Here is a 144179-nt window from a genome sequence, read left to right on the forward strand (position 1 = left end):
TATGTGTACTACTCATGTGTATCTCACTGTATACATAACAGAGATTTTTTCTGAAAAAAGAAATGAATTATATATCATCCAAGTAATTGACAAATTTCAATGGAAGATTTTTAGTAACAAGTCTTTTTCCACCTTATTGGTTTCATGAATAAACAAAATTGTCAAATTTGAGGTAGTGAAAAACCAAAAGTAGTTCACATGCATTCATATACCCACAAAATGATATAAGCAAATTTGGGTTGGGGATAGTTATTGGGATCTTTTCTTTGAGAACAACACTAGTATTACTATTACGGTGAATACTGTGCAATGCTTGAGAATTTTTTTTGTCAGAATTTGACGTGGAAGATATATATAACAGGACAATGCAACCTGCTACACAACACGTGAAACCACCAAATATTGCAGACCAAATTTATAATTTCTTAGTTTGGAGATTAGAACTGGCCAGCAAGGTCATGTGATCTAACACCTTACAATTACTTTTGATGAGGTTGTTTGAAGAGTAACTATATGCCAATAACCCACAAACACTCCCTGGAATTGAAGAATTAAATTCACCACTGTATTGAAGAAACTGACTTACCAACATATAAATATACGGTTGAAAATTTTGTAAAAAGACTGCCAACAGAACCATGGTGCACTTGGCGGACATATTTTTTCATATTCATACTTCCTACATTGTACCTTAGATTACAATAAAAATATTATTAAATATTGTTGACAAAAAAAGAGTATTTCTTAATTAACATACTGGTTCTTATTGAAATACCTGTTACACAAATAATGGGTTACCCATATTAAAATTATGGGTACCATTATGTCCCTTGTCCAATAGGGTTGAAAAATAAGGCCAAAACTGGGATATATATAGCAAAATATTTGTGCCAAGTTTAAACATTTCAGTCAATGGTTTTTTGAGACATGAGGTAAAAACTATTTAGAAATAAAAGACTTAAAATTTTAAATAATTTAATAAGTATTTTCATTGTACTCAGCTCAATTTTTTATGACCAGCACTACACAAAAATTCAAAATGGTTAAATCCAATCCTCCCACCTTTTTCATTTTTCCAAAAATTTAATGCCACCAATGCTTGATAAAGATATTTTAGGACCATTTTCAAAGAATTTACATTAGTATAGAGATATTAATTAAAATACTGGCCAACACTTTGCACGTATACACATGTTCCAGGGATTAATATGCTGTTTTGGACTCATGGGGTCGTGAATCAACGATATTTATTTTTTAAAAATTTTGAAATGATCTGAAATTTTGGATGGATCTATAAACATTCCCTTTGTAGCTACAGCTGCTATATAGTAGCAAAAGAACTATAACTACAAAAGTAAAAATTAGTATTTAATTTTTAAAAAAAAACTGCTGAAAAGTTCATTCTATTTGAAAACATTTAGAATTTCAATAAATGAGATTAGGCAAAAATTTAACAGATGATTTGGGCCTACCGAAATTTACACCCAAGCTGTTCTTTGCTGAGCAAAAAGAATTCGCATTGATTTTGTATAAGATTGCAGTGAACAGCAATTCTGATTTTCTTAAAGTATATAATAGATAAAATGTTATAGCCTTATTGTGTATACCTTCTAAATCTACCGTGGTAAAGAAGTCAAGGAAGAAATATATCTTAATGATTATGTCTATCCCTTAAAAATAAGACCAGTGAAACTACATCCAGACATTATCACTCACTGAATGATTTCCACCTTATACAAAAACACTGCTTTTCAGATACGGCTTCTTAATAATTCTGGTTATTTATCTGATAACAATTTGAGAGCGAGCGAAGGAATCATCAGATAAAATACAATGAAATAGTTGTAATGTAATTGCAAGGCTTTTAAAATTTTCAAACAATGTCACACAGATAAATATTTTCTCTTAAAGTTCATATCTTTACTTCTTAATGATAATATGAATTTTATAGTGTATGAAATGTGCCAACTTGACTGGATTCAATCTCAGAATCTTCCGAATAAAAGGAAAATGTTACTATTCTGCCATAGAGATCGGCATTTAAGTAGAAGTCATAATTTTCAAGCAAGTCACTGCTTGAATTAAATACTTGAAATATCTTTAGTATCCTAGTATTCACAATGAATAGAGCATTACAATATATATATATTTTAATGTCATACTATTTAGTAATTTCTAATTTAGATATTTATTTTATAATACATATTTGAGGAAAAGGTTTAATCGTAGTTTCCCAATAGATGGGTTATGATTACATAACTCTGGTAATATTAATCAAATTTGTCAACACTTACAAGCATATGAAAGGTTATAGATCAGACTATCTTTAGAAAGGTTATGTTTATATTAGTTTACTTATGTAAAAGTTATTCATTTTGAAAATAAAGACGATAGATTTTGAAATTTTACTACAAAAATGAGAAGAACGTGACTCAGATGACTTAGAAATATGTATGAAGTATATCAATATGAAGTGAGGCACAAACCAGTTGAAGTGTTTTCAATCAAAATTTTGATGTTGATAATGCACTCTTGTCAACTACTAATGACTGAAAAAGAATGAAATCATAGAAAAAACTGAGAAAGAAAATTTGTAGTTGTGATATCAGTAACAAATTCAACATCGGCTACAAAATAGTTTGTACAAAACAACTATTTAAGCGCCAGACCATTTAACAATGAAAAATTTAATGGATCAAATTTAAATCTGAAAATTGTTGCTAAAATAGGATAAAATCGAATCATTTATTTAATGACTCAGTTTGGGCGATGAAAAATGGATCATGTATGACAATAATGTGAGAAAAAATCAGGTCGAAGAGAGGTAAAAATCTGCAAATGGTGGAAAAGAGAGGATTGATGCAAAGAAAAGTAATACTGTGTGCACTGTGGGGTTGGAAAGGAATTACAGCTATAACTTGCTATTGCCCAATCAAACGATTTATTCTAACCTTCTATCGCTAACAATTGGAAAGATTACGCTAAGTGTTTGAGATAAAGCAGTCAGTAGAAAACGTATCGTCTTCCATCATGCCAAGACCAAATCTAGACATCTTTAATGAGCTGTTGAAAATTGAAAGAAAGTTTTGATGAATCCGCTGTACATTCCTGATCTTACATCATACTACCACTTGTTTCAGTCTCTACAGAACCTCTCAACTGTATAAGCGTTGACTTCAAAAGAGGTCTGTGAAAATCACTTATCACAGTTTTTCATCCAGAAAATACATGTATAGCGATGGGTTAATGTTTTATCTAAAAAATTAGCAAAGGTGGTCGATCAGAACGACATGTATTTCGTTTATTAAGCTTCATTTGAAATAAAAAAATCCTTTTACTTTCGTATTAAAAAACAAAGAAACTTTTTTCGTGACCTAATATTTATTTTATTACAATATATGTGACTTAATTTATTCTATTTTTTATTGTAGAAACTTCAGTAATATATTTGTTTAACTATTTTACTTCAAATAATATGTAACGTCATTATTTCAATTTTTCTGTACAAATAATAATGTTATTTCGGTAGTTTGTGATACAAAGTAACTAAGAAACACTTATTTTTAGGTACTAAAAAAAATATAAAAATAATTTAAGTTTCTTTCTAGCTTTTCTGAATGTAAATAAACATTTTATACCGTCTAATTATCCAAATCGTATGTTGAAAATCACCATCAGTTATTGAGAATTCTTTACTATTGTATTCTACATATAATAATCACCATTCCCAAGTTTTCTGTTACAAATCTACATCAACTACCTTAGAAAATGTGACAATAAGAAAATAATTATTTTACTCACATTTAATAATAGAGTAGTCTCAAAAAATGTTAAAAGTGTTCGTTTTTGCCTTTTGGCAATCAGAGTATTATGATGTGACAAAACTTGATCAATCAGTATAAAATATTTGTAATAAAAGCAGATACAACTAAAAGCTATTTTTTTATGTCAGTTGTGAAACTCTAATGAAGAATTACCTTCATGATTTTACAAAAAAAAAAAAATGAAGGTAAAAACATCATTGCATACAATTCTTTCTTTATTACATTGTAATTGGGCTTTAGAAGTTATGGCATTTTTTATTATACATTAGTTTTATCATGTACTCATATTAAACAAGTCTATTATTCACTACAGCCTTTCAATTAGAATTAAAAGTACTTTTCTTCATTAGACCTACATATGAATTAACAGAGTCAGAACAATTTTTTTATTTTAACTGAAAAAAGTATTATTAACAAATTAAAAAAAAATGTTTATTAAATTCTTTTTGTTAACAAATATATATTTAATTATTTAAAGGTACTTTCTTTTATAATTATAATTATTAAAATGTAAACTAAACATATTCATCACAGCTTCATTTATCATTAAATCACACCTCAGTAGATCACATCTAGAATTGCAACTCGGGACCTAGTCTCACCACAGGTGACACCTTGACAATCAACCATGAAAAGTCTTTTAAGGCATACTCCACCGGCTGAACCAAGCACCACCACAGTTCAGAGAAGGGGTAGCATTTGGATGCAGTCCAGAGATCAGAGAAGGCAGCATTTCCATGCAGTGGGTGCCACTTAGAAGATAACATGCGATTGGAAGCATTGGAATGCCCCAACACTAAACACATGAACAAAGGTATACCTGGGAAGTGAGTGGTGAAAAATGTCCCACAGTTTGGGACAGCCTTTTTAGTCAGCCTCAAGATAATAAACTCCATACAAAAATTCAAGTTACAATCCCCAAGAATCTCAACACTCATCCTAAAAGAATAAAACTACACTATAATAAATGTTCATACGCCCACTAGTAATAATGTCGTGTGTAGACAGCTTGTCTACCTTAGTCTTTCTTTTTCCACCTTCAGCCTTTCTCACCTCTTCTAACACCGCACTCCGAGCTCTCGGCCTGTCTTCTCAGTCAAGGTCCTCATAGTTGACCTTATATCCACCACTCATCCTCAGATACTGCACGCAAACTACAGACTCCACCGCATACTTGGTAGAGAGCCCAGCAGCTCCAACAGCACTGTGCCAGTTGAGCTCATCCACGCAAATTCTCTAATCGCCTCTCTTTCTGCCTTCCGCACATCCTTCTTATATCCCGCGTTCTCATACACGAGATCGTGCTTCATCATAATTTCATCATCTCTATCCACAGGTTTCCCATTATCTACTAGGTTGCTCCGGTCCAAGGTAATTATGCCCAGGGAACATAAAACTGGGCATTTTTTTCAATGAATAATGCTCAGAGGAAGCAATATATGCGATATAATGTTTACAAAAAAGAAATTAGTTGGCTGTGGAGAAAATTTAAAAAGAAAGAAAGGAAGATTCTAGAACCGATTACAGTATATGAAGAATAAAAATATAAACAATAAAATTGAAAGGATAACTGCACTCAAGAAAAGAAGTTCACATTAAAAGAAGTATGAATAAAGATAGAATAGTGAAAAAAATAAAACAAAAACAAAGTTGAGAGACACGAAAAAGAAAAATACCAAAATTGAAGACATAGAAAATAAGATTATAGAGACATGATAAACACTTACCCTTAGAATGAATAAATACTCTATTAAATCATTAATATTTCAATTAAAAGTGAAATTATTGGACACTGATAGTTTTCAAGCAAACTGATAATATGTGATTATCATATATTGTAAAATCAACAAAGTAGCAACCAAATGTAATTCTGTGTACTACTAATGTTATCTACTTGTATGGAGAAAAATTTATGACAACAGCAAATATGTATTACAACACATCAACAATTTTGCAAAAGAAATATAAAATTTAACCCCTGTTTTTTTTGTTTATTATTTTGATGTAATATATCACACAGATTATAAAATCCAAATATCTAATTGGTATTTTAATACAATACGCGAGCTGAAAGTTTTCTCCTCACCAACTGCTGTGTCTAGCATACTAGTCATTGTATTTGCATTTTATATACAAATATGTCATATTATTATTAATATTGTTGTCATCTGGTTAGTTAGTACAACAAATCCTGCTCGCCCATACTGCATAAGCCAGCCAACAGTTCAGTTGACAAAAGAGAGGGGGGACAAACAGTTTGCTCACTTAGTGTAAATTGTGGATCTGCTAAACATTAATAATTTTGCATTAACTAATCATTTACTATACTATTATATAATGAAGAGGGAGGTTTTTTGTTTGTTGAGAATAAACAAAAAAATTCTCAAAATTATCAAGTTCAATTAAATTTTTACCTATGTTTCTTGGCATAACTGCAAAGGTTTTTAGATATATTTCAGCTTGAAAAATATCTTACATATATATATATATATATATATATATATATATATATATATATATATATATATGTAAAATTGGAGATTAGTAAGTTGAAGCACAAAGTTTAATGAATTGTGAACTGCGTGTCTCTCACTTTGTGACCTGGCATTGAACTGTACAATTAAAAAAAATAATATTACAAAACAGAATTACATTTTCATTAAAATAATATTAAATAAATTAAAAAAAATCTATGTTTAATAGTAATGAGCTTCCCATGAGGTGTAACTGTGTGGCAAAATGGTGACTTATATAAGCACATCATGGGAGGCTAGACCAATTATCATCATCAACTGGTAACAAATGGGGTGCTGTTTTGGCAGGTGAAATGCGGTGCTATTAATCTATGAAAACAATTGTCTGGTAGGTTGAAGGCTAATTTTTGCATGCATCAGATACACTGTTAATCTAACAGATTAGCATAGTTATTCGGAAATGTGTGTGCACACAGAGAGAGACAGACAGAGAGACAGAAAGAATTTCTGGATGAGTTCTACCAGTGAAAATTTTTTATATAAACATGGGTCTGGAAATGCTTCGTCAGCGAGTTATGGCTGGCAAAAGATTTCACCACGATTCCTGGGCATAGAGTAAAATAAAACCATAATGAAATTCAAGGAATGCAAATTAAGGAGTAAGCTTGATTGTTTCTTATGTTTTTTGATCTGACAAATTGAATAAAACAGGTTTCAGAACTCTATCTGTAGTGGTTTATGAGAAAACTGGGCTAGAACGCAAAACATTATGGTGAAAATCCCATTTTGCTAAATTTTATGTAGTTATTGTACATTTTATGTGCAATAACTTTGTTACATGGGTAATAAATAAGTAAAAAATGTTACACAAAACTTGTAGAGAATTTAATTCTGAACAAAATGATGTAAATAAACTATTAACAAACAAAACAAAGCTACAAAAAATTAATTTTATTAACATCAAAATATCCTAAATGTGGCTGAAAAAATACATTAATTTTCAAACTGAAAGAATAATACTTTTAACATCTGAGAATATCTAAAAATAAAATTATTTAACAAAAATAAGATCAACAGAAAAAAGTAAGAAAAAACACCATTTTAATAACTTTATCCACAATTGTTCAAAAAAAAAGTTTAATGGTACAATAAATTTTTTATTTTTATTTCATCAGCTGGTAGAGTTTTAACAGCTGATAAACAATCACAATTTGTCTACAGAATGTGAGTAGTTTTGTACATTTTTAAAAGTTGTATTCAATTGTGCAGTGTGTGTGAAGGGGTGAGTGTTTTGTGTTCCGCGTTCTCAAAATTTCATTTCAGTTTTCAAATGAGGAATATGCTAACAATTTTTATTTATGGTTTTGCCCGGAACTTAATAATAGACAAATTTCAAATTGCATTGGTTTGCCACATAGTACAGCATGGCGAATACTTAAAGAAAATCTCTTACCTGTACTACTATCAGAAGGTTCAAAATTTACTGCTCGGCGACTTTGCATTGCATCTAAAGTATTGTCATTGGCTTCAAGAAAACTGTCTTAAAGTATGTTCTATTTTATTCGCTGATGAGGTAACATTTATAAGAGATGGAGTTAATAACTTTCAAAATAAACATCGGAGTTAATAACTTTCAAAATAAACATCAATGGAATTTTGAAAATCCACATGCTAGTAGAAAGCAGTTTTCTTTCTGCTAATGTTTAGTGTGGCATTATTGATAAGCATATGTTGCACCATTTATTTTTGATGGTCGCCTTACAGGAAACTAGTATTTTTTTTAGAAAATAACCTGCCCTAGTTTTTAGAAGACATTCCACTAATAACAAGGCAAGAAATTATTTTTCAACACTATGGGTTTGCTATACATTTTTGTGAAGTAGTTAGAAATTAATGTAACATTTAGGAACAACTGGATCAGGCGAGAAGGGCCTATTAATTGGTCCTAGATTACCTGATCTGACTCCAATGGCCTATTATACGTGTGGACATATGAAATCGATAGTATATGCTGAAAAGATAACTACAAAAAGAACTGATGGCAAGAAATTTCAATGCATTTGAAATTCTACGAAATAATCCAGATTCGGTGAAAGAGCCACCAAAGGAATTTTAAAATGAGCAGAGTACTGTTAACAATGAAGGAGGACATTTTGAACAGTTGTTGAAATAGTAATTTCTTAATGTGTTTTTACAATTTTACTTTTGATGAATGATTTTATTTCTAGGTATTCTTCGATGTATACATCATTCTCGGATTACGTTGACTCTGATCACTTTTAATTGTTTTCTAGATAGTCATAAAAGAATGGAGGAAAACACTGAAATTCAATGTGGTAGAAACAATAAGTTTAAGTTACAAAAAGGATAATCCAGCAAAAATTCAAACAGAAGTGTTAAAAGTAATTGAGAAAAAACAGGATTATATATTTCTTACGAAAAACAATTATAAATATTAAAAATAATCTATCATAAAAGAATTAAATGAATTATTCATCAGTCAAAAAAAATTTCTTTAATATAAATCTCTTAACATACAACAAAAAAATTTCTTTAAGAAATGTAACAATTTTATTTTAATTCTTAATTTTATTAGGGAAATTGTAACTTGTAGAGTAAAAAAAAAAACATTTTTAAAAATATATTTAGACAGTATATACACTTACAAAAATTTCTCTATAAATTTTCAAGTATCAATTCAGAGAACGGCGAGTGACCTGGCATCAAAGTCTCTGCACTCTATTGTTTAGGTTTGCAGCTCCTATTCTATTGTGAACAGAGCATATATTTGGGAATGTAATAGGACTAACATGATTTCAGACGCCTATTTCAAAATGTTAATTTTTGTTTATTTTCAAGTGTCTTTAAACTGTTTTTACAATATGTCTTTTGATAAAAGTTACAAATATAACTTTTCTTCTTAGTATGAATATTTAAATTATTTTTAAAGAAGAACTTTGATTAAAAGTCTTCTGACAAAAGTTGGAAACATAATTTTTCTCTTTTGCATGAATATTAATATGTATCTTTGAACTCTTTTTATAATTAAATGATTTTTACAAAAGTTACAAATTAATTTTTTTTTCCTTGGTATGAATATTTAAATGTAATTTTAAAGAATAACTTTGATTAAAAGTCTTCTGACAAAAGTTACAAACATAATTCTTCTCTTTTGTATGAGTATTAATATGTGTCTTTAAACTGTTTTTAAAATAATATGTCTTTTGACAAAAGTTACAAATATAACTTTTCTTCGTAGTATGAATATTTAAATGTATTTTTAAAGAAGCACTTCGATTAAAAACCTCTGACAAAAGTTACAAACATAATTTTTCTCTTTTGTATGAATATTTAAATGCGATTTTAGATTAGATTTATCATTAAAAGTCTTCTGACAAAAGTTACAAATATAATTTTTCTCTTTTGTATGAATATTTAAATGTGATTTTAAATAAGATTCTTGAATTAAAGTTCTTCTGACAAATGGCACAAATATAGGTTTTCTCTTTTGTATGATTATTAAGATGTCTCTTTAAATAGCTTTTACAATTAAATGACATTTGACAAAAGTTGCAAACATAATTTCTCTCATTTTTATGAATATTAAGATGTGTCTTTACATTTTTTTTATGATTAAATGACTTTTTACAGAAGTTACAAATATAATTTGTTTCCTTGGTATGAATATTTAAATGTAATTTTAAATGAGAACCTTGATTAAAAGTCTTCTGACCAAAGGTATAAACATAATTTTTCTCTTTTGTATGAATATATAAATGTGATTTTAGATTAGATTTATCATTAAAAGTCTTCTGACAAAAGTTACAAACATAATTTTTCTTTTCATTATGCGCAATAAGGTGGGTTTTTAAATCATTATCATGAATAAGCTCTTATTCATGAAAACGCCTTTTGACAAAAGTCACTATTATTTTTTTTAGTTTTTACCGTGAAAGTTAATGTTTTTCTTTAAATAACATTTGCATCTGATTCTTTCATTGCAATATTCACAAACCAAATTCTTTCCTTTCTGGATAGGCAACGTGTTTTCACTACTTATATTCTCGACTAAATTTTCTTCTGTCGTTACTTCACAATATGCACACTTACATTCACTGGATTTTTTATTTATAATTCCATCATTTACAGAATTATTTACACATCTCTTGCAAGTAATACAATGCTTGGTACTTCCACTGATGGTTGCTTTATCGATAGTAACCTGTAAAATTAAAATAACATTTTTTAATTTGTAATATTTTTAAGTTTATCTGATATTGTGTGTTTATTTTTAAACAAGTTTGCCTTTTTTACAACTTTAAAACATTCCATGAGTCTGGTTTTAAAGAATCTACTGGTCTTACCAATATAAATATGATCAGAATCATTACATACAATTTTATGAATACTACTCAAATTGTATATATCAGAAGTACTGTTACTATTTATATTAATACGTACATTACTCATTACATTTTTTTATATTTTATGTTTTTGTCTCTTGTTGAGATTATAATTTTAAATATTTAATTTAAATTAAAGGTTTTAAAGTATAAGTTAAATTTAATTAGTTTAAAAATATTTTTAACATAAAATTATAAGTGGGCAGTATGCTGTCATGGATTGTAAGTGTTTGATGGTTTTGTAATATATATATATATATAATGTATGCAGTTGATGATGTGAATCAAATTCACGAAAGCACTTCTGTTATGTAATGAAATAAGGTAAGTCATCCTATTTTAATTGTTCTATACTTATGGTTGATCTATTAAATATAAATTAATTTGTACTGGGTACAGAGGAGTATGGTTATTAAAAGAATTGTTTTTATAAATCACAAACAAATAATTCACTATTCAGAGGGCGATGATGAAAATTATTTTGAGCACATATTTATGTACATTTTTATCAGAAGGTAGATAATTTTTTTTTTGTATATTTAAATATCCATGAATAGAGGAATGTTGTTTCTGTAAAAGAAAATAATTTTCTTACAAGAAAGGGCCTTATTATGAAGTATTGTATTGAATTATACGAAAACACAGTACTGTTGTCTGGTTCAATTTAGATGGATATTGTTATTTTTTAAGAATAACTGACTTTTTTTAGCAAAGATTGCATATTCAGAAACATAAACACAAGGATAGAATAAGATATTTAATTTTCAGAATATATGAATACGATCCTGAAACAAAGCGGCCAAGCGAAGAGTGGCACACTCCATCATCTCCTGACCAAAAAAATGTCGAATGAGCAAATCAAGGATCAAATCCATGCTGATTTGCTTTTTTGACAGTACGGGTATCGTGCATAAACAATTTGTTTCTCCATGACAAACTGTCAACCAAGTGATTAACAAAGGTGTCCTTGAAAAGCTCAGGAAAAGCATGATTCGTGTGAGACCAGACATTGCAGACAAGTGGATGCTTCATTATGACAATACCCCGTGTCACACGACCATTTCCATCACGGAATTTTTAACCTCAAAATGAATTCCTACGGTTCCTCAACCCCGCTAGCTATTCACCTGATTTGAGTCCTTGTGACTTTTTCCTTTTCCTGAAATTAAAACATATCTTAAAAGATCATTTTGGAACTCTGGAACGTTCAAAAGACTGTGACCGACCAGTTAAAAGCCTTACCAGTTGAAGCCTTCCAGTGGTGCTATCAAGAGTGGGAACAACTCCACCGGTGTATAGCTGCCCAAGGGAACTACTTTGAAGGGGGATAATATTGTTGTTTGAAAAAAATAAAAACTTTGGTAAGCAAAAAGTCAGTCTCATTACTTTTCTCACACATCTAAATTATCCAGATTTTGCCTTTCAAGGACCATCTGGATAATTGGTGTTCTACTGTAAACAAAATATAACACTCTTACCACTTCATTTTCAACTTTTAAATTTTCTGTTTTAACTAAGTTCGTCTCTTCAATTGCTAAGGGATCTTTTTCAATATCTCCATTCATAATGTCAAGCGGTTCCTCTTTCAGTTGTACTAAATTTATCTGCTGTAATAAAAAAAGTAATAAATTAATGCTATAAATATGTTTACGATTTATTATACAATTTATAAAATAAAAACAATTGAATATCTAATTTACTTACCACAAACAAACAGCACAGCTACAGTTAAATTATTATTATTATTATTATTAGGTGACTTTAATGTGCCAGCTTTTGTACTAGAAAATGTTTCTTTTGCTGAATGTTACCATACAAATTTAAATGTTAAAAATGCTGCTATTCTCCTTACAAACTGAAAGGTGGTATTATTTTCTACAAATTGTTATCTTTTACAATCAAATAATTTGTTAAAATGTTGCGGTAATACTCATGATTTAGTTTTTTTCTAATCTTACTGACAAAATGTTGCTTTTGGTGATATTTTATTGTGATAAATATCATTTATTGAAAATATCATCAGAGATAACATTACCTAGGATTTTGAATTCTAATTTTATTTCTCACAAATACTTACCAGATTATAAAAATATTAATTTTGCAATATTCAACATTTAGTATACTAGAGTTAGATTGTTATTGAGTAATCTTGATGTGATTGCCTAAATTCCTAAATATGTATAAACTACTTTCATAAATAATAATTAGCAGTTTTTAGGAAAAACCATTTATTTGTATCATACATGAATGAATGAGTAAATATTTATTTCACTCGTACAAAATATGAAATGCATAAAAGAATTGCAATACATAATTAGGAACATAATACCTGCAAAGGATAACCTGTGCGCAGACAAGAGCCATTTATAAAAAAGGGAATATAAAAATTAAAAAATAAACAGAAGTAACTAAAAGTTCATACATAAATAAATGAATGTTTTTATAAACAAAAAAAAACAATTTAATTGTTAAGGACTGAGATCACTTAAAATTTTAACTTACTATCTTATAAAAATGACGAAAGAATAAAAATAATTAAACATAATAATAGGATAACAAATGACCATCCCCATACTCTTGCATTAAAATTCAAAATTGTAGATTCAGTAATGTGAAGAAGATTCATAAATATGAAGATGATGTAATAATTTTTATATTATACACACTTTTATGCTTAGTATATTGCACAAATTAGTAAACGTACAAATTTATTGTAATTGTAAATTGTATAAATTAGTAAATTTTACACATTTTTTAACAACTTAAATAATGTAATAAAATTCTAAATAATTTCAGTATTAATATTATGACTATAATTATAATTATAAATTTAATCTTAATAAGTTTGCCTTCCTTAGTTTTGATTAGCTCCATTGCAGGATTTTATATAAAAAAACAAAACATTATTAAGATTGGAATAGAAAATTAATTAATTACTTATCATTTACACAGGATGACAAAAACACGTTTAGAATAGTAATTCATATACATTATTTGTCATTATCCACTCATATTTTTTTTAAGAAGTTTTTTTTCCAGTTTGCTATATATAAATTTTGCAGTAATAAGATTTATTAATTTAGCAGAAACATGAAATGTCATCTGAAGAAATTTTTTTATATTGTTTGATATGTTTTTCTATTATGAGAAAAATATACACAGATGTATATTTACATCCTTTAGTCATCACCATATCAGTTCACGATGGCTCAATTAGATGACAATGATATGTAAACAAAGGTTAGTCTGTCTTGTACAGATTCAGGCCGACCATTCCTGAGACGTGTGGCTGACTGAACCCCAACAACCAAAGCACACAGTATCTACTCTTTAATTTTTAAATCCATACAAAAGCAACTAACGTTTACTAGGATTTGAACCAAAGACCTTCAATGTGGAAAATATATATATATACATATATATCACAAATAATAAAAAAATAACCACCAAACACAGTAGCAGAAATCTAAAAAAAACTAATAACAAAAGTCAACTTTTGTCAGATCCCGCATCATCAGTCAGTAGAAAATTCCAAAATTACATCAAACAAAAAGAAAAAAAGAAAATTAAATAAATAGAAACTGAAATTTGGAAAACATAAACCCTAATAATGAAAAATCTTGAACAATATAACTCAATGCCAACTGGAATGATAATCATTCCATTTGTTGTTAGTTTTGTCGTTATTAGGGTTTGTTTTCTAAATTTTAGATTGTATTATTAATTTTATACATATATATGAGTTAATCCAAAATTTACAAATTAGGCAATAACAATGAAAAATTAAATAATGAAAATAATAATAGTAATGAAAATTATGAGAGTAAATCAAATATAAACAGGATATAGTTTTTTAAAAAAATTATTTACAGAAAAATAAAAGGCAAATGTAATTTATTTTTCTACTTTGTTTCCTGCTTTAGTAATACATTTTTCCCAGCAAGAAGGTAGATTTTGTATCACAGCATTGTAGAGTGATGGGTGACAGGTCTGGGCTGTAGGGAGAGTGATCAAGTTGAGTTCAGTGAATTTCTTCTAGAGCTGCAGTATGGGGCCTGGCATTGTCGTGGAGGAGGATGGCCTCTCGAATCAGCCTTTTGCAGCCCTCATCTCGTTCAACAGCTTGCAGTAGTAAACAGCATTGACTGTGCATTGCTTATGTAAAAAATCAATCAGCAAAATACTTCGCCGATCGAAAAAAATGGTTCAAAGAACCTTGTCAGCTAACAGTCGAGTCTTGGCTTTCACTGGGACTACCTCCCCTTTCCAACACCACACCGCACTGGCTTGTTACAACTGGAAAGTGTAGTGGTGGACCCACGTTTTGTTTTACAGCAGAATTACAGAAAGATTCATGAAAACAACAAAGAAAAACTTAGTGGAAGAGATACGAATAACGGAAAAAAAATCCCACAAGATTGGAAAAATGCATTTATACATCCACTACACAAATAAGATGATACAGAAGTAAATAACAAAGGGATTTCCCTCTTATCTTTGACAAATAAAATCCTTTGAAAAGCACTACATAATAGAATTGAATTAATATAGACTTAACAACTGGGAGAATAAGAAGGAATCAGAAAAGTAAGATCTTGTACTAATCCCGAACCTTAAAACAATAATAAGGAAAAATGATAAAAACTAAGTAACTGTCTTTGTAGATTTCAAAAAGGCATACAACTCAATATATAGAACTTCCTTATTTAATATCCTAGAATAATTTGGTGTGGATCCCAACACAATTAACATTACTGAACAGGCTCTTCCAATCACAAAGTCAGAACTAAAATTCATAACAGAAGTGTATTCATAAGGGAAGAATTAGAAATTAAAACAAAAATAAGACAAGGGAATGATTTAGCATCAATTCTCTTCATCTGTGCCCTAGAGAAAGTAGTAAAAGAATGGGAAAGGGTTAAAAAAAGTTGGAACACACCATTAAATAAAACAGAGTCTGAAACTGAAAGGAACTGTAATTAACTGCTTAGCCTTTGCTGACAATATTAACATTTTCTTAGAGAACCTTGCAAAGGTAGCAGAACAAGTAAACCACCTAAAATAATTTGAAGGGGAAATAAGGCTAAAAATTTCTTAGAAAACTGCAGAATTCATGACCAACCAAGATTCTCCCGAGTCCCTAAAAACGAAATATGGAAAATCAATAAAGTTAACAAATTTAAATATATGGGAGAAATAATGCAAATTAATGATTTAGATAAAAACGCCAATCAAACAACAATGAGAAAAATAAAATTAGCCTACCAACAAAAGATATTTTCAACAAGAACATCTCAGTAGGTGCCAAAATCAGGCACTAAAATACCAGTAATCAAACCAGAGGACCTGTTTGTATTAGATACATCTTCAGTTTGAAATCACATAAAATAAATCCAATAGAAAAATAGAGTAAAAACTTGAGAAAAAATCTAGAATCAATAAGAATACAAGCAAATGGATGCAAATTTCATGCAAAATCTTTTTTCAGTCTCACAAAACAGATTTTCAACCACATTTACAGAAAAAAAGAATGGAAATCAACACAGTTCAGTGGTTGTAAATGAAAATGGAAATATTTTTTCAAGCAGAGTGTACAATACAGAATAATGTTCAGAAAACCAGCAAAGAAGATTTCACAGAAAAAAGACACAACAACATTTGCTCAGAAGAGAGAAGGGAAAAATAAAGAAAAGAATGAAGAACTGTTGGAAAAACAGGAAAGAAAATATGCAGATGAAAGAGAAATGGATGAAAAAAAAGAAGAAATTAAACTTACACGTTCATGTGATGTATTAGTTTCAGTCATGTGATGTGGTAACAAAAAATACATTATTTCTGCTAGATTATCAGGTTCAGTCTCTAATTTAATGTTTTTATTAAGAGGTTGAGCTTCATTACTAAAAGTATTATTTGCAGGCCCATTCATTATCTATAAAAAAAAACCAAAGAACCAAAACAAAAATAAATATCCATAAAAAAAAATGTATATATAAAAATGCTGTTGAGTCTTTTACACTTTTCATAAATAGCTTTCTTATAATTCCTTAATGATTGTTGTTTGTTTATGTTTTATGGTGTCTCGAATGATGTTATATTTGATACTGATGCAAGCTTTTTCAATGAAAAAGATATGAACACAAGAACAAGCGAATAATATTAACACAGGACGCCATATATGTGGCTCACGGTAAATCTAAAAAGCCATGTGACATGGCCCTTGGCTCACTGATTCATTGATTTGTACTAACATATATGCAATTTTTTTTAAAATATATATTTTATGAAATTTTTCTGCTATTGCTAAGTTTTGTATTTGTCTTAATTTAGTTCCAGATTCAGTTTGTGCGTTTTGGTTTTTTATTAAAATAAATTGTTTAATTTTAATAAATGTTATTTACATTCATTTCCCCTGAAGTAAATTCTCTACAATCTAGAAATTTTTAATTGTTTATTGGTAAATTAACAAAGTTGTTACTAAACATAAAAAAGTTATTTTAAACCTAATTCTAGTATTTTCCAGCACAACGTTTTCATGTTTTGATTTATTTTTAAATGGTTTCTAGTAATAATGCTGATTTTGGCACAGATTCTCATGAAAACCCTCAATACAGATCAAAATTTGACAAACCAGTTGTAAATGACAAGACAAAAAATTAGAGGTTTGTACAGCGATTCAGAGGAAAGTTATGATAGAATTATGAATCTGTCCAATTCTGTCAGTAATTCAGCTGACATAAGTAGCGGCAGCAATATTCAGATTTCTTTTATTACTGGTAAACTGAGATTATCTTGGAGTGTGCACCGTTAGAGCCTACAATGCTCCAATGTTTTCAACAGTGCACTACACACTGATAACAATGAAGGAAATAATGAAACTAATCTAACTTAATCTAATAGCTTAGATATAGCGGGATACATTTCATCCCAATGTTTTTTCTACTATTAGTTAATGACGAAAAATAAAGCAAAGGCACAGAAGCCAACCCCCAAGAAGTGTATTATGCAATTTTCATCAATCATACCATTTTAAATTTCTTATGCAAAACAAAAGATTGAATATGTCAAGAGAAAGAGAGCAATCGATAATTATAAAAAAGCTCTAGATTGTAGAAATGGAATAAAACTGATATAAATGAAATGGAAAGATTCTGTTGAAAAATTTTGTGCATGGGTGTTGGTAAAATGCCAAGTATATAGCAAGTCTGTTGTATTCTAACCAGGTTAGTAAGCTAACTTATTGTACAATATTTGAGATTCTTCTGAGAATGTTCCACGCTTCAAATAATGAAAATGCACCATATAATGAGACTGTACAAAGTTCAACAACTCATCGACTAGCTTCTCTCAAAGTTTCAAGATGCAATGAATCCTGAAGGAAGAGATGTGAATCGATGAAAAATAATTCTTTTTATGGGACAGTTTGTCTTTCATCAATACTCTCCCAAAAGAAAGACACCAGCATGGGGTGAAACTTCATATTATGCCTTGTCTGCGGCTACACATGGAATCTCGTGACATATGCTGGAAAAGAAGCAATTTCAGGCAAAGGGGTTCCAGGAAAATACGTGTTGGAGCTTGCTGGACCATTACTTGAAGCTGAATCAACACTATCATGAAAATTGGTATAGTGTATCATTGGCTTCTCAGTTACTTGATTGTTATACAAATCTTGTTGGTACATTAATGGCTAATCAAAAAGGAAATACAAAAAAAATTAACAGAAACCAAACTGAAAAAAGGTGAAGTAGTTACAGCCCAATGTACAGGTAAAAAAAAATATTGAAATAGAAAATTAACAGGATGTGTTGATGTTTTCAACAAGACAAAAACAGACAAAATGGTAGCAAAACAGAAGAGAGGGAAGGACCTTGTTATCAAACAACAACTTCCAATGAAAATCCTAATATTTAGGAAGAATTGGTTTTATATTTTTTACAAACGTTTGACAATGATGTGCAAACTGAAGTCAGTCAAGATGGATCTACAGAAGAGACTTTTCTGGATTACAGAAAAAATTGATTAAAAATGTAATACGATGTATTACAAAATTAATCTCTTATAAAATATTTTCAAAATAACTCAGAAAATCATGTATGTTATATAGAAATAAAAATCTTATATTAATCTATGAATGGTTGAACGGAAAAACTGAGGATAATTAAATGAACAATTTTTTATAGTATTATCTACAAGTGATTTCTCGATATGCAAGTGAAAGGCTTGCTTGGCTAATTTTATTGTAAAACAATTGTCAACAATAAGAACTGTTCTGATCAAGGCCAGGAGAACAATACTTAAATGACTTATTTCATTAGTTCTACCCGCTAAAATCACGGACAATATTCAACTGTTATTATATACAATGTAATATTTATGCAATGTCAGTTTATATTATAATTATTATGTTTCGGTTAACATGAATAAATTAATAATTTATAATTAAAAAGTCAACAGAATAAAATATGTAGTACATGTTAATAATAGCTAAACAACCAGACTTATGACTTGTAGTAATAATAATAATATACATCTAATATTTATAACAAAATTACTCATGTTTTCAAAAGGAAATAAAGTTAAGCTTTCAAAACCACAAACAAAAGTATACAAGGTCATACAACATAAAAAAGTACAAACAGAAAAACATAGCAATCAGATAGAAAAAAAAAAAAAAAATTAGTGACTGTTTAAACATTATATCAGGCAAAAAGGATGTATATTCTCATCAACAAATTCTGAGAACAAAAACAAAACCTACACCACTTTAAAAGGAACATGATTGCGACAATAACTGTGAATGTGTCATTTTTTTAGTGACGTTCTATTGCCCAGTGTGACAATAGCAGTTGAATAAAAACCTATCAAACCATCAGACTAGTCATAAACATATATCTTATTAAACAATATACATACGGTAAATAACATGAATGGTATTTATCATCGGTGAAAAGTTTCCAGACTGTTGCCATGGATGTAACCTACAAACAATTAATCTAAAAACCAAGCATACTAACCGCATGCAGCAGTTCAGCTGCTTTTGATTAATTGCTTACGTAGGTTTTTTAAACATAAAAACATTTTATTTTTTTTTACTATTTGACCTGTTTTTTCTTTCTGGTATTCTCTGCTTTGGCTATGAAAGGCCAACAACATGCGATTATACTACAGCCGGTGTTATTTAAATTTTGAATGTTAATATTTCATTTATAATCTTTTCTACAGCTTCATAAGTTTTTTATCGTAAATATTTTAAAAGCGGATAGGATTTATTAATTTTTTTAAATAAAATATTTCATTCTCACATTTTATAAGCGGAATATGTAATAAAGAAAATAACAAAACCGTTTTTCTATAGTTAAATATAGAAAAATTAAATTTATAAAATGCTCCTACCTCAAAACAATCTATTTTGGGGTGCAAGACCACTACTTGTGTACTGAACACTACTTTTGAAACTAGTTGTGAAAAGAAATAAATAAAATACAGTGATGTTAGTTAGGCTATAGTCAAAAGTTTTTAAATCAAATTTTTGTCTTCCTTTTAAATTGATCACCCACCCATATCCTTTCTACTAAAAATGTTTTAGTTGTCCTTCAGGTGCTTCAGGATATAATAGTCTCATAACTCAAAATAAATCATTTTAAATGGTTAAGACTGTTGTAACTTTAAGTTTTGTATGTCAAAACATTTTCTGTTTAGTGTCCTTTTGAAGTCTCACACCAAAAAAATAATCATTTTGAGGTCGAAAAATAAGCTAATTTCTTATTGAATACTAAATTATTGAAAACTTATTATAGTTTTGAGCAATATTACTAGAAAACATGTTTTTGTTTGGTTTTGATTAACAGAATTGTACAGGAGAGATTTACTTTCATCTAGACAAGACAAACTTCAGTAAACACTAAATAGATATAGTGTACTGCTCAATTAAAATCTAGCAAAAAAACATTTTCAAGTAACATTAGTCAAATCTAAATAAAACATAAAAGGTATTATTATACCTTTAGGATTTAGGTAAGACAGAAATCTACTTCCATATAATTTGATATTCTACTACACTTTGATCATCTCAAGTGCAACATCACGTAAACTGAAGAGTAATAAATAAGGATGCAATGAAAACGGTCAATTACATTCAATTATCGGCATAATATACATTTAATCTATTTCACCTAAAGACCATAAAAGTAAAATTTCTTTCTCCACATAAAATTTTTGAAGCGCTACATAAATATTTTAATTTTTAAATTACTTACATCAATAAAAATGTTCTATATATTACTTTTTTCTATTATTTCTGGAAGTAAATAATAACAGGAAAAATTTAATCGTTAATTAAAATAAAAGGTCTTTATAAAAGACCTGAATTCATTATAGAGACAGACCCTTTCACAATAAATCTAAGCAAATTTTGAAACTTTTTATTTTATTTTATAATCATTCATGTCAACTAAGAGATGCTGTTACTATGTAAAAAGTTATAAAGCTGTAAAATAAAACAAGTTCAAAATTGATTTAAGACCTTATCAATTTCTCACTCAATACTGGAACTTTTTTTTTGTAACATTTTTAACCGCTTAGGGGCTATGTGGTGCCTTGCAGACATTGCCTCGGTCGACCCTAAGTGATATGGCTGTAGGCTAGTCCTCCCTTTGTATGCAACTTAGAGCTGCGGTCCTATCAGGGTCCCTCCTGGTTCATCGAGATATCATGTCCTCCTCTCTGGATAAATCTACGCCTGGGATCTTTCTCAATGTTCAGTTAATACAATACGCTACAGATATATTCAATTTCAAAATCTCCTTCTAACTGTCTGAAATATAATACAAAATATAAAAATATTTTATTATTTTATAAAAAATATTTATAAATATGAAAAAAAAATGTTTATACATACATCAAATATCAAAGGAAAGTAACAGTGATATATTTTAGAAAGCCCTTCAACAAACAACAGGTGCTTTAACCATTAGGCTTGCATAACTACTGTATAAAATATACAATTCTTAAATTGACAAGCGATATTTGCCTACAAGATTAATTTTAAAAACATCAGCGAGACTATAATTCCAAAAGGTTAAAGAAAAGAGGTCAGTAAGAAACCATTGATGGAGAAACCGCATTATGAAGTAAACACTCTAATGATAAATGTAAATAATAAATGATTTTACATTGACCGGTCATAAAATTGCCCAAATGCTGCAACTAAAAAATTAAAAATTCCAGCAGTTTAACCTGTAGTGACAGGACTGCAATCAAAAGACAAAGCATCATTCTTCTCTACTGCAGTCAAAAATCAAGAATTTTATTTTATTTCTACAAACACTTTAAAGGTTGTCTCTTGTTTTACTATTATACAGATTTGTATACTAAATCATGGATACTGGTGCTCTTTGGTAGTTGGGTTTTCAATTAATTTGGTAGTTGGCATCTCAGGAATGTATTCACCTCAGAATACACTTCATTTGTACAAGACAACAATTCATTTCATTCATACATATCCTCTTAATTAATACCATACGGTGGTTCAAGAGGCTAAACAGAAAAATAAGGAAAATATATCTTAGATATTTTCAGATGGTGTTGGTCTGATTGGAACTCTGATAAAGATATAGAAGAAACCTTTTTTCTTTCTTGTCATTTATGGACTCAAATTCATATTCTTGAAATAATTGGATGATTCTTTTACTTTATGTCACTTTGTTATGTATTTACCCGATTTCATTCAAGGGTGAGGGACAATAAGACAAATTTTTTACTTTTTTTACCAGTAATTGTTTTGGTTGATATCTCCTGACTGGATAAACTGACTGCTAAAAAATGTTCTATGATGATTTCTGAATATTGGCCATTTAATTCTGGCTATAAAGGATCAATGGAGCAGGGAGATATGGTCATCATGAGTTGTAACTTCTCTGGGAAAGTTATGACACTTTTATGGCTTTTTTTTTAAATTTCAAGTTTTTTAATACAAAAAAAGTTTTGTTTAGACTCATATAAATAAAATATTTATTATTTTATTCTTTCTTTAAGGACACCATGGATCCCTATCCAACACAATGTTAACATTGGTATTCTAACCTCTTGAACCAAATAAGGTATATAACCTTTTCTTTTTTTTTCATTTTAAACGTTATGTTTTACAAATTCTGAACGTACAACTTTTAATTTGGTGTAAAAATAGAATTTTAATAATTAAAAAAAAAGTAAGTCTTTTTTATGTTTCATTTTTACCCTCAAAAATATTTAAAATTTTTAAACACTATACATTCAGTTGAAAGAGCAAAGTGAGTTGTACATTCACAAAAAATTTGAAGTTTCTTTTATAGTAGCTGAGAAAAGTGTACCTAAATTGTAAAAACTGCATCTAAAAAATTGTATAAACAGAAAACATACCTGCTGTTCACAACTAATCTCTCATTTTCTTCTGCTCAGATTCCTCTTCTGTCTACTCTTTTTTGTCTGGTTGGATGTCTCATTCATTACATTTCACTCGCTCCTGATCTAGTTTTTTCATTGCATCAACTGTGTATCTGCCTGGATCTAACTTCATTTCTTCTAAAGCCAAAAATTTTACTATATTTCAGTCAATAAACTTGCAAATAGCATGGTATATTCCAAAATGAAGAGTTTTAATACTAACAAAAATTAATTTGTGTATCGTAAAAATTAATCAAATCGTATTATTCAAACTTTCACTGACATTTTGGGTTTTGTAAGATAAAACATTTTTCCAGCTACATACTATCAGATAAATCCTTGAAAAAAACTTAATTTCTTTTTAAAAATATGCCTTCTTTCAGCATCCCATACTTACCCCTTGACGTCAAAATTTTAGTCTTTGCTAAAGACACAACAGGAGAAATATTTTGGGTTGTTGGAGTCTTGTAATTACATCCACCTTTTCGTTTTTTTAAACCAAGTTTCAATCTACGCATATCGGGCTAAAAATACAACTATTTACACTATAAACAACGATAACAAATAATATCCACAACTGAACACTTAACAACAGATAAACAAAATTACACCAACGGAATGTTACACTCAAGTCAATAAGGTTATGTTACAAAATAATGAGAAACATTGTTGATAATTTAAAAAAATATACAGTAGCAAATCATAAAAATAATCAAGATGAAAAATAATACAGTAAACGGAAACATACAGTGAAAGTCAACATTTTGATATAAAATGAAAAACTTGTGTCGACAAAAAAAATCATACATATTTTTATATACAACAGAGATAAGCGATTCAAACGGCATTGGAAAGAGGAAATTTTAAACTACATTTCAGAACAAAAATCTGTTGTGGATACCACATGGCTTCCTTGTTCGCCTATTAAATTATATATAAACATTTTTTTTTTAAATGAAAAGTATATAAAATTTTATTTTATTAATAACTTGTGATATTTTTTCATAATTTTTTTTTATTGTTATTATTGAATTATTTATTTTAATTTTTTTTACAATCAAAGGTTAATAATTATTAATAAATCAATATATATAAACTAAAAAAAAAGTTAAAAAAAGGAGAAAAAAATTAGATTAGAACAGATGTGCCTTCCCCTTGTAATGTTTCATTAATTAAAATTTTATTTGGCTATTACACTGGAACCGATGAAAGTAAGTACCACTTATACAGTTGAAAAGCTCTCAACGAGGGCTTACTACTGCAGTTAAGAAAAAGCCCAAAACCCAAATGTTTTTGGATTTTGGGCTTTTTTTGGACACTTTTGGTTCAGTCAATGCAATAAAAAGTGTAGGGCAAAACTAGGTGGTCCAATAATATTAAATCCAAAATTTCAACATCCTGTTTTGAGTTACGTGAGATACATACATACATATAGACACCACACCAAAACTAGTCAAAATGGATTCAGGGACGATCATAATGGATATTTCCGTTGAAATCTGGAAATCAAAATTTTTTGTGATCACAATACTTTGTTTATTTTGTACAAGGAAGTAAAAAATAACTCTTTAAAACCGCGTAAAAAATACAAAAATACAGCCTTAATTATAAATTAAGTTTTAATTTTCTAGGAAGGGGTGAACATTTTTTGTCAAGAAAAACTTAAGAGAAAGGCTCTCAAAAAATTAAGATTTTTATATTTTGAATACGATGGATAACTTGCAAGATGGATTTAATTTATTTTCAACTTAAATCCAGCTAACCTGTTTGCAAGATTCAACCAAGCTTCTCTTACTTGTCTTAAGACCACTTATTATCTATCCTCTTTAATACCCCATTTGAAACACTTCCATTTTTTCCTTTAGATTTTCATATTGTCTTATTATGTTTCCGTAAAGCGGTATACTCTGATAAATATATTCAACAAGTTTTATTCTAATTAACTCTTAGATCGCTATCTAATACTGATAAATTTTTTTCTGATAAAGTTCTTCTTGCTTATGTAAAAATTCTTTTTTATTTAAACCTTATTCAGATGCACGATTCAGACGGTTGTTTTTCATTTCGTGGAAAAATTTCCTCTTCTTGGTTCAATTAGAGTGAGATGATAGAAGTTTTAAATTAATTAAACAATTTGGTTTCACACAGGTGAGTCTCAAGGTCTCCAGGAGTCACGAGGCTGAACCCAGGACCACAGAGCTCATTTTACTTACCATTCCTGTCTAGCCAGAGGACTCCATTTCCTGGACCCCAGCATTGTTTTGTACCGTCAGGGTTGTGAAAATACTACTGATAAATAATAATTATAGTATTCCAGCTTTATAGAAACTCGAAAAAGAAACTAAATTACAAAAGACATCTAGTAGTAACTGCGGTAACTAAAGTACACAGACTTTTGATGATGAAACCTCCATAACCTACTTCAGTTACCACGGTGACATTAATACGAGGGTTATTTTTTTTCAAGGTCCGATCCGTCGCGAAATAAAAACCCGCGCAAAAATCGGATGAACCTTTGGGCATATATGTTACGCAGCGTTTCTAGTACGGCCTTCAATCACGCCGCGTCACTTCGTTTAGTTCTGAACACGCAGCTAGCACGTAAAGATGTTTACAACAATAGCATCTGCCGCAAAGTGTGAAGTGCGTGCGGTAATTCGATTTCTTCAGGCTGAGGAGTGTAATGTGGCTGAAATTCATCGACGAATAAGTAATATGTTCGGTGAAACTTCAACGAGTGACAGCAAAGTGCGACAATGGTGGAGGAATTTTAAGGCAAGACGTACAGATGTTCATGATGCAGGCGGTCAGGGAAGGAAGCGAGTGACAAGCGATGATCTCATTGAGCGAGTTGATGAAGCGATTCGAGAAAATCGTCGGTTCACAATTTTTGTATTGAGCGATTCGTTTCCTGAAATTTCAAGGTCAGCTCTCTACACCGTTGTGAGTAAGAGACTTCAGTACCACAAACTGTGTGCGAGATGGGTTCCCAAGATGCTGTCCGACCGTCACAAAACAATGAGAACGGACGCCTCCCTAAAGTTTCTCCAGCGCTACCACAATGAAGAAGATTTTTTGAACAAAATTGTCACAGAGAACGAGACACGGGTCCATTTCGAAAGTGAAGAAACAAAAGAACAATACAAACAGCGGATGCATTCTCATTCTCCCAGTAAACCGAAGAATTTCAAGCGAACCTTGTCCAACACAAAGCGTACGGCTATTGTGTTCTGGGACCGGAATGGAATTCTCTTGGTGGAATTCATGGAACGTGGCACGACCATCACTGCAGCCTCATACTGTGTGACTTCAACCTCTACGAAGTTCATGTGTGTATCTGTTATAATTTAAAGCAGGTTTGCCCTCGTTACGTTCTGCAAATTATTTGTCGTGCAATTAAATACGGTAACTTAACTCTGCATTTAAGTTTATGAATCTGCAATCTTTGCTGAAGAGAACGATCGGTTATTCTTAAAGAAAAATAACGATATCCACCTCTATCAAAACAGAAAATAAAACTGTTTTTTAACGCTCGACACAAAACTTTGATTTACAAGAAAGGGCCTTACGTTTACTTTGCCTTTTTTAATAAATTACCAAACGATTTAAAAAATCTTAGCGCCGATTTATTTAAAATACAGACGGTTCAAAGAGCGACACAATCTCACGGAAGAATGTTTTCTTCTTTAGTTGCAAGTTTAATCGAGGTAAAACGGGTTACAAAATGCAGCAGAATATATTCGTCGCCTCCCGATACATTAGACGTGCCAGTTACGCCCAGACCCAGAACGCCTTCACAGAAAAGTAGTTCTCCATCAAGCGGCAGAATCAAGAGACAGGGAATGCGATAGACGCAGCCAAAAGCGCTCGACCGAAAACGGTAGCATCAGAAAAGTCGATCGACGTGCAAGCTTTATATTCTGTTAGTCCCAAGAAATCTGTGCGACGTCTATCTAACCTTTCTGATCTTTTTTGGTAACGCCCGCACGGCATCGAGCAAGCGTTTAAAGATGCGTTCACACAGAATTGCTGTCGTTCACGAACGCTGAACGAAGACACTGACTTCAGAAGACTTTACCTGAAGACACTGGAAAAGGTGTAGCTTTCTGTCAGCGGTTCATGTCATAACTCGGACGGGGATGAATTCGACGATCGGTTTCGATCCGACGAGGCACGGTTCCAGCAATACGGAACTACCATGAACGCACAGAATTCACGCATCTCGCGTACGGAAATCCACATCGATGCACTAGTCTCCTCTCCGCGGACAAAAAAATGGGAGTTTCGCGTGCAATTTCAGCAGTCGAAACTTCATACATTTTTTCCGGCACTGAACTATGATCGCTACATACAGACGGTGCAACAATTTGTAAACACTATACCTGCAGACCGGATAGATTACACGTGGTTTCAACAGGACAATGCTACGGCTCATATAGCCGACTTTCCTGTATCGGTGTTTTCGTGGACAATCGATTTCGAAGGGATTGTGGCCCCCTCGGTCTCCTGATTTATCCTTTCCTGACTTTTTCTTGTGGGGGGATACCTTAAGGATGACGCTTACAAAACTCATCCTCACACCGTTCTGTTGAATAGCAGAGCGAAATTAAACGATGTGTCGCGAAACACATCGTTTAAAACTATGTTTAAAACGAAAAATATATATTTTTCGAAGCGAATGAATTATCAACCCCTCGAATTACAAAACGGTTTATTTCAGTATATTTTTCTGCAATCTAATGTTTTAAATAGATTTCAAAAGATAGCTAAGTATTGTAATGAATACAATGATTGGATTTCAGGAAAATTTCGACATATCTTGGCGTTTCACAGCCTCAGACCCCAAAACCACCGAAATATATATTTCAATTTCTTGTAAACACGATAACTGCCGTAATTTTTCAAATTGTTCCTTAAAAATAACTCTTCAGAAAATCTGTCTACTTCGTTAACGGCCAAAATCGGATCATGGGACTGGAAATGGGGGAGGGCCTTTCGAAAAAACAAAATATCGCTATAACTCTCTTATTAAGTAAAATATCGAAAAGTTTTTACTCTTTTTTGGATAAGGATTTAAAAGTTATCTAAGTAAAGCTTTATGATATTATTTAATTTTATATTATTTTAATTTTTTTCTGATGCCTTTCCCTCAAAAATTATTGCAGACCAGCACGAAGCCGACTAAATTATAGCTGATATTCAGCCCTGAAATTAGTCTTTTTACTCTGTTCATCGGATCGAACGGTTATATCGTGTCATAATAAACGTAAAGAAATCAACTTTATACGGTATCACTTATATATCTTGCACGGCTTGTATAACACAGAAGTCGCAGATCAGGAATTTATAATGTAATCACTTGTTCAAACGCTTCTTCATTCTCGATGGTAAAGGAGCAGTTGATGAAATACACGATGGTATCGTCGTTTCCAACTTGTAATTCTGTGTTTTGTAATTCATTTTTTATGAGCAAGCGTACAGTGAAACTAAAATCGGTAGATGATAAATTTCATGTTCATACTAATATTATGAGCGACATGACGCCATAAAATCAAAGAGAAGTGAGCCGTACAGATTCAGATGATATTATTGAACTGAAAAACGATTGTCGCAACATTTTGGGAACAAAAGAATCTAAAAACAGAATTGATGGGACATTCTTATTATGAATTGAAGGATGTTAAACAAATCAAACGGTGCAGGCTGCTCTCGATGGCTGTTATTCGTCTGAATGAAAATGCATAATCTTACCCTGTAGGCCACTTAAAGACTTTAGTTGTCGGTTCAAGTTGGAGATTTTTATTGTCCGGACACCGCTTGAATGAGGATACCTTCTCTTTATTAAGATAAAGATTAGTTTGTTAATCGGTATAATGAACTAACAAGGGGCTCAGTAATGGACGGGTGGTGGATTTCAAAAATCATTTCTACAAGCGACTAGACGAAAGTCTAGTGCAGATATGTTTGTAAGATATAGCGATCCAAATTAAAAAAACATATTTAGACACCATTTTTTTTTTATTACCAGAATTCATGTCTATACATTGAGGAGAAAGGACTTTTCACGATAGCTTTAGATTTTTACTAAAGTAAAACTTGCCGATTTTTATCCGTTTGTCCTAACATCGCATAAGAAGAGCCGAACAATTTTTGGTAATTAAGAATTACATTAAACCCGATTGAAGTTTAAATAGAGGAACCGGAGCCGATACGATAATTTTTTTTTATCTCTACTTGCTTAGGAAGAAATTGTAGTTTGAAAAAAGTCAATAAAATAATTATAGACATCATTTGCTCATTTGTCGTAAGCAAAGGATCGAATGCAACAAGATACGAGAGTCCCACAAAACTAAGTCCCACAAAACGGCATTGCCAATCTCAAGAAAAAAGCATTTCACGCCGGACGTAATAAGGAAAGCGAAGGCTGAAGCGATTACCCGTTGTCTTCTACCCAGAGTAGGCCAAGCCCACTAAAACACAGGAAATCTTTCACCTTTACAAGCGACACCTTCACTCTGTTCAACACTGGGGCCGGTCGCGTATGTAAATCGATATTCTTTATTCGAATACATTAAAGAACGGCTACTTTCAATGACGAATGTATGTTCTTCACATGTCGAAACAGTCGATCCGCTGAAAAATTCATAATAAAACATGTTTTAACCGCAAACACCACGATTAATTTTAAATTTATGATGACGATGCAGGTCATCATTACTTTCAGCGATATGTGTGTACATCGTTGATCGTTATTTAATATACGCAACGATCACTATTTACGATTCGATCTTAAAAATTATTGTTGGTTTTCATAATCTAATAGCTATTCGGTTAACGCTGTAAATTTATAACGACGATATACATCGATCAGTCATCATTACTTTCAGAGAAAGCGGATGATTTTTATTTTTTTATAGTTGTAATAGCTAATTATCGACAGCCGATGTTATTTTATTCATATTATACATAAGAAACGGGATCGCTCGGATATATCTTTTGTTAAATAAAAAAAGGGCGTGCCTCAAAAACGGCGCGCCCTGGTGCATTTTTAACGCCATTTTAAAATTCTTAACCCGAAAGGAACTTTGCCATCGCCCGGATCGATCGGTCCTAAACCCACGCGTCTAGAGGCTACCGTTCTCGAGATACTAACACGAGCGAAATTCGCCCCAGCAGAATTGCAGGATCAAAATATTTCATATAAAGTAATTTTTTAACGGTAAACAGCAATCTTCACCGACAATGTTTTCAAGGTTAATGATTTTTTAACGCGTATAAATAAGGAATTTAAAATCATCACTTACAGTGAATTTAAACGATTATTTTTTTATTATTACGAGCGATAGAGGGAGAATTATTTTGAATAACCGGCGGTTTTATTTCCCACCTCGCAACCTTTACTACTACATATTATAAATTAACCGAAAAATTACCTTATGTTCTGCTTATCGTATGTTCAATATGACCACCGTCCCGTCTAGCAACTTCTTCAACTCAAACTCTTATGTCTTTAATAACTCGACATATCTCGTTGCAAGCCTCTATAATCAGTTCCATCCCTGTACGAGGATGTTTAGGAAAAATCTTTTCCTTTAAAAATATCCAAAAAAAAATAATCACACGGATTCACATACTAACGGTGGGACTATAATAATAATAAAGAAAAAAATTTAATTCACGCACACAGTGTTAAGATGGTTGAAATATACTAATATATTTAATTTTTTCCCGCGCAACTTATATACAACATTTTTCACACAATATGACATGCAGTTGTTGTAGCCCATCGGTCTAAGGGGTCTGTCGGCTGCGTCCCGTCGTAACGCAGTTCGAATCTTAGTGGACATTATTTTTTTTTTCACTTTAAAATTATTTATTTATTTAATTTAAACCAACAGCTGCTCCCCAGCGGTACCAAGCTTTGAATTAATATTATTATAAATAATATTTAAAAGGAAAATATTAACCAAGTTGACGCCCTGCGGAATTTCAAACTCCCGCTAAGGGAATAGGGAATTTTCCAGTGGGATGCCCTATTAAATTACATATTTACATTTTTAAAAGTACATAAAATTTTGTTTCATTATTAACTTCTATATTTTTACATTGTTTTTTTTTTATATTTATATTATTGTTATTATTTATTGTTATTTTTTTTTTTTACAATCAGAGGTTAATGATTATTAATAAATCAATATATTTAAATTGAAAAAAAAGGAGATGAAGTCTGATTCGAACCGATATCCCTTCCTCTTGTAAGATCCAAATATTTCATTAATTAAAATTTATTGAGGTATAACTCTGGAACCGATGAAACTAAGTACCGCTTATGATATAGCGTTGAAAAGCTCTCGAAGAGGGCTGCGATTAAGAAAGAGTCAAAAATATCAATTTTTGATCGGTTCCAGAGTTATAGCCAAATAAAATATTTGGATCTTACAAGGGGAAGGCACCTAGGTTTGAATCAGACTCCAAAAAAAAAAATTATTAATAAAATAAAATTTGATGTACTTTTCATTTAAAAAAAAATGTGTATATGTAATTTAATAGGCGTACAAGGAAGTCATGTAGTGTCCACATCAAATTTCTTAATTAAGTATTACCAGCTGATTTATTTATTATAATAAATAAATAAAAATATACATATAATCCTCATTCATCCTCTGAAGTATTATCTGAACAGTAATTACCGGAGGCTAAAACACGAAAAAGAAAGTATACATAATAACATATTTTTTTGCATCAAAACATATGTTTTCATGCAAATTCTATAATTAATAAAAATTAATTTCCGGATAACCGAGATCCGGTCGACCAAGAGTGTACCCGATGAGTTAAACGGTTAGCGCTCGACCTGCTGATACTTACGCCGTTTGAATCGTAAAAATCGGACCAGCGGTTGCCGAGATATTACGGTGGCACCCCATCGCTCCCCCCTCCTCAATTTCCGAACGGCGCCCCGGGGGCGCTTGAAAATATTATCGTCTGACGGGAACCGCTAGGAGATGGGGTTGCGAAACCGGAGGTTGAGAAAATTTTTCAGAGCGCTAGGACCAACCGTTTTCGAGATATTTGCGATTTCCTTCTGAAAATTCGGATCCTATTAAAGTACTAAATTATATATGTATATATATATATATATATATATATATATATATATATATATATATATATATATACATGAGGTTTATATTTTTACATATATATAAAAACAATTGTAAAAATTAAAATATCTTTTTGAATGAATTCAACTAAAAAAAAAAAGAAATAAAAAAAAAGAAAAGAGCGTATTTAAATAAAGAGAAAACATAGTTAAAATATTAAATCAATTTCCAGAGATATTTAATTTTTAAATGAAATAAAGTAAGAAATAAAATTAAAAAAGAAAAGAAGATATTTAAATAAAGAAGGAAACATAGTTGCGAGGTATTTAAATATTAAATCAACTTTGAGAGAGATTTAATTTTTAAATGGATTATGACGTAGAAATAGCAGGTATTTAAAAATTAAATGTCCTCACCTGTCTTATATCGATAAGAAAACATTTAAACGCGGTTATTTAAAATTTAAAGAGCTCTTTAATACGATTAAACAAAAAATCTACTTTCAAATAATTTTAATTTTTATATGTATTTTTAATAGGGACGATTACGTATGTGTATACAGAGTGTTTCTAAAGTACTGGGCTGGCAATACTTTTTCGGATTCTATCGGATAGACACACACACATATATATATATATATATACTTTCTGGAAGTTTTTATGCTAAAATTGTAAATTGGTTGTTTTTAATGGGAGAGGTCACGGGACGTAAAGATATGTAAAAACCCCGAGGTGTAAAATTTCAGGCGATACTATACTTTACTTATCAAGGTTTTATGTCATTTCCATTGAACTACCCAGGCAAATTCTGAAGCAGTTTCTTTTAATTTTATTACTTTATGATTCTATACAATATATTATTATTACTACCGATCAAAAAATAAATTTATTAATTTTTTTTTTCAGAGAACTACCGGAGAATACTTCGCATATTATTTTTGAGCATTATTGTACCGGATTAACCTCAGACGTAGATGAAACAAAAAAAAGAACTATTTGGAAAGATTAATCGATTTGTTTAGCGATCCGTATTGTTTGTGGAATTTGAACGACATGCTAAATTTTTTGGTCGATTCAGTTCAAGGTACGATTCCACAGGCAGCGTTTAGAGATGATTTAATAAAAACTGCGATAAAAGTAAATTTTAATAAAGAAATGTTGGAAAGTTTTATAAATAAAATAAAGTCAACACACGATCTAGTAAATGTAGCAGAGGCGCTTAATTTATTTGTACCGTATATAAACGGTGAGTGTACTGAAAGCGATTTAACTAATTTATCGGATGTTATTATTAAACTTTTCAAAAATTATTCGACAAATCGAGAAAATGCAGTCGATCAAATAAAAATGAAATTAAAAGATAAAAGATTTATTCCAAACAAATTAATTGTTGAATTGGAAATCGCTTGAAACCGGTTAGCAAACAAAATAAATTTGTTTAATAAATTCTTAATCGATCGTAATGTAATTACACTTTACTGGAAATTTTAACGCGTTATTTATTTTATCCCTATCGCAAACAAATATAACAAATTAAAAAAAAAATTAAGAAACAAATTTCAGAGAATATTCTAATTTGGAGACACGTACATATCTTTGTACATCTTTGTGGAATTTTTTGATGCTAAAATCGTATAATTTTTTTTAGCGGCGGTTATCATGAGACGTGAGGATCTGTTAAAACCCCGTTGTATTAAATTCGACCCGATTAATTACTATGCTTATCGAGTATTTGAAAACGCCTCATTTTTGAGTTTAGGCTTGCGAAAAATTTCGCTTTAATTTCTGTTCAAAGAATTAAATAAAATCTTTAAAACGACAGTTACGGTAAAATTTGATAGGTTTATATACATTTTTGAAAATTTTAACAAAATTTGATATAAAAACTTTATCGTTTACTTTTCCGTCGAATATATCTAGAATAATTATATTGAAGGAGAAAGTACGGTCATCCGTATCAAAAATCAGGTATCGTGTTTTTCTTTTTTAATGTTTACGTTTAAGCGTTCAATTAGTTCATCAAGAATATATTTGTAAGCGCGTACGTATTTGTGTCGCACGGCTTTTGGCCTTATATCTCAGGATTGACGGAACAGATTTTTTTCAAATTTGGCTTAAATATTTCTATATATGTTGTATTAATTTTGTTTTCGATTCGTTCAGAGAGTAGAGTGATATCGCGAAAAATCCAATTTCGATTTTCTTCGGAGGCATTTTAGAGAAAACTTTATTAAAGCAAATCTGTTATCTGCAATACACATAAAAATAATATAAAACGTTTTTCTAAAACGGACAACCCCCGACTCGTAAAATTGAAAATACCTCTTTCGGTTTAAATATTTTTGGAAAATCTTTCTCTCTGAACTCTTTCGAGTTCAGAGAGTAAGGAAACATTAAAAAGATTTACGAAAGATATTACATCAAAACTTGTCGAAGGTTAATTTTTCTTTGTTTTCTGTCAGTATACTCTGAAAATATACAGGAAGGGATGTAAATCGATTTCATAATATACGTAAAGATTTACCGACGGTTAAAAATTTCAGTAAAATTCTCAGGAAATGAACCGACCAGCGTACCGGATTAGTTTCGACTAGTTTTCTATCGAATAATACCAGTTAAATCTATCGAATTTTGATTTTAATTAGAGAAAACTTGAAAAATTAGAAAATTTCCTATCGTTGAGAATGTCGTAACGATTAAATAAATATAATATCTGATCGCGATCAAAAAATTTAAAGTCGATTACAGGCAGATTATATAATTTACATTTTCTTAAATCGTTTGGTAAAGACAGTAAATACATAAAATATTCCGTACGGGTAATTTAAATCGAATAAATAAATTCCAAGCAGATAAACACTGGTTTTTACTTACCGCTAATTTCACTGAAACCGGTGTCAACGTCATAATTGTGAGCCCATATTAGAACGCATTTTGTTCCATCCATCCGTGGATTTGTGATGGTCCATTATTTAAAGGAAGTAACATATCGTTTTATTAGGGATTTCATTCCGGACGATAAAAACCCGTTCCGGTATTTTTGAAAAACTCGCAGTTTTTTATTTTTCGGAAAAAATGATAAAATAAGCGCGCGCACATGAACTGAGCTTAACGATAAAGTGGGATTACCTTTGCAAAAATTGAGAAAATCGACCCCAAAATTTTATCAACAGATCGCCCCGTATACACGACCGCACAAAATTTCATCAAAATCGGTTCGTCCTTTCAAAAGTTAGTAAGCATCAAATATCCCGACATAGGTACATAAAATATGCACAAATATTACCCTCCGCTTTTTTTTTGTTTTGCGTTTTGGGGTTCCGGTTCATGAAACATCAAGAAACGGAAAATAAAACCCGCACCCCATTTTTTCACTTATCGTTATACCCCGTAACTTTCACCTTACAGCAGAGCTATGAAATTAAAACTAAGTGTTCTGAACCGATGTTTACGCGACCTTTTCTTTGACTTCTTTGTACATATGTTCTACAAAAATATTTCATAATTTAATAGACGACGGTAAAAATATTACGTTTGCAGTATCGATGTATTAAATTAGCCTATAATAACAGATATCGTACGAGTGTAGGGGAAATTTTAGTATTACATTTCCGCATAAAAGAAACGATTAATTTTTTATAATCACAATTAATAGAATCCGTGAATTTTACAATACATTATACGAGATATATAAATAAGTATGAGCCGAAAAAATATTTTTTTTCTTGCACCTGCTTTTATATACGCATTTATAATTTTGTTTCTCCTTTTTAATAATTAATTTGAAGTATTGAAACAAAACGACTGATATTTCATACAAAATATTTTATAAGCGAATCTGTTTTTAAACTTTTAAACACGAGTTTTAAATATATAATGCTGAAAAATATAATATAACGTACGAATCTTTATATATATACTAATTTTAACATGCACTTATTCGTTTATACATCGCAGCTGTAGTAAACACTGTTCTTCGCTTATCTACATTAATTTAGTTATGTAAATTTATTTACAATATAATAAAAAAAATGTATCTTCAATCGTTTTAAAAAATTATAAATTAACCATTTTTATTCCGTAAGTATTTATACAGAGCCGGTCAAAATTCTGGAAACGCATCGATAATTTTAAAACCGTTCCGGATAGAATAATGTAACTTTCAGAATAAGGTATGCGTCAACTATACTTTTTTGATGAGAAACAAAATTTCAACCCCTTGACCGAAGGGTCACTTATTTTAAACGGCAACACCCTTTGTGCGATAATTATTTTAAAGGTCTCTTTAAGAAAAGAAAAACGGTATAAAATAAAAAGTCGGTTCGATAACTGTAGCCAAAATGCCGGCGGGGTAAAGTTTGGGCTTTAAAAATTACTAAATTTAACGAGTTCAAATAATAAAATAAAATTAACCGATTTAAATAAAAATTTATTTTAAAAGTTAAATTTTAATTTAAAAAAATGAAAGTTTTTTTTTTTTAAATTGTCTTCGTTCCGATTTAACGAGTACATAAAAAAAAAATCTCACCTAATCGTGCCGATCAGCCGATCGTGGATGGTCTCTTACCAAAAATTAAGCTTACTTCAGTGTACTGTAATATTCCACGTTGAGTGTTTCATTAATAAACTGTTAGCCGACAGATCGTAATAAATTCTCATAACAAAACTAATCGATTTTGTCTTAATTTACCGCATTTGTAAGTCGATTTTGTTATTTACATCTTTTTTATAATTGTTTTTTTACCGAACCGGTCTTTTCTTTGGCTATCGACATGTCACTTAGCGAATAAGAGAGGTCGTACTTTTAACGATGACGGGTTTTGGTGATAGTCAGGCCGTATAATGAAGTTTACGAATCGTTCAATCCAACGGTTAGTAGTCGTAACCCTATTTCAAAAGGTCCGGTGTTAAAAATCATCAAAAGATCCGAAGAAACAGGGAGAATAATAATAGGGGAAAACCAGGGAGGCCTAAATCTGCAACAAATAATAACAAATCGTTAGAAATTATGCAAGAATTTATTGAGAATCCTCATTCGTCCACTCGAATAGAAGCACGAGAACATAACATTAGCTAAAATTCAGCGATTCGAACATCAAAAAGTGAAAATTTTAAACGCTTTAAAATTCGTCTGGTGCAAGAACTTAATGAAGATGACTGTCATCGTAGATTTGAGTCGTACAAAATTACGGTGAACAATATTTCTGCAGATCCTAATTTATTAAACAACATAATTTTTAGCGGTGAGGTTATATATTTTTTTTTAACTGCTATTTAAATCTCTATAATCGTTGACACTGTACGATAAAAGTACACGTAAAAATAAGTAATCAAATCTTTTATTTTAATCGGTACATACCGATCGCGTCATTATAACGTGAATTATAAAAATCAAAATTTAAATTACAAAATAAATAATAGCTGTCATTAACGCCCGTATTTATTATTTAAAATATAAACACGACATGAAGATACCGAATAAAAAATAAATATTTATAAAACGATTTACAATTCAGAAGGCATTAATAAAAATTATTAAACAAATATTAATGTACGCGTTCAACGGAAAACAGTTAATTCCGGTTTTTTAAAAAAACTTTTAATTATTATTATCGTTCGGGTTTCGGTGAAGGTTTTATTCGATCTATCGGTGGACCCTTTATTTTAGCAGATGTAAACTGAATTCGAATCTTTTCTTACCGTTACACGGTTTTTGTTTTATTATTACGCACGCTCGGTTTTCCATTTTTGTGTAATCTTCTCGGTTTTGTAATTTGATCTATAATTATTTTTTATTTTAATTCGTGATTTTTATTGTTTTGTCTTATTTATGTTTATTTATTCGTTATATTTCCGTAGGGGAGGAAAAAGCTCTGCCAGCCGCCGTCAGGCCGGCTAACGGCAGTGCGGGGCTGTCACCCGCTAACAAACCTCCCCTCTTATCAAGCAGGGGCCGGATCTAAGCCGTACCGTATATACAGACCGTGCATGAACACCCAGGCGCTCTACTATCGGAATACGGATGACCGGAAGGCGTCCACCTTCCTTCGCCCAAATCCCGCCACCTGTCACGCCAAGCCGTGCAGAGACCGTCAGCTGCTTCGTTTCTGTCCTGTCCGGTCGCTATTGAAGCTCTCATTTGCGATTGTAAGCGGCTATAAACGTCTAATTCGTCACAGCGGTCGTCTACGTCACAGTGTATTTCCAGTTAGTATGTCTCTTATTTTTTTAATAATCTTCCAGAGGGTTCTATTCTCATTCATTATTGATTTTGTTTGTCCATAAGATTTTTAACATTTGCCTATCGAGTTATGTCTCAAATACTTCTAAATTCTTTCTCTTAAATTTTTTGTTGAGTTTATATGTGTCTGTGCATAGCACTCTCTCACTCTCTCTCTCTCTCTCTCTCTCTGTGTGTGTGTGTGTGTGCATTTTTATGTAACTGATTAATAAATAAATAAAAAAGTTGTATTAGACTTATTTCTTCGCAAAAATTGGATGATTTTTGAACGAGTTCAGAAATTGGATCGGATTTAGTTCAATGTTTTTCCTTTTATTAAAAACGGTTGTCGTAGATATTTTTCATATTTTATATACAGATACGGTTGGGGTACCCGTACGTAGAAATACAATAAGAGAGGTTTTCTCTAAAGGCCGTTTCATCGCAAAAAAATTTATTCTGAAAACATTATAAATATCTATTATTTATCTTAAACTAAATACCTTATACTACTTCTCTATACGATCGCCGCATGCATTAAGACATTTATCGTAGCGATACACCAGCTTCATTATACCGTCGTCGTATTCTTCCGCCGCCGGTCCATTTAGCCACTGATTAACTGCATTTTTAAGTTCATCGTCACCCGCGCAAATCGCTTACCGCTCAAACATCCTTACAATTTCCCAAACGAATGGTAATCAGAAGGAGGTAAGTCCGGACTCTATGGTGGGATCGTAAATTTCCCGTCCAAATGTTCTCAGTAAATTACGTGTCAGACCCGCAAGATGTGGACATGCATTATCGTGCAGCAGGAAGACGCCGTCGGTCAGCCGCCCACGTCGCCGATTTTGAACGGCGTGCCATAACTTATGTAGAGTTTCGCAGTAGGCTTCTGCATTTATAGTCGTTCCACGCGGCATGAAATCGATCACTTTTATGCCAAACCGATCCCAAAAGACTGTGGCCATCATTTTAGTACAAATGTCTGTGGAGACCTTTGTCGGTCTCTCTCTCTTTTGCTGTTTAGCCTCCGGTAACTACCGTTAAGATAATTCTTCAGAGGATGAACGAGGATGATATGTAATGAGTGTTAATGAAGTGTAGTCTTGTACATTCTCAGTTCGACCGTTCCTGAGATCTGTGGTTAATTGAAACCCAACCGCCAAAGAACACCGGTATCCACGATCTAGTATTCAAATCCGTGTAAAAATATCTGGCTTTACTAGGACTTAAAGCTGGAACTCTCGACTTCCAAATCATCTGATTTGGAACCAGACCTTTGTCGGTCTGGTTGGTGATTAAGGATGACGCCATTCGCTTGACTGTCGTTTTCTCCTTGGCACGTAATACGAAATCCACGTTTCAATGCCGGTAGCAATCGAATTAAGAGACTCGTCGCCTTTTTCTGCGTAGCGCATCTTAAATTCCAAAGCAGAGATTCCATTCGGATTTTTTTGTGATGTTTAACGTCCAGCAATAATCGGCTAGCATGTTAGCATTCCGTTTCCATTTATAGCAGCTTTTCATCACCAAATTGTCTCGGTGGAAACGTTCATTGTGTTCGTCACTTACGTCTCCGAGGTTGACCGGGGAAAAATCCAGATGCGAGTGGAAGAAATGTATTTTCAAATACATATTACATCCCACAGCTCTGTACGAAACAACAAGTTGATTAACAATATTGTGGTTATTGTCGAATTTTTATTTGCCGAGAAGAGTTTTGTAAACGTCTTTAAATGAAGCCCAAGCTGCACATTCTACATTATTTAACATCGAGTTAAATACATCATCTTTGACCGATTCTTTTATTTGAGAAATTTTAAATTTATAAAATTCATTATTTAAAAAAATCATTTAAACAAAAAAAATCAAGTAAAAAACACTACTTTTTACGTAACATTACTTTCTAAAATCTAAACATACTGTAAAATATCGTTCATTGCAATCTGCAATTAGGCCTGTGCCTCGCTGTGAAATTATTCAATTTCCTGAGCCACCTGTGAATGTATATTTTGAAAGCGGCGATGAAGAATCAGGCAGTACTGAAGAAGACAACAATGATTTTGATTTTGAATTACCTTCCGATACCGCATCTCATATCACAAGGTAAATTAAACGACTCGGTTAGGGACTTAAACTTATCAAAAAATCAAGCTGAATTGTTAGGATCAAAACCGCAAGGTTGGAATCTACTTCAAAAAAATACTAATATTTAGAGTTTTCGAAACTGACAAAAAGAATTTTTTCAATAGTTTATCGATGAAAATAATTCGGTTTACTGGATAAACATTGATGAGCTTATGTCACATTTAGGACAAGTGCGATTTCATTCCGTTCCATTCAATCATTAAGGCTATAAGATAGAAATTGATACGAGTCTATAAATCGATACGATATTTTATTCTAGAGTCAAAGATCAACAATATAAAGAACGATTGACAGCTGACGTCATGTTATAAGAAACGGGATTCCCCATGACGTCATCAGCGGTATATATAATAAAATACAATAGGTAAAACCGCATGGAGCATCTCAAGCATATGTTTTACGACGAATGTTTGTCGCTAAATCAACTGTTTCAACATGTAAATTTAACGTGAACACACATTCATTATTGAAAGCAACCGTTCTTTAATATATTCGAATAAACCCGTGAAAAAACACGACCAGATTCAATCGTCAATTTCTTAGTTGGTTCTTTGCTGTAATTTTGGACGCATCTCAAAGCCGTGTTTTGCTATATATTTTGGAGTAAAACCACTCTTTCAGCGTGTAAATTTAACTACAAACAGGGGATAATCTTGGAAAACATACGTTGAGGTTCTGCCTCAACTTAGACTAAAGGGGCAAAGGTCAACATGACGATTGAATCTGGACATATTATACTACTAATTATCCAATTAATTAAGTTTTTAACTGTTTTGGACTAAGCACTCTTTTCTAGTTTAACTCTCAATTAAAAGTAACGATCGATTACTTTTCCTGGGCACTCTTAATTTTTTTTTTTTTAATATTAGTCATTTAATTTAATTGTTTATGCTATTTGGATATTTACTTGAATGAAATTCTCAGTACGTTAAATAATTTAAACAATATATTTAAAAAAAAAAACAATTTCTGAATCTTGGTTACCGCTGATATAATTAATAAATTATTATAAAAGTAAAAATCCACCTTACCAGCAAATTAAATGTGTCTTTCTAGATTTTCCAGTTCTAAGAGCATCGTCAGGAAAATAAAATAATGTTATAAAATAAAGTAAAAAAATTAAATGATTAAGCAATCATTTTAATTTTTTGACTTTATTTTATAACATTATTTTATTTTCCTGACGATGGTCTAAGCACTGAAAGATCAAGAGAGACACAATTAATTTGCTGGTAAGGTGGATTTTCATATTTTTAATAATTTAGAAAACATACAAAAATATAATTATCACTTTTGTGCATAATACATAATACGTAGGAGGAAATTGAAGTAGAACATTGAAATATGTGAAGATGAATGTAAAGAATATTTATGTATAAAAATCATTCTACTCTTTGAGTAAAATTTAGAGAAACGGAACTTAGGGTGATCGTATCTCTCCACGACCCTGAGTTACTGTGCTAAAATGAATTGGCATCAATGCTCCATATACAAAACCATTCTCACAAATTTCATCCAAATCCCTCCCTCCGATTTAAAGATATCAACAAAAAAAAAGTAAAACAAATAAAATAAAAGAAAACATTTATACATGTGTATGTAAATCTTTCTGAGAATTTTGAATGCTAAAATTATAGATATTTTTTTTTTGTTTTTGAAATGTCGTGATCTGTCAAAACTCCGAGAATTAACATTTAACCAGATTATCAAACATTCACATGCATTGTATAATGCAACACCAAATGCTGTTATTATTAGTTGTAATAATGTTATGACTCGTATGCTATTATAGGTAAACAGTTCAAGTATATAGCCAGGAAATGAAAAATATTAAAAAATGTAGATATACTATCTGTCAAAGCCAAGCCTGCTCTTAACTGGAGCGAGCAGAATACCTTACACTTTAACAATCGTTACCACAAATATATTGCTATTTCAGCAATCAAACGGGTTAAAAACGTGTCTGACAGTGATATCATTTTTTTTTTCCCACCGGGTTGGTCTAGTGGTTAACGCATCTTCCCAAATCAGCTGATTTGGAAGCCGAGAGTTCCAGCATTCCTAGCAGTCCTAGTAAAGCCAGTTATTTTTAATACTAGATCGTGGATACCGGTGTTCTTTGGCGGTCGGGTTTCAATTAACCACACATCTCAGGAATTGTCGAACTGAGAATGTACAAGACTACACTTAATTTACACTCACGCATATCATCCTTTGAAGAATTATCTAAACGGTAGTTACCGGAGGCTAAACAGGAAAAGAAAAGCGATATCATTTTATTAAAAACAAACTCCACATCATTTCAGTATAATCACGCATTTTATATAACTATATTAATGTGATGTTAACTGTTTGAATAGAAAATAACACTTTCTTGAATATATCAGTAATGCTCGGCGACTGTTCAATTTGTTTACCGTGATTTTATTATGACAGTGGGTCACTCGGGAACAACATATGAAATATATTTTTTTTTTTATCTACGATACGTAGTTTGGTAAGGAATACAGTTTTGGAATGAAATTCGTTAATTTACTTGACTTGACACGGAAAAGTCAGTATTCTGACCGATCTTATTTTGTTACTAATGATTTCCTCGGTGAAGGTGTACTTTAGTACAACCAATAGAAAGGAAAAAATGTGCCAAATGCCGAACTGAAGGAGGTAGTATTAGTTGCAGTAGTTAAAGAAACCCGATTGTTCTACCCATCCGTACAATGGACCCTACTTATCTCACTTGCACAACGTTTACTATCGAATGATCCTTCAGCACCTTATGCAGGACAAAAACTTGGTTACAGTCAGCAATGACAGAAAATCGGCTTGTCGGTCTTTGCATGATAAGTGTGCATAAAAAGAGTGTTCTGGAAGCTAAAAATAAATTTGAGAAAGAAATTTTGTCAGGATTAACACAGAACTCTCATAGGGCAGTGCTGAGTTATGATTTAGATAGTTTCGAATAGCATTCCAATTATTACTTTTGGCGTTTTAAGATGTTCAAATAAAACCATTTTTTAACAAAAAACATTTTCATATTTTCCCCCTGGAGAAAATCCTGGCTACTGCTTATGTTATTCAACTGCACTTGCCATCCTGTTCCCGGAGGTTTATTTTTTATAAATAAAGTAATAGTATCAGATGTTTTGTAAACAGTGAATGAGGATGTCTTGAAAAGATTCGTGTATTAAATGAGATAGAAAATAATATAACAAGTTACTACATAAATCTAATTTTATGGTAGTATTAAAGTAATATTTTAAACCCTTATTTATTAAGAACAAATTTTATTCTGTTTTAATTTCAAATATCAAAGTACCGACTAATGTTTAATAGTACTAATTCTAGTTGGATTTCATTTTCTCTCTCTACTTTCTTTGATAACTTTATCTCGCAACCGTATTTAATAAACATACTGCTACATTTAGCGTTTGGTTAAGTAGTTTATATTCAGTTTATGTAGTTCTAAAATTCTTCATGAAGCCGAAACCAGTCCTCAGCCGATTCCTTAGTATCTAGAAAAAAAGCATATATTTGAGGTGGTCAAAACATTAAATAAATAATGCATAAGATTTTTGAATGAGCTTGTATTGTGGTCAACGTGAGAACTTCTCAATCTAGTGTTCAGCCAGCCTGTTAGATCCAAACCAAGGACACTATGAGGATCAGCTTGAGTTGATGTATCCTGGTTTTTGGGATTTGATCAGTACATCTTTGACTATGGATCTATCCGTGACTCTTTAACATACTTTGTAGTTGTAGTATCTCAAACTAGGACTGTAGGGTCCTTAATTAAACACACATTACTTACATATATATATATATATATATATATATATATATATATATATATATATATATAGTGTGTGTGTGTATTTTATAAACACAACTTTGTTGTATGCAGTCATAAATTATTACATCAAATGCACCGATTGTTTAAAGAATGTATTTATTTATTTTATTAATTCCCATGACCGTTATTTTTTTTAGGTGCCTTATTTAATAACTTAATTTATGTTTATGTAAATATCCTTTAATTATTTATTTCTAATATATAAAACTATTCAGTTGTAGGTATTTTTAAACAAAAATATTTTACAATACAAAATATTAAACTTCACCGTCAATGGTTATCAGTTTAAAGAATCTACATCTTCAAACCCTGAATGTATTGGTCTTAGGTACTGTTTGCAACATCAAAATATTCACGCATATGTAAGTTCTGAAATATCTAATTAGTGGTTCTTTATGGTTAATAGCATTACAAAAAAAGTTTTGCTTGTAATGATTTACTACTTGTAATGTATATTTTGTGTAAAAGTATTTAAATATATTGTGTGTAAAAAGTTTACCGTTTATTAAACTATTTTATTTATATAGTCACCTATATATGAAAATGGTCAAAATTAAAAAAAAAAAACACAAAACCTTTTTATTTTCCCCATAACTTTAACATTTGTCTATCCTGATGTATATTTGTTCAGTCCAAAAATTTATTTGTCGAATAAAGTTAAAAAGCTGCTGTAATATTTTAGCTAAAGCCTGCAGCTGTTTTAATTTTTTATTTTATTTTATAAAAATTATTTACTTTGGAAAAAACCATTATTAATTTTTAAGATTATTAAATTTGAAGCTATATTCAAATAAATAATATTTCAAATTGACCCGACCGTTTAACCACTTATTAATTACTGAACGGTTATACTCGTGGCAGTAGCAGGGTCCAAATTGCTGGAATATAAGTTGTAAATGTTGTAGATGAGGAAAAGAAAAACTTTCCGATATATCGAGGTAAATGTTCATAAAAGAAAAAATGAAGTAATCTCACCAATGTCACTTGTCACACATTAATTTTCAAACTGTCCTGATGTGCTCAGCATTGTAATGGGGGTTTTCTGAACCCCAGAATCTGATGTTTTATTTACCTTTAAAAGTAAATGAAAAGTAGCCTCGTAAGATCGAGTTATTTCGATTAAGATAATTGTCATCATCAAACAATCAAACAGAATTCTTACAATTAATCCTATCTTGTTGTGCGATTGGTGGCACTATTTGACAAGAACAAATTTTAAAAGGTTCCTTAACACATTATGAGTAATTGAACGAGGAATGTTTAATTCAGGTGCTGCTTGTTGCGTTGACTTGTGTCGACTGTATAAGTCCTTAAATAATAATGAAATAATAAGTACTTCTTATGCTAATTCAACTTTTTTCCCTTCAAACCTTTCATATGTTCAACAGTTTCCAATGCTATTCACAGGCCGTAATTGTGGTGATCTTTAAATCACGTTTTGTAGTTACATTGAACCACAGTGTCCTATTGTTTCAAAAAACCAGTCGATACATTTTCAAATTTTCTTTAATCCATTGTCACTCGATAAACATTGATGTAGATATAGTAGCGTATTAATTAGAATTTGGTCGGTAAAGTTTAGTACTTTTTCATTCCTCCATTTATGTGGTATTACAATAAAATTATTGATTTTATTTGTGACTATTAAGAATTGTAATAAAATATATGTTGCGAGTAAATTGCAATTTACTCACAACATAGGTACCGATTTATCTATGCGGTATGAATTATAAATAAATTCTGGGAAAAGAAACAACTCCCGCAGTCCTTCAGAACTGTTATGGGAAACAAAAAATAACAAAACCAGTTGTATTAGTAAATATGCTGGAACAGGATAATAACAGAATAGCGTAGTGCATTAATGAATTCAATTCAAAGAAGATCGCATTAATGAATTCGAAAATAAAAGTACACGTAAGCAACTTAATATTTAAAAGGTTTACTATAACATGAATGATGCTACTTATACATCTATTGTGCACAATTCCTGTCAAAAAATTTAAGAGGCTCTTGATATCCATGTGCATGGTTTGGGAGCTGCTAAAGTAACAGATTTAGTATATCTCTCATATGCAATTCAGATGGTGGTTTGAATTATTCAAATAACAATTAAATAACCCATAATGACTTTTATCCAGATACATGGCAAGAAGGTCTTTCTTGTAGAACATGTAGGAAGAGATTAAGAAATTATAGCTCCAAAAGAAAGTATTGATAACGGATCGTTTAGTATGTTTTTTGTCAGTGATTGTTTATCAGTGAATAGAACAGTGTTTGCCTGATCGATAAATTAAAACTGCAGTTAAGTGGCAAGGACAGTGCTGATAAGTCATAACGGATGCTAGGGTATATAATAAGGGAGGTTTTAAAGAGGATACTGAAGAGAACTGAAAGTGGTCGTGGAAAAAGGAATTAACTATTTAATGAAGGTCAACTGGTGGATGAAGAGGAAGGAAGTATAAATAATCAATGATAGCATTTAATATTACGATGTACTTTTTGTATTACTTGCCTGAAAGTTAAAGATTATATTCCCTTTTTAAATTATTGAAGATTTTTATACTCACTAATACATGTGAAACATGTGAATTTAGAGTGGTTTATGCAGTGTTTTCAAGAAAATAACACTTTGTGAGAGCCAGAATATTAGAAATCACATATACTATAGAGCGCAAAAAGGAATTTTTAACAAATTATAAATAAGGATATGTTTTTCCTGATGTTTTTTTGTGTAACTTTTAAATGCGATAATGAATTTTAATGAATTAAAATTAATAACTATAAATATTATGTTTTATCAACCTGGTTTACGTAATCAGCAATTGGAAGTCAGAAAAAGATGGAAAGGAAATACGTACAGGTACATTAAATGTAGAAACATTTTTGCAAACAAAGAAGTTAGAAAATTTTAAAAGAGCGATGAACGTAAACATAGAAGTAATGGAACTGGAGTAAATAAAGTGAAATGAGAAAGGATGAAGTTATTAGAAGATGATGTTACAATTCAGGAAGTAAAAAAGTAGAAGTGATGTAGGAATAATTCTAAAAAAAAGAAATTTAGTTTACTAGGATAGTTTTTACTAATGATAGGAAAAGTGCAGTCAGAATGAGAATAAACCCAGGAACCTGCTTTCAATAAAAGTTTATATACCAACTAATCAATATGAAGATGGTACAATTGAAGTACTGTATTAAGAGAAAGAGAAAATTATGGAAGAGTAATATAAATATTGTTATAGAATAATAATATGGAAACTGGTGCTGTAAGGCACCCAAACGTACTTTGGAGGGATGAACAAGCGAAAGGAAACAACTGAGAACATGTAATGAAAGTGGAGGAAGGATAATAAATACTACAAAATATACTAATAATAATGGTAATAATATAAGGCTAGTAAAAAACCTACAAAAGAAGGCTGGAGATTTCAAAATCTCCAACTTCTTTGGTAGTTTTTTAGAAATCTGCTGGAGATGAAAACAGATAAAAAACTGACTATTTATTTTCAGAAGAGAAATTGAGAAATGCAATGAATCAGATATGTAGACTGCCAGGTGCTTTTATTGATAGTGATCATAACAGTGCATTCAAAAAGTCACTCTATATTTTAGAATCATGTGGTGCATTCTGGTCTTTTTATGTTAGGTTGGTTGCCCGTGGTTCATTGGGTATTGCTCAGTGATAAACTAAGACATTAGATGTGATTTATTGAATATTCCTTTTTTCATTTTGTGTTGTTTCGTTTATCAGAATCAACAGTTGTGAGAAAAGAAATGATTATTTTAATATAGGAATACGCTTTTCACGAAAGACACTGAACATGCCTTTCAAGTAGGTGACAAGTATACTGAATTAGTGAAGCGCAATTTTTCTGAAAAGTTTTCAGATACTTGCTGTTCCTAAATGCAATGGATTTCAAACTCTTATCGAAAAATTTCGAACAACAGGCTCTGCTGAAGATGCTGATCAAAGTGGAAGACCACCTAAATTAACAAACAGATATTTCAGATGCTATGGCAGAAAGTCCATCAAAGCTAATGCATAAGTTAGCGAAGCAGCAAGATATCAGACATGCTAACACACATAAAGGTGTAAGAAAAGATGTGAAACTCTTTTCCTACAAAGTAATGTGTATTCAAGAACTGAAACCAACAGATCATGCCAAAAGACTAAATTATTGTAAATAGTTTAAACGTTTTATTGACCAAAATTGCATAGGTATACTGAAGGTTAGGTTTTTTACAGAAAGAGTGGTTTCAACTGGGAGGATATATTAAATTACAAAATATACAACTGTGGTTGACTACTAACCTCTTATGAATTGCATGAACAATCTTTATATGACGCAAAAATTGCAGACTGGTGTGATGTGAACAGAATGCGCATTGCGAGTTCAATTGTTTTTGAAGATACAGTTGATAGTGGTTATTATTGAACTGTTTTAATAACTTTCATTAATCAGTTAACAGAAGTGGAAATTAATCATGGCTATCCCAACAAGATAGTGCCACAGCTAAGAGGTCAATGATTTTTTATGAAATATCATTGGTAAACAAACCATTTTGAGGGGTTTTTGGCCTGCACAATTGCCTAGTCAGACTACCCCATATTACTTTCTATGGAGGCAGTAAAAATAACAGTGTATCGCAACAGAACACACACAATTGACAAACTAAAAACTACAATAACAGCATACGAGACATTCCAGTACATCAGTTAGTTAATGTGTAGGAAAACAAACTGAAACATGTGCAACGTTGTATTAATGTTTGAAGAGGTCATTTTCAACACCTTTTATAAACTATTTCAGTTATTGTAATATCCATTACTTTAAAATAATGAAATAAACATGCAAAGTAATAATTAAGAAAGTTTGTTTATTACACTCCCATAATTCCAGTGCACAGTAACTTGACAAATGTACTGTAATTATGGAAGTAGTAATAAAAGTAATATTAAAGGGAGTTAGTTAAAAGAGCTGAGAAATTAACTAAATGGAGGGTGGAACAAATTGCATCAATTGGATAAGAGAGAATTTGGTTTGCTTGGCATTTCCCCCACCACCACCACCACCACCACATTTGGTCGCCTTAAAGCTTAAGACTGAATGTCTGTGCCACAAACAGCTACTGAGCCTCAAAACATTTAGCAGCCAGTGTCCCAACTAGCTTCTAGAGCTAAAAATGTAAGAAAAAAGGCAATTAAAAAAAAAAACAGCAAGGTTGAAGAAGTTGAGATGTTCTACAGGAAATTGAATAATGAATCAATAAAATTCAAAAAGCAAATGAGAAATGTCTTGCAGATGAATTATCACATAGAGAACATTTAGAAAGAAATGGATAATATGAACTACGTGTAAAAAAAAGGAAAAGGAAACGGATATACTTAAATGGTGGAAGACGTATACAGTAGAATTGTACTGATCTTATAGAAAACCACATAATCTTCCTGTAAAAGATGAAGTACATATGTAACAGGATGAAGTAGGAGCATCAATCAGAAAATAAAAAAGTAATGAGGAGAGTGAACAAATTTAGAATCTTGAATAGATTATGGACAGGCTTAATTCAGAATAGGAAACCTAATTGTCCAAGAGATATCGTGGGGAGAAGGATTGACTAAAACATTGCTAGAAGGATCAGCAGAAGGTGAAAAGAAGAGAGGCCTAAAAGATCAAGAATGATAAAAATTAAAAGAAGTTGGATCTACAAAGAACTAAAATTTTTTGCTGAAAATATAAAGCAATAAGAATCATGCATGGTGCAAGGGCCATATATCAGACAAGTATGAAAATCATGATGAGTTGTGAAAATAATAATCTGTTTAGCTTTCAAACTTAGCATCCTGTTGAAGAACAGGTTAAAACAACCACTAAATTAATCCCTTTTATGTTTAAGAATTCACTTTATTCTGCTATATTTTGTTCATTTGTCATAATTGACAAACTTCCAACATCCTTGACATAATCATTTAACTTGGTGAAAAGTTCAAGTCATTTTTCAAATCAAAGAATCATTTGTGTTTTTTACATACTAGATTTTTACCTTACAGGTAGATGATTACAACTTATATCACAGATTCAATTAACTCTCTCTTTCTCTTCTGTTTAGCCTCTGGAACCATTGCAAGGTGGTTCCACCTTATTACAGTGGAACCACCTATATATATCCTGAGTCAGGATATATCATCCTGATTCATTTATATCAGGATGATATATATGAATGTAAATGAAGTGTAGTTTGCAGTCTTAGGTCGACCCTTCCTGAGATGTGGTTAATTAAAACCCAACCACCAAAGAACACTTGTATCCACAATCTAGTATTCAAATCCATACAAAAGTAACCGAGTTTACTAGGATTTAAATTTAACACTCTTAACTTTGAAATCAGCTGATTTGTGACAAGTTAACCACTAGACCAGCCTCTCTCTTTTTTCCCGTTTAGCCTCCGGTAACTACCGTTTAGATAATACTTCAGAGGATGAATGAGGATGATATGTATGAGTGTAAATGAAGTGTAGTCTTGTACATTCTCAGTTCGACCATTCCTGAGATGTGCGGTTAATTGAAACCCAACCACCAAAGAACACCGGTATCCACGATCTAGTATTCAAATCCGTGTAAAAATAACTGGCTTTACTAGGACTTGAATGCTGGAACTCTCGGCTTCCAAATCAGCTGATTTGGGAAGACGCGTTCACCACTAGACCAGGTGGGTTACTAGACCAGCCTGGTGGGCTACATTCAATTAACTACTCTTCATCATATTAACTCACATGTATATCTGATCTGTTTAAGGAACATTACAATACTTTCTTCATTGATTCATTGAATTAATTAAAATAAAAGAAAATAATGTATGTCTTTTATTATTATAATATAACTTTACATATAATTATTCAGCAATAGAATAATGAACGCTATGCTCTTTTATGTTGTAACGTTCCTTTCATTTGAAAAGCTGAAAAAGAAATAGTGCCAATGCAATGTTTATCAAATTCACTGTGCACTTCTATGCATACAAACGTAAATATAACAGTTGTGTTTACAAAGATGAATCAGTACAAATAAATCGTATTTCTAACGGAATTTATTAAAAAATAAACAATTGGGCACTTTTAGATTAAGCAGCAGTTTTAACAACAGACAAATAATTTAATGGCTTTTATTTGCACAAAGTATTTTTAGATATATTACAATAACGGTTTTAAAATGCTACATTAAAATGAATGAAAGTAAATAAGTTCTATAACATCCACTTTGGGCAAGGAATTTGTCCTGTAGTAGCCCCTTTAAATAACACCTGTATAACAGTTCTTTAGCTAACCTTTTTCCTTTTGTATACTGACATTGTACTTGCAGATTTAAATTTCTGACTTCTAATATCAGACAAAATTTTCAGTTACTTAAATGATGAAATTTTCAAAATTTACAACATTTAAAAATTTTTATTTCATCTGTAGTTTTGTGAAAAATATAATTTAACTTTTGTGAGGGAGCTGTTTATAATTGTAGCCCAAGTAAATGTTATTCTTAAAAGACCAAAAAAAGAAAATTAGGAAAAAAATTATAATTAAATGGATATAAAAATAAAGACAGGAAAATATTTATTTCAAACTGAATAGTTTTGGATTTCACAAACTTTAGTCCAGGAGAGTAATATTCCACACCTTATAAATAGTAAACTTTGTTGCTATTTTAACAGCTATGGATGATATAAGAAAAAGATTGAAGCAAAAAGATAAGGAAGAAATACCATCTTGAACATTACTTGCTACTGGCTTCATAATATGGACACTGTGAAAATCAAGGGGTACTGGACACCTGGAATATAGAAATTAGTACAAATATATTCAAGCTAATAGTGTATACAAATTGGTGCAATGTAAAAGGAATGCATATATTTGGATACAGTCATTACAGAAAGTAGAAGGTTTAAGGGGCAAGAATACAAAAGATGAGCCATTTCAAACATTCTTTATAAGAGTTGTTGAAGCACAGATACGTGCCTTTAGATTTCTAACTGCCTGTAAATCATACTAGTCACTGATCTTGACATAAAAATTAGGAACATAGGTTCAAATAAGTAGTAAAGATAGAAGTAAGCTACAAATGTCAAAATAAAGTTTTTGATGCGTGTAACAGGGAAAACTTGCAACCAAATGACTGCTACTTTGTTTTGTTTCAAATCATGATCCCCATTGGTGACATAAACACAGTAAGAATAATTTAATAAATATTTCATGGAAACTGATTCAGCATTCATAGAGAGTGGCAGCGATAAACAGAAATACAATACGATTACATTTAACTCCTCAAGGTGTAATCGAGTTATTAATTACATTATTATTTTTTTTTTTTTAAGGTTTTTAGGGGCATCGACTACTTTGGTCATTAGTGACACTGAATCACTCCTTGACTCGACATTTCCTGTACTATTTCTTCTTCTGTACAGTTTAGAAGATCGCGGCAAACAACAACTCCTCTGCATGTGTTAAGGGTGCTATGCGGTTACATAGATACAGCAAATTCACCGATCTTCTTCAATGCCTGGACTTTCTGGCATTGACTGTCGTTAATAGTTTCGACGTGCAATCCATTAAAAGTCTTCCGGATTTCTTTAACGGGACCATCAGCACAATTAGCAATCTCTCTAGCGATTAAGAATGGACTGACCTTTTGGAAGTTTCCATTCTCCTTTAATTAAAAATCTTAGTTTGGGAACATTGTTTCCAAACAACAAGTTTCTCAATTCTCTACTGATTCTGTCAGCATCTTTCTTGATTTTATCTGACTCCTTACTCTTTTTCCTCTTTGCTTGAGGCGAATCGAAGGTTTCTAAACGAGGGTATTTACGTGCACCCTCTGCCACGATTGGTGTTCAAGTGTATTCATTTGAAATTATCCTTTCTGTAGCAAGGCTAGCCGCTGGGGTACACACCCACTCCAGGGCTACTAACCTTGGAGATCAGATCCGGTAACATAAGAAACAAAAAGAAACATAAGAAAGTAACATAAGAAACAAAAATAAATTTGAAATTATCTTTAATTAAAATAAAAGATAATAGGTCTCATGCGTTAAGTAGAAATATAATCTAACCTAACTTAACCTACACTCGCTTCACTTGCTAGTCAATTTTAGCGAGCATAACAAGTGTAGGCTAAGTTTGGTGGGTCTTATAATAATAAATATATATGTATATTTATTTGGTTATTTCATAACCGAACATGGACAGATATTTATAGTGTTGGTCATATAACTCATGATACCCAAGATAATTGCTTATCATTATAAAATCTTGAGAAATAAATGAATATATCTGCAATAATGACAAATATTAGTACAAAAGATAATTGGCATTTATTTCTAGAATTTTCTAGAGAATCATAGAAGAAAGAAATTGAATGTTGTAGATCTGAAAATGTGTGAATGTCTAGTAATATTTGGTTCAACAATTTTGTTTAAAAAAAGATTCTGATTTTTCTAGCGGGGAAAGACAATTTTTATAATCTGAAAAGAAAGATAAAATAACAAATTATACAAAATTAAAACTTCAACTATGATTAATTTTATGTAGCAATAATTCCAAATAATTCATTAACCTAATGAACAAGACACCCACATTCTCAAGGGCTACATTAGGCAACATTCCACTGGATCTGGTGTTCATGATCAGTTACTAGCATTTCTAAACTTATTTACCTTTTTTACTGTGTAAAATAAAATGTAAATAAAGTATACTAACTAAAAAAGAATGAGTGTATTTTAAATATGATATAGAACTGCACATTACTGTTGTTTTCCTAATTAAAAAGGAATTAAAATACATTTTTCTCTTTTAATACAGTTTTTAAAAAAATATTTCCTATTTCAGGAATAATAATTATAATATTCAATCCATAAAACAGTAAAATTAAGATAGTTCCTGTGAGATAGTCATTATATAAAGATATTTGTACTTATTTTCAGTAGGCCATTAATGGTAGCCAAAAGAAAAACAGACCTATTCAATACACATAAATTATATTTACTATTTATACAAATAATGTATCTTAGATGTAATATAAAAATTAGGCAATTCCTATAAAATTATAGAAAACATGAAAGACATTTTATACTCCTATCCTTTATAAAATTCATTTTAGTTCATACATAAAATTGATAAATTATTTTTATACAAAAATTTCTCCATATTGATGTATCACATCAAATAAAAAATAAAAAAATCAAATCACCCTTCTTTTTTTGATTAGAACAAATTTTGTAAACTGGAAGTTTATTATTTAACTAGAATAGATTTTAAATTTAAAAACGTCATTAAAAACGAGATTACATTTAAAAAAAGTTGATCATATAAATTCTAGCAACGTGCTATTAAAAACCATGTTGAAATTTTAATTTAGTTTTCATCAAACAATAAATGAAAAAATAAATATTTAATTTTAAACCGATATATTAAAAAAAAAAACTATGTTGCATACAATAAAATAAATGTTCCTCACTTTAAAATAATGTCCTAGACTGTGTGGTTTTTCCTTTCTAGACAATTGTTCAGTTATCAAACAAACGACACGCATAAAGGTAAGCTATTTTGACGAGACTGAGAGATGTCTCTTAACTGGCACGACGTTATAAGATTTACAAACAAGTTTATTACTTTTCTGTGTTTCTGATTGGTCGGTGATATTAGAGGAGTTTACTTGCTCGAGACTCGAGCGACTCGTTTGAGGGATTTGGTGCGAGTTTAAAATAATTCAAAAATAATTTAATTACTTTTCGGTGTTTCTGAGTGGTTATTAGTATTACAATGAGTGGTTATTAGTTATTAATATTACAATTGTTTACTCGCTCTAACAACTCCCTCGTGACTAAACCCCTTGTTTAAAATATAAATTTGAATTTGAAATATATACTTTAAAATAAAAATTAGAATCTAATTTCAATATGATTTTATTTACTTTTTACCTACATTAAAATATTATTTAATAAAAACATTACGTCATCAGAATTGCTAATCTAGTTAAAAATTAACAAATTTGTTTTTTGAATAGTAATTTACAGAACTGAACTTTCGTTTTATACACCGATATTTATATTTTCAATTAGAAAAAGTAAGAAAGAAAATTTAATAAAGAGAATAATTTATGTTCTCTAAGACGGAAAACGGTATTATTTGATCAATTAATATCAATTAAAATTGGTAAATATAAAATGAATTTGGTTATAAATTATTTTCCAGACATAATATTTTTTTTTTTTTTTTTTTTTATTTTAATTGAATACCTTAGAATATATTATTCATAAAATACACTTTATTAAAACATTTGAAGAAATTCGAAAAATTCAAATTCGCTTAGTATGGTTTTAGCAGTCAGCTGTTGATCGCTGTTGAAAGATAAAGTTAAAACCGTGCGTAAATATTTATTTGATTTACTGATAATCTTTTTTTTATTGTAATGGGACAGTTTTTAATTTATTTAATAATACGTGTGCATGTGAGTAATAATACGTGCACTCGTGTACGCCAACTTTTAAAATAATATAAAACGAGGATTGATTTATTTCTTCCTTACAAAGCTGAACAATACAGTAAAACAGTTAAAAAGATTAAACGAGTGTCTATTGAGTCACGTCTGTCTGTCTATCTCCCACTTATTCGTTTGTCATTTTACCCCCTCCCCTCCAACATTATGTTTTTTATTGTAAGCTGTGGTGTGTGTATCTTATTTGTTATAGCACGTACTCATTTTTGTCCTTGAACATTAACTAAACGGCATTTTTTGTTTTAAATATTACCATCAAAACAACACAGATTTTATTTTATACTCTTGACCATAGGATAAGACATGTTTTTTTTCTGTAATTATAAAAGTAAAATTAACAACTATACTGCAGCTGCCTTTCTTTTTTTGTTTTTATCCCTCTCACATACAAACATACACACACAGAGAGAGAGAGAGAGAGAGAGAGCAACAGATCAAAAGACTTTGCTTTAAAGGAAACACAGAAGCGACTGTAGTTGTAAAAATTTATAATCTATTCGATAATTTACAATAGAAAATAAATGTAATTCACATAAAAAAATTATGCTACCATATTTTTATAAAAAAAACTATTCTTCTGGAAACAAATTGTAGCCTGTATACGTATCCTTGAATATATTGTTACATTTGATACGTGCATATATTAATCTGCACATATCAAAAAATCAATCAATTTTTTTTTTTAATTACAATTTAGATAATGTTTTCGGATATGTGTTTTTATACTTATTAGTACATTTATTAATTTTTGCTTTATCACTGACGATCGTATAATAATGGAAAAACGCATCCCGCATCTACTTTTACAAACCCTACTACGGAGAACTTGAAAATAGCGGATTTACCAAGAATTTATAGAAATCGCTATTGCTACTGTTATTGCAGTACTGCTACTGCTCAGATTTTCTAAGAGAATGTCGGTGGGTGAAAGGAAACAAACTTTTCTGTACGATTTGGAGTCTCCTGAAAACAATTCTGCAACGTTTATATACAGTTATAAGATTTTTTCATCCGCTCTACCATACGAAAATTTAAACCAATTTTTATGATACTTGATGGGGGTGATGTAAACCTGTTGGAAATAGATCCCTAATGATTTTCAGGCGAATCGGTTATCATAAACCGGAGTTAGAGGAACCAAAATTGGTTTTTGGGTACGTTTTTAAATATTTTCAAGGTTTTCACGTTGTAATTTGAAGGGTAATTTGTTATATAGAAAGGCAGAATTAGATTTCTGTAAGCACTACGTAGTGCGAAATAATATTGTACGATTCATATTCAAAATATATGATTGAAGCAAAAACGGTTTGTTTAAAGAAAAACAAACCAACATACTTGACATTTATAGACCTAGAAAAGGCTTTCGATAACGTAGACTGGAATTTGGTTAAATTATGAGTATATTTGTATAATAAATAAATGGAAATGGTAATATCGGGTGATATAAATAATAACAAAAACGTTTACCGCTTATAATTATAGATACAAATTAACCAACTTACGATACGCACTAAGCACGACTAATTAATGATTAGTCGTGTAGGAACCCCATTTACGGGCGCCTAAGCAGTGTCGGGCTCGCTAACAGGTTCCCCCAGTTACAAACAAGGGCGCATGATGAAAGTAACAAAGTGTCGCACACCTAGCGTTGCGCAGTGGCTCGTCCCAAAATCCTTTTCCCGCCATGATGTTTAAATTCGTTTATGCGGTTGGCGCAGAAACAGAAGCAATACATCAATGTAATTAAAGGCAGAATTATCAAAAATAAACAAACTTTTGAAACAAAAAAATATAAAATTTATTGACGTATATGAAAATTGGCGTCGAAATGTGGATTTTTACTCTAATATTTATAAATAGGAAGTGCCAAACTCACGTGTGCGTGTACACGCACTTCCAAATAAATATGGAGTGTAGGTTTTTTTGTTTATTTTGTAAAAAAATTTAATTGACTGTATGTGGAGTCGAGAATTATGATCTGAATGATTAATTTCGTTTATTTCTTAACAATATAATAATTTTTCTTAATAAACAATTTACCTTGAATTAATTATTAATGTACTATTAGATACAGAGCGGTTCACAAGATAATTAACTTTAATTATTTTAATTCAGTGTTATAGTCATGAGTCATAGTCAAAAAGTGCTATAGTCATGATACCAAAGAAAGCAGAGGCAGATAAATGTGAAGAATACAGAACAATTAGTTTAACTAGTCGTGCATCAAAAATCTCAACTAGAATTCTATACAGAAGAATTGAGAGGAGAGTGGAAGAAGTGTTAGGAGAAGACCAATTTGGTTTCAGGAAAAGTATAGGGACAAGGGAAGCAATTTTAGGCCTCAGATCAATAGTAAAAGGAAGATTAAAGAAAAACAAACCGACATACTTGGCGTTTATAGACCTAGAAAAAGCATTCGATAACGTAGACTGGAATAAAATCTTCAGCATTTAAAAAAAAATTAGGGTTCAAATACAGAGATAGAAGAACAATTGCTAACATGTACAGGAACCAAACAGCAACAGTAACAATTGAAGAACATAAGAAAGAAGCCGTAATAAGAAAGGGAGTCCGACAAGGACGTTCCCTATCTACGTTACTTTTTAATTTTTACATGGAACTAGCAGTTAATGATGTTAAAGAACAATTTAGATTCGGAGTAACAGTACAAGGTGAAAAGATAAAGATGCTACGATTTGCTGATGATATAGTAATTCTAGCCGAGAGTAAAAAGGACTTAGAAGAAACAATGAACGGCATAGATGAAGTCCTACGCAAGAACTACCGCATGAAAATAAACAAGAACATAACAAAAGTAATGAAATGTAGTAAAAATAACAAAGATGGGCCGCTGAATGTGAAAATAGGAGGAGAAAAGATTATGGAGGTAGAAGAATTTTGTTATTTGGGAAGTAGAATTACTAAAGATGGACGAAGCAGGAGCGATATAAAATGCCGAATAGCACAAGCTAAACGAGCCTTCAGTAAGAAATATAATTTGTTTACATCAAAAATTAATTTAAATGTCAGGAAAAGATTTTTGAAATGCGGTGCTATAGGAGAATGTTATAAAATCAGATGGGTGGATAAAGTGACAAATGAAGATGTGTTGCGGCAAATAGATGAAGAAAGAAGCATTTGGAAAAATATAGTTAAAAGAAGAGACAGACTTATAGGCCACATACTAAGGCATCCTGGAATAGTCGCTTTAATATTGGAAGGACAGGAGAAGGAAAAAATTGTGTAGGCAGGCCACGTTTGGAATATGTAAAACAAATTGTTAGGGATGTAGGATTTAGAGGGTATACTGAAATGAAACGACTAGCATTAGATAGGGAATATTGGAGAGCTGCATCAAACCAGTCAAATGACTGAAGACAAAAAAAAAATTTAATTCAAAATGAAAATATAATGGAAACATTTTATATGAAATAGAAAATAAAATAGTTTTTATTAACATAAAAACCAAAACCGACCCTTTTGCAATTGTTCTTTTTATTGCACGCGTTTAAAATGGTTTACCTAGAAAATCCCTTGCATTTCATTTGACTCATTAGAAAAATATGTTTATCGAATATAAAATTATTTTTCACTAAACAACTTTTTATTTTATTTTTATTTCAGTATTATAAAGTAATATTCATTTTGGTATCCGTAAAAAAATAAGTAATATCTCATTTTCCCGTGTAAATTAGATTATTAAAAGCAATTTCTTTCAAAAATTGTTTTGCGATAATAATTTTAATTAAACTAAAAAATCATCAAATTCCGAAGATCGACCAAAATATATAATATCGGATCTTTAGTTATAACATTTTGAAATAAGTTATCTCCCATTTAGTTGATTTTCCATTTTAACAGCATTAAATAGTTTCACATAATAAATGGAAAATAATATTAGTAAAAAAAATATTTTATGAGCATAAAAAAAAATTATCGGTGATTCGATACCGAACCCCATGAATAGCAAAAGGAGTCGTTACCATAGAGCCACACACGCTACAAGAAGAGTAAGTGTCAGTTGCACTTCATAAGATGTCCCCTGTTTGTTTGTTTAGGTTTTCATTCACTATTTTGAATTTTATCTTAATTAACAATCAATTTCAATACTCTTAAGAATCAATAGACTTGTATAAAATATTTATTTTTATTAAGGATTATTAAAAAAAAATTTGTTATTATTTTTAATAAATATTACAACTTTATCAGTACCAAATAATACTAATTCATATTGAAAGTGAATAATCATAAATAAATATTCGATTGTTAGCTCGTTTAATCATTATCATGTATTTAAAATTTTGTAAAATTTGTGTACAACTAAAAACTTTTGTCCCAAAATCCCTTACTTATATGTTCAAATAACCCGGTAGAATATACGCATGCGCGCCGAATACTGTGCGCAATGCTACACCTTGTTACATTCATCATGCAAGGGCGTATGTATTCCTGCGCACTACCGACTAACCTCCACCTAGGGCGGAACATGTACTCACGTCTCAGGTTGCCGAGCATCTCTCTACGCTCTATGGAGAATCGCGCGGAAAAACAATACATGTTGGGTGGTCTCTTCCACCTAGCACTCCGGACAATTTTCAGACAGATCAAGCAAAACAGAATAAAACTTTGTAAACCTCATCGTGAAAATTGAATTCTTACATAAAGTTACCGACCCGCCATGCAAATCCTAACTTTAGCTTTAAATATGGTTAAAGTTTGTGCGATCCACTTCTCAGTAAGAAATAACATTGCTAATTACATAAATATTATTCCCTTTAATAGTAACATTTTCTGTTGTACATTATGTAAAATGTTTGAACCGTCTAAATACGTACCAAATTTTCATGAGATGACTAAACCGATTTCATTTACAAGCGAGTCTGTTTTAATAAAATGCTAATCTTGTATCATCGTTATCATTTATTACCTTTATGTATATCTTGTCTAAAATATAATACTATGTTTTGTGATTACTTGAAAAGGTAAAAAAATATACTAAAATGGGCTACCAGAACTTTGTTTTGTACCGGTAAATGTGATTCGTGTAAATTGTTTAGTAAATTAAATATTCTGATGTTTCCATGCATATATTTATGAATATATAACATTTGCTAAGAAATAAACGTTATTTTAATAAAAATTAAAAAGTAAAAATTGTAATTATCTGGTAACAGATTTCTCCCTTTGCGCGCTGCATGTACGTGTACGTGTGAATTCTTGCATTACTGATGAAGACATGTACACGTATAGTTCTATCAAGATGAAACATTACATTTGATTAAATAATAGAAAGCTTCATCACTCTCTTGTGTTTTGAAGGTAGAATTTTATTTAATTTATTGAAAATACATCATTTGCGCTAATTTAAAAAAAAATAATAAGATTGTGATTAAAACAAATTGTTTAATGATAAATAAAAATTTAAATAAAATAAATAATTTAAATAAATAAAATATTTTTTTTATAGTAATAAATATTTTAATAAATACAAAAAAATACTTCAATAGCCGATGACAAATATGATAATTTATAAAATTGTATGGATCATACGCTGATGGAGGAGTATTTTGTAAAGAAAAATTTTAGAGGTAATTATTTTTTATTTTTTGTGGTAGCTGCATGACGTGTCAAGTTAAAAGATTTGTCAGTCGATGACTAATGCGAAGATGGTGTGAGTCAAGAGAGGGGGGTGGTGAACAGAACGGCCAGCTGTCTTCCTTCGCGTCTATTGTCGGACAATTCAAATATAACCCTTAACATAACGGTCATTATTGGTATGAGAGTTAATAATTATGTAGTCCTTTTTTCTTATATATACATCTGACATAATTAAATTAAATAAAGATTAGTCCATTATTTTATAGGAATTACATTTTATTAAAATAATAATTAATTTCCTTTAATTTTAATAGGTATAATAAAAATATTACGATAACGTTTATCCGTTTTGTAAAGTAATATATAAACAAACATTATAATATTAAATAAACAGATCAAATTTTTCCAATTTTATTTACAATACGACCTCGTAATATCCTACACGTGCATTTTAACGAGCGAGAAATATGAAGTGGATGAAATTAAAATAACGAAATTTAATATTTCACAAGAGAATAAAATTAAATTCAAAATACTGTAAGAATTTAGTATGAAAACTTATTTAGAGAACACAATTATAAAAATAGGAGTCGCTCTTGAAAAATAAATGTAACATCGCAAAGCATCATCCCCTCTTTTAAACCTCAGTCTACCTCAAACAGCGTGAGAATTCTCCCTCTCTCCTTCTCTCTTGGGTGCATATGGGCGCGCGAAAATTTTGAGGGGTAGAAACATCATGAAATTCCTTACCGAAGATGCACTGTAGTAATAATTTCGTTATCGGACCTAACTTCTCAAGGGTGCTTTCAATTTCCAACCTCCAGCATATTTATAACTACCTAATCATAGTTCTTTTAAATATTATAAGGAATAAATATAGACAAATCAAACTAAATTTTAATCTCTGATATATTTTTTATGTACGATTCTATGAAATTATTTCATAAAATAACAAAAATTATATTTTTCACTGTGAGAGGAGAGTAATCCCATCTCAATTTTTTAAACGTTCAAATTCATCGTCGCATCGTGTAATTTTTTTTTATATTTTAATTTATGCAATTAAATATATATATTTATACACAAGATGATTTAGGAGGAAACAGAAATAGTTTGGGAACCGATACGAGAGCTTGAAATTAAGAAGAAAGGTTCGTACAAACATATATCCGAAAAAACAGTTTGTTATCGAGTTACGGCTAGTGAATTCGCTAAGGAGAATTAGGAAGAAGCCGTTTTCCGTTAGATTCTTTACTTAGCTAATATATGTTGTCGCGTAACAATGTACTAACCTACGGAAACGGAAATGATGTTCAGTCGTACAAATGACACCTTCACTTCTTTCACCGCAGCGAAGGCTGTAGTTCTATTCGTAATGAATATCCGAGTATCACTATTAAAAAAATCTTAAGTGGAAGATCCTGGGTTCGGCTTTCATATCATAATCAAATTTCAAAAAAACAATCGCATTTGTAATATTTATAAAACACGTCGTTTGGAATCAATTTGGTCTCCAAACAGTTAAATTTATTTAAACCTACTTAAAAAAAAAAAAAAAACATATTGAAGAACCAAGGTTCGATATTATCGGCTTCGACACATCTTACATCCACGCTGCTTATACGTGTATTTAAAATATAAAATAAATAAATAAAAATTTTTAAAAATAAATAAATAAAAATTTTAAAAATAAATAAATAAAAATTTATAAAAAAAATAAATAAATAAATAAAAAGCCGGTGTATGAGAAAGAAATGAATCGAACGGTTTATTTTATTCAGCGTTATAACTCGTAAATAATTATTATAGTTAAAATGTGTTTTACGCAGTGGTGTACGGGACGGCATTGTAGTTTAACCTTGAACTCCGTTCAAGGTTAAACGTGTCATGTCAAGGCGGGAATTGTAGACAGCGCGTCGGCGAGCAGTTATGTCGAAGATTGCAGTATGATTTAAAAAGTTATCTCTCACTAAATTAAACGAATATTTATAACTAGTATTTTTTTTTTTTTTTATTAATTTATTTTACTCGTATTGACAACATACAAAGTATAGATTTTTTTTTTCATTTACTCAGGGCATCCGTTATGTATTGCTTCACAGGATGAGATCAAATGGCAATTTTGTAGCGTGTGAAAATGACATACCTAACCGGGATTCGAACCCGGGACCTCCGGATAAAAGGCCGAGACACGATCACTCGCGCTACGGAGGCCGACAAACGTCAGTTACTATCACGCATTTTTTTACATTGTTTTTTTTTATTTTTATTTTTTCATGTTATGAATTGTGATAATAAATGCCAAGCGTAACCGGAAATCGAACCTAGAATTATTTAATGTATAAAAAGAACGGAATTCAGACGAACTTCAGATGCAACGCCACCCTCACTGTTTTAACAATAAATACGAGTAAGAGTTACATTAAAAATATTGTGTGTGCGCGCGCCCTCCAAAAACTTAACAAAATACTTTTTGTACATCACAGATCCATTCTTTGATTTCACCGACCCAAAAAATGTACGGGAAGAATACTTTTTTTAGAGAAAATTTACTGCATTAGAAATTGTCAGGTCAATTGACATGCTTAACTAACAATCAACGAATAATACATATTGAAATGGCAGCAGGACTCAATTTTCTGGTTATTTTTTATTACTACCGTTCTGGTTGACAAAACAATGTACATTTCATTTTACTTAATCAGATTAAATGTATCACGAAATTGACTTATATCCAAAAGGTTCTGGATCCGAATTCAGTTAATTTTTACGTACGAAAATATTAAACTACCTCAGTGTCATATTTAAAAAAGAAATCTGATGTGGACACAACGTGACTTCCTTTCACGTCTATTAAATTACATATACACATTTTTTGCTGCATTTTATTTAAACTTATTTCGTTTGAAAGTGAGATACGATCCTCTAATTCTTTAATAAAGAATTTTTTGATTTTTTTTCATATATATATATTTTTTGTTATTATTGAATTATTTATTGTAATTTTTTTTTTATTTATAATCACTGTGTTAATAATCACAATCATAGTGGTTAATAATTATTAATAAATCAATATATTTAAATAAAAAGAAATTAAAAAAAGGGAGATGAAGTCTGATTCGAACCGATGTGCCTTCCCCTTGTAAGATCCAAATATGTCACTAATTAAACCTTTATTTAACTATAACTCTGGAACCAATAAAAATAAGTACCACTTATGATATGTCATTGAAAAGCTCTCAATGAGGGCTTATTATTACAGTTAAGAAAATGTCCAAAATCCAAATTTCTTTGGATTTTGGGCTTTTTTGGACACTTTCGGTTCAGTTGTTTGCAATCAAAAGGGTAAGTGCACATCTAGATGTTACAACAGTCCTAAATCCAAAATCTCAACATCCTACGGCTAATCGTTTTTGAGTTATGCGAGATATATATGTACGTTCAGACGTCACGACGAAACTAGTCAAAATGGATTCAGGGACGGTCAAAATGGATATTTCCGTTGAAATCTGAAAACTGAAATTTTTCGTGATTACAATACTTCCTTTACTTTGTACAAGGAAGTAAACAGGTCTGAAATACTCCTTACCTGCGCATGCGTTCCCGCGCTCGTATGAGGTAAAAAAGGCAGTAACATTATTTTTTGTTTAAGATGCAGTCTAAGACAATTAGTTACCGTCCTAACTTCGCACGGGGTTGCTCTATGTTCAACCCTGCGGCACATTTATGCCTAATCATACCTTGGATAGATATAGAGATAAAAAATAATACGATTAAGTACAATTTATTTTTTTTTTTATTTCAAATGAAAATAATAAAAAATGTATAAAATATAATTTTTGAAGATGCTAATAAAATGATATGCATCAGTCTCCATAAAATGCTATTGACAGAGGCATCATTAATTTTGAAAGTTTAATTCATTTTTAGTAAAATGCCTATAAAACCTTTATGACTTCCAAATTTTTTTTTTTTTTTTTTTGTCTTCAGTCATTTGACTGGTTTGATGCAGCTCTCCAAGATTCCCTATCTAGTGCTAGTCGTTTCATTTCAGTATACCCTCTACATCCTACATCCCTAACAATTTGTTTTACATATTCCAAACGTGGCCTGCCTACACTTCCAAATTACTTTCCTATAATTTTTATTTTTATTAAGGAGCAGCCTACGGGGATAAATACAGAAAAAACATTTGTGAACGGAACAGTAGAGGAATCGATAAGTATTTTAATTAACCGGTTTGCTGATTAGCTTTATTTTTCGATCGAGACGGGTAGAGAGCGGTATACGTAGATATAGCTAAAAATTGTAAATTATACATGTACATTAATATAAATCATTTTTAATGAATACGATTAGGATTCGAATCTGATATCCTTGGATTAATAACCCAAGCTGTGCAACTACACACAAAAACATTTATCTGGACAAAAATAATTTTTTTTAAATGGCAAACTCCAGACATCGTATTTAATCACTTTTAATGCACGAGATTCAATTAATTATAATATTTAATTAGGTGCCCCAATTAACCGCACTCCTAATTCTCATTTGTCCGAATACTAGAGTTGTTTTCTATTCCTAAGTAATTGTAATTATCTAAAAAGAAAGCTATTTTTATTAACCAAAATTTCGTTTAAATGTTTGGATGGAAGTAATTATTTTGGAAATAAATATATATTTTATAATCGATTATTCATACCTTCCCGATTCGTTTAATTTTAAAGCAATGACCTGAACATTATAATATTAATTCACTTATTTCTAGAAAATAGTTCATTATCTGATTCAGAAATGCAGTACCTTAAAATTTATTTATTATAGTATACCCTTTTTTAGTGATCCTACGCTTTCTACAGACTTTATTATAATAACACAATGACTTTGAGTAGTTAATGAACACAAGCTGAATTCGAACCCAGGATCCGGTCTCTAATTTTCTTTTTGCGAAAAACATACCTTCTTTTTTAATCGAAAATTATTCTTTAATTTATTTTTTTTTAAATAAAAATAATTTATTTCTAATATCGGAATTTCAGTATTCTGCAAATCTCCCTTCAGCGATCTAGTCTTTTTTATACCCATTTATTATTAAAAAAAAACATTAAGTTAAATTTTATTTCTGCGTAGTTAATGAGATCCAATGTGATAAATAGCCGCAAAAAAAGAACACAAGCTGGGAATCGAACTGAAAACAAGGTCTCCAATCCTCTGTTGAAATTACGTACTTTTTAAATTTATAACTCCTGTGAAAGTATTTACTTACGCGTAATTATTTATATAGATCTTGATTTGTTGAGGAAAGGCAAACCTATGCTTGGAATCAAACCGAGAACCTTCAGTATTTTAGTCGGTTTTCTAGCAATTGAACTACCACTGTAATCGTCCTTTTCGCTTAAATTTGTTTTTAAGGGGAAAAATCGTTTTTAGTAATAAAAAATTAAACATATAGAATTTTATTTAGAAAATAAGAGTACATCGATAAATTTTGCTACTTAAATTTTTTTTAATTTCAGTGCTCCTTTGATCAGCTAAAGAAACATCGTTTTTTGTAATTTCTTTATTTCGCGTCGTTTATTATTGTAAGTAATGAATGAGATGAAATGGTAATCATATAAAAATGCCTAACCCAAGTTCAGAATCGAACTTCAGTACAGGACCTTCAGTACATCAGTCGATCGTTATAGAACCCAACTACTAATGTGATTTTTTTCTGTTAGATTCATTTAAAAAATCATAACGAACAATGTATAATAAAAAAAATTTCAGTCTACATAGATTTAAATTTAATTTACACCATTATAATTTACACAATTAGTTTATACTGGATAATCTCAAGATCTAACAGGCCGATCACACAGAATCCTTCATAATTTTAGATTTTCTATAAAACCTAATAGTGCGGTCAGAATGCCTCAAAATGAAAAACAGTTTTTTCATATATATTTGCGATGTATAATTCCTTCTTAAACACATAATTAACTAGATGAATCATGGCTGATAAGAAGAATTATTGAACCCGTGTCTGGAATCAAACCAGAACCTTCGACATGTTAGCAGGTTGTTTGATCCAGTCACCTACTGAAGCGATTTTTTTGTGCCTTATAATACACTTTAAAAGGAAAATTCAATTAAAAAAATTTGAGGTAAATATTTTTTAAATGTTACGAATAAAATTTTAAATATTTTAACGCTCGTTCCGAATATTTTAAAGGAAAAATTAATCTTCGTATAATTTACGAGTAATTTCTGTTTACATTATTACTTATGAGTAGTTATGAGATATTTTGTGACTGATAAGGAATGCCGAATGATGCTGGGATTCCAACCCAGAATTAGCGGTATATCAGTCGATTAATTTACCAACCGAACGATCTAAGGAAGGTCATTAAATTTTTCTTAAAAATCATTTTCCTCTAAAAAAATACCGATATACATTTTCAACAATTTTATGATTTTCTTTTTAATTCTTAAAAACAGATAAATTAAATATGGAAAATGATACAATATAAAAACTCATAATGAATTATTTGTTGTATATATCTCATTGTACAAATGAGTGTAAACTGGGTTCTAACATTTTTAATCTAATAAATATTTTAAAAACAGAATATTTGAGTAGACATTAATTCAGTAAGTACAATGACATGCAGTTTATTTATTGTGTGTAAAAGAACGGAATAAATACGGTTTTCGGATGTAATATTGCACTTAATAAAATCTTGGGAGTCTGAAATTTTATTTAAGGTAGCTTGAATTACATTTACGTTATATTGAAGTATGTTTCTTTTCAGTAATTCTAATCTTTTTACTAAAGAATTTCTGTTAAAAAGATTATTTAATTTACTCGTATATTATTTGAATAATACAAACAAAGGATAAAACAAATGCAAATTATAGTATAAAAAATTGTAATAATATTAAAAATATAAAATAAAACTCACCTTAATCAGTAATAACAAATATCTCAATAGAAATATGCAAATTCGACGACATACAAGTGGGATTAGTTTAGGTTAAACAACTGTTACATCGAAGCACTAATTGTACTGCGTATAAGTAATCTACCATGACTTCCCGCCGACAAGTGCAACAGTGTTGCCGGATTTCATTAATTTTTTCTCTCATGATGCTTCGCCTCACTACGGCAACGATCGTCAGCGACAGACTTCTTCCACCGCTACTTTTATACAACAAAATTATCATGAAAAATTATTCCATTTAAAATTTGGTTCGCAAACTGTTTCAATCACCATCAGTTTTTTTTTTTTTTTTACATTAGACCATCCATTATACGTTGTCTAATATTAAATTATTTTTACTTTATTTTACGAAGTAAAAGAAGTATTGTAATTGCGATACGTTTCGGTTTTCAGATTTCAACGTACATATCCATTTTAACCATCCCTGAATCCATTTTGACTAGTTTCGTCGTGGCGTATGTATGTGCGATTGTATATCACATAACTCAAAAACGATTAGCCATAGGATGTTGAAATTTTGGATTTAGCACTGTTGTAACATCTAGTTGTGCACCTCCCTTTTTGATTGCAATCGAAATTAAAAATAAAATTTTAATTAATAAAATATTTTGATCTTAAAGGGAAGGCACATCGGTTTCAATCAGACTTCATCTCCATTTGTTTATTTTACCTTTTTTTTTTTTAATTTAAATATATTGATTTAATATATAATTAACCCGTGATTGTAAAAAAAAATTACAATACATAATAATTCAGTGATAATAAATAAAAAGTGACAAAAATAATTAGTGAAATAAAATGTTACTTTAAAAAAGTATAAATATAATTTAATAAGAATTACATACGATATATATACATGTATACGTATACGTATATATACACATTACTTGTATTTGTATATGTAATAGATGTTGATGAAACATCTGATTATTTAATATTAATTGAAAATTATAATTTAAAATCGTATTATTTTTTGGATTTTCTAGTTTAATTTCTGTTTAATTATTCTGGAATTTTCTGTTTAATTTTATCCACATTAAAGTTAACTACAGAGTGACTGAAAAATAGTCCCACACAAGAACAACATATACACTGAGGCATACGTGTCCGATCTTTAATAAATTGCAAATAATTCTAATTTTTTAGTTCATTACTCTTATATTATCGGACAATATTCTCCTTAAGTCGGAGTTGATCATCATTTCGTTTAATTGTTTTTTGTTGCCAATCATTTAATCTTGCTTTCGTTTTATATAATTTTTCCGCTCTTAATTAGCGTACACGTTCTCTATTTTTCAAATTTTCTCTCTATATTCATCATCCCTCTTAATATTTTTATTCTTTCCTTGTCTTAACATTTTCTTCCTCTTCATATTTACCATCTCTCAATCTTTTTTTTTTTTTTTATTGTTTCTTTAGTTTTAACATTTTCTTCCTCTTTATATCTTTCATCTTCTCCTAATTTTTGTTATTCTTCCCGTATTCTAAACATTTTCTTCCCCTTCATATTCATTTTCTTCCTCTTTTTTTGAGATATATTTCTTCATGTTATCTTTCTTTTTCCTGTATGATTATTTCTTTTTCATTTTTTATTATTCAGCAAATAATTCAATAATAAAATGTGAATATTTTACACAGCTAGGTCGAAATTAACATTTGTAACCGGTATACAGGAGTTCACTAAACGGAATAGTTTAATTATTATTAACTTTTGTTTATACGACACAACAGAAATCTAAAACTTTTGTTAATCAGCAACTCACGAAGATACGAATAACACTGATGTAGTAATACGAATAATAAAAGGAATTTTACTCTGTCCTACTATTTCATGTAAGATTGTTGAATTAATAATTGTATGAATATTTGATGTGAATAAAAACGAATATTTCAGCAATTGTGTAACACTTCATTAATAAATTAGAGGATCGTACTCACTTTCAAATGAAATAACTTTATATGAAGTGCAGCAAAAAATGTGTATATGCAATTTAATAGGCGTACAAGGAAGTCATGCGGTGTCCACGTCAGATTTTTTAAATTTATTATTAATTCTGCACAAATTATAATTATATAAAATATTAAAGAGAATAAATTTTCACTTAAACTATAAATGGATGTATTATTATTATTATTATTACAGCCAACCATACACAAAGAACTTAAAACGAAATTTTCAATTTTTTTAAAATTACATCTTTACTTTCTTTTTCCTGTTTAGCCTCCGGTAACTACCGTTTAGATAATTCTTCAGAGGATGATATGTATGAGTGTAAATGAAGTGTAGTCTTGTACAGTCTCAGTTCGACCATTCCTGAAATGTGTAGTTAATTGAAACCAACCACCAAAGAACACCGGTATCCACGATCTAGTATTCAAATCCGTGTAAAAATAGCTGGCTTTACTAGGACTTGAACGCTGTAACTCTCGACTTCCAAATCAGCTTAAATTAAATCAGTTTAAATTACATCTAATAATCAGTTTATATACGTAATCAAGGTCAAAATATAGTACATGTAAATACAGACCCGCAATTGTATATATGCGCGCGCATATACAATTGTGTAATTATTACTCTATTTGTTTAAATATCAAATCAGGGATTAAAAAAAATATATATTAATTTTTTTAGATGTAACATGACCTCCACGCTGTTACAGAGGTAGCTTCTTACTTGCCAGACTAAAAGTTTCGAATTCGTTACCCGGTTAGGATCTGGAAAATTTTGTAACAACGCAGTCCTTTATGACTTTAATAGTCATCAGTAGAAAAAGGTAAATAACAGAGCCACCCCACCCACATTTTTTATGACATAGATTATAGAAACCAGGAATGGTATGTAAGGAGGTAATAATTAGTATTATATCTAAATTTCAGTTATATCTAGTCGACCTCCATATTTTACGGTTAAGCCCGTCTATAATATTCAAATCAAATGTATGTTGTACGCGCGTACATACACTCACAGATCTATTTATTAATGCACTTTATTATACATGTAAAGCCTAATTTAACTTTATTTAGATCTTTTAAAATATATTTCGTTGTTTTTAAATAATACTTGGCTCTCAATGAATGAAACAATTTAATCCAAAAATTATATTGAAAGTCATTAAGTGACATGGAATTAAATTTTGTCGGATCTCGGATTTTGTTGGGGTTTTTTTAATCTATTTTGTCACCTCCGTAATAGAACAACCGAATCATATACTGAGAGTTTTGGGTTCGATTCTTGGCATGGACGCTAGCTCATATGTTAAATGCTTATTTGGGTATTGTCAATTAAAAAACGTTAATCATAGTCTGAAGAGTTTTACTCAGCTTGGAGAAAGGTCGCAGCTTCGTAGCATAATATGGTTACGCGAGTATCATTTTAGAAAAAAAAAACATTGTTCATAACGGTTGACTGCGTCAACTAATAAATTGACGCACAGAATTACTTGCGTAATGCTTCTGTTTCAGATCGCTTATATTCATATAAATACTAGAAACGGACTCGATTTATTCCTCACACAGTTAAATTTTACTTACGTAAGAATCATCTGTAAATAATTTGATAATAAAAAAATTGTAAAAAGAACCACGCTGGAAGTCTGGGGCTCGTTTTTCAATTTAGACGTAATCTTATAAATCTACAGGTTAACCAGTCTGCCGGCCTCCGAGGCGCGAGTGGTAGCGTCTCGGCCTTTCACCCGGAGGTCCCGGGTTCGAATCCCGGTCAGGCATGGCATTTTTCACACACGCTACAAAAAAAAAAGGTTAACTAGCCTCATTGTCGGCCTCCGTGGCGCGAGTGGTAGCGTCTCCGCCTTTCATCTGGAGGTCCCGGGTTCGAATCCCGGTCAGGCATGCCGTTTTAACACACGCTACAAATAATTCGTTTCATCCTCTAAAGCAATACCTGACGGTAGTCCCGGAGGTTAAACAAAAAAAAAATAAAAAGGTTAATCAGATTAAAAAAACTGAAGATACTGGGTTCCGCTTTGAATTAGATGGTTTTTTTAATATTTCATTCTTAGTTTGCACATAAAAATAATTCTTAAGGCGACAACAAATTCAAAAATAAATAAAAACCATCAGACGGTTAAAAGTGAAAGTACAGTGTAAAGTTGCATGTTTTATTTTATATTTTTGTCTTTATTTAATTTGTTTTATAAGATAACAGTCAATCCTGCTACTGCGTAAGGGATCTACAAAAGTGATAGACTCTGTTAACCTTGAACGTCGTAGTCCGTTGGAGTGAGGAATGTTTAGAAAATAACTGTGTCAGCAACGACACGCTGGCTAAACAACACGGCAACAACTTTTATTTTCATCACGTATTATTAAAACAAATATTCTTTATGTATTTTATCTTAAATAATTTAATAATTTGAACTAGCAGACTCGCATGCTTCACTATGCTAGATTTGAGTAAATATAGATTAAATTGAACACAATTGAAAGTTAGATTAAAGCATTAATAAAATGACCATTATGGAACTTCACAAAATTTAACCTTTCCATTTTATCCTTTTCCCCTTCCCTTCCCCATTTTCATTTTATCACGTTGTTTTTCCATTTACCCCGTTTATCTTTCCCTTATTTCCCTCCCCTTCCTCTTTCTACTTTTCTTTTACTCCTTTCAATTTTCTTTTCCCGTTGTCCCCTTTTTTTGATTTTTTCCTTTTCCGATTTTTCCCTGTTTCCCTTTTCCTATTCTTCTCTTTCTTCCTTTTTCCCCGCGCTTAAATCGGTCCAGTAGCTTTTTTAGTCTATAGCGGACATACATATCGGAAACACTGAAATGGAATCGTAAAATATTTAGTACAGCGTAAACGATGGTAGATTGTCATTATTTAAGTAATCTTTTTACTACAGAATAAATTAAATATGGATAGGTTTTGTTTACTGAGAAATTTAACATTTTGTTTTCCAACAAATTTTGAAGAAGTTTCAGAACCAATTAATTTTTTTTTTTTTTTTAGTTCCCGATTCATCGAGGATATTTACTTATTATGTGAAATTATATATTTTCAAATAAGGTTATAAAGAGTTCCTAGACTACAAAATCATTAAACGCTACTTAATTCCAGTCAAGGTGGCAGTTAACAGCTTGTAAACTTGTAAAGCAACAAAGTTAAGTATACCTGATTATTTTTTTAATAGTCATAATTTCTTTTCCTCAGAAAACCATTAAAATTTATTTAAGATAATCCAATTCTAATTGAAGATTAAAAGCGAACCAAATCGAACTGTTAGTTTTAAATCCTATTATTTTTTTTGTTTTTGTGTGATAAAATTATTAATTACATTTAAAAAATACATTATATTAAAAATAGTTTTAATATAAAAACTATTACCTTGAAAATTAAAACTAATTAATTCAGATTAATAAGGAAATATTAGTAAAAAAAAACCTAACAGTATAAAATAAAAAAATAGCTGAATGTGATAGTGATTGTGTACAGTGAATGGAACAGATAGGCGTAGTTGCTGTATGTATTCGATTAACTCGTCCATCCACCTGGTTCGCGCCGAATTCGTCAAAACAACTACGTGTATCAAAATGTGTATTATATTGATGAAAAATTATACTTTTTATAATATTATTAGCTTATTCCATTATATAAAGCGATGTAATGAAAATAAACAAAACTTACATAGTAATATTTTTTTCTGGTAACTTAATCTAAGTATTATTAATCATTAACGTTGTCGAATCAGTAGTAATATTACTTCATTATTTATAATTAGCGTTTTCAGAAGTATTTTATATGAATCTAAACAACCCTTTAGAAAAGAATTCTACATGTGAACTAGGTAAGTTCTTTCAATAATAATATTTTATATTAAGACAAGTAGTACGCAAGTAAATAATGTGATTTGCATGTATGTATTATTATTTTTAGCTTCAACTAATATATTTTAATTCTTGTTATTTTAATTTAAATAAAATAAAATTTATATAATTACTTTATAAAAATACACAATAAAAATAATTTGCTTTCAAGTAAGTACCAACCACTGGAAGAGTGGTTGAGAGCTGATTCATTTGTAGATTTGAATTGCTGAATATTTGATTGTAATATTTTTTATAGTATTAAGTTAATATTTTATAGCAGTAGAGCTTAAAAAGACTTTCTAAGGTGAAAATATGTTTTCTATTCATAGCCTGAGTATAAATTCCCCCTTTTGGATATATTATTATGTATAATAATGTTTCATGTGTTTTTTCATTACATGTAATTTTTTTTTTTAAACTGAAAATTTTCATTATTACATCTATATATATATGTCAGCGATTTTTTCATGTATCCTCTTCATATTCTTCTAAATGCAGTTCATTTAAAATTTTTCACATGACAGAATATATTCAACAAATATCCACTTCTCTTACAATCCTCACTCAAATAAGAATATTATATATTTCCATTTCCTTTACTCATCTGTCTTTCTTCTGCTCATTCTTTTCTTGGGTTTTTTTACAATTCTGTGTTATTATGAAATTTCTTTTAATTGGATATTGAATAAAACTTTTCTTATTGAGTATTTTAATCCCTCCTTCCATTTAAAGACCGAAATCACTTAATTTAAGAAAATTACACTTGTTATTGTAACTATTTAATTCTTTTTCTTTCCTTTTTTTGTTTTATAACATTTAGATATTAAAAACAAGTAAAATATCTTATGAATAAAATTTACACATTTAACTTGAAAAACTATGCAACCTAGAATACTGAATTTTGCATTCTTATATAAAATGACAAATGATTGTATACAACTATATTACACATTTATTTAGTGTTCACAAGTATGACAACTCTTAATTAAATTTTTACTCCTTAAACAGAGAAAAATAAGATTTAGTTATTGCTTTTCCTCAAAACAATTCAGAATAAGACCACCACACTTTGAAGCACTCAAGGGGCATATGATTTAATCAAAAAACTTTAATGGGAAGGGTAGGGTTATAATGCCTCATTTTAAAGAGCATTAAAAAAATAATAAAAAAATGGCCATAAAATCATAAGGCTAGAGCAATTCTAATCAAAATGGCAGCCATTTAATGTTTTTCAAAAGTGGCCTACAGTATAATCTATTTCTGTGGTATGAAACCACCGCTTATTATGTTTATAAGCTACTATTGAAACTAGCTGTGAAAGGTATTAAATAGCCTCCATTTTGGTGAGAGTTGTATGATCATTTTTTATGTCAAAACTTTTGTTTTTCGATGCTCTTTAAAATGGTGTGTCATAACCCTTTTTCTTTACATTAAACTTTTTTCAATTATCCCCATTGTGGGTAGAGATGTGGTTTATGAAAATTTATTTAAAGTTTTATTATAATTTATGAACATATGTAATATATTTATTGTGTTTGTGTGTGTGTGTGTGTGTGTGTGTGTGTGCCCATTATAAACACACAATAAATGTTTCTGAGTGCGTCTGTATGTAATTAAAAGCAGCCTACATATTTATATGTAATAAAAGCAACTATTCTGTCCCTCCACCCAGAAAACACATCATAATTGAAACTGCACATTGATATAGTTGCTATCCATTTTAAGATCAGAATGTATATTTAAACATTTCTACCAGTGTAACTTCCTTCTTTTACTAAATAATTTTCTTCATGAAAATCTTTTTCTTTTCTTATTTTTTTTGTTTGTGATTGGACCTCCTAAGGATCTCGCATCCTGTCCTGACCTCTTTCTTTTATAAAATTCTTTCGTTCTTTCCTTTAATTTCTCTCTCCTTCTTAGGTTCTTCCATTATTTCCTTTTCTGTTTCTTTGAAAGTTTAGATTTATCTACTAGTTTTATTTGTCAAAAATTATTTCATTGGAAATATTTAATAATTTTAGAACTTTTTCAATTTCTTTGAACTAGCTTATTTTGGATTTTTCATAAAGTAATTTTTTTCTTTTACTAGATTTTCCTAAGAAATTTTTTAGGCCTTCTTAACTGCTTAAGACTTCAGGCAAAGCTATTGCTTTTTAATGTCTTAATTTTTGATTTTTTGGATAAGGATGTTTTATTGTAACTGTTTCTTTAAAATGATAAGCCGCTTCCATTTATTGTTTTGGCTTTTATTCCTTCTTTTTTAAAAAAGTCTCTTATAAAGTTAAAAAAGTTTACATAGTCTTATAAAATTATCAAACTTCATTTTACATGAGTGACTTTTTGACATTGTGTCAAGAAATCACTAGAACAATTTTCTTTTTAACTAATACACTTTAAAATGCTATTGTAAGTGCTAATTGAAATTTAGTCATGCTTTGTTACAGTTTGAGTCTTAAGTCATTCCCTAATAGTTTTAGACTAATTTAAACAATAAGAAATGATAAATTATTTTAAAACAAATAAAACATATTGAAATAATACTTTCTTCACCTACCTAACTTTACTTCACCTAATTTGATTAGATCATATTTAATTAAAAAACAAAAAAATTATTCTGTTATTTATGATGATAAAAAACTCATGAAATTAATTATACAGAATTTATTTGACAGAATTATAATAGTACTTCTGAAATAATAGCAATAAAAAGGATAAGTTGAATTACAAAAATAATATAGTAGAAACATCAGGTTGGATTTATATATAAATCATTTGTACTCCAATTTTAATGTTAATACTCAAATAGATTAGTCAACAGTATAAGTAGGATAAATAAACAAACTATCAACAATAAACAAACTGGAATCATTAATAAAACTATTAGCACAATATTTTGATCGGTTTAAAAACCAAACGTTGAGTGACTACATCAATCAACTTAAACTATTTGGAGTAGATGTATTAGAATTAATTACTAAATATGTTCAGTTGAAGTTTGATGAATGTAAACAGTTTCTTAATGCTACATTTGAAAGCCATCCTATTGTAAAAAATGCTATCGAAAGATTTCTTAATATAATTTCCAGTTGTAACATTTATTACAAGACAAAATGGTTTGGTAATAATTGAGGCACATCAGAAATATTGAAAGAAAGCTTACACCAGTTGTTTGATGGCATTAGTAAAATATTAGTAACATCTATAAATAACAGAAGAAGAATCATCTTTTCATATATCACCTGATTATAATTCTGTCAGTTCACTCAAGAGTTGCTTTTGTTATTAAGAAAAGTAGTACGCAAGTAAATAATGTGATTTGCATGTATGTTAATATTAATTACAAAGTTAGGTTTGGTAAGCACTAATTTGGGAATTTAATGAACTAAACGTTTATCATTTGCACATTTTTAGATTGGAATTTGTTTAATAGCTTTCCTAATTTTGATTAACTACCTGATTATCAATTCTCTCGCTGCTTCTAAAAATTATACAGCTACATCAGTTAATATAAAAACAAGAATGATGGTAAAGGTGTTAAAGATTCATTGACTATATTAATCTGTTTGAACCAATGAATTAGTATTAGTATAATGGAACCAGGGCAGTTTTGTTATTCGACAAACATTTTTGGCCTAGAGTATGCATATAATCATAATTTATTTTATATAAAATCAATTAAAATAGATTTATCAATAAAAAAGCAGATTGGTAATTGATGTTGTCAAGCTCTTAATGAAAAACTATTAATAAACCATAGTGTGCAGTATACTTTATTTTACGTAGAAGACATCTTACGTAATTAACAGTATCATTGTTGAAATTCTGCATTGGCAATATTATGTACTTTCAACATCATGACCCTCGAAGGAGATGACACCCAACGATCCCGGTCATCACACCACCCCCTCCATTCCTAGCCATAGGTTGATTTACTGGAGGTCATCTTTTAAACCCTCTAAACTTGATAACAACACACAGTCATCAGTTTGGCTTCTGTCAGGATGCTACCGATGCAAATGTCTTGGCAGACATTTTGATCAGTGTATTTACACAATCTACTATCACCTTAATATGTCCTCTTCCAACCACATTAGTGTAACTTACAACCCACAACTATAAAACTAACCGATTTGTGAAGGTGCAACCCCCGTGCCATCATCTAACATCGAAGGTTTCATATTAAAACTTTCCATAAACAGAATTTGTTTGCATGTTCTACCGGTTGTAGAAATATTTTATAGCCGACAATTGTGGGTATTTAATCAGTGTTTTTATTACACAAAAAGTGAAGATTCAGCAACATATATGTACAATTAATCTAAAGCAAAAAAGGAGACAAACGAGACAACATCATTTCTGCTACTTTTTACTGAAAATGTTTTAGACTCCAGTCTAAAAACTGTTTTCATATTCAATCACTGTTTTCAAATCGATAACACTGTGAAACTGAGAAAGGAAAAATAAATGGGAAAAGAGAAAAAATTAATGGTTTTTTTTAAGAAAGGCAACCTTTGTTTCTTTCTTTGTAGTCAAATCAGCCATCTCTTTTTTAAATGCATATACATTTCCATAATTAATAACTTTTATAGTAATGAATAAATTACTTTTTAATTTTTTCAGTGACTGGTTGGTGAAGATGTTTTATCAGTTTTAAAAGTAAAAAATAATAAGTCCCTGTTCCAGTCGTTTCTGAACACCTTAATGAAATAAAATCCAGGTAAAACATTTGATATTACATTGAAAGACAAAATAGTGCATTTTTTATTACTATCCAACATTATAACAAACATAATCTTTACTTTCTAAAAATTTCAAAGTTATTATTATTTTTCATATTTTTGTTGAGATACTTTATGAAAATAATTTTTTTTTTAGATCTGTACAATTTAATTCTTTAATATTGTAATTAAATTTTAGTCTTTTTACTGAATTTCTTTAATTTAGATTTTTCAGATAATCTAATTTTGCTAATTTTTCAGGAGAGCATTTTTGTGGTTAGATTTTCTAATAAAAATCAACCGATAATATTCATTTTTGATTTAATAATAATAAAGTTTTAACTGTTGTTTTTTTTTTTTTTTATCTCTTAGTGCAGAAATATACACTATTTCAGTATGATAATCGAAAAAAAAAAATTATGGCCTAACCTCAAACTTTACTAAGGAACAACATGATAAGTCCAAGACTTTTAAGGTTCTTTTTTGCATTATGCTTGCTTATCTTCATAGCATAGTTCAGGTAACATAAAGCAGCCAGGTTGCAGTTGTTCTCCTTCATATATTTCTCTAGGTAAATTTCTGGAAATAACAATTTCTACCAGGATTTTTTCGTTTTCTTCTTTTGGTTTTTGAATTTCTTCAGCTGAAAATTCATTTCTTTGCCTACCTCTTTTTGCTATTAGTTCACATCTGTGGGGTGATGGGAGTACTGGAGCTGTAAACCACGGTCCACTGTATGTATTTCTGAATGATATCAATACTGAATGGTCTTCAGGTACTTTTAACTCCTTAATAGGCCTTGAACGATATGAGTTTCTAAGACTCGTACTGTTTGTTAAAGTAATTATATTCTGATGTAATCCAATTACTTCATATAGCGATGGTTAGTGACAAGCTGTATGAAAAACTTCAAACTTCATACCACTCTTCTGGTACTTCAGTTCTTGTTTTCCGATTCACTGAACCAATGTCTTTGTCACACGCTAAATAGGAGTATCCTCTTTTAGGAAATATGATCTTCACCACTTTGAATCTTTTTACAATATGAATAAGATGGTGTGACACATTCTGATTACAGACGTTTTCATTTTGTCCTCCACTTGAGTCAAAAATATTTCTAATTCTCCGATGGATGGTTCAAGTACATTATTAACGAAATGATGAATGAATGAGCATATTTCATCACTTCTTTTCTTTCCTGACATTTCAGGGTTCATGTAAAAATAGCTTGAGCTATCAGGTAAGACACGAATATTAAAAATAAAAAGCAAAAACTGATGTCTGTAATATACATCATTCGTAAATATATTAGAACAATTAAAGTTTTTGCTGAAATTATACAAATAGCTTCTTTATTTCTGTTTTCACTTTTCCTCACAGAATTTTTTTAAATGCATTTTTCTTTTATGAAATACCTTTGGTTTTTTTAAATGTAGTTGGTGTTGTATTTCAAGTATATAGATTTACTGTAAAACCGGTTAAAAATCTAATTTTAAAAATTTTAATATTTAAAGGCCAATCTCCTCTGAGTAGTTTCAATTAACTGGTTTTTGGTTTCAATTTTCAAAGTTTCAGCTATGTGAACCTGTAGAATCTTTTCTTTAGCTTTGTAAGCATCACAGTAACTGCACATATCTGCCAGTGCATTTACATTGTCTGCCATTTATCTGTCTGCCAGTGCATTTACATTGTTGACATCCCAATGAGGCCTGACTTATTACTGTGAGATATAATCAGTTAAAGGGTCAAAAGACGACCTCTGTTACAGCCCATTTTACCATCACGAGGAGGGGTTGGTGTGGCGATTGGAATCGTCACAAGGGGGTGTCTTCCCCTATGGGGGTTGGGCTGGTCCCTGTATCCTAGTCCACTGGACTGGCCTAGTGGTTAACTCGTCATTGCAAATCAGCTGATTTCAAAGTCGAGAATTCTAAGGTTCAAATCCTAGTAAATGCAATTACTTTTATTACAGATTTGAATACTACATCGAGTATCCCAGTGTTCTTTGGTGGTTGGGTTTCAATTAACCATACATCTCAGGAACAGTTGACCTGAGACTGTAAAAGACTACACTTCATTCACATTCATACATATCATCCTCTTAAGTAATATCTTATGGTGGTTCCAGAGGCTAAACAGAAAATGAAAGGTCCCTGTATCCTGGGGCTTTTAAGTGTTTTAAAAATATTCTGTTTGAATTTGGTACTTGCGATAGGTGAATGATGTGAACATGTTTAGAAAGAAAATAAATGCAGTGTATTTTAATATATTATTGAAATACTTATTTTAGCTACTTAAAAAAATTATGATCTAAAAATATATAAACATGAACAAAATAAAGAATTGTGATACTACTTCACTAAACATAATTAGCTTTATTGTAGTAAATTTTGAAACAGTCAAGTGTACACAAAGCTACTGCACACTCAGAACACCACTAAGTAGTTTCCTTTCTTCTAGCTTTCCCTAAGGCTGCCCTTGTTTATTCAGACCAGACTTTACACACCTTTGCAGGGTGCACTTTCTTTTCAGCTTGGGGTATATTCTAAGTGAAGTGATGACCTGTAAGTCTTTGTTTTTACTGCTGTTGATGTGGATTCCTGTGCAAGAACTCCTGCCTTTTATCTTAAAGCCATTCCAATGAATATAATACATTTTTTCTAAATGACATTTATGACTCAAGGGTAATGGTTGTGATTCCAACTATAAAATAAAGGCATTGGCAATAGACATCATAAATAAATGGAAAAATAATTTTCTCCACTATATCATTTGCTTACATTTGAATGGTTAACATGAAATAATCTGGTCATTTCTATACACCAGTTTTATTTTTATTATAATTAATAATTATATCAGGTTTTTTGTTTTTGAAATCAAAAATTAACATATGTCCCCAAAAGAGCACAGACTTACTTCACTTTCAGTTATTCTGTGTACTGAAGATAAGGATAATACTGTGTCTTCCCATTTGACATACAGAAGATGATTTCTTATCATGTAAACATACTTTTAGTTTTTTTTTTTACTAACTTTAATTTTGGCAGTTTTTTCAGATAGGACATCCAGCTTTAGTATGTCACTACCATTAAAAATCAAACAGCTGGTGAACTATAAAACCGGTCTGTGACTGTATGTCCCTTGTCAAGATAATCAGAAAGAAGTCTTTGGAAAAGAGAAATTATAGAATTTTTGTTATTTTTACCCGAGTAAATTTCAAATTGAAATTTACTTCCGCTACAACCACAAACAATAAGTAGTTTTATGCCATAAACACGAAATCTTATCCTGCCTCTAAATCCACGTACCCCTTCATCAACTGTCAAATTTTCCCTTTGTGAAAAGCATACTGAATAATCAGATATCAAATGGTTAAAAAAGACCTTGGTTCAGAGATTATTACTTGGTGTTCTTAATGTTTTGGGATCGTGAATATCCATACTTGAACAGAAAACGATATAACTTAGCAATAAAATATACACCAATATTTATTATTTTTACTTACGAAAAAATATATCGTTAATAATTACCTTGTTTACAACAAATTCAACACGGCACTACACAAAAATAAATCATAATTACCTTGTTTACAACAAATTCAACACGGCACAAACAGCACTTCTAACCCCAACACGAAAACAACACCAGTGCTCGAGACTTTATACTCGATATTTTTTTTAAAAATATCAGTCAGAGTGTGCGATAAAACAAACGAATCAATCCAATCCAAATAAACTAAAGAACGAACCGATGAAGCCTAACACCAAATGCAATCCGTACGAAATTAAATACGAATGCCCGTGGATTTCATGTGCTCCGATCACTACGAAAATGAGTACAACTTTACGCCGATAAACAACAATATTATATACTGATAAAAGAGTTACGTACGATAGGCCATCCTGTATTGATCACATTTTTGATCAATTTTACATAAACACACAATATTTCTAATGCTGTCATTCTGACACATTTTAATGATCATAGGGCTTTTGCCATAGCTATTTTTAAGGACTTAACTCAAAATAATTAGTAAAGGATTTTAAGGAGGTCCTGGATTAAGATCATATTTACAAGAATATAACTGGAGGGAAATTCTTGATAATGATGATTTTCAGTTTAATAACGTTTTAGATATTATATTAAGGTATATTAATCAATCAAAATCTGTTATTTATTTTAAGGCATGGATAAAATTGGGCTGTACATTACCAGTTCTCAAAGAGATGGGTTGTATAATGTATGGCATAAAAATTCTCACAGCCACAAAATTAAGACTGAATAGAATAAGTTGAATAAGTAGCGTGAATTATGGCAGCTAAACAACATTTTAAAAATTAAATTTTGTATAAAAAAAAGATATGTTTGTCTCTTTCAATATCTCTTTCAGTTATAAAAAAAAGTAGCTTCAAAGGTATGATGGTGTACGGTCCGGCAACTCGACACACACACCCATTGCCACTCTTATTGTGCGTATGACATGGCTGGTTACATTAAACTCCAGTTACTTAAAAAATAAAATGAAAATTGATAAATGAAATATGGTCTCCTTATGGTGTTTGTAGATAATGCTGAGAACCATACAAAATACTTTTTTACTCTCCGAAGGGAGGGTGCACCAGCTAAAACTACATTTTTAAGATGGGGCTGACTATCCTGAAACCCATATACTTCACATCACTCAAAGTTTCAAGTCCTGTGTTGACAAAACTGATGCTCTGAAGAAATTACAATGAGCTGATGATTTTTATAAATTGTTATTAAGCAGTATTATTTTCACAAGCACAGGGATAATGAATACAATGTGGATCTAGACGGTGGCTAGATGGGAATATCTGTATTTAAATAAACACAAATGCTACCTTCCACGTTGCACTGAGTAGTTGACCCTCCACCTCTCAGTAGTTGATCAATGTGTCTTTTTAGGGAATATCCATCACCATCAACCTTAACTATGTAGTGAAGTTTTCCAAGGTTCTGGACTACAGTTCTGAGTCCCATACTGGTTTGCCTGTGGAGGGGTACCATTATTATAAACAATATTTATTTATTATAGTATAATGAACAACTACAAAAGGAACATTGAAATGCATACTGATAAAAACTGTCCATTCTTGATACCTCGTCGGCTTACATCAATATTGTTTGATCGTTGGGATACAACAGTCTTCCATTCTTATTGAAAAGGTACACTGAAAAATACATTTACATTTGATTATACATTGAAGAGTATTGAATTTAGATACATGTTTATCGATTTAAATCGTTAAAGTATAACAAGGATACATTGTAATGTTGAAGTCTTGTTGGCAGTTTATATTCCCCTTTCTGATCGTCTAAAAATAAGTTTTTGATGCACTACCGGTTGCTCTTGAGGTTCCCGCATGGCCTTTGAAGGTATAAAGTGAACACCTTTGGAGGATCTCTTCTTGGTTCGTCATATGTATTTGGTGACAAAGCAAATGTCACTGTTTTCTTTGGTTTAGAATCGATAGACACATATAAGTAGAGATCAATGTGTCGCTTCAGGAAATACCGTCACCATCAACGTTAACCGTGTAGTGACGTTTTCCAGCTTCTGGACTACAGTTCCGAGTCTCTACATTGATTTGCCAGTAGAGGGGTACCACCTTGCTTGTACTTGATTTCCCACACTTAGCTGATGCACACTGGAATGATGTTGGAAGGTGAAGGTGTATGTGATGGTGTCAGTTTCAGGTCTAATTTAATATGTAATCTTTATTTTATTTATTATTCTGATGGAGATTTACCAGATGAGACAGGTGTAGATATATAATATATTAAGATTTCTTAAATTTTCTCTTGATTGGGTAGTTTAGATAAAGTCATTGCCTGTATTATTTGCTTAAAACTATGTATATTGCATTCAGTGAGCTCATTGGTAGCAGGATGATCTGGTGCTATAAACATTTGGTGTATATCAATATACGCAAACAATGTATCAAGAATGGGAGTGATGATTTAGACAGTTTTTATCAATATGCATTTCAAAGTTCCTTTGTAACTGTTCATTATATTATAATACATAAATATTGTTTATCATTTGAAAACACGTGTGTTTATTTAAGTAGACACATAACAATTGGCGACGAGGATGAGAAACAACAGGAAGGGTGAGTGAAGCGAACTCTTATCAGGTAGTTATTGATAAAACTGTTAACCATTGAAAAATAATTTTTTTTTTAACATAATATTATGTAGACTACAGGCAAAGAATCTTATAAGTTCATTTTTTGTTTTTTTCTTTCATTTTACTTATGGAATTCATTGCCATGTAATGGTAAAACAATATAGGGATAAAACTTTGTAAATCACAATATATGCAATGTTTTAAGGTTAGTATATAGGGAAAGACCTTATATGTCCATTCTGAACAAGGGAGGATTCTTTACAGGCCCATATGTTGACAGTCCAATGATTTGAGTGTATTGGTTTTATGAATTCACTGGCTACTTTTATTCTTTCTTGCTTTTACAATATAAAAATGGCTATATTAGTCTATTTTAACCTATTTAATAGAAACTTCAATATAATTTCTGATATCCACGTAATGTGGATATCAGAAATTATATTGAAGTTTCTTATTAAGAAACCCTTAATAAGTCTAATAAGTAAAAATGACTACTAAAATTTGATATCAAATAATAATAATAAATACCCTTTATACAGTTTAAATTTTGAAGGGGTGAAATATATAGATTTTTTAAAATTATTATTATTATTATTATTATTATTACATAAGCTACCATACTCACCATAACTTGAGTAAGAACTGTTAAGCTTTCCTTCTTTTTTATTATTTTTAAAAAATTTTAATCTTTTGAAAGTTTGAGCTTGTTTTCTCTGGTGAGGGGCTTATACGAATATGCAATTATATAAGAACAAACTACAGTAAACATTTCAAAATTTGATTCTGAACAAAGTTATGAATTTTCAAAATATGCACAAATCATGTGCATTTATGCCATTATCAGCCTCTCTGAAATTGTTACTCGCACACACATACTCACTCATACATGCACCACACACACACACACACACACACACACACACACACACACACACACACACACACACACACACACGCACGCACACACACACACGCGCACACACACACACACACACACACACACGCGCGCGCACACACACTCATCCTAAAGTGACTCGTATGTGTCTGATCCTTTAGTGCCTGGAATAGCCTGGTGAGTTGGGTCCTCTTCATCCTTGAGTCGGTGTTTTCTCTGTACTTGCTTGTCCCCAGGGGGGGGGGGACTGGTTCTTCTTTGCTGACAAAACCTTCTGAAAATACACTGCATTAAAACATCAAAGCTAAATATTTTGTGGTACTTACGTATTAACGCCACCGCAGCAGAAGTTGCGCTAATGCGCCAATAAAGAGCAATCTTTTGGATTCCTTATTGCCTTGTTGTTTGCTGATTTTTGATGCAATTTTTTAGTGCTACAAAGATGCGAATTTGGGATTTGCCAAAAACAGAACAAGATGCAATTTTATTTTTTCAGGAGCAAAATATTTTACCAAAAAAACGAAACTTTATTTTGGTAAACATAAGTTTTGGAAATGTAATTTAAGACTGTGTGATCAGCAAGTGGGACTTAGAAAAGACAACTGGTTAGGTTAGCTGTAGCTGCGGTGGCATTAATACGAAGTACATATTTTGTTATCAGTTTTTACAAAAGGTTTATCATAATTTTTATTTCATATTAAACTGTTTAGAATACAAGAAAGAAAATATACTCGTATGATAAGTTACAATTCATATTATACAATTAAAAAGCCATGTACTACTAATTTTCTGTTAGATTAAATGACATATATAGAGTTTATCATTTGTAAAAAAAATAACCAAAATTAAGTTTAAGAAAATTATTAATTATGTTATAGCCCAGTCAGGGTTTGTCACCTGAACCCCTGACACATTTGTTATTCTCATGGTGGTGAGAATATTAAATGTTTTATAGATATTCATTAAAGAAAAAAGAATTAGTCATTTTATTTCATTATATTTCTTTGCCATGATGACAGACAGTTAATGAAGTAAGAACTAATTTTTGTTTCTTTAATGAATATCTTTAATTCACAACTTCATCCCCGAGGAAGCTAGGGCCTGTACCTACGGCTTAAAACCATTCTGTTATTACTCGAATGTATTCTGAAATTTGAAAGCAATCAGTCAGTTAGTTCTTGCATGATGCTGTTGCAAACAAACTTTGCATTGCTGTTGCAGATTCACAAACTTTTGCATTTAGATATCAGATGAACCCTAAACATATTTAATAAAATAAAATATGGAATTATAAAAATATTATTGCCCTGAAAATATAAAATAAGTAGCCCGAATTAAATCTTTAAAATACTTTTTTACTTCATGTAAAGTATTCTCTTTTTATTTTTAGTTTTGCTGAAAATATCAATAAAAAAATTCTACATAAATTGTATTTTATTTAAAATTATAACCTGAAAAATGAAAAATAATCAACACAATATGTATTGAATTACAGCTAGCGAAAAATTTCCTTCAGTGAAATGAAGGTTTTATGGCGTTATATATGGGGTAAGCTTGGTGGTTTCTTATGTTTCATAAACTGAAAAATTAAATAAAATGGGTCCCAGAACTTAATCTCTCATAGTTTCATGATATCCTATGTAAAAAAAAAAATTTGATGGCAAAACACATTTTTTTTTAGCTTTTATGTGCAATAACTAATATATGATTGTAGAAAATTTAATTCTGAGAAGACTGATTTAATAAAGTCTATGAAAAATAACTCTCTCAGACATTCCTACACTCCTCTTATTCCTCATATGTCCCTCTCAGACTTCATTAAATTTTATTATGTTTATTTAAATTTGATATTTTTATGTTTGCTGTTGCTTTTTAAATAAAATATACATTAGTTTTTATTACATTCTTGGTATAGTAGCTGTAGTTAAGTTTTTTTTAAAATATAATTTATGATATTTAATTTATGTTTTAGACGATAATGCAAAACATTTTTCACCAAAAAAGAAAAAAAATTGTGAACACCTGTTTTATGTGTGAATTCTCTAACACACCTTGTAAACAGATCATCTTTACTGGAAATAGACAAAAGTGTGTTGAATATAAAAAAAAAACTTAATAAACTTAACTTATACACTTGTTATGTTACAAATATTTTTATGAATGTTTGGTACATGTAAACATGTGACTTAACACTTCATTTGCATGTTCTTACACATGTCCTTTTGAGTTAAAGTCTCAAGGACAACCCTGAAAAGAGGCAGGAATTGATCTAAGGGAAGACTGTTTCTTTCATGGGCAATTTTATGTATCATACTGTAGGGTCAGCTCACCCAGTAGTCTATTCAGAAAGATTAGTAATATAATTTACAAAGAAGTAATAAAATCTTCCCAGAATCTGCCCTAATCCCAAACAGCACTGATACAATAATATGCTTATTCATTTGCATGTACGCATATGCTAACAACTGTACACCTACCATCCATTGTATGTGTCTATGTATACATTTTCTTTTTCCTAGAATATTTTTTTCAACGTGTGCACATTTTGTACTAATAGTATTCATCTCTTTTTAAAATACTTTGTACTTTTGAATAATTACACAATTTTTGTAATTAAATAAAAAAAAGCTTACTTGTTGAGAAATTAATCTTTGTATTTATATTAAAATTCTGATTAAGCATTTCATGAGCGAAATAAATAATCAGAATCAGCCGCGACAGGATATGCTAGTATATATGGGTTAGAGTATAGTATTTAGCATATGAAATCATTATTACTGGTATCTATTTCTGGAATAGTTATTCTAATTAATGTTTATTGCGTTGAAGCCTTTGTTTTGTATAATCTTCTTTAGTCTTGCATTAATTACGTTAGAATGAACATTTAATGTAAAGCCTAACATCATTGGTATGATGTTATATTAAGGTTTAATGTTATCTTAAAGCCTTGAACTTGGTTTATTGGATCTGACCTAAGTTTTGTTCCCATTCTGTTACGGAAAGATTATCTATATGTAAAAGAATTAATTTGTAAAATAATAAATTAAAGTTTGTTTTTTTCAAAAATATTACTAATTTAGAAATAATTGGCACAGTCAGTAGGACGTCTTCAAGGAGAATTAAGGAACATAATACTTGGTTGGTATCTACTGTTCACCAAGGAAACAAGCACAACAGAAATAAAATAATATTATCTACGGAGTGCAGTGAATAACTATATATTATTCAAAACAGTAATTTTTATATTGTGTGTTATATATTCCGAGTAAGTTCATTCCCGACATTTTAGACAATCTAGCAAGAGCCCAATATTTTAGTACACTGGATCTCACCTTGGGATTTCGTCAGGTAGTGATGGATCTGAGTAACATAGAGAAAATGGCGTTCTCTATTGAAATAGAACACTACAAATTTTTTAGGATGCCATTCAAATTAAAAAGTAGCCCACAACCTTCCAACGAATAATGAATATTATTCAACTAGTTGAATAATATTATTCAACTTGATATTATTCAACTAGTTTAGAACATATATTAGACTTAACTTTTTGATGGACTTAAATCTGCTAACTTCAAAATTCAGTTAGATGAAGCACAATTTCTACTAAAATAGATAGCTTATTTAAGACACTTTGATCGCTGATGGAGTTAGCCCAATCCAGATAAGGTCAGTGTAATTAAACATTATCCAAACCAAGGACCACCAAAGAAATATAAGGTTTTTTGTTTTATTAGGATACTACAGAAGATTTATAAAAAGTTTTGCTAATGTAATGATACTGCTTACGAAATCTTTAAAAAAGAGCGCAAAAATAAATATTGAGGACCCAAATTATATAAAATGTTTTGAAATGTGTAAAAATATTTTATCAAATGAACTGGTCTCTGATATCCAGATTTTACAAAAGAATTCAACCTTTCAACAGATGCCAAAAGTTTTGCTATTGGAGCTGCATTGAGTGAGTATAAAAATGGTACAGATCTACCCATCATGTATTCAAGTTGGACCATCAGTGGAACTGAAATAGATAACTCCACCATAATAAAAAAAGGAATTACTTGCAGTAGTTTGGGCAACAAACCATCTTTACAGAAGAAGATTTAAGATATTCTCCGATCGTAAAACTTTACAACGGCAATTTTTTCTTAAGGAACCAAACTCCAGACTTTTAAGGTGGCAGTTAAATTTATAAGAGTCTGATTATGAAATAGTTTACAGAAAAGTAAAGAAAAATCAAAATGCTGATGCGTTATCAAGAATATAATTAAATATAAATGAAAAAAACAGAGCTTTGAAACCACGCCAGAAGGTACAAATGTACCCAATATACACCCCTCCTCTATCCCTACAATGCTCCATGTGAATTTTCCATTGTTCGAAACAGTGCTGGAAGTCTTCTGCGAGTTCTTTCATGACGTGTGCCGCTTTTTCTTTCACAGCTTCAGCGATCTGAAATCTTGTTCCTTTTAATGCAGATATGACATTGGGGAACAGATAAAAGTCACGTGATGCCAGGTCAGGCGAATAAGGTGGATGGTCTAACACTGGGATGTTATACTTGGCTAGAAATGTCTTGACAGATAATACAGTGTGAACCAGTGTGTTGTCCTGATGAAGAACCCATGACTTGTTCTTCCACAATTCGGGCCGTTTTTTTCTTATTTTTTCACGGAGTTGAGCAAGGACCTCAAAGTAGTAATGGTGATCATTGTCGCTCTGATTTTTAAGCAATTTTCATTGGCATATACTGTTTTTAATAAAAGATAAATTTCAGTAGTGGTTTTTCCAATTTTATATGAAATTTTATGACAATTCTTTATTCTAATAAAACACTTATTTCTTCAGCAAAACAAAAAAAACAGATGTTATCCAAACGAAGGCCACAAGACTAATATGTCCACAATCAAAAGAGAAAGCTTCATGCTACACAGCTGTCAGTTGTACAAATTTGGCGCATGTGCAGCTCTTCTGTAACAGCATGTCTTGTTATTTAATAGCCACACCCCATGCAGTTTGTATTTTGATTTTTTCTTGTTCCAGGAAAATTGTAATTAAATCCTGTTAACTAGGTTTAACCAAATTAGAAGCCTCTTGCCATACATTTATTCATTATTATAGTTTGGATAAATTATTTAATCATTTAGAAAAATGTTAATAAATGAAGTTAGAAATAGTTTTGTTAAGTGTTGAAATAAAAGAGGAATTGTTTCAATTCTCTGTTCAATTGTTAAATTCTTTATTGGTAATTTAGATGTATATGATGAGAAAAATTGTTAGAACAAATAAAATGTAAACAAGATGATATTGTAAGTCAGTACTCTGTACAGGCATTATAAATGAATTTATTGGGTATGACATTTACCCACAGAATTTTCTATAAATTTAAAAATATTAGATTTACATAAAATTAATTTAAATAATTTGTCACCTGTTAGAAATCAAAAAAATTATTACTAGTGAAATATCTATTAAAATTTTTTTATTGTATTTAATTATGGTAATTATTATTTATGTATTGTGTTGTAGAATATTTAAACAAACCTCACCTGAGGCTGCTGATCAGCTGTTCCCGGATTCTTTATTTGTGGATGAAATATAATATTTAGCATATGTAAGCATTATTACTGGTATGTGATACTGGAATAGCAGTTTTTCTAAGAATTGTTTATTATAGATGACGCCTTTTTTCGTATCTAATCTTCAGTTTTGAACTTGCTATGTTAGAATGAACATTTAATGCAAAGTCGTACTCACATCATTAGAATTAACATCCAGTGTTAATTCTTTTTCTTTCAGCAAATCAAGTCTTGAACTTGGTTTGCTGGAAGACATATTTGACTGAAGACTTGTACTTATTCTCTTGTAGAAAGAATATCTATATCTATAAGTAAATTAATTTGTAAAGTAATAAATACGTTTTTTTTTTTTAAAATATTCATTACTAAATATAATTATATACACACATAAATATAAAATAATTATCTTATAATAATTATACACCTCTATCTCTATTGTGTTTATATTGTATTGGAGTTTATTTTAAATATCTCTCCAAATTATGAATTCATGCCTTCTACTTTCAAAATGATATAATGAGTGTGAATGTTTATTTTTTTAACCATAATTTTCTAATGATGCTATGATAGAGAATTTATGGATATTTAATTGTTACTTTAATTTTTAACTTTGTATATTTCAGTTTAACCCACCAGGTTAGTTTATTGGCTAACTAAATCAGCTGATTTTCAAAGTCAAGAGTTCTAACGTTCAAATCCTGGTAAAGGCAGTTGCTTTTATATGGATTTCAATCTAGACTGTGGATACAGGTGTTCTTTGGTGTGTAGGGTTTCAATCAATCGCATGTCTCAAGAGCAATCGACCTGACTCTGTTTCAGAAGTATGTTTACAGTTACATTTAACACTTGCAGCTGCTAGTCTAGCAAGCTGGTAGCAGCAGTTTTATTTGCCTATACACGCGCATGTGCACGCGCGCACACACACACCCAGATCTGGCAGAAAACTGGATAAACTAATATATATATATATATATATTTCAATTTTTTTTTATTACTATTTTTACTCACAATGTAAAATTTTTTACTTGTGTTGAAATGAAGTAGTTAAGATTTTGCCCTTGATAATTGCAGCTTTAGTTAATGATTTAGTCAAAATACTGAAAACTTTGTACTAGATCAAAAATAACAATTTTAAAACAGTTATTTTTTATAGAAAAAAAGAACTTTAAAATTTTGATTTGGATCCATTTTTGTGGTAGACATTTTTTAGATAAAGTAATTTATGGAAAATATCAAATCACTCTTATCATTATAGAAGAATAGATGAATGTAACAGATCATCCTTTAACGTCAAAAAAGAAGTTATCTGTAATGATCTAAAATATTTTTTTAAAATCCATTCAGTTGTATATCTTTGGATATAAAATTAATGAACATACTATTAGCTTCTTTTTGGCTAAAACAGAATAAACTTTGCTACATTAATAATGTTAATATTAATAATTTAATTTATTTGACCAACCGTTCAATGCGATGCAGATTGGATTTATTTTCCCAAAAGCAGAGAAAAATAAATGAAGCACAAGAAAAGCAATTAATTAAATTTAAAATCATTACATTTTTGGGGAAAATGTGATTTCATAAAATATAAAAACATGTTGAACGAACGATGTAGTGGGCATGCTGGCTTCCAAGTCAGCTGAGCTGGTCTTAGGTTTAGTTTTTGGTGAGGGTCTGATATTTTTTCACCTATCGTTTCCTTCACCATATATTTCATTTAAATATGTATAATTTTAATATTATATAACACAATTTCTTACTGAACATTGTGCTTTTCAAGGTAGGTTGGTCAGATTTGGTTTGATTAATTCAGGCTTGTGTCTGGAGTGTAGGGCCATTGATGATGTGCTGCATGTTATATATGTCTGTGCCAGGTACGAAGCTGAACATATCAAAGTACCTAGAGACCATGCAAGCATCAATTCTGGTTTTGATCTGCAAGTTAATTGGAAAACTGAAAGGAAATGGAACGTAGTTGCTGGCTGCCTGAGATTCTTAGCCCTGTGGAGGATGACCAAGGGGTCTGATGCTGTTATAAGTGTATAGATATAATAGCAACCCAGTTGGCAAGGGACCTGCCTGCGTGCTTACATTGTTCAGATAGATGTTTCGGCATCGATCTCTGATTAGCTGAGATATTTACTGTTAGGATGAGAACGGATGTGCGGAGAATGGAGCTGCAGTGTAGGTGGGTGTAGGCATAGACCGCACTCCCAAAAGCAGACCACAACGGAGAAAGATGGGAGGTTATGTTTTCATTAGAGATTTATTAAATTTGTGAATCTGTTTCTTGATTTTTAAGTAAATCAAGAAAATTTTGAGTAAATTGAATTGTAGGATAAAATTGTCGTTTATGTTATTAACATTTGTTTTGTTCATATGAGGATAATATTCTTGTTTAAAGACTTGATTGAGTAATGATCTGAGTGCATAGCGTAATTGAACTAATACTTGTATTTTATTTTACTAGCTGCCTAATAAGTTCAATTTGATGAATTTCTAAACCATTGATATTTAGATTATTTGTAATTTAAAGAAAAAATAATAATATTACAATTATAAAAAATTTTTGAAAACGTGTTTTATACGTTTTAGTCATACTTTAATCAAATTATCATACATTGCAAGAGTTTCATTAGGATTGATAAGATATATTTCTTGATGTGCTTTAGTTATTGTATCTAATAATTTACAATTTTATTTTTTCCTTTTGCAGCAGAGTTGCCCAAAAATATTACATCTCTGGTATTCATTTAATTAAATTTTCATTAACTTAGGAAAAATCATATTTACAATTGTTTGTATTACTAGAATATAAATATTTGGAGTACATTTTATTACTAGATTTACCTTTCTTGGCCTGTCATTTTTGATTTTCCTAATTCTAATTTTTGTTTTAACAAATATTTTACTTTTGGTATTATTGTAACTAACTTTTAATAAATGTTCAAATTCTCTTATATTTTCTAATTTCGGTTCCAGTGGCAGTTGATTAACATAATATTTGGAAACTTTTTATATTTCATTAAATAACTCTCTAGTTGATATATAATGTCGGGGAGCAGCATTCCTAATTTAAAAAATGTCAAAGAATCCTCAATATCTTGAACTAAACTTAAAAGTATTTAATTGATTAAGGGAATCTCTTAATTTTTCTAATTCAATAAAATCATTAAAAATTTTATTTTTTAACAGCATATTATGTAATTCTATAAAATAACTGTTGTTTTAATTAATTCATTTATAATATCTGTACCGAGTACCGACTTAACAATATCATTTGTTTAGGGTGTTTTTTTTAGATTGATAGAACTTTGAATTGAAATAAAACACATAACAAGATAACTTTAAAGCCAATTGTGTTTTTATCTTAGATAACTTTCAGATATTTAATTTTTTTAAATAAATTCTGGCATATGTCCACCATGACTAGCTTTGATGAACCAGATTCTATCAGTCCAATTTTGAACCATTTTTTCAAGTAACTGGTGACTTATTTCATTAATAACAAGAATTATGTTTACTTTCAAAGTGTCAATTGTTGCTGGTTTATCAGTATAAACCAGAGACTTCACATCCCAAAGAAAATAATCCACCGGTGTTAGATTCACTGGACCATTTCGTGAAATAATTTTGTCTGTAAATTGTTATTTCAATAAATCGATTGTTTCAGTAGCAGTATGAGGTGTGGCACCATCCTGTTGAAACCAAAACTGTTGCAGGTCGATGTCATGCAGATTGGGAAACAAATAATCAATTATCATTAATCTGTAATGATCTCCTTTGACAATAAGATGCGATCTGACCTCATCTTTAAAGAAATAAGGATCGATGATGCCTTCGGTATACCCACACTGTACAGTGCATTTTTCAGGATCCAATGGGAACTTGTAAATTTCCTGAAGATAGGTCTTACTCCATATATGGTAATTGTGCTTGTTGACATAACCATTTAACCAGAAATGATCTCTGACTCTAATCAGAATTTTTTGATAAAAAAGTGGATCAGTTTCCCATTGATTTAAGCACCATTTACCAAAGCAAAAATGTAAAGCAAACAATGTAAAATCTTACATGTAGTGGATGGACAAAGTCCAAGTTGTAGAGAACGGTGTTGAATTGACACATTTTAGATCTTCTTCAACTCTAATACTGACAGTACCAATATTTTCATCTGTATGCACAGATCTTTGTCTTGTTGGTTTTTCATTGAGTAGAGTAAATGTTTTTTGAAATTTATCTATAGTTCGATGAATAAGTTGCTCTGATGGACGATTTTGTGCACCATAAAAATTACCAAGTGCTCTATAACGTTTGGCGAACAGAACATCGATTTTGGAAATGTATTTCCACAATTTATAAACGTTGTTGTGATGTAAGTTTTTCCTTCATTTATAATGATTACTCATAATTTTATACATTCTGCTAATATAACCCACTTTCAAAAGTAATATTAGTGAATTTTGTATTACTTAATCTATTCTTTCTTAATGTGATATGTCATAAGTTATAAAGGAATTTTATATTTAACTATGAAAATTCTTATTTCTCATATTTTTTTATACATAAAACCTTATATTTTTTTACATTTAAATACATTTATGTATGTTTATTAATATTTTGGTTCTAACTCTTGAATAAGTCATGCGCTACTTTGTGAGGTTTTTTTTATCATTGATGTATATATATATATTTTTTTTTTTTTTTTTTTTTTGAGGTTTTTAGGGGCATCGACTACTTTGGTCATTAGCCCCATCGCACTTCAAAAAAAAATAAAAAAGGGCTCATTATTTCACATTTTCATGTGTCAAAAAATGATCAAAGTTTTACTGTTCTTATAACTTCTGATCCAATAAAATTACTTTCTAGGCTTTCCTTTCGGCCATCCTTTTTTGCACCGTTTTTCCATTCTGCGAACGGCCTCAACTTCGGACGACAGTGTGTCTGAGGCTTCGGACATGGCATCGTCTTCTCTTTCTGATGCCAATGACGTTCGCCGGCTTACATCAGGTGATGAAAGCTTCAATGGTGCTGTGAGCATCGTTGCAATTGAATCTAAACTTGCAACCGATGCACTTTCGGCGGCTGATGAACTTGATTCAATATCTAAGGCTGTGCTTGGGCTGGCTGATATAGATGCTCTCGCCACAGTTGTTCTCTGAGCTTTTGGGGCCTCTGTACGTACAGTTTTATTATCGTCTGTGTCTGGTGCTTTTTCGATAGTTACTTGCACCTCCATTTTGGTTGACGCAGATTTTTCCTGTACTCTTGTCACAGTATCCTTAGCTATATGACTCGTCATCGGGGTGATCTTTTGATCTTTGTCGGATAAATCAAGATTTTTCTTCATTACGTCTATTGATGGAGATATAATCGAAGAATTTGCCGGTTTTTTAAACTGCGCTGGTACGGGTCTTCTGTCAGCGACGTCAGTCTGGGAATGAGCCTTCTCATGTTTACTTTGTTGTGTCTGATGAGTCGACTCGATCTTGGAATCAATGATTCTTTCTATCATTGTTGCGAGACTTGGTGCCATCGTATTAAGCAACTGCTCCACGTTGATTTTAGGTGTGGGGGGAGCAGCAGCTGCTTCTGCGTATGTAGTTGATGGTCTAGGTGTACGTAGGTTTACAATCTTCTTCGCTTCAGGGTAGCTGACTTTTTAAAGCGTTTTAACTTCCTGAATGGCTGTTTCTGATTTGTATACTGGGCAGTTCCTAGATCGACAGTTATGGTGCCCTTTACAATTAATGCAGACTGGAGGGTCTTTACATGGATCGCCCTCATGTATCTTCATTCCGCATATACAAATTTCCTGCGCTTCACATCTAACTGCAGTGTGTCCAAAACGTTGACACCTAAAACATCTCATCGGCTGCGGAATAAATGCCCGTACATCAAGCCGATGGATGCCAGCTCGTACCTTTTCAGGAAGATTTGGCCTATTGAATGTCAAAACATGAGAGGCCGAAGGAAGAATCTCACCATTTCGTCTCATAGTAAGTCTGCGACAATGTGTCACTCCTTGACTAGACATTTCCTGCACTATTTCTTCTTCAGTACAGTTAAGAAGATCACTGCAAACAACAACTCCTCTGGATGAATTAAGTGTACTATGCGGTTGGACAGTAACTGCAAATTCACCGATCTTCTTCAACGCCTGGACTTTCTGGCTTTGCATGTCGTTGATAGATTCGACATGTAATCCATTAAACGTCTTACGGATTTCCTTAACAGGACCACCAGCACAATTTGTAATCTCTCTAGCTATTAAGAACGGACTTACCTTTTGGAAGTTACCATTCTCTTTCGTAATGACCAAAAATCTTGGTTTGGGAACATTATTTCCAAACAAAGCGCTTCTTAAATCTTTACTGATTTTATCAGCATCTTTTCTCATGTTATCACTCTCCTTACTTTTTTCCTCTTCGCTTGTGGCGAATCGGCGGTTTCTAAACGAGGGTGTTTACGTGCACCCTCTGCCACGTTTGATTGTTCAATATTCATGAACAGTGGATCCCTTCTGTAGCAAGGCTAGCCGCCGGAGTACACCCCCACTCCAGGGCTACTAACCTTGGAGGTCCGATCCGGTACTCCGGTGGAACCGGCATATGTCCTGGCAGAGAGCGGATGCGCAGTCTCTGCACTGACTCCAGGCTCCTACTCACCGAAGCTTTCAGAGCTCCCATGCACCGACATACATGGGCACCATTGCTACATGCTTGCCATCGCAGGGGGCATGTGGACAACGGAAGGGTCTCCGTTACACCTGCAATAACATTGACCCTGGCCGCCACATCACCAGCTCTAAATATGGTGTGAGTCCATTTCCAAATCGTTTATTTGTCCATGTCCTACAGGTGGCCGAAAAATCCAGTCCGTCTGGTGACCTGAAGTTAGAAACAGGTCAAAAGTAAAAAAGCAAAACCGAGGAATTTACTCGGAACCCAGTTAGCCAGCTATGCGTATTGTACATAAGTACAGCTGTTGCCGCCCTGGACGTGGAACGTAGATGTTGTGTTCCGGACGTGGGGATTACCTAACTCAGGAGTTATTATTATTATTATTATTACTCTGCCAAAAAAAGGGATGTTATCCTCGCTGCCGCTGGTGAGTTGGTGGTAGCTGAGAAATTCAACTCCAGGGCGGTAGACTGGGATATGGCGCATACCAACTCCAGAGGGAAATACATTCTGGACATGGTGGCACGTACTGGACTCGTGATTCTCAGTACAGGGAACACGACGACGTTTCGCTGCCCAGGATATTTGGAAACCATTCCTGATATTTCCCTCGCCTCCGAAGAGCTGGTCACGCTCGTTCAGGACTGGAGAGTTCTCGAGGATTATAGCGGTAGCAACCACCAATATATCTCATTTAGAGCCCTAGATGGTACACGAGAGCGCCCGGGGCCCCCACGGCTGGTGAAAAATAATAACGTCAACAAAATCGACGAGAATAAATTCAACAGAAAGATCTCCTCAGGGGTGGTAGCCCCTGAAAACTTCACCAACGGGGAGGACGGGGGGGCCGAAGCACCAGAAGCGACCCGTGTACTGGTGGACACCGGAGATTGCGGGGTTCCGCCGAGAGTGTCTTCGACTAAGACGAGTTGCGCAACGTGCGAGGAATCGCATAGACGCGAACGCCAGGTCAGCCGAGTATAAGACGGCAAAGGTTCGGCTCCGTCGAGCCATCAATGTGAGCAAGGCACGCTGCTGGAGCGAACTGACGGAGACCGTGGATGCAGACCCTTGGGGGCTAGGTTACAAGATAGTAACTCGGCGATTGGGGATTTCGCGGTCACCAGCTCCACTAGACGAGGCTAAAGCGGAACACGTCGTTAAGATGTTGTTCCCGGCCCACTCGGTCCGTGCCGAGCGGGCCTTCAGCGACATGGGCGACTTCCCGCTCTTCTCGATGGAGGAACTGGAAGGAGTCCTACGATCGCTGAAAAGCAAAAAAGCCTCTGGTCCCGACGGTATACCGGCCGAGGTACTCAAACTAGTGGGGCGCTGCAGCCACCGTCTTCTACTAGATATCTATAATGCATGTCTGAAGGCTGAGTCTTTTAGCGCCAGGTGGAAGACCGCGCGTCTTGTGCTAATTCCCAAGGGAAAGCAAAACCCAGAGTCGCCGTCCTCCTACCTCCTCCTACCACCCATTGTGTATGCTTGACACAGCTGGGAAGGTATTGGAGAAGCTGTTAAAAGACCGGTTACGGCGATGAATCAGGTAGGTGGCCTGTCACCTAACCAGTACGGTTTCCGGCAGGGTCGGTCGACCCTAGACGCAATTCAGAAGGTTGTTGAGGCAGTGCGGCGAGCAGAGGACCACAATCATTTTTTGCGACGTGTTGGACGTAACGTTACGTTGGACGTAAAAAACGCGTTCAACTCCGCACGGTGGAGCGTAATGATTCGGGCCCTGGAGCATTCATTCCATGTGCCTCAATACCTTCTCAGAATGGTAGACGCATACCTGAGGAACCGCGGTCTCATTTACGAGACCGCAGCAGGCTGGCGTAGGACTACGATCACGTCAGGGGCGGCGCAGGGGTCGATTCTCGGCCCCGACCTTTGGAACGCCGTCTCCGATGGCTTGCTGAGGCTGGAGATGCCTAAAGAATCTGCCTTGGTCGGGTACGCTGACGACGTTGCGCTACTTGTCGCAGACCGGGACGTGGAGTGCGCGCCCAACTGAGGCTCAGTCGAGCCATGCACAGAGTGGGTGCCTGGTTGGACGATCATGGATTGTCTCTAGCCCTCAGCAAAACGGAGATCGTGGTTCTCACAAAGAAGCGTATCGACAGCCTTCTCTCTCTGCGGGTCGGAGTAGAGGTTGTCGAAACTAAGCCGGCCACAAAGTACCTCGATATGATGATCGACTAGAAACTCAGCTTTGCTGAGCAGCTTCGTACAGCCGCCGACAAAGCTGCGAGAGCCGTAACTGCTCTCAGCCGGCTTATGGCGAATGTCGGCGGACCGAAGGCCAGCAGACGGCGATTGCTGATGTCCACGGTGCATTCCATCCTGTTATACGGGTGGGAAGTGTGAGCCAAGGCATTAAGAGTTGCGAGAAACCGGAAGCGGCTCGCGCAGGTGCAACGCAACGCAGCCTTGCGAGTCGCTTCCGCGTATCGGACGGTCTCCGAGCCTGCATTACTTGTGGTCGCCGGCGTCATACCCGTTGCTACTTTAGCAAGGGAGCGCCAGGCGATCTACAGGAGGCCACGGGCAGGCGAAGACCGGGTGACCGTTGCCAACGAGGAACGCACTCGCACGTTCCTCGCACGGCAAGAGACTTGGGACCACGAAACCAGAGGACGATGGACCGCATAGCTTATCACTCTGGTCAGACCGTGGACGGAGCGACAGCATGGAGAAGTGGAGTACTACACGACCCAAGTTTTAACGAGTATTTCCGCGCTTACCTCCATGTCATAGGGAAAGCGCCGTCCCCCGACTGCCTGTATTGCCCCGGTGTACGGGACGACGCTGAGCACACCTTTTTCAAATGTGCTCGGTGGGCGGCAGATCGAGGGACACTAGAGGTGGATACCGGAGGACTGAGTCCTCACAACGCGGTTGCGATGATGCTCCGTGACCTGAGTAGCTGGGAAAGTGTAGCCCGATTCGTCGGCAACATTCTCAGGGCCAAAAAGGTTGACCTGGATAGTCCTGAAAATTAGGTAGCACCTAATCAGGCTAGTATAGGACTCGACCAGAAGTAATGTGTTAAACGGTTCCGGGTCGAGTCCTGGTAGAAAGGGGGTGGTTTTAGTCGGTAGTCTGCTGATAGTGATTGGATAATACCATCAGCGGCAGCCCGACACTCAGTGCGTAAATGCATTTCCACCTCATTCCTCAAAAAAAAAAAAAAATTATTATTATTATTATTATTATTATTACTGGTCGACCTGAGACTATGCAAGAATATACTTCATTTACATTCAATCATATTATCTCCATCAATTCTCTGAAATAATACTTTATAGTGGTTCCAGAGGCTAAACAGAAATAAATATTCTCCAAGGAAATTTCCAACTCCAAGCGATCAGAAAAAAACCACCCGATTGAAAATTCCTAAAAACCTATAACATTAAAGGCAATGCAAATGGATTATAAATGATACTACTTCACATAAGGTGCACTAATTGTTACCTTACCACTATCAATTATGACCCCAATCTACATTTCATTATCACCAAATTATGGTCGGTATCAATGACTGCTCCAGGGTAAGTTTTGCAGTCGAGTTGATTTCTAAATCTTTGCTTAACCATGATATAATCTATCTGATACCTTCCAGTATCGCCTGGCTTTTTCCAAGTGTATATTCTTCTATTATGATTTTTAAATTGGGTGTTGGCAATTACTAAATTATACTTCGTGCAAAATTCTATGTTGGTCCCCTCTTTCATTCCTTTTGCCCAGCCCGTATTCACCCACTATATTTCCTTCCTTGCCTTTTCCAATGCTTGCATTCCAATCTCCAACTATTATTAAATTTTCATCTCCTTTACGTGTTTAATTGCTTCATCAATCTCTTCGTATACACACTCTACCTCATCATCATCATCATGGGCGCTTGTAGGCATATAGACGTTAACAATCGTTGTCGGTTTAGGTGAGTTAATTACTCTAAAATCACCTGACCAAAAGTCGCCTTCCTCTTCCCACCGAACCTCACTAATTCCTACTATATCCACATTTGTCCTACCCATTTCCCTTTTTAAATTTTCTAGCCTACCAACCTTTTTCAAGCTTCTAACATTCCACGCCTCCGACTCGTAGAATGTTATTTTTTAATTTTCTGGTGACCCCTTCCTTAGTAGTCCCCACCCGGAGATCCGAACGGGGGACTATTTTACCTCCGGAATATTTTACCAAGGAAAGCACCTCCATTATTGCTATGTGAAAATGCAGAGAGCCACATTTTCTTGGAAAAAAAGCAGCTGTAGTTTTCCATTGCTTTCAGCTGCGCAGTACTCAGAGGACTGAGTGATGTTGATACGGCCGTTTAAGTCGTCCTGATTCACGCCCCTAACAACTACTGAAAGAGCTGCTGCCCTCTTTCTGGAATCATTCCTTAGTCTGGCTCTCAACAGATACCTCTCCGATATGGTTGCACCTTCGGTCCAGCTACTCTGTATCCCTGAGCACTCAAGCCCCCTCACCAACGGCAAGGTCTCATGATTCATAGAGGAGGAAAGGTATATTAATAAGAAAAGAATTTTGTTTATTATTAGAACTGGTATTTATTACTGCTACAGTTTAACATTAATGTTTTAAAATTTAAATATTTACATTCATTACATAAAGTGTATTAATTTTATTACAGATACTTGTAATTTTATAAGATAAATTCAGATGAATTTGTCTAAATATTTAGGAACAATTCTGTAGCATTTTATAAATATGTTCGCATCGGCCTAGTCTGCATGGTTTATATTAAGCCTAACTTATTTGCAGTGTTACTCAAAACTTTTTATGTTCATAAATAAATACAAATGTTGCTGTGGCAAATAATGTCGTGTTTTACTTATAAACTGTTATTGACCTTACCATGTTTTAAAAAAATAAGCCTCTATGTACATCATATATATATATAATTTTTTTTTTTTTTTGCCTAATGCAAAAAATACTCTTAAGCTAATAAATATGTTCTGAGCTCAAAGATCTTAAAAAATTTAAAGTTTTTGCTTTGTAGTTCAATTCTTTTTAGCGATAGTATATGTTGACTTGTTCAAAATCCTTTACATAATTCCTTCTTTGCTGCATAACTCAGATAATTGTGACTCGCATAGTTTTCTTAAGGGTTCATTGATAACTAAGATCGCCAAACCTATGAAATATTTTTTTTACAGAAGAAAAAAATAAAAAAACTGATATCAAAAATAAATTTATCTATTATAAACATTATTTTACGTGTTTTCACTCTGTCCACGAAGAAATTTTCTACTTATCATACAGAGCAGCCTAGACTTAATTATCTGATGAAAAAAGTATTGGTCTTTCAATACCTCCTCTGGCTTTGGGACATTAGAATTTGGATGGTTTCAAATCAAAGTTGTGTACAGCTGTGAAACAACTATGAATTTTAGGCCTTTTAGTATCACAAAATTAACCCATGCGGCCTGTCTACAATTAACGTTTCTTGTGTGCTCATAAGGTTCTACAGTATTTTACCAAATTAGTCATTCCTCTCTTATGTAGACATTCTGTGTGGTTGTCCATGTGTTTGCATCTTAAAAAAATAGTAAGTGAGCGTGACTTTTTGTGTTGAGGGAACTGTTTTGAATTTTCTTACTTCTGCACAATCATGATCACATTTCATTGGACCCAGTTGCTTTCAGCCCAAACAAACACTGCCGTAAGCAACTTTCAGATGCCTGCGCAATTTCATGATCATTTACAATATTTAACTCATATAAATTCTATCATTGGTTGTTGCTATTTATGCAACCCTGGTTGATCTTGTAATGAATGACATTTATGCCGCATCAAAATGTGTACTTACATCTTAAAAGTAGACTATTCAGGTTACTAAATTCAGATTAGAACTTGTTTGTGTTCCATTACTCAGATAACATTGTTGGAATTGTCAGTTATCAGACATCTTTCATATTTTAGTATAGTTTAAACATAAAAGAAAAAGTTTGTTTTTAAAAAGTTACATTTTTTGATCAATCTGAATCGATCTAAAAAATAAAATGAGTTTTATACTGTGTTATATATAACTTTTTTTACACATAAAAAATATCCGTTTTTGCCTGTTGTGTAGCAAGTGTTATTCCATTATCTCCATAAAAAATTTGAAAAAGTTTTCTAATTGTGTTTAATATGGCAACTACTTTTTTAAAAATTATTTCAGCTCTTAGTAAAGATAGAAATTTTTGCACTGATAAAAAAATTGTTTTGATATCACCACTGTACATAAATAATTTAATTATTTCAATTAGCAACAGGATAGACAAAGGGTTATAAAGTCAAGAAAAATTGCCATTATAACTGCTCAGAATCGTAGTCTATGAGAAAAAATATGTGTCATTTCACTGACACACAATGAAACAGCTTGTAAGTAATCAAGTACAGACTCCTATACTATACTCTGTATATTCATGTCAAGCAGCTATACTTTTTACTAACAAATAGTTGAAACTGTTTTATGTAGTTCAGTGCAAAATAATATGCTATTCAAGAGGCTTAAAAGGATGTTTTTTTTTATGGTTACAGTATTGAAACAATTATCAGAAAAAATTGTTAAATATTTGAGCAATGGTGAAAACCTTGTTCTTAGATGTACCTAAACATTAATTTTTAGTATGGCTCTTAAGAAAATTGTTCTCTTAAATAGTAGCATTAATGAGAAACAGAATTGTACTAGATAATTTTTAGTCTTAATTTCTTCAAAGTTTCTTTAAATAACTTGAAACTCACTATAACAATGCTGAAAAGAATAAATTTCTAATACAGTACAAAACACATTTTTCTTATTAACACATTCACTGCTAGATCGCACTGATTTTTGTTTTAATAGATTGTATTTATAACACTAACATATATAGCTGGGTTTTTTTTTTAAGAATGAGTTTCATAGCCTTGAAAATATATATGTTGACACCATGTATGCATTGTCAGGAAGCAGCTTATAAACGACTATGTAACCTGCTCATTACATTGCTTCTTGGCATATATTTTTCCATTTGTTCTTGGATATTATTCAATGGTTATTAAAATCTACGGTTTAATATTCTGTCAGAGCAATGTTCGGCAGACTTCTTAGGTTATAATTTTCCAAAAAAAAGTTTATATATTTAAGTTGAATTTTTTACTCTTAGTAACAGTTTCTGATTTGCAATAAAAATTACAAAAATATTAGAATATAAATGTTAATTAATTTTCATTATTTAAAATATATATATGCTTTCCATTAGTTATGAGGAGATAGCTTTTATTAGAGCATGTAATTGTGATTACATAAATTCCAGTTCATGAAAATTAGAAAAATTGACAAAAATTATATTAACAAATAAAGTTTGTCACAAGTAGCTTGTTTGTTTATTGTAGAATGATAAAATAATTTCCTGTATTGCAAGTTATTTTTCAGCTTGTCAAAAAAAAATAAAGCCTTTAGGAAAAATTTTTAAAATGCTTTGTTATTTTAAAATAGTTAAATTCTAAGAAATGATCACACATTACGTATATTTAACCTTTTCAGGATTAACGTACTGTAAACCCTAATTCATGCTCAGACTAGGTTATTTTATCATCAGCTTGTTCATTGATATTATTTCAATTATTTATTATTTAAATTTAAATTATTTCACTCATTACATAAATTCCGTTATTTGTCCACACAGCAAGAAGGAATAAATTATGTACATGAATGCGATGAATCGACCAGGTTTACTTTACTAACAGAGTTCAGCAAAACTTGTTGTACAAAACCCAGTTTTAGAATGCTGATAACGTGATTTTATTCTATTTCCAGCTCTTAGCTGCAACCTATGGGCAATGCAAATAGTTCATTTTAAAACCAATATAAGTGAAAGAATTTTATTAGTCGCTTCAACACTGATAACAACAATAAAGTTCTAAAATGAGTTTATGCGACCATAGTCTGTGCAGACAGTTTACTGCAGTTGCATAAGCACCCAGTCGTGAAAAGGTTAAATTATAAAACATATTTTGAAAGAAATAGTTGTTAAAAGTAGAGTTGAAAGAAGTAGTTATTAATTTAATATATGTACCAGTTCATCAGATTCAATTTTGTCTAGTTTTCTTTTGCACAAACTGCTGGTTTCAGAAGTGGTGAAAGACTGCAGTTCAATTATGAAACAAATAAAAATCAAAAAACTAAAGTGTTACAATATTGATTTTACAGAATTATAAGAATTTCTAGATGCTAATAATACCATGTTCCATTTTTTAATTAAATTAAATTTAAATGTTTTTAATTATAAAAGTTCTCAAATCTAAAGAAAGCTGAACCAATTATAATTTTCATTTCAATATCAAATGAAAATTTAAATAAAATAAGCATAAAAATGAAGATGTATAATTCTTTACAAAAATTTTCTTCAAGATAAAACGAAAAGTTGTAAATTGTAAATTAGGGCCTAAAAATAAAAATAGGATTAAAAAATTCTACTAAGCTGATTTTCTGTAAAACAATCTACAAGAAGTTCTAAAAAATACTATGTATGTTGAACAAAGCTGTATGAGTATAAAACCACAAAAACGTAAAAACAAACAACACAACCAAACCAAACAATCGTTTTTCCATAATAATACACAGTCACAAGACCCTTACTGGATTTTGAAAAAGAATAGGAGAGGATAAAAAAATGCCATATCTTTTATGCATAACCAATATCACTCATGTAAATTATAAATAAACCAACTACATAATATCTGTAATTTAGTTATTAAACTATTTATAACAGTTTATAACTTCAGTCCACATCTATGATGCTATCTTGGTGTCATCAACAGTGAATGTGTTAATTGGTTTGAAAAAAAAATGTTACTTGATGTGTAATGCACCGCTAGATTGGTAGCAACTAAAGTAATTGGCGTTTCAGTTACTAAGAACAGAAGAGCATGCACACTTATTATGTAACACTGTATACCCCAGACCTATAATCTTCAATACATTCCATGAAATGTTAAAATTAGACTATGGAAAAGTAACAAAACAGATTTTTTGTTTAAATTTTAATTTCTAAATTTATGGGTATTTTGAAACTATTTTTTTTTTGTGGTATCTGGTTCTTGATAATTTTGTTAATAATTTTTTTTTTTCATTATGCAATTGAAATGCATTGGATAATAGTAGTGTTTTATAAATCTGGAGAGCTGGCAATTCTATAGTCCATTATATAAATTCAAAAGAAGGCATTATAACATTACAAGTTTTTTTTTTTTTTTTTTTTATAAAAATATTACACTAAATCTTTTGTTATAAGGTGGAGCTTAGATTCAGGCCTATATAGTATTTAAAAAAAAAAAAAAAATATATATATATATATAGTAGTAATTGTTCTCTAATATGTGATTAGCAGATACATGTGTGTATCTACTAATTATAAATATTAATATCTGTTCAAAATTCAATAAGTACTTTCATGCAGAACTATATTTATTTTTGTTTTAACAGATGATATATGTATAATTTTTTTTTACAGACTCAGAGAGTTTTATTCGAATGTTTATTAACTGCAATTTTATAGTTATAGGAGGATAAAAGTTTAAAAGATAAATTAAATCAAATTGAGAACTGATATTTTTTTTTATAATTGGCTAATAATGTGGTAAGGGCACTAATTGCTGTTTATATAATTTACTTTCAAATTTTTATTTATGTTATAAAATTGTACTCTCTAGCAAATGATAAGTCTCCTAATTAATTATAATATTCTATTACATTATAATTATATAGCTTTACAGTTTGATTATTTTGTTTACTTATCTTAAAAGTGTGTATACATTTTTTATAAAAATTAGATTCTTAAGGATTAAAAAAAAAATATTTTTTACATTTGTACAAATTAAAATTAATTTAGTTTGTAATGGTAATGTTGTGAAAAGAGAAAAAATATGTGTGCTTAATTCAGTATTAGTAATTATTGTAAGGTTTTATTTTTTCATGTATTTTTTTATTGCAATGTTATGTATAGATGTAGATGTGAACATCCTTCCTGTTTTTTTTTTTATTATTATCAATAGTGTATGTGTTAGATGTTGATCTCAGAATTGTTCAGTGAACAATATAATTGTCTAAAATCCTTGCTAGGTTATGTAAAACATCCAGAAAGCATTAATTATGATTGATTTGAATGGTTGAAAATAATTTTGAGTTGTTTACTCAAATTATGATTCTTTAATATAAATTCAGGGATATATTTATTCCGATTTTAATTACTCTGGACATATGTTTTAAAATAGATTAGTAATACAGTCTTATTACAGACAACTAATTTACATTATTTGACATATATCTGTCAGTATGTCTATTACTTTTTCATTCTTCAAGCACTTTTCCAAATAATGAATTGTCACTTTCCGTTGTGCAAAAATATGTTTTGAATAACTATTTTTGTGTGTGTACACTTGTCAACACTTATGCACTATGTACACGTAATCATTTAGTTCTAAACGATCTAATCATGCTTACTTTAAAATTTTGATTGGCAGTTATATTAAAAAAAAAAAAAGTAATTTATTGGTTGTTCTTTTCCTTTTATCGTTGGTATTACAAATATAATGAACTACTAACTGTTATTTTTTTACATTCCAAAAAAAATATTAAAAATATTTTCATAAAAAAAAGAATGAATAATGACTTACAACCAAATTGAGGACGTCACACTAAAAAGGTGTTTAAATCAAAATGGCCTTTCAAGAAAAATGAATTTTAAGTTTTTAAAAGCGTTTGACAAATTTAATCTTGATTAAGTAAATTATATATTAATACAGTTGTAAGGTACAAAATAAACAATATAATTATTAAATAAAACAGAAAAAAGTATCAGCAAAAATAACAATATCCCTCATACGCCATTTTTAAGGTGAAACAAGAATTTATTCAGAAAAATCTTGGAAATATAAAATGTAATATTATTTTACTGTTAGTCACACAGAAAACTGATTACATTATTAAAAATTAGATTATTAACATTCACACTAGTCTATATAATTAAAACAGAATTCAAACTAGTTCTTAGTTTCTTCACTAATAAAATCATATAAATATAATATCTTTAACTTTAGCCAAATTTAGTGTAACTTCTTTCATTTGTACAGATTCTATATTTTTTACCTCAGAAGACAACATATGTTTCTTCCAAAAAGTAAATGGAATAAAACCACAATAGTGTGATTTAAAGCACTGATTGTATCAGAAGGCTGTCGATACAGCCTTATAATAATATCTGTCGATACTTTTGTATTTGAAATTTACATCCTTTAGCAACAGGTTTCTTAAAATAGTAAGGAAGCAGGTTCTGCGACCATTCTTTTAAAATAAATTTGTCCTAGAACACTCTGAAGGGCTCAGAGTTCACACGGCACATAGCTGTTACTTCAAGGTACTCCTTTGCTGTTTAAATGCACGAAAGCTTCTTCAACTTCATTGAATAAAGGCCAAAATTGCAGTCACACTGACAAAATAACTAAGGCCTCATTCGGGAAATATGTCTAATATTGATACATTATAAACCTTTGAAAACCAAGACCAAAACCATAGAAATTAAAAATTTTTGTTGTTATCCCCATCTACGTCAAAGAAAAATACAGTATTTTTAAATGAATTAGACTTAATTCAATTGATACACAAAAAATGATATCAGGATTTTTCTTACCTTCAGTTTCAAAAAAAGTGTATGTAAAACTTTCTCAATTTTCACTGTGAATGTCCACATTACAAACATTAAACCACAGTAATCGTTTGTAGAACTGAGCTGTGCAGTAAAGCTTTGGAAGTGGTAAATTTTATTTGAAGTTGAATTCAGTAATAATAAATCTGATCCTCTTGTTTTGCTTAAATTAATTTTTTCTTCTTTAAGTTCATGATAAGCATTAAAACAGTATTTGGTGAAAATTGTATTGAGTTTTACGTGGATCATTTTTATCAGCCTGAAGTATAAACTCAGATTTACAGCAGTAATCATAAACATCAGCACATGGCTTATGAAAACTGTAGGTGCCAGCACTCTATAAAAAAACTTATACTTCTTGTATGTAATACTAACATTAGACCCTGTCTTTGCTTTATAATAATCTTGAAATGAAATTTACAGGGACTTAACTCTTACATTTGAATTATCAAAATTCATCAGTCCTGACTTTGCCCAAGTGTAGTGCAACTCAGAATGCGGTATGCTTTTCAAATATTCCTTAACAAGCTCCCAGACTCTGGACTCAATAATGCGAGGTTGATTTGAATGTTTGCCCCCTTTTGTCATCAAATGATTCTCCCATTAACAGTTGATTCTAAACAGTATGCAGATATTTTTCTGATATCTGTAATATACTTAAAAGAAAATTACGACATACATTACTTTTTTGCCCATCGCTTGCAGGCACTAAATATTTACATATGTTAACTCATTTCTTTAAAGGTTCGTACAAATTTTACGTTATGTTTAATCAGACAACTTGCAAAGAATAAATTTTATTCAGCTTTGATGCCTATATCCCAAAATCATTTGAACATTTTTGATCATCAGTAGAAGTAGTTTTGTAACAAAAACTTGCACAACACTTTTGTACTGGTTTAAATGTCTCCTTGCATGATTATCTCCTTCAATAGTTACATAAGATTCACGTTTATTTCTATTCACTTTCTTTTTCCACTTTGATTTATCCACTGATTTTTCCTACCCTTGTTCGTGTTACTTTCCATTGTTTAACAAACTTTACTAGCAGACTGATAACATTACTAAACAACTCAGAGAAGTTGCAACAACATAAAGCTTACAATCTTATAGATTATAACAGGTTTCATTTTCCATAGAGGTTATGAAAAAGTGCTCACAAAAAGGGGGCATGACATCTGTTATTAAAATGTAAATCTAGCCATATTATATGAAATGCATAAATTCAGAATATTGAATCACATTAAAAAGGGCATTTAACACTATATGCCCTTTTACTGTGACGTCCTCAATTTAGATATTTTTTTAAATTGTGAATCATTCCAAATGAACTGAAGATTGATTATATGAACGAATATGCCATTTGGTATATGGCAATTATGCCTATGATATGTTTAGGCTTAGCCTTCAGAGTATTAAACATATTATTTTTTTTATCATAAATATGATCTGAGCTAGTCATAATTTTACAATATAGTATAGAATAATTAAATTCTTGATAATAGACATTGAAATACAACGGCAGCTCAATGCAGTTTTTGAAGTAAATTATCTATGTATTTTGCGTGAATGTAATTCAACAAATAGATGGAAGAAACCTACAGTGGAATAAAAAACTATCATATGCAAATGATAATATAATACTTAGCATGAGAAAGTGGAACTGATGCCTATGTTAAGTGCATATGGAATTTAAAAATGTTGTGTTATCTGAAGGAAAAAATGTTGTATTCCTTCTTTTTACAGAAATTATAGAATATTTTCCTCTTAACCCTTTGAGGACCAGACCCTTTTTTTCAGATGGTTAAAAAAATAATTGCAAGCTTATCTTATTTTTGGTAAAAAAAAAAAGAAACAATACAGTGCCTTATTTTGACTATTTGTAAGCTTATGATAAAATATTGTTTATTATAAATATTTTTTAGCAGTTTTTTTTAATTGTAGGAAAACCAATGCATACTCAACTAGAAATGTTTTTTGTGGTCATATATTATTCAAAAACTTTTCTAAATATTAAAGAATCCAAAAACAAAAAAATGAGTTTGAAGTCGCTTAACTTAAAATCAAGAAACAATTTTACTATGAGAATATTGATTTTTGGCAAAAAATTGATAAATTTTTGTTAAATTAGGTTAGAATTGTCTAAACAAATCAGATTGAACATTCCTAAGTTCCCGATCAGTTTTACTAAGTGTTCAAAATACACCGCTCATTTTGCATATTATAGCAACTCGCTAATAAATATTATCGGAAAAAGAAAACAAAAGACTAACAGAGAGAAAGAGGATAAAAAAGAGAACAGGTCTAATGATGATGATGATGATGACAAAGATCCAAGAAACCATCCAATCTTTGCTCAGCTCATCTACCAATGCTATGTAAATCTTAGTCTAAATAATGGGTTTGTGGTATTCGCTTAATATAAATGGTAGGCATTTAATACCATTCTTCCAAATATATTGAATGTAATTTTCTTCCAAAACTTGAGGGTTTTTCAATCATTTAGGTACTGGTACAGCATTTGATTGCTTACATCTATCCCTCCCATGTAGTCATTATGTTTTGTTATTATTGTAGGTTTATTTAAAATGAATATTCTGTTCCCTGTTTTTTGGACTTCTGCTCATTTGAAGCTATTGCACGAGTAGAAAGTAAAAGTACTGTTTTTTTATGCAGTTGCTTCTCCCTGTATCCTAATATTAGCATACAATTTTTTCTGACCTACTGCATAATTGTCTTTCCCATCAGATGGAATGAATGCCTTTTCTGTTTTTTCCCTGTGTTCCAGTTAAAAACATGTATTTTGAATATAAATGTTTAGCCAGTTTTACAGAAGTAAAAAATTTATCGACGAACAGATGGGGTACCCTTTATTCAGGTATCCCCCTAATTTCAAAAGCTTCATGATCACAGAGTAAGCAAGACCTTGTTTTTTTACTATATCTCTATTAGTACCTTTTGTTCGTCTGTAAACAAAAAAGTTTACAGTTATGTGAAACAGCATCACACACCATCCACAATTTAATGCCAAATCTATAGTGTTCATTTGATATATACTGCATTAGGGGACTGCAGATTTTTGAGGGTACCATTCTCTCATCTATTGATAAAAATTGTTCACATTTAATAATGCTCAAATATGTGTCTAAACATGTAATGCTTTGGGTTGCATTAAAACACCTGGATCATAATTTTGTTCATTTGGTTTTGGAAGATTTGAAGTGTCAACCAGGTGAAAATGTGCTAAAATATTTTGTAATCGGTTTCTTTTGAACATTCTTACAAACAAAGACATCATTTGTGATTTTGATTTGTCCACCAGTAAGCTTGCAATCATTGGTTTTTTTTTATTTAACCTCATATTTATCTGTACTGTGATAAAAGTTTGAATTTCAGAAGCTGTATAACACGTGACCAAATTCAAGGAATGGAATTGGGCCTAGCATGTAAGTTTATAGCCGATATCATTTTTTCTGCGTACATTTTCAAAATATAAGTAGTAAAAAATAACTTAAAGTATACAGTAACCAGTGAGTCACTGGGGGGGGGGGGGGGCAGTGCTTTACATCTGGTATTTCTTGAAAAGAAAAGTTGTGTGGAATAGCTACATCATCTTCATTCACATCAACCCATCCATCCTTGATTTCACTACTAGAATGATTACTTGGCTGTCAGGACCAAATGGTCGTCCTGTCGGTCTAGGCTTACTGGTACAGGTTTGACTTTCATTTATTAATGAACTATTGTCATCTTCATCCCCAGAGTCACTAAAAGTAAGAGATAGACCTAAATATTATGTATCTTCCAGGCTGAGCAATTACCGGGTTGTTGTCAGGAACATTGTCGGTATTATCAACATATGATCTTCTGTCACTAAAATTATCCAGATCTGAACTCGACAAATTATTGCTAAAACTGTCATCGTCAAGATACAAACAAAATACAAAATACAAACTGTACTTTCACTAATGGGAGATAGTACATGATATACTTTTTTATGGTAACACTGTAAACCACAAAACACATAACACTAACCTTGTATTAACTCACAGCAACAACAAAGGCATCAAACTTCAATTTACAGTTTATACAATCTTTACACAGTTTTACAATCATTTATACAATCTTTGTTCATTGATATTACATACTGTTGGTCGCACTAATCTAAATTAAATATCAACTATTTTATAGATAAGAAACTGTTTTACATATTCTATATTAATTAAAGCAGTTTTTATCCGGTTTTTTTTTTTACAAAAGTGAGATAATTCACACGCAGAAAAATTTTAAGTTTTATTAAAATTAAGTGATTATTGTTTATGTTAGGGCACAACATAATGTTGTCACATTTTAATAACAAATATTATGTTATCCTTTATATTATTTTAAATTACCCCTTCATTTACTTCTTTCTTATATGTTTATGTTGTTTGTTATATATGTGTACGTTATTTTTTTGATCTGTTTTCTTGAAACTAAATAGAAAGATCCCACTCTCATGTCATCAATTTGGCCTATTTGAAATGGTATATAATTTTTCATATGGAATACAATATTAATATATTTTACCTACTTTATTTAATCAACAATTATAATAATAATTGTTGATTATTAAATAGATAGAAAAAAATTAACAAACATTTATCTCATAGTGTTCATTTTACAATTTTTTTCATCAGTATTTGATTCTTTATTTATAAACAGGTTGTACAAAAAGAAGGAACAGTTTTTAAATATTTATTTCTAATGAACGACAATTGTGACATTGCATCGCAAGTTTAAACTAGGGGCTAACATGCAAACTATTCTAGGAGATAATGAGATGTTGTTATCTTGTGTTTTACAGTGTGTTAAGGCTATTTGTTTATATTTAAATATATAAATTACTGTAGTGTGTTTCATCTATTCAAACCATTTGCTATGAAACAGATGGTAATTTTATTATTTTAAGATATATAATGTTCTTATTTCTTTTTATTCTTTGTGTTTTTATTTCGCTTTTAGCATACATTACAGGCTTTTTACTTTGAAGATGTATTTTTGCATTTCTGGGTGTTTATTTTTTCATTAGTTTTTAATTGTCCTTTTTATTTTAACATTTATTTTTTATAACAAATATACCATGTTCATGCAATGATAACACAAAAGTGTTTTTCTCCCAGAAAAACAAAAAAAAATTCTACAGTGAATCATTCCACCTTTTAGCCCAACCTTCAATTAAACATTTAAAAAGGATTTTTGGTTACTTTTAGTTTAGCATCTTTACAGATAGATTTTTCCATTTGTTTTATCCAAGTGCAGTCCTGAACTCTTTTTCTTCATTGAAAACAAAGGAAATATACTACAATTGTAACCATTTCATTTTTGACTTAAGGATTGTGGATTTAGGGTTTAATTGAATTGAAATGTAATTTTACTAGATTTTATCTTACAGAAGGCTTTTCAAATTTTATTGAGTGACAATGTAACCGAGCAAATAATTGTTTATTGTCCAATAATCAAAACAAAAATAACATTTTTTTGTTCTATAAATTAATACTCCTCATTAGTTAATGTTTCCAAAAATAAATGTGCTTATGGTAAAATGAATATTTTTTTTTTTTTTTGTTCACAGATATACTATTGTACAGGTATTAGAACATGAAAAAAAATTGTGATCACAAAAGATTTTGGTTTTCAGATTTCAACGAAAATATCCATTTTGACTAGTTTCGGTCTATGTAGTCTTACAAATGTATCTCACATAACTCAAAAGCGATTAGCTATAGGCTGTTGAAATTTTGGATTTAGTACTGATGTAACATCTAGTTGTCCAAAAATTTGGATTTTGGACTTTTTCTTAACTGCGGTTAATAAGCCCTCATCGAGAGCTTTTCAACAATATATCTTAAGTGTTACTTGTTTTCATTGGTTTCAGAGTTATAGCCAAATTTTTCTTAATAATTAAATATTTTAATCTTACAAGGGGAAGGCATGTTGGTTTCAATTCGAACTCATATTATTTTTTTTTCATTTAAATATATTGATTTATTAATAATCCATATTAATTAACCAGTGATTGTAAAAAAAAATGTAGAATAAATAATAATTTAATAATAGTAAAAAAAAAAATCAGAAGTTATTGGTGAAATAAAAATTTTATGTACTTTTCATAATGTGTATCTGTAATTTAATAGGAATACAAGGAAGTCATGTAGTGTCCACATCAGATTTGTTAATAATTGAATAAAATCTGTACAGAATAAAGTAACAGTTTTGTAGGCGTAATGGAAAAATATTTGATTAACATTTATAAAGAACTCATCAAAAGATTAATTTTATTTAATCTTTTAATTAAATCTGTGCGAGGACTTTTAAACGAATAAGTAATTTATTAGGAAAGGTTTTTTCTTCAATTAAAAGTCCTGGTAGCCTTACAATTTCTTTCACTCCATAACTAAAATTTGTTTTCACTTTTTTCCCCCTTTTGACATTATTTATAAAAACAAGCACATATAAAAAAGTTCAAGAAAGTATTGAGTCATCTAAAAAAAGGTTCAATAAGACTTCTTGATCAGCTTGTTGCATTGATTTTTTTTAATGAGGCTATAATTTTTGTAATTATAAATGTGTAAAGTATGTTTTTTTTAATCTGCTATCAGCCTTTATGATTTAAATTTATCCTCTACAAAACTATGACTAGACCAAGATAACTGACAACTCATTTTTTAAAAAACTTGATGTTTTAAACAGTTAATGTGTAATAAATTATTACTACAAGTTAAGCAGTTAATTTTTGTTATTATTTCCATGTATAAAATATGCCAATTCATAATATAGATAAAACGGTCAAAACTAAAGAATGATTGTGTACGTTTTTCAGATGCAGTTAAGATATGTGTATATTTTTCTATTAGTAGTGGTAACTTTATTCAATTTACAGTAAAAATTAATATCCCGTGACATGAATACTTACATACTAAAAAATATTAATGGAAGATTTTAAGTAGACAAAACTTAAAAGATTGCTTTTTAATTTCTAGAGAAATTTTTGTTACAGCATATATTAAAGCTTATAAATGAAAATTTGTTAATTGGTAACATACTACTTTTATTATTGATAAAAATTATGTAATCATAGCTTCTTGGAATCAGGAAGGCATGATCACATCATGAAACATGACCTGTACTATATATAAGTTTCCTGGTTAATCCTCAAAGTATCACAATAATGTTGCTGTTTTATTCTGCACCTTCTGTGTGAAGAAATTGTTATTTTTTACTTTATCATAACCATGTTTATGTTGATCAACTTCCTGTTTTCATTTTTACGGGCATAAATCAGACCCTGCTTTGTCCATTGTGAGATACGCTTCCTTGATATCTAGTAGGAGTAGTTACTTGTACTGAGTAAATGGCAAAATAACATGTTTTGTCTGCAGGAGTTAGCATTCAACCCCCTGTGAATAATTTTAATTTCACTATTAATTCATAATAAAAAATTTATTAAAATTAGATCTCCCATTACTGAGTGATGTACAAATAAATTTACTTCACAGCTAACATAAACAAATTTGTTAATTATAGTAAAGAATTTTATTATTATTATTATTATAAAGTACCTAAATAGAGATAAAAAAAAAGCTGACAACACAGTTGTACAACTGTGGGTTGTTTCTGATGTATGACTTAAATACACAACTTAATTTAAAATATTTAATTCAATGATTCTAACTAATTCGCATGGGTGTGATGGTACTTATGGCGACAGTCGACACTAACTAATGTAATTACACATCTTACATTGAAAAAATTTTGCTTGTACAGTTGGCAGATTGGTGGTTGTAAGGCTTAATGCACCAGGACCGAGTCAAGTTTGAGACCTGGCCAGACCGAGTTACTTTTTTACACTTTAAATATTATTCATTTATATAATTCTACTACTTATCTGTGATGTCACAATGTAGCAGTAGGTTATACCAAGTTTTAGGGTAGGAGTGTGATTTTGCAAAAAAACTGTTGCAAATATTGTTATTTTTTAATTGTTAACAAATGTGCCTAAGAAATATATGACATTAATCAGGTGAAATCTTGAAATACTGAGGGTGACCTTGCTCTACAGCTTCACCAAATTTAAGCTAAAAATTTAAGTTAATTTAAGTTAAAAAATTATTGGCATCAATGCCCCATATGTAGAAGTAATCTGACCAAGTTTGGTCAAAATCAATCCAGTAGTTCTGAAGATATAAGCTGATTTAGAGGCCAACACTGAACACATGAACGTTAAAAATCTGGAAAATTTCTGTCCAGCCTTTTGGTTTGCATCAAAATGTCAAGATCTGCTAAAAACCGCATATGCCCAAATTGGACCAATCATCCTAGTACGTTATTAGTAATAAGTAATCGTAGTACTTTTTTATACATTCCAATCTTTATACTATTTCTAGTGTTAAAAATATTGTTAGTGATGATACATCCAGAATGAATAGGAGAAATTTGTCTAGTGAACTGAATTTAAACAAACTTCATTTATCATCAAATCACACCTAGAGAGTTGTAACTTGGACTTATTCCCACGACAGGTGACCTCCAAGACAGTCAGCCATGAAAGGTCTTTTAAGGAATACTCCACCAGCTGAACCAAGAAACACCAGAGTTAAGAGAAGGCAGCATTCAGGATACGGTGGGCTGTCACTTAGAAGATAACATGCGATTGGAATTTCCCAACGCTACACACACATGAACAAAAAAAATACAAAGTCCAAAATCAGATCAAAGCAAATCACCTCCATTTCCACACACAATGTAAACTTGCTCATGCAGACTGGAAAACTAAAAATAATAACTGGCCTAATGGACCAACACATATTAATCAATATTTATAGGCAAGTCTATTAAATGGATTTCCCACAGAAAGTCTTATTATTTTTTTATTTCTTCTCCATTTTCATTGTTAATGTTATTTTCATGTGCAATATATTTTAAAGCATAGGAATTGATTAAATTTGGACTCTGTTTTCAGTATTTTTTTTTTTTTGCTTGTTTTTACCCTTTTTGGAAAGAAATCATAAAAATGCAAAAACAGATATAACTTGAAAAACTACTGAACAAAGTTTTATGAATTTGGACTCATTTTAAATCCCTAAAAAGTACTACAAAATTTGATATGCATAACATTATAACTTTCTCCTTCATCAAATTATATAATTTATAAAAAGAATAAAAAATCATTAAATAATACTGATTTGGACAAACAGTGGCCCCTCAAATCTACAAAGTAACTTATTATACCAAAAAAATTTATTATAATATTATAAACAAGTATTCAAAGTTTCAAACTTGGGTTAATAGTTTTTGGGATATATCATATTTTACCTTTTAAAAAGTGAAAAATCCAATCTTCAGAAAACTGCATCATAACTTTTAGATCATTTATTTACTATTAAATACTTATATTTTGCACTTTCTCATTATATCTCCCACATGATAAAACATTATTATAAATTACTAAATATGTTTTATGAATATGCCTTATATAGAAATCCTAACTATACAAAATATATACTTACAAATTTTATGAAGGTTTTTAGGTAATGTTTCCTAAATTTTCCTCCTGTTCTAGCTGAGCAACTTTTAGTTTTTTCTGTAGGTATCTTATTTTAAATACCTATTATGTGCTTTAGGTAATTGTAATCTCTTCTTTTCAGATTGGTTGTGCTGTTGTAGCTATACTCACATGCAGCTTTATATAAACCAGTTTGTAACCTTATTTTTTAAGTTAGTACAGTTCTTGGACACTTGGTTCAGATGACATTATGTAACACTTTACTGGCATTTTACATTTTACTAGTCGCACATCTTTTTAGGATAGAATCTGAGCTCTTAATATAAAGGTAGAATTCTTCTTAGAGTTTTCTTTGTTAGAGCAGTTTTTAACTTATCTTTATGCGATTTAGAGATTTCATTTTTCATTATCGCTCGTCGAAAGAAACACCAAGTATCTTCTCCTGTAGGATATTTTCTATGATTTGATTATTCATCACTGGACTGACAGCAAGAAAGAGTGGCAAATACTGCCTTTTTCATGTCACCAAAATTAACATTGTGTTTTTGAATACTATTGCGATAGCAGGCAGTTAATACTTTTTATGACAATTTCCATGCGTTCTTCATTCCATAACATTTCTATAACATACCCAGTCTGTTCCATGACCGGTACTGCGATCAAGATTAACTATCGCAGACTCGTTAGTCTTCGGCTGTTTGGGTAATGCGTCCAACATTAAGACTCCTCGAAAATCGGCTATATTTAGTTTTCTCGCGTACCACATCAGTTCTGTATTCGATAGCGGACGCATTAGTATTCCCTTTATTGGAGACGACGACGACGGTTTTTTTTTTACCACCCATCCCCGATCCGGTCAAAGGGCCTGCTTAAGGTATAATCCCTGTCTTGCAGTGCCCGCTTTTCTTTTCACAATTTCAAGACGTTTTATATTATTCCTTTTTGATCGTCTTCTTCTTACTCTTACACCACCAAATTTTGCTTTTAACTTCATCGCGTTTGTAACCGCCAATGCAGTAGCCTTTTCTGCGATATTCGAATCCTTAGCTTTACCTCTTTTCCAAGCGCTATCGGCTAATTTACGATCTGCTGCCGCTCTGTTTTCGTTATCACGGTACGTAGCGTATGCGATATCGTGTTCTTTACAAGCAGCGTCCAAATTTTTTTACACCGGGATCGCCTCTTTTAATTAGTTCCCGGTCCGCAGTACTGATATCCCGGAATATGTAACTCTATCGGCAATAAATCGATCCCTTTGTTTACAACCTTACCCACCACCTTTTTATGCTTTATCACCAATATAAGATGCTAACACCCCTACAGTTAGAGTTGGTAACAGTTCACTGCCTCGTTTAAGACTGGCTATTCGTTTAGATCTTCTCAACATACCCTTTTGAACAGGACGTTTTGATCTCCTCACTCTTGCCATGTTGGACAGACAATGAACTTGTTTACAACATTACACTATCTTACATTGGATCCGTGTTCGGTGGTCGTACCATATTTTTATTCACATCATCCTCCTTTGTATCTTTACTATTTAGATCTGTGTTTGCAGAATCGCATTGGTTATGTCTGTCAGTGGTTAATACATACATAAGCATTTTTTTTATCAAAGTGTCTGTTAGCGTCGATGTCAATGTTTAATAGAAATCTGTAAAACTTAAATAGCATGTCATCGACATATCCGTCAGTCGCGAGATCGGTCGGTTTTACAGGTGTCTTGCCCTTAAGTAATTTTTGTTGATGTAATTCCATATAATCCACGTTGGACTTTGTAGCGAGATCGGAGCTATTCTTAGGTATGCCAGCGTTAGTGATAACGCAACCTCTAGCGTCAACTATCTTCTTCTTTTCATCGAAAAGGTTTGTTCGTAAATAGTTGACAGTAACGACGTCTGTCGTTTCAATAGGATCACCGACTTTACATAGTCGCTTATTTGAAATAGAGAGTGCATTGTCATCTGATGGTTAAGTATTTATTATTGAAATCGACATACTTTACGAACGTTTTCTTAATAATATCAATATATCCTTTAGTCGCGAGATCAGTCGACTGTACAGGCATCTTGGCGTTCGTCATAACATTTAGTTTGATATCCACAATACCGTTTTTGCTCGACAAAATCCCATCTGTCATTTTAAACAATAATTTTCGTTGATTTGACCCCACATTGTCTACATATTACTTTGTAGTGAGATCCGTGCTATTAATTGGTGCACCACCATTTGCGATAACGCATCCTCTTGCGTTAGTTATCTCATTTTTATCGAAAAGGTTTTTCGGTAAATAGTTGACAATAACGACGTCTGTTTTTTCAATTGGTTCACCAATATCGCATAATCGCCTGTTTGAAAAGGAGAGTGCGTTGGCGTCCATCGGTGAGACTGATGGTAAGTATTTATTATTTAATTCGCTTTGCTTTTGTACATTTTCTTAACGTAACCAAATGTTGTACCATCGTCATTATCAACAAGCGATCCGACGTTGCACAAAGGTCGTTTTTGAAATCGAAATTCCCGTCGTTGGTTTTGTCGAACATTTCAACAATTCGAGTTGGGTGGTAGCGCGTGCACCTCCAACGCGAGAACGTCTGAACTTGTCGATACTCATCTTCTGACTGTTTAAAATAAAACGTTTCCTCTACCACCCTCCTTTATGTATCTGCCTTCTTGCAGTTCTTCTATGATCGAAACTACTTTATATACTGATATAATAGAATATTGATGTAATAAAATTCAAGGATGGGAATCCAGGAGGAGCAAAAAAGAAAAGTTTTGCCCCATCTCTTTATGGGGATTAAGATCAAATACTTTTTTTTTTTTTTTTTTTTCTTACTTAACCACCCCGGGGGTAACTGGCATCACCTTGCGGCATTACCTCACGTTACACCCGTAGTGACGTGGAAGCAGACTCCACCCCTAGCTCGGCCTGTTCAGGCCCCCATCGGGGTCCTCCGTGCATCCTCGAGTCACCCAAACCATCCGCTTGTGGACGGTCCCAGTGGCTCTCCGCAGGGAGGCTACCCACCCCGTCCTTAACCTACCAGGGTCCGGGCACGCGTTTCACATGCCCTTCCCCTTGCAGCGCGCCCTCTCATACCGTCAGGGTCCTTCGTGCCATCATGAGAAGCAGCCCGACCCACCAGCTCTTGCGTGCTGGCAAGCCCGACTTAAAATATTAAAATTGTTAATAAAAATACAGAGGTTTTTTAATATTTTATTTTTTTATATCGTATTCTGTGAAATGGAAAATGATTTTTTAAAACGCTATGTTTTTTAGTCAAGTAACCAGAAGCTGGTAAAGCCATTCGCATCACACATACAATAAGAGTGCACATGCACGCATACACACACACACACATACCAAAAATCAAGTAGATATCAGAAAAATTCAAAAAATAATAAATTACATTTAACTCAATTTGAACTTTTAAACTCAAAATTTAAAAGAATTCTTTCTTAGTGCTCACTTACACTGTAAGAAAGACGTGTATACAAATTTTCTTCATTTCAAATTAATCTTCATTAGTGATTTTTGGAAGTTTTTTATAAATGATTCTCATGCTATTTTATATTTATAGATAGATATATTTGGATACAGTTTTTAATATTCTTTCTCGATTAATTACTTCTACTATACTCTTAACTTAATGAATTACCTTTGTAACAATGTCTTAAACTTGTAGTTTTAATTTGCTATGCATTAATAATAGCAAGTCTAAAATGTAATGAATGTTTTGCACACTATATAGTTCAATGTCCTAAATCTCAGGGTATAAGAGTCGCAGTGGGTCAGGCCGAACATTATTTGACAGCTGGCAGTTGAAGCTACTAGATGTGCAAAAAATGTTGCAATTCTTATACTTGTATGTAAGGTATTGCGCGATGAAAATCAGTGTACGTTCAGCAAAACCGATGAACATCTTACAATTTTATTTCGATAAAGATGCAAATGCTACGCAGGACCGTGAAGAAACTTCTGCTGTTTATGGGCAAGATGTCTTCAAAAACAAAAGCCAAGAGATTGTTCAGTCGCTTTTGTTTTGGAAATTTTGATGTTCAAGATGCTCCTTGCAGTGGAAGACCAGCCACAAAATCACAGAGAAAGTAAATGATATTCTGGCAAAGTCTAACCATGCAAGCCTTCATGACATTGCCAGTGGCCTAACACCCATCACCAAACACTGTTAGTCCATTCAGAGAAAGCCGGTTACAAAAAGAAGCTTGACATTTGGGTGTCACATGATCTGACTGAGAAAACTTTACTCAATTGAATTTCTATCTGTGAAACTCTACTGAAACATAACAAAACTGAGCCATTTCTGAAGCCGGATGATCATCAGTGATGAAAAGTGGATAACCTAAGAAAAGTGGATCACAATATTTTTCACAATGGTGAAAAATATTGTGACTGAAGCAAGGAGGAACTCCATAGTCTGTGACAAAGCCCACACTGACGGCCAGGAAGATGTTGTATTAGGTGTAACGGGAGGGGCATCGTGTATCACAAGCTGCTGCTGCTGCCAAGCAGTATGATAGACTCAAACCTGTACTGTTGGCATTTAATGTGACTGCACTTAGCAATTAAAAACAAAACGGCCAGAATTAGTAAACAGAAAGGATGTCATACAACACACTGATAACCGCCAGAAGGCGCGATATCTTTAACAACAATTGCAAGAACTTGACTGGGAGGTTTTGATGCATCCATCATATAGCCGGAACCTAGCACCGTTAACATATCACTTGTTTCAGTCTCTGCAATAACTCCCTGAATGGTGATAAATTAGTTTCAAAATAGGACAAATAAACATGTACCTCAATTTTGAGAACGGAAAACTTAGTAGTTCTATAGTATAGGACTTATGGTGTTGACAGAAAAATGATAGAAGGTTATAAAAAATATGGTCTAGGTAGTCTCAAAATGTTATTTTTCAATAACAATAAATGTATTCTACTTTTTAGACAATCGGATATAAAGGAAATATGAATCATGTAATATGCAAATTATTACAAAGCTTTATTAACAGAATGTACATATATAATAAAAATGGTACCAAATGATCTTATTTATAAACTAATTATACAATAATTGTGTATACAATAATGTAAAACAAAACTAGCCACAAACTGACCCTATAACACAGACAACTTATACCAATCTGTAAACTTATTTGACTTTTAATAAATATTTTATTAAAATATTTTGAATAAATATTTTATTACAAAAGTTACAAGTGAATTTCTTTCCACCAGTATGAATAAAGAGATGAGATTTTAAATTACTCTTTAAACTAAATGTTTTTTTATAAAAATTGCAAGTGAACTTCTGTAACCAGTATTTAAATTATTCTTTTGTCTAAATGATTTCTTACAAAAATTACAAATGAATTTCTTCTAACCAGTATGAATAGCGAGATGAGTTTTTAAATTTCTCTTTTGTCTAAATGATTTCTTACAAAAATTACAACTGAATTTCTTCTCAGCAGTATGAATAGTGAGATGAGTGTTTAAATTACTCTTTCGACTAAATGATTTCTTACAAAAATTTCAAGTGAATTTTTTTTCACTAGTATGAATAGTGAGATGAATTTTTAAATTATTCTTTTGACTAAATGATTTCTTACAAAATTTACAAGTGAATATCTTCTCAGCAGTATGAATAGTGAGATGTTTTTTTAAATTACCCTTTAGACTAAATGATTTCTTACAAAAATTACAAGTGTATTTCTTCTCACCAGTATGAATAGTGAGATGAGTTTTTAAATTACTCTTTCGACTAAATGATTTCTTACAAAAATTACAAGTGAATTTCTTCTCGAATTTCTTCTCACCAGTATGAATAGTGAGATGAGTTTTTAAATTACTCTTTCGACTAAATGATTTCTTACAAAAATTACAAGTGAATTTTTTTTCACTAGTATGAATAGTGAGATGAATTTTTAAATTATTCTTTTGACTAAATGATTTCTTACAAAATTTACAAGTGAATATCTTCTCAGCAGTATGAATAGTGAGATGTTTTTTTAAATTACCCTTTAGACTAAATGATATCTTACAAAAATTATGAATCATGAGACCTTGCCGTTGGTGAGGGGGCTTGAGTGCTCAGGGATACAGAGTAGCTGGACCGAAGGTGCAACCATATCGGAGAGGTATCTGTTGAGAGCCAGACTAAGGAATGATTCCTGAAAGAGGGCAGCAGCTCTTTCAGTAGTTGTTAGGGGCGTGAGTCACAATGACTTAAACGGCCATATCAACATCACTCAGTCCTCTGAGTACTGCGCAGCTGAAAGCAATGGAAAACTACAGCTGTTTTTTTTCCAAGAAAATGTGGCTCTCTGCATTTTCAAAAGCAATAATGGAGGCGCCTTCCTTGGTAAAATATTCCGGAGGTAAAATAGTCCCCCGTTCGGATCTCCGGGTGGGGACTACTAAGGAAGGGGTCACCAGAAAAGTAAAAAATAACATTCTACGAGTCGGAGCGTGGAATGTTAGAAGCTTAAAAAAGGTTGGTAGGCTAGAGAATTTAAAAAGGGAAATGGATAGAGTAAACGTGGATATAGTAGGAATTAGTGAGGTTCGGTGGGAAGAGGAAGGCGACTTTTGGTCGGGTGACTTTAGAGTAATTAACTCAGCGTCAAATAATGGGCAGGCAGGAGTAGGTTTCGTGATGAACAAGAAAATAGGGAGGAGAGTGGAGTATTTCAAGACGCATAGCGATAGAGTCATTGTAATAAGGATAAATTCAAAACCTAAACCGACAACGATTGTTAACGTCTATATGCCTACAAGCGCCCATGATGATGATGAGATAGAATGTGTATACGAAGAGATTGATGAAGCAATTAAACACGTAAAAGGAGATGAAAATTTAATAATAGTTGGAGATTGGAATGCAAGCATTGGAAAAGGCAAGGAAGGAAATATAGTGGGTGAATACGGGCTGGGCAAAAGGAATGAAAGAGGGGACCGACTTATAGAGTTTTGCACGAAGTATAATTTAGTAATTGCCAACACCCAATTTAAAAATCATAATAGAAGAATATACACTTGGAAAAAGCCAGGCGATACTGCAAGGTATCAGATAGATTATATCATGGTTAAGCAAAGATTTAGAAATCAACTCGTGGACTGCAAAACTTACCCTGGAGCAGACATTGATAGCGACCATAATTTGGTGATAATGAAATGTAGATTGGGGTTTAAAAACCTGAAGAAAAGGTGTCAGATGAATCGGTGGAATTTAGAGAAGCTTGAGGAAGAGGAGGTAAAGAAGATTTTTGAGGAGGACATCGCAAGAGGTCTGAGTAAAAAAGATAAGGTAGAAAATGTAGAAGAAGAATGGGAGAATGTTAAAAAGGAAATTCTTAAATCAGCAGAAGCAAACTTAGGCGGAATAAAGAGAACTGGTAGAAAACCTTGGGTTTCAGACGATATATTGCAGCTGATGGATGAACGTAGAAAATATAAGAATGCTAGTGATGAAGAAAGTAAAAGGAACTATCGGCAATTAAGAAATGCTATAAACAGGAAGTGCAAACTGGCGAAAGAAGAGTGGATTAAAGAAAAGTGTTCAGAAGTGGAAAGAGAAATGAACATTGGTAAAATAGACGGAGCATACAGGAAAGTTAAGGAAAATTTTGGGGTACATAAATTAAAATCTAATAATGTGTTAAACAAAGATGGTACACCTATATATAATACGAAAGGTAAAGTCGATAGATGGGTGGAATATATTGAAGAGTTATACGGAGGAAATGAATTAGAAAATGGTTTTATAGAGGAAGAAGAGGAACTTGAGGAGGATGAAATGGGAGAAACAATACTGAGATCTGAATTTAAGAGAGCATTAAAAGATTTAAATGGCAGAAAGGCTCCTGGAATAGACGGAATACCTGTAGAATTACTGCGCAGTGCAGGGGAGGAGGCGATTGATAGATTATACAAACTGGTGTGTAATATTTATGAAAAAGGGGAATTTCCGTCAGACTTCAAAAAAAGTGTTATAGTAATGATACCAAAGAAATCAGGGGCAGATAAATGTGAAGAATACAGAACAATTAGTTTAACTAGTCATGCATCAAAAATCTTAACTAGAATTCTATACAGAAGAATTGAGAGGAGAGTGGAGGAAGTGTTAGGAGAAGACCAATTTGGTTTCAGGAAAAGTATAGGGACAAGGGAAGCAATTTTAGGCCTCAGATTAATAGTAGAAGGAAGATTAAAGAAAAACAAACCAACATACTTGGCGTTTATAGACCTAGAAAAGGCATTCGATAACGTAGACTGGAATAAAATGTTCAGAATTTTAAAAAAATTAGGATTCAAATACAGAGATAGAAGAACAATTGCTAACATGTACAGGAACCAAACAGCAACAGTAGCAATTGAAGAACATAAGAAAGAAGCCATAATAAGAAAGGGAGTCCGACAAGGATGTTCCCTATCTCCGTTACTTTTTAATCTTTACATGGAACTAGCAGTTAATGAAGTTAAAGAACAATTTAGATTCGGAGTAACAGTACAAGGTGAAAAGATAAAGATGCTACGATTTGCTGATGATATAGTAATTCTAGCCGAGAATAAAAAGGATTTAGAAGAAACAATGAACGGCATAGATGAAGTCCTACGCAAGAACTATCGCATGAAAATAAACAAGAACAAAACAAAAGTAATGAAATGTAGTAGAAATAACAAAGATGGACCACTGAATGTGAAAATAGGAGGAGAAAAGATTATGGAGGTAGAAGAAGTTTGTTATTTGGGAAGTAGAATTACTAAAGATGGACGAAGCAGGAGCGATATAAACTGCCGAATAGCACAAGCTAAACGAGCCTTCAGTAAGAAATATAAGTTGTTTACATCAAAAATTAATTTAAATGTCAGGAAAAGATTTTTGAAAGTGTATGTTTGGAGTGTCGCTTTATATGGAAGTGAAACTTGGACAATCGGAGTATCTGAGAAGAAAAGGTTAGAAGCTTTTGAAATGTGGTGCTATAGGAGAATGTTAAAAATCAGATGGGTGGATAAAGTGACAAATGAGGAGGTATTGCGGCAAATAGATGAAGAAAGAAGCATTTGGAAAAATATACTTAAAAAAAGAGACAGACTTATAGGCCACATACTAAGGCATCCTGGAATAGTCGCTTTAATTTTGGAAGGACAGGTAGAAGGGAAAAATTGTGTAGGCAGGCCACGTTTGGAATATGTAAAACAAATTGTTAGGGATGTAGGATGTAGAGGGTATACTGAAATGAAACGACTAGCACTAGATAGGGAATCTTGGAGAGCTGCATCAAACCAGTCAAATGACTGAAGACAAAAAAAAAAAAAATACAAAAATTACAAGTGAATTTTTTTTCACCAGTATGAATAGTGAGATGAGTGTTTAAATTACTCTTTTGACTAAATGATTTCTTACAAAAATGACAAGTGAATTTCTTCTCACCAGTATGAATAGTGAGATGAGTTTTTAAATTACTCTTTCGACTAAATGATTTCTTACAAAAATTACAAGTGAATTTCTTCTCGAATTTCTTCTCACCAGTATGAATAGTGAGATGAGTTTTTAAATTACTCTTTTGATTAAATGATTTCTTACAAAAATTACAAGTGAATTTTTTTTCACCAGTATGAATAGTGAGATGAGTGTTTAAATTACTCTTTTGACTAAATGATTTCTTACAAAATTTACAAGTGAATATCTTCTCAGCAGTATGAATAGTGAGATGTTTTTTTAAATTACTCTTTCGACTAAATGATTTCTTACAAAAATTACAAGTGAATTTCTTCTCGAATTTCTTCTCACCAGTATGAATAGTGAGATGAGTTTTTAAATTACTCTTTCGACTAAATGATTTCTTACAAAAATTACAAGTGAATTTTTTTTCACTAGTATGAATAGTGAGATGAATTTTTAAATTATTCTTTTGACTAAATGATTTCTTACAAAATTTACAAGTGAATATCTTCTCAGCAGTATGAATAGTGAGATGTTTTTTTAAATTACCCTTTAGACTAAATGATATCTTACAAAAATTACAAGTGAATTTCTTCTCGAATTTCTTCTCACCAGTATGAATAGTGAGATGAGTGTTTAAATTACTCTTTTGACTAAATGATTTCTTACAAAATTTACAAGTGAATATCTTCTCAGCAGTATGAATAGTGAGATGTTTTTTTAAATTACTCTTTCGACTAAATGATTTCTTACAAAAATTACAAGTGAATTTCTTCTCGAATTTCTTCTCACCAGTATGAATAGTGAGATGAGTTTTTAAATTACTCTTTCAACTAAATGATTTCTTACAAAAATTACAAGTGAATTTTTTTTCACTAGTATGAATAGTGAGATGAATTTTTAAATTATTCTTTTGACTAAATGATTTCTTACAAAATTTACAAGTGAATATCTTCTCAGCAGTATGAATAGTGAGATGTTTTTTTAAATTACCCTTTAGACTAAATGATATCTTATAAAAATTACAAGTGAATTTTTTTTCACCAGTATGAATAGTGAGATGAGTGTTTAAATTACTCTTTTGACTAAATGATTTCTTACAAAAATGACAAGTGAATTTCTTCTCACCAGTATGAATAGTGAGATGAGTTTTTAAATTACTCTTTCGACTAAATGATTTCTTACAAAAATTACAAGTGAATTTCTTCTCGAATTTCTTCTCACCAGTATGAATAGTGAGATGAGTTTTTAAATTACTCTTTTGATTAAATGATTTCTTACAAAAATTACAAGTAAATTTTTTTTCACCAGTATGAATAGTGAGATGAGTTTTTAAATTACTCTTTCGACTAAATGATTTCTTACAAAAATTACAAGTGAATTTTTTTTCACTAGTATGAATAGTGAGATGAATTTTTAAATTATTCTTTTGACTAAATGATTTCTTACAAAATTTACAAGTGAATTTCTTCTCAGCAGTATGAATAGTGAGATGTTTTTTTAAATTACCCTTTAGACTAAATGATTTCTTACAAAAATTACAAGTGAATTTCTTCTCACCAGTATGAATAGAGATATGATCTTTTAAATGACTGCTATGATTAAAAGTTTTTTTACAAAAATTACAAGTGAATTTTTTCTTATCTGTATTAGTATCGATATGAGTTTTTAAATTACTGCGTCGAATAAACGTTTTTTTTGAATAATTACATTTTAATTTTTTTTTCACAACATGAATAGATAAGTGTGACTCTAAAGTAGAACTCTGAGTGAAAGACTCCTGACAAAAAACACGTGTGTGAGTAGGAAGATGAGACGATATGACATTCCTTTCTTTAACTGGTTTTTCTGTAATTGGCAAGCACTTTTCTTTAAAAGATAAACTGTTGAAATCATCATATTCTTCATCGATGACATTATCACATATGCACTTATATTTTAATTTATTGCAAACCACACAATTTGATGTCTGTAAACTCTTTTCTGTAATTTTTTTCTCCACATCATCAATAACTTCTTCAATAAGATCCTAGAAAAAAAACGTAGCTGTTGAGTTAAAAATCTATCAGAAAAATTTGTTATTATTATAATGCCAACTACAGATTGACAACTTATACTCTAATATTAAATTTCTTATGTTCATATTTAAGCAAGCACAATATGTATGTTCAAAATAGCAAAAATAAAAATTTCATTAGTATAAGCAGTTAAAAAACAGAGAGGACAAAATGTAACACAGTAAATGTAGTTTAGTTCTGTTAATAGTAACTAAAACTAGAAGCCTGGCAATAAATGTAGAAATTTTCCAATCTGTGAAGTGGTAAGTACTTGATGAAGACGTATCGACTATTATGTGATGTAGTCTTAACAAATCCGTGCAAAGAAAACAAATCCGTTAGCTTAACAAAAAACAACTGCAACAAGGGAATTTGTAATAAACTCAGTCTTGTCCCATATAAAGTGATTCAAAAGTTATTGGCCAGAGACTGTGCAAAGTGAATTCAATACTGGGAATGATTTCAACAGTTTCTAGTAGATGTTTGTGAGCTGCCAACAATTTAAGCACAAATTTAATTTATAGTACCATTAAAATATGAATTCAATTCTCTGTGAAAAGAAACTCTACAAAATTAACCGTGTTTTGAGAAAGCTGATGGCATCCATGGCTTCAAAAAGGCAAGTTTATTTTGCAAAAAAATTGTGATGTATCAATATATTCAATTTTCAGATTTATATCATGCAATAGTCATATTACATTGAATAATCATTTTATTATAATTACAGATTATAATTTAATACATATGAAAAAAAGATTCTAATCAATGAGTACTGAAAAACCCTAGAGAAATGGCATAAAACCACATTGAAAATCCCAAGGAACCCTCAGAAAACTCATAAATACCACACTAAAAACTATACATGAAGTACAGATCCTGGAAGAGTAGCCTCATGGCTGTTATCAAAGACCAATAGGAATGGTATTCAGAAGTACCATATTTCTTACGTTTATTCATTTCCATGTTTTACGGATGTTTTAACAGCAATAATGCAACATGATATATGTTGGAAGGTAAGCACTTTGTTATGTTACAGAATTTGTTATGGCTGTGCCACATTTACAGTACAATAAGAGACACAATGAAGTAGTTTCTCTGAGGACAACAATGTTCTTCATAAAACTGGTTTCTGTGAATAGATTATAAATTTACTTGCAAGAATATATCAGCTGCATTTCAGTAGGTTTGTTGTCTGATGGGGAACAGTATATTTTGGCACTATAAAGAAAGAAACAAGCCTTATATAAAACCTCGCACGGAATGTTTATTCTTTATGAAAAGCCATGAGTTTTCAGGAGTGACGTTTGACTTGTCAATTGTACAATCCTACACATACTGTTTTATCATTTCACATACAGTTTGGTATCACTTTTTTAAGCTTTTAATCAAAATATCTAGTGTTAAACAAGAATGCTAAATATTAGGTAAACCATCAAAAAGTAAATGAAAATATCTTACTTGTCTAGATGTTGTCGGTTTATCATATGTCATAGCAACAGGAGCAATCAAATGTTCTGTTCGCTCTGTTTCATGCTTGATTTCTTGTTTAATATTGGAAGTTAATGGATCTTCATCAAAAAATGAACTATCAGTTTGTGCATCCATACTCTGCAGCAAAACATATAGTAATAATAATTATTTATTATCTTCATATAATTAACTTCTATTAAAAATATATCTATTTTTCTTACAATGATAAAATAAATTGATTTTCATAGAAATAAATCGTCCGTGTGAGTACATCTATAATAATATTCATCTGGAACCTTTCATCAAATAATCACACATGATAGTGCCAGAAAAGAGAAATATTAGAGGCACTGGCAGTAAATTAATAGATCAATAGAAAAAATGTTTGCACAATCTAAATTGTTTGGTAAAAGAAATAAGTTGCTGGTACAAATATAAAGAAACACATCAACCTTGTTTGGAAACAAAATTGCAGTGACATAGAATAAGGATTATTGAAAGCTACAACAAAGTTTCTCGTAACTGAACATGCTTCATAAAGGCAAGGATAGATACTCTTTTAAAACATTTATATACAATGTTAAATGTCGGTATAAAATGAATGTTTAAGGCATGAGGCATCTGCTCACTGTATTTTATTTGTTACGTTGTTGTACAAAATTTTTATCTACCATAAAATGTTAGATGCAATTTATTAAACAAAGCTATTTATTTAACCCCTTATACTCCACTAATAAATGTTTTTTACACTATAAATCAAAATATCTCATGTCAGACATTAATGCTAAATCATACGTGGGCTATTATAGTAAATAAAAATATCTTTACGAATAGAAAAATTGAAAATTCTTAAAAATATGTTTTCTGTTTTAATGGGCAAGGAGTTATTCTTGCCCACGGATTGTATTCCAAAACTGAATCACCAGTTTGTGCATCCATAATCTACAAAAAAAAGTAATAATAATATTTTAATATAATAATATGACAATGTAAGAGTGGTTAATAAAATATTACTGAAATGTAACATCTGACGAGTCAAGAGCTTGAACCTAACTGTAATGTCAAAGATCCTTTAAGACATGTTATGGAATCAGAGCACGTTCAAAAGCGTCTACCTGTGTTGGTTATGTATGGAAATGACTTGCTATAAAAAAAATCTATGCTTATAACAAATATGACATGACACCAGAGTCATTCAGTATAACTGAATGTTCAGTGAATTTCTATATCTCCAAAAAATAGACATGAGTAAGCAATAACAGTAGAGTTCATTGTTTTTTATTACCTTTTATTTCTGCAAAAGAAAGGTTTTCACTGAGTACATAGACTTAGATGCTATATTAAACAATGATTATTACAGGTTTTGCAAGTATTAATGGAAGGCTATTCAATTATAAAAAAGAAGAAAAATTAATTTTTATAAACGCAAAAAAATTATAGACAAAAAAATAATTAAAGTGGAAAACACCAGTAACATAAAATAAAGCAGTCTTCCATATGTTCATAAAAATATAGAGTCAATAGAGGGTGTCCTAAACTGACCGTTTTCACAACTTCCTCACACAACCATCTTGGACTAGTAAATGACAGACTTGACAATATAAAGCAACATTTCAATGGTTACCGCGTTTTTAACACAAGCTTACTTCTCAACTTGCCTAATATCATTGATAAGCTTCTTTCTCTTTTCATTAATCTGACATAGTAACATTTGATGTGAAAACATGTAAAACTGCAGCCTCTGATAAGCCATTATACACCATTAATAAACACATTACTGATATTTGCAAGAAAATTTCAAGAGAAGCATACGATTAACTAAAAATCTAAATTTATTACAGTGTTTCTGGTAAAGCAAGACTGCATTAATTTTCTGTGGTACAAAGAAGCCATTGTGGAAAAGTTAAAAATTACTGTAAAAATAATTTTAATGACTACCAAACACCATCTGACAGAACACATTTCATATATATGTTACAGAGGGTGTCAACAGATGACAACACATGAAAGGAATGCATATCAGTTTTACTACTGTGCTATTGGGGTGTTTGTAATCATACATCACAGTCCAAAATATATATAAAAACAATGAAATAAGGTGGTAAGTTAGCAACCACCATAGATCCTTCTGTAACGAACAGTCACCTGGGGAACCACTGAGTTCCTTGTAGCAGCTAAATTATTTTATAATACTGGTTAGAGAAAACTTCAAAAAAGATACATCCAAAATACTGCTTAAAATTTTCTATACCTTCTTTTTCAACAATGTACAAACACAAGTGAATCGATTTATAAGAGATTATATGTTAATTAGTTACATCCTATAAATATTTTATTGCATCGTACATCCTTTATAGACTTCTTAATAGATAATTGGATCTAAGAATAGTTAAAAAATGTGTACGTCAATTAAAACATGTGTAACACTGAAGTGTATTCACTACATGCTCTATGTGCACTTAACACTTACTGAATACAAAGTTTTCCATTTACTGAATTTTCTGCTACTCTTGTTTAATGTATTTGACCAATCAGTTTTATGTGAGTGTTCGAGGTGAAAGTCCGGACTGTTTTCTGATTGAAAAGAGAAAAAAAGCCTCATAAGTTTAAGAGGGCCATCATTAATTTATTGCCAAGCTATGAAGAATCCAAAAACTGAAAAACACCTATTTTTCTTATAGTTACAAAATAAATTGATTTTCACAGAAGTAACTCATCTGCGAGTGCTTTAGTAATAGTATGCAACTGGGATCTTTCAGGATTTATCAGTCCTGATAGTCCAGAGCACAGTGTAGGCATTGACATTAATTAATGTATCAATAAAAAGTTGTTTGCACCAACATAAAATCTAATTAGTTTGGTTAACCACACCGGTTATATGTGTAAATGTAAAAAGACACACCAATCTTGTTTAAAAAAAAAATGCAGTAACATAGAAAAAGGATTATTGACAATAATAGCAAAACTTCTCTTAACTAACATGCTTCATAAAATGAGGCTTTGTTTGTAGTGGCTTCAGCTCATTGTATTTTCTTTGTTGCGTATTGTTGTACAAAATGTTTATCTACTGTAAATTCTTAATTGCAATCTGTTCTTCAAACCTTCCTATACTTTGTTAATAACTTTTTTTGCGCTATAAATCAAAATATCTTAAGCCATAAATTAAAATATCTTAATAAATGGAAAATGTTATGTGGACTATAAACATTAAATAAAAATATCATCATGAATAGAATAATTAAGAATTCTTACAATAACTAGGTTTATGTTTTTAACTTAAAGAAAGATAAAGAAGAAAATTGCTTACTTGTTTAAATATTGTCAGATCATCATCAGTCTTGGCAACATGTACAAACAAATATTCTTGCTGCCCTGTTTCATGGATGTTTTCTTTTTTAATGGGCAAGGATAATGGATTTTCTTCCAAAACTGAATCACCAGTTTGTGCATCCTTACTCTGCAAAAATTATCACGTAATATTAATATTTTATTACAAAAGTGTGACTTAAAGTAAGCATGTTAAATGAAACAAGTGATGATTTAACACATGTTAAATCAAATGTAACATAACAGATGATGTTACACTTCATGTAACATCTGATGAAGTCAAGAGCTTGGAACTAACTATATTTTTAAAGATAATTTAAGACATGTTATGTACAAAAGTGGGTTTTAAAGCAGTAACCTGTGTCGGGTAAGTATGGAAATGACTTGTTATACAAATAATCTAAAAAATAAAAGTTCTCACTGAGTAAATAGACTCTGATGCCAAAATAAACACGGATTGTTGCATGTTTTGTAAGTATAAATGGAAGCCAATTCAGTTGTATAAAAGAAGAAAATTTAATTTTTACAGAATCAAAAATTTACATATGAAAAATGATAATTAATGAGTTAAGGTGACAGTAACAAAGAATAAGGCTGTCTTCCATGATCTATTAGCAGAACTGGCGTCAAAAGGGAGTGTCCTAACCTGACCATTGTTATAACTCTAACACTCAACCATCTTGGACTGAAAAATGCCAGAATTGATACTTAGCGATTAGCATAATATGACATATAACATTTCAATTTATACTGTATTTTTAACACAAGCATACTACTCGACTATTCTAATTAACAAACGTCTTTCTCTTTTAATTAACTGACATAGTAACATTTAACACGAAAACTTGTAAAACTGCCATCTCTAATAAGCCCTTATTCTCCATTAATAACATATCAATGTTATACTATATTTTTAACACTAGCATTCTATTCGGCTACTCTAATTGACAAGCGTATTTCCCTTTTAATTAACTGACATAGTAACATTGGACATGAAAACTTGTAAAACTGCAGCCTCTCATAAGCCCTTATGCACCATTAATAAACACATTACTGATTTTTTGGATGAAAATTTCAAGAGAAGCATACCATTAACTAAACTTCTAAATTGATTACACTGTTTCTGGTAATGCCTGACTACATTAACTTTCTGCGGTATACAGAAGCAATTGTGGAAAAGTTAAAAATTTAACAGAAAAATATCAGAATATCTTTTCTTATAGAAAGTTTACGAGAACTTTCTACAACTATCTTTCAGAGAACTGAACAATCACGACCAGTATATCAAATTTAATCAAAGATATAATTTATAGGTGGGATATGATTTTAATTGAAAAAACAGAAGCACATCAAAATCTGCCTATTTCCAAGTATATGTTTAATGTTTTTATTAACCTTGTTTCAGAATACTTCAAAGTATTTCGCCTCCAGAATAATACTGAATATATATATATTATATATATATATTAAAGGAAATTAAAATTCTTTGTTTGACGTTTTCATGGTCAATTAATATAATTTTGGATCTTCAGTATATAATTCTTTCAAGTTTTCAGAAAGTTAAATATTATCTCTTGTCAAATTTTTAATAAATTCTGGTTTCAACATAATCAAAAATACAACTAATGTAGAAAAAACATACATCATCCAACAATCTTACAACATTGTCACTTTCAAAACCACAAACAAAAGACATAAAATCTGAGTATGATTAGTTTCCAGATTCATATAAGAAATACAAGATTAATAAATAAGAAATTAAATTAGAATAAAAGTTTATTAATCTACAATACAAAAAAAGGGTACTAAAACAGTTGGTGTACACCTACCCAGGAGTATGCAAACACATAAAAAAGTAACAAAAACACTAATACTATCAATTCATAGAAACTGGGCACATACAGTCAAAGATATTAATGACAAACTTACAAGAAAAAAAAACTTTTTTCTTTTAGCAACTAAAACCCAACACCCAGTTACAATTATGTAAGAGAGACAAATTTTTTTAAGATCATGAAAAGTGATAATTAAGTCTGATCATGATTCTATGTTGGAATCTTCTGTATGAAAGATAGAAATGCAACTTAAAGATAGAAATGGGTTTCACAGACATATCAACAAACAAGCACAGCACAGATCAAATATATTACTCAACCACACACTGTAGTATTTCCTAAATATTTTAAGACTGATGTCATTAATAGCAGCACAACTAGAGACTCAACTACTGCCAGCATATGCAACTCCCTCCAGAAAGTTGAGCGAATTGTATCCTCCCAACACTAAGGCTCCCAAAAGGCGCATTCCTGCTAGGTTGGAAGACTCTAGAAGCGAAAGGACTTCAGGAGAAGGAATGAAATGGAATCATGCCAAGAGAAAGAAGCTCATATGCAGCTAGTCTCCCTTGGCCAGCCCGGTCAAATAATTTCTCGCTGGTCTAAAGGATTGGAATGCAGCAAATAATTCTGTCCATAAATAAAACAAAATAAATACAACCACACTACTTGTAAATAAATAATTACCGCCCGATAAAAGAAAGACACAGCAGCAAGGGAGTTTTGTTCAGGTTCTGCGATTAGTATGGAGATACAAATTCTTCTTCTATCCTTGCATTCCATTCCAACTCAACTAATGAGGGAGCTCAATAATTAATTACGAAAAGATTTACAAAATTTCTGCATAAAGTAATCATTAAAAGTTAAATAATTTTTAAAAAGTGTTACCACATATTATCATGGCGACTAGCAAATCAAGTGTTAATTGAGTGCTGATTCAGGCAACATCCTGAAGTTATATTCTTATAACTTCTGGAAATTAAAATGTATGAAGGTAACTTTACCAACAACGAAAGCCAAATTTAATAAACTGTTTGCCAGCTGCATTATTATTATTGTTCATTAATTTATATAGCAACAACAGGTTAGAAATCCAATAACAGTTATTGATGAATAATAATAATTAATATTTCAATATGAAGAATGCCATATCTGACCAGGACTCAAACATGGAACTGTGGATGAAAGACGAGAGATGCTACCACTCTACCATGAAGGTGATATTTAGTATTTAAAAAAAATAGTTTTCTTCTGTTGGGAAGAATGGCAAATGAGTTGAGTTCAAAAATATGAGAAATACAAATATCAGAATCTAAAAGTTCCCATACATATTTTTCCTTTCAAATTTAAATAACAAAAACAAATATTTATACAAATTGTATATATGTAAGAACAATTTTTATAACATGAAATTATTGTGATTTAAAATGAATATCTGACACTGTGCAGCTTTGTTAGTTACATACATAATTTCAAGGATAATAATTGTTTGTGATTCCACATAATTTAATCTTAAATAACTGTATGAGCAACTACTACTACTAGTGTTAATATTCTCTTTAAAAAAGTAATTTAAATTGCAAATGATAATTCTTTGTTTTGAAAAAAAACAGTCTTCAGATCATATAACAAGTACAAGATTAAGAAATAAGAAATGAAATGTGAATAAAAGTTTATTAATCTACAAAACAAAGAAGCGGTACTTTAAAAACTCTACAATTAAATAATGAATAAAGTTCACAGAGAAATGAATATAAATGTACTTAATTTATTAAATTACACCACCTGTAATGTTAATTAACTTCGATAGAGAATGTAACATGTATAACAATGAATCAAAATAGTATTTGTAATTACTGTATAAATCAAAATGTACATTTAATACTGAGCAAATATACACCATCAATAAACATTAAATTAGTGAATAAAGTCAACTGGTTAGAGTTAATAACTTAAACAAAGATTTACAAATGTTGTATTTTAGACGTAGAAAAATGTTTTAATATTACAGAAAAACTAAAGAATATAGAAAAATCAAATCACAATTTTTATTTCTGCCTTTTTCTCTTTAAGTATATTACGAAAACTTGATAATGTATGTAAAATTCCCTTCTCATCTCCCACCTGCAAATTAAGCTCAATGGTGGAACAGCCATCTCTAAGCCCTCAAACATGCATAGTTTTCATTTAGACATTTCCTTACCTTCCTTACCTTCTAGGGTCTATCATTTTCTTCTACTTTAAGGAAATAAATCCTACTTTATTTACTGATAATGATAGCCAGTTTTCATTTGTCATCCTTTGCAGAGTTTATAACTGGCTACTACAATTTAAAATTCGATGCAATAAAAGTATGTTCAGAGTTGGGAATGAGTTATAGTGTAGTGATTATAATGGTAACGGGGAAAAAATTTATCCACAATTTTATATGTTTCAAGAAGACACCAAACAGTCAATATAATTTGAACAAATTTTATATAAGGTAGTGTAACACTAAATATGACAATTATTTTTATTATTATTGATAACAAGTAAAATTATGAACTTGAAGGAAAGATTAAATGCTAAATTTACTTTATTTTGGTATTGTGACTCAAAATATTTAATATGAACTTTAGCAAGTACGATAAAATGAAGGAAAGGTACTCAGGAAGTTTTTTTATTATTTTGGGATAATACAGATGAGAGTAAGAAAGAAGTAATGGAGATTGCCAAGAGAAATGTACTGGCCCAGATGTAGTAGCACATAAAGAGTGCTGATTACTTGAACTGGTAAAATCCTCTGAAAACCAGAGAATGAAATAATAAAGAGAGAATGGCAGGATTAACAAAAGGAAACTACTGTTCCATTGTAGTGGTGGGATGTTGTGAGAGAGCTCATACAAATGCTGAATGTTAGGAAGGTAGATGCATTTTTTAAAGGAGTCAGAAAATCTAATTTTACTTATAAGCTCTTTGACCATTAGGGCTATTGTGCAGCCACAGGGCAGAAAAGGAGTCCCTGGATCGGTCTGCAGGCATCCTGCTAACAGATACCAGAAATTCTCAAACTTACAATCTCAACATCATCAGTAGGAAGAACATAACATAACTATAGAATAGATCATGGAACAGAAGGGTTGATAGATAAAGAAACAAGGTGAGTGGTGACAATAAATAATCTCCCAATCAGGGTAGATCACATTAATTTGTTATCTTGTGTGGACCCACTGGAAAAAAACCATGAAAGAAATGGAGGTAGCTGATAATACAAGATCACAGATGAAATGTGATTTGAAGACCCATGGAAATATCATGAGATGGATGAAATGATATATATATATATAGAAAAAAAAAGAAGTTGCAAATTGTACTATAACAAAATAATCTAAAAGCCAGCATGCTAACCACTACTCCAACTGATTGGAAATTTATATTAAATAAGTAATACTTGAGAAATTAAATTAATTTAAGTAGGTTGCTGCTTTTCTTAAGTCTTTGTTAGTGGTTTAAAATCAAAGAAAAGAAATACATATTAATGTTCAGTAGAATTAGAAAAAGAATTGCAAGTCATTATATTGCAAGAAACAACAATAGTAATAAAGTTGTGTCCTAGTAATAAATGGGTATTGAAAAAAGAAGGACCTGAAAGCGATAAAAACAGCAGAATGACGCTGTCTAACCTCAAAGTAATCGAGAATGGTGCATCTTTATACCTTAGGTATATTATGAATCACAGCAAAAATAAAAAAAGAAAAAAAAACAGAAACAAATATTGTAAATCAGTAAATTAATGCATTTAATTTATGCCTTTAAAAAAAACAATCAATACATACACTGCCTCAATTCAGTACAGCAACATTAGGTTCTTTATATTCTATCAATAAATTTAAAAAAAATAATAATAAAAAGTTTTTAGCTATTTTCTGAACAGATAAACACGTCATAAATAACATGAAAAATTTAAGGAAATTGTTATCGCCAAAAAATAAAATTGTTTGTTAGGTACATTATTTTATTACAATGATAAGATAAATTTGTTTTATATATTACAATACGGTTAATAATAAGAGCTTAACTTAGAATATTATGAATAACAGTTTGATAAATAGAACATAAGTTAAACTTCCATATCAAAGAAAAAAAAATTATGAAAAATATAAAATGCAAAACATAAGATACCACATAAACATTAGCGTAACTGAAAAAACAGCAAAGGTATTACTAAAAGTTACTTTTCTCTTTTACCTAGAAATGTTTCAGGCTCTATTAATACATTTTGATGAGGATTTTAAAAGTACAAAGTACAAAATTATAAAAGATATTCTAAATGTTGCCTACCAGGAAACCTACTAACATTTTGTTAATACACATAAAAAGTAATAAGTTAGAATATATCAACAGAATACAACAAAGTAACAGGAGTATTTTGTAGCTCCTAAAAAATATCCAAAAATACTAGTGCAGAGTTAATGAATTACCATCGTCTGTGTTAGCTCATATTTACCAGTAAAATAATATAAAATATTTAAATTCAAATGAATGCATCAAATATAGAAATTTTGATTTTTAAAATCAAATTTTTTTACACATCAACCTGATGTGTAGATTTATCTCATACCATTCATTTAACCTTTGCAACCATCCTAACTTCAAACTTTTATGACAAAAGACATATCATCTTCAATGTAGTGTAGTTTCCATCAGAATGGGGCAACAGCTCACACTACCAGAACATTCATGGCAATTGTTCAAGATATGTTTCCAGTCCACAAAATTTCCCAAGGGTAAGATAATCCACAGATGGCACATACTCCATATCTCTCTTTTTCTGTTTCGCCTCTGGACCACCATAAAGTATTACTTCGAGGAAGAATGAGAATGATATGTATGAATATAAATGAAGTGTAGTCTTGTACAGTCTCAGGTCGACCATTCCTGAGATGTATGGTTAATTGAAATTCAACCACCAAAGAACACCGGTATCCATGATCTAGTACTCAAATCCATATAAAAAACTGCCTTTACTAGGACTTGAACCTTAGAACTCTTGACTTTGAAACCAACTGATCTGCAATGATGAGTTCACCACTAGACCAACCTGGTGGGATTGGGGGCATGCTTATCCAGATGAAAGCACTGCATCAATGCATTATGAAAGCATCATTGATCAATAATCAATGATTTTGCATCTCTAAACTTTTAATATATGATCAAAATAAAACTCTTTTTTTCTGTAATAAACAGAAATCAAAGAATAGAAATAGAGTTTATAAAGCAACAACCATGCCATCCCTGAGATTGTGCGGTTGTAAAAGTATAAACTGAATTATACATTGTTTGGCCAGACCTTTACTAGAGGTTTTATTTCTATTAAGAAATGTTTATTATATCTTGCCTTATTTATTTAAATTATGCAAATATCAGTTTATAGTATACTAAATCAATTCAATACGAACATAAAACATGAATAATACATAAAAGTCTAAATTCATTGTTTTACATAATTTTTATAAGGTAATTTACAATTGGTGCTTGATGTATTTTTTTCTTAGAAAACGAAATATATTATTTTTTTTTTAATAACAGCTAAATTTTTTAATTAGCTAAATTTTCAATTATAGTTTATTTCATTTTGCTGACTAATGCAAAACATACTATACTTCAACATTTCACTTGCACATAAATGAAAAAAGAATTATTCATTCTATAAATGTAATTATAATTAAATTTTTATAAATATTGTAGTAATCTTGAAAATTATCATACATACAATAATACTAGTAATCTTTCATTATATGATGTAATTCATATATGATGTAATTTAATTCATTATATGATGTAATTTCAGTATATGATGCAAATGTAATTGTTTTTTTCCAATCAGTTATAAAATGCAATGTAAATTACCTGAACAGTAAAGCAAATGCATTATTACATTTTTAGTTATATATGTTGTAGGCAAATTGAAAAAATCAGGTTTATGCAATGCACCTGGCAATTTGTAAATTATAATTTTAATCTAACCAAACTTAATCTATGTTAGCTAACCTTTGTTCTCTAGTTAAGTTAGCAAGCAAAGTGAGTGTAGTTTGGTTAGATTATATTTCTAATTATAAGCAATAATGCAGATATATTATATTTCATTTTCCATTTAGCCGAGCACATTGCAATAAGCCTGATTTTTCAATTTGGCCATTTGGGTTTGTGTACTGGGATGCTCTTAAAACATATACTGTAAGGTTCATCCAATTTTCACAATTCAAACAGGGAATGTGATAGTGCATTGAGGCTAACTATTATATACATTAGGTATGCTGTAGATCAACCAGATCGTGGCTATTTGGAAACCATATCAGATGAGAACCAACCAGACTGATTGCTTTAAA

At 31.0% G+C, this 144179-nt stretch overlaps 1 protein-coding gene across 2 annotated transcripts; it reads right to left on the reverse strand.

The window, feature by feature from the left end:
* Window positions 1-10015: 10015 nt before the first annotated feature.
* Window positions 10016-68827, reverse strand: LOC142331578 (uncharacterized). 2 transcript variants are annotated; one of them, XM_075377580.1, is made up of 6 exons: window positions 68528-68827; window positions 23098-23259; window positions 21224-21514; window positions 16478-16630; window positions 12180-12308; window positions 10016-10520 (listed from the first exon to the last, which is right to left on the reverse strand). In XM_075377580.1, exons 4-6 carry the CDS (start codon window positions 16625-16627, stop codon window positions 10236-10238), a joined length of 564 nt encoding a protein of 187 aa, XP_075233695.1. In that variant the 5' UTR covers window positions 16628-16630; window positions 21224-21514; window positions 23098-23259; window positions 68528-68827; the 3' UTR covers window positions 10016-10235. The 2 variants fall into 2 exon arrangements, with proteins under 2 accessions (XP_075233695.1, XP_075233696.1); XM_075377581.1 differs by lacking the exons at window positions 21224-21514; window positions 68528-68827 and having other exon boundaries at window positions 23098-23734.
* Between the last annotated feature and the right edge of the window lie 75352 nt (window positions 68828-144179).

This window comes from Lycorma delicatula, chromosome 10 (genome assembly GCF_047948215.1).
Source record: "Lycorma delicatula isolate Av1 chromosome 10, ASM4794821v1, whole genome shotgun sequence".
Lineage (NCBI taxonomy): Eukaryota > Metazoa > Arthropoda > Insecta > Hemiptera > Fulgoridae > Lycorma > Lycorma delicatula.

Bases quoted from the DNA above. Each gene is read 5' to 3' on its own strand.
- LOC142331578 (XM_075377580.1), bottom strand. From the start codon at position 16,627: ATGAATGGGCCTGCAAATAATACTTTTAGTAATGAAGCTCAACCTCTT. The intron at 12,309-16,477 runs GTAAGTTTAATT...TTTTTATTACAG, and splicing joins CTAATACATCACATGAACGT to CAGATAAATTTAGTACAACT. The intron at 10,521-12,179 runs GTAAGAGTGTTA...TTAATTTTACAG, and splicing joins TAAAAGTTGAAAATGAAGTG to GTTACTATCGATAAAGCAAC.